General features: G+C 41.0%; 9 protein-coding genes and 1 long non-coding RNA gene across 24 annotated transcripts in view; 6 read left to right on the top strand and 4 right to left on the bottom strand.

Annotated features, from left to right (window-relative positions):
- The first annotated feature begins 9458 nt into the window (after positions 1–9458).
- On the top strand, positions 9459–29604 carry LOC135482597 (leucine-rich repeat-containing protein 49-like). 2 transcript variants are annotated; one of them, XM_064762771.1, is made up of 18 exons: positions 9459–9648; positions 10578–10655; positions 11830–11944; positions 12347–12523; positions 12764–12869; positions 13178–13381; positions 13514–13580; positions 14001–14144; positions 14490–14551; positions 14963–15110; positions 20601–20684; positions 21071–21246; positions 23065–23208; positions 25520–25739; positions 25936–26121; positions 26569–26678; positions 26898–27027; positions 27368–29604. In XM_064762771.1, the coding sequence occupies exons 1-18, from the start codon at positions 9586–9588 to the stop codon at positions 27566–27568; spliced, it is 2415 nt and encodes an 804-aa protein (XP_064618841.1). In that variant the 5' UTR covers positions 9459–9585; the 3' UTR covers positions 27569–29604. The 2 variants fall into 2 exon arrangements, with proteins under 2 accessions (XP_064618841.1, XP_064618842.1); XM_064762772.1 differs by lacking the exon at positions 10578–10655.
- A 2842-nt stretch (positions 29605–32446) lies between these two features.
- Positions 32447–37529, top strand: LOC135483655 (probable serine/threonine-protein kinase roco5). Of its 3 annotated transcripts, none has more exons than XM_064764648.1 (6): positions 32447–32543; positions 33444–34218; positions 34653–34879; positions 35089–35538; positions 35822–36055; positions 36646–37529. In XM_064764648.1, exons 2-6 carry the CDS (start codon positions 33459–33461, stop codon positions 36973–36975), a joined length of 2001 nt encoding a protein of 666 aa, XP_064620718.1. In that variant the 5' UTR covers positions 32447–32543; positions 33444–33458; the 3' UTR covers positions 36976–37529. The 3 variants fall into 3 exon arrangements, with proteins under 3 accessions (XP_064620718.1, XP_064620720.1, XP_064620721.1); XM_064764650.1 differs by having other exon boundaries at positions 32453–32559; XM_064764651.1 differs by lacking the exon at positions 32447–32543 and adding an exon at positions 32566–32608.
- Positions 37530–38450: 921 nt separating this feature from the next.
- On the bottom strand, positions 38451–46855 carry LOC135499505 (DNA polymerase eta-like). The gene is made up of 12 exons (XM_064790300.1): positions 46768–46855; positions 46229–46368; positions 45926–46078; positions 45568–45686; positions 45197–45349; positions 43993–44671; positions 43566–43690; positions 42943–43109; positions 42509–42638; positions 42048–42219; positions 39333–41841; positions 38451–39103 (listed from the first exon to the last, which is right to left on the bottom strand). The coding sequence occupies exons 2-12, from the start codon at positions 46344–46346 to the stop codon at positions 39025–39027; spliced, it is 4404 nt and encodes a 1467-aa protein (XP_064646370.1). The 5' UTR covers positions 46347–46368; positions 46768–46855; the 3' UTR covers positions 38451–39024.
- Positions 46856–46941: 86 nt separating this feature from the next.
- On the top strand, positions 46942–56218 carry LOC135482595 (protein PRRC1-like). Of its 3 annotated transcripts, none has more exons than XM_064762768.1 (11): positions 46942–47054; positions 47585–47750; positions 48419–48454; positions 49561–49784; positions 50338–50441; positions 50706–50797; positions 51150–51289; positions 51625–51679; positions 52043–52152; positions 52688–52845; positions 53203–56218. In XM_064762768.1, exons 2-11 carry the CDS (start codon positions 47591–47593, stop codon positions 53513–53515), a joined length of 1392 nt encoding a protein of 463 aa, XP_064618838.1. In that variant the 5' UTR covers positions 46942–47054; positions 47585–47590; the 3' UTR covers positions 53516–56218. The 3 variants fall into 3 exon arrangements, with proteins under 3 accessions (XP_064618838.1, XP_064618840.1, XP_064618839.1); XM_064762769.1 differs by having other exon boundaries at positions 46948–47047; XM_064762770.1 differs by lacking the exon at positions 48419–48454.
- Positions 56219–61411: 5193 nt separating this feature from the next.
- On the bottom strand, positions 61412–72860 carry LOC135482594 (E3 ubiquitin-protein ligase arih1-like). 2 transcript variants are annotated; one of them, XM_064762766.1, is made up of 15 exons: positions 72564–72860; positions 71374–71441; positions 70916–70994; positions 70154–70231; positions 69655–69747; positions 69320–69375; positions 68950–69016; positions 68552–68658; positions 67980–68094; positions 67629–67759; positions 67348–67411; positions 66563–66646; positions 66049–66225; positions 65564–65676; positions 61412–65062 (listed from the first exon to the last, which is right to left on the bottom strand). In XM_064762766.1, the coding sequence occupies exons 1-15, from the start codon at positions 72774–72776 to the stop codon at positions 64975–64977; spliced, it is 1533 nt and encodes a 510-aa protein (XP_064618836.1). In that variant the 5' UTR covers positions 72777–72860; the 3' UTR covers positions 61412–64974. The 2 variants fall into 2 exon arrangements, with proteins under 2 accessions (XP_064618836.1, XP_064618837.1); XM_064762767.1 differs by having other exon boundaries at positions 67354–67411.
- Positions 72861–76076: 3216 nt separating this feature from the next.
- On the bottom strand, positions 76077–87630 carry LOC135482593 (uncharacterized). 2 transcript variants are annotated; one of them, XM_064762764.1, is made up of 18 exons: positions 87553–87630; positions 85772–87018; positions 85254–85433; positions 84871–85063; positions 84307–84549; positions 83636–83899; positions 83296–83462; positions 82578–83134; positions 82310–82378; positions 82133–82181; positions 81570–81844; positions 81254–81334; positions 80883–81053; positions 80223–80641; positions 79667–79845; positions 79312–79413; positions 78894–78950; positions 76077–78676 (listed from the first exon to the last, which is right to left on the bottom strand). In XM_064762764.1, exons 2-18 carry the CDS (start codon positions 87008–87010, stop codon positions 78593–78595), a joined length of 4329 nt encoding a protein of 1442 aa, XP_064618834.1. In that variant the 5' UTR covers positions 87011–87018; positions 87553–87630; the 3' UTR covers positions 76077–78592. The 2 variants fall into 2 exon arrangements, with proteins under 2 accessions (XP_064618834.1, XP_064618835.1); XM_064762765.1 differs by lacking the exon at positions 80883–81053.
- Positions 87631–87890: 260 nt separating this feature from the next.
- Positions 87891–94809, top strand: LOC135482592 (nucleoside diphosphate-linked moiety X motif 6-like). Of its 6 annotated transcripts, none has more exons than XM_064762760.1 (8): positions 87897–87977; positions 89529–89631; positions 91709–91848; positions 92006–92097; positions 92494–92599; positions 92979–93083; positions 93240–93442; positions 93985–94809. In XM_064762760.1, the coding sequence occupies exons 3-8, from the start codon at positions 91725–91727 to the stop codon at positions 94180–94182; spliced, it is 828 nt and encodes a 275-aa protein (XP_064618830.1). In that variant the 5' UTR covers positions 87897–87977; positions 89529–89631; positions 91709–91724; the 3' UTR covers positions 94183–94809. The 6 variants fall into 6 exon arrangements, with proteins under 6 accessions (XP_064618827.1, XP_064618830.1, XP_064618828.1 ...); XM_064762758.1 differs by having other exon boundaries at positions 87898–88017; XM_064762759.1 differs by lacking the exon at positions 87897–87977 and adding an exon at positions 88024–88278.
- LOC135499502 (mitochondrial translation release factor in rescue-like) lies at positions 89910–90620 on the top strand. The gene is made up of 2 exons (XM_064790286.1): positions 89910–90056; positions 90414–90620. Exons 1-2 carry the CDS (start codon positions 89910–89912, stop codon positions 90618–90620), a joined length of 354 nt encoding a protein of 117 aa, XP_064646356.1.
- Positions 94810–98113: 3304 nt separating the features above from the next.
- Positions 98114–99452, top strand: LOC135483133 (uncharacterized). Its single transcript, XR_010446298.1, has 3 exons — positions 98114–98147; positions 98488–98719; positions 99370–99452. It is a non-coding gene; the product is annotated as an uncharacterized LOC135483133 (long non-coding RNA).
- Positions 99453–102127: 2675 nt separating this feature from the next.
- Positions 102128–103865, bottom strand: part of LOC135482589 (allene oxide synthase-lipoxygenase protein-like) — an 11238-nt gene continuing 9500 nt past the window's right edge. For all 3 annotated transcript variants that reach the window (XM_064762754.1, XM_064762755.1, XM_064762753.1), the window contains one exon: positions 102128–103787. In XM_064762754.1, the coding sequence (XP_064618824.1) occupies positions 103673–103787 (115 nt within the window). In that variant the 3' untranslated portion in view covers positions 102128–103672. The remainder of the gene's footprint in view (positions 103788–103865) is intronic.

Genomic DNA, 103865 nt, shown 5'->3' with positions numbered 1-103865 from the left:
TCTTGACGAAAGAAAAAGTAGCATTGGTGAAAAAAGGGTGATGCTTGAGCCTTAAGATGTCGTTATAGGGTGATAAGTTGTCGTACCCTTGAGGAGGGGGGGTACAAGACACGAATTGATACTTGCATAAGAAGAAGCCAGGTGTGCTATGGATGGCCGCCTAAAGTGGCAGAAAAGACGCTACTGGACGCCAATTCTGGGCAGGTGTGCTCTGACCGGGATCCACTGGTCGCCAACTTTGGCGTCGAGAGGCGTCAGCCGAACACTTCTTGTCGCCAAAGTTGGCGGCTAGTGTGCTGCAGCCTTTAGTCCTGGTTGATATTAGATCTACTCGTGAAACAAACTTCATAACTAAGGGGAGAGAGAAAAAATAATTTTTCATGTCTCCGAACCCGCACCCTGGTGGCCAAGTCATGAACTTTTATCCCTGAGTGAGACCACCTGACCGAGAGTGCTCAAGTAACAGCCGAGTGGGCAACATGACCTTGATGATCTTGATTAGTTGGACAAATCATGAGTTACATTTTATGTATGGTTATTTGTAGTATCAGACATAAGCATGGATATAAAAATCCAGGGCAATTTGGCCTGACGAATATTACCACTAGGGCATGGATTAAAGCAGTGAATCGAGCAACGAGATCAACTGATCTAGGGGTACATGCACCACCAATTGACCTAGCTGTGCAAGGATCAAATCAGATCAGACCAGACCTGAATTTGCTGTACTTTGTCATTTGACATTATAACGTGTACCAAGTCTCAAGTTCATAGCTTTAGCGGTTAGTGGTTTGAGAGTAATAAATTCAGTATTCAGTATTAAAGTTATCCGGCCTGCTTTCCTAAAAAGAAAGAGAGAGGAATCCCGGCCAACAGTCACCACTCTGACCGCAAAACTCTGGAGCTAGCTCTGTGGTGGAACTCACCAGGACAGAAGGCCCAGCATGCATTTCAAAAATACTGAACACAGACAAAATTTAACTTCATCATAAGCTCTCATACGAGCATCATTCTCTCAAAGCAGTTTAAATATGTTTGGAAAACTTATGAAGATAGATCAGATAAACACCTGAACAAATTATATGCCCACCCCTATTTGGTGATCGTTGCCACAAGAAAATGCCGTCAACCAAAGACATCTTCACTCCACTTGATCCAGAAAAAGGCCCGTGAGCATCTTTCCAGCAGTGCCACTTTATAATATGAAACAGCCAGGGCCATTTTGCTCACCTGTCGACATGGAACAAAATGGACTCGGTCATGATGGGTGCTTCTGACGAGACAAGACCACTAATGAATATTCATAGGTTGGAGGGTCGAGGCCTATCAATTAGACGAGTGCATGTTTTTAACTCTCAAGTACATATTTGGAGAGGTATTGAAAAAATATTTGCTGTGCAAGTCTACAGATATAAAGAAATTATTTGATGAAAAAATTAATTTCGAATATTGCTAATTGGGTAATAGGGGGCGTGTTTTGAGTTTTTTCTGCCAGTTGGCTGAAAAGAGTGGAAATATCAAAGTCTGTCTAATTTGTCGATTATAAAAAAATTTCCATGGTCAATCACCAGTTTATTTTTCACCATTTACTTGCCCGACTGTCCGGAATAACATAATCTAAATTTCAGATTCACAACCACACGCATTATTTGATGCGTCGCGGTCAAACATTGACAATTCAACTGCTACTAGGGTTTTACTAAAAGGCTTAAAAAATCAATTGTGGTCTTGTCTCTGACCTCATTGATGATTTTTTTACCTTAGCCCCCTGGTGGCCACATTTTGAATCGAATCAGGACTGTAGTTAGTAGTTTTGGTCGGAATTGCCAAGAGGCATCTTTTCCCCTTAGTAATGTGGTGGAAATACGCTAAATAAAAATGGCTCTCACCACTTCGAACGTTGGTTGAGAGAGTAGGGCGAGTCTACACAACAGTGCAGTGTCGGTGGTCGTGTCCTATTTCAAACAGTGGCACATTTCTCAACCGCTAGGGCTATCAACTTGGAACTGTGTACACATTGACCCCTTCAGCAGATGACCTTGGACACTGAATTTCAGTCTGATCTGATTCATGACTTGGCAACCAGACTGTCTGGGATTGAGAGGAGGATGCCTAAACGAGTACTCCACCAGTACACTCCACAAAGAGAGGGGCCAATCGAAATGTTGCTCCAAGAATAGCTTGTCAACCGAGGTTGACTCCACTTGGCAAAGCACAAAAAACTGAAAATTTAGAAAAAACCCTAAGCACTTTCATTAAAAACAGTGAAGCCAGAAAGTTTGGCAAAATCGAAACTTGACACTGAAAGTGATGACCATCTCCCCAAATGAATAAAAAATATCTAGTTTCTTTTGGCTTCAATCTGTGTAGAGATTACCCTGTATTAAATAATTTTTTTCCCTGTTTTCTAGGCTATGCAGATGACTGGAGATGATGGTTGTTGAGTTGACCCAATGACTTCCACCATGATCTACGATGCGTACTGAAGCAAGAACGACTCTCAAAGACCCAGAAAACAACAGATGCCAACACTTGCCCCATGATGCCTTCATACCGATCCAATTTGGGGGAGACAGCCTAATTGACCTTCATGGGGATCTTCCTGGCAGATGTTGTATGACGAAGAATTCAATGCATATACAGTAAGATTAAAGTGATGTATTTAAAATTCATTATTATGAAACGCCCTAAAACTGTTTACCAGTAAAAAGGTATTTCCTTTGCTCTAAGCTGTGTTTAATGGCATTCTGAATATTGCGTCTGAAAAAAAGGCTGAGCTAATTTTCATTGCACTCCTGCTGTTAGGCACTACTGAACTAAAACATCTTGAAAAAGCGTGGTAAAAAATGTCTTTGGACAGACAAGCAGTCCATGCAGACACAATGAGTTCAGGAACTGAGCTAGGGTTGAAGGTACATTGCCCTGCACTGTAATTCTATCAAAATGGCTCAAGTCTTTAATCTTGGTAAACAATGGATTGACCTTGATATTTTGTTTTCCAGCCATGCTTGGATGAGGGTCTGAGAGTCGGGTAGATTCAAAGGATGGAATCGTTACGCTCAGGGATATCGCGGTGGACACTTACATCGTGTGTCATACGAATAGACTTTAATGACAATCGAATTGATGCTCTCAGGGGACTCTGATGACTCTAAGGACATAGAGCCCTTCTCATTATGTAATGTGACGCCATATCCAGCAGCCACCATGGAGCCAGCTCATCTCTTACATATGGAAGGATGCCATCTCATACGGTAATAATATAAAAAAATCAATTTCTAATTTCTATGTCATTGCTTTGGTGTAGGCTTCAGCCTTATTAAGGGATTGTGAACAATTAAAAACATGGTAAAAGAGAAAACTTCTTAGATTGATCAGACCTATGATGTTGAGAAGTTTGCAGCTTAAGACCTCAAGGAGGGACAGATTTGTGTCTGTTGTTGATCTAAGCAATGCTGAGAGTCCTGATGATATTTTTGGAAAGTTCACCACGTTTGTAAAAATTACCAGAAATTTTAGAATTTGAAGTACATGTAATTTGATCCCTCCTTAGAATTTTCTCAAACTCTTCAGTGTTGTAAATAATCCCTTATGACCTTAAGAAATGAAAACTGTAGTTGAAATTGGTACTCACCTGCAAGCTATAGCCATCATGGAGCGTCCATCATCTGTCGTCGTCGTTGTCCATCAGCAGGCCACGTTTCATAACTGCCAGGTCCATGAACCGGTCCATAAGCTTCGCACTGGGCAAGATCTCCTTCCAGACCAAATTTTGTTTCGATCTATTCTAATTCTTAGTTTGGCCACCAAGGGGCAAAATGTGAAAACACAAAAACCGCTCTAACTCTAGTCAGATGCTCTAGAAATTTCTATTTTGTGTGTATCTGAAGAAGAGACATAATGTGTCGGAAGGTTTTTATATTTGATCTACTTTCAAGGTCACAGTGTCAAAGTTCGAAATTCCAATGTTTCGTCCTTTGGTAGGGCACATTTTGTAACCACTTGGCCTTTGAACATACTGTGGAGACGCTATTTAGCCGGTTGAAGGGCACCTGTACAAAAGGCCTTCATAACGTGCAACAGGCCTATGTCAGTATGTGAAACAGATGCACCAAAACAGGCTAAATAGTGTCTACACAGTATACAGTAACAAAGGCAAGCTCTCCTTCCAGACTGAATTTTGGTTCCATTTGCAATGGGGAAGGGGGGGGGGGCTCGTAAAAAACACAAAACCAGCTCCTCCTCCTTAACAGATAGTCAAATTCTAATAAAAATTTTCGTGTCTGTGTATCTGATGATGAAAAATATTTTTTCAGTCGGGCTTTGATTTGATTGACCTCCTTGTCAAGGTCACCAATGCCAAAGTTCAGAGATGAACACTTTTGTCCATCAGCAGGGCGAGTTTCGTAACCACTGAGTGGGGCCTTTGACCTGAAACTATGCACAATAGGAAAGATCTCCTACCCCAGCAAATTTTTGGTCTGATATGGTTCTTAGGTTTACATGTCTGATATGGTTCTTAGGTTTACATGTCTGGCATTCAAACTTGAGGAAACCCTCTCTAGCCATGAAAATCATCAATTGGCCACTGATGGCAAACTTTGATTACCTCTACTTCTTGACGTCACATATCAAATAATGACCCTTCACTGTAGGAACCCAGGTGAGCACATGGACCATTTCCTGCAGTGTTGGAGATATTCAGTTGTGAGGTTAAGGTTTGAATGGTAACAAAAAACAACAACTTTATTGACATATGATTACAGTCGCCTAAGGTATAGAATATTGCTCAAAAGTTCTTCCGTCAGGCCCAACACTCCCGCGGCAGTCCATTGCTTCAATTCATCCTAATTGGATCTCCTAAAGGACTGCCACAAATAGTGGGAATTCGTGCGGCTGGACGATTAGCCAATGGGCATTGCTGTAACGAAACTGTAAGGGCATTTTCTGTCACCGTCCACTGCGTCTGGAGTGTATCACGCCCGGCCCTGGCTCCACTCATTGTTTTGAGGGCAGTTGGCTTGAAATTGATGAATCACCCTGAATGTGAAATCAACTGGCTACTTCATGTACTTCTGTTATGAGTCAGAGTGCAAGACGATCATTACCAGGTCAATCAATATGGTTTGGACCACCCAGCATCAAAATAACTTATAATCTGTTGGCTGATACTGATGTGTTCTCAGTATAAGCAACCAGATTTTCTGAGATTGGCTCATTTGATGATATTGGGGAAAGAAGAGCAGCTCATTGGTGATGTTACATGGAACATTTGAATGCCCCCCTCCCCCCTCTTACCAACTGCAATTGATTATAGGGCAACTCTCTGAGTGACCCATACATTGGGCTGAGACTGCATATGATTCCCCAATCATCAAATCTGGTCATAAGTTTTGCGTTAGCCTACATGTTATGTTTAAAATATTGACCCGAGAAAGGCAATTTTTCACAGTATGGTAACGAAATGGATGTCAATAAAGTTGTTGCTTTATCATTTCTGTACTAATCTTAACCTCACTATTGTGGAAACTAATGCGTTCCAGTGCATCATATATTTTGCTGATGATGCCATGCACCCACAAATATAATATTATATTATGTTTCTTTTCAGGAGATGGGCCATCCTACAGAAGGGAGGATGTTGCTGAGCCAGCGCATCTCTACCATGCTCCTGTCGCCATCAAGGAGGTTGGATTTTTGTCACCGTAGGCCTTACCCTTTTATTGCAATATCTGATTGAAAGGTGATTTGATAAAAAAATCCTGATATTTTATTTTCCGATTGGTAGAGGGCTATTATTTGCCTTCTTTCGGGCAATGACAAACTCTTGCCATGGCTCAAAACCGTACACATTTAAAGACGAGTTTAAAAATGGGGGGGGGGGGGGGTATAATAAGGTAACCAGGGGAACCAGGGCATGTCACAAGCCCAGAAATTATTTTCAAGTAAGATTAATAAGAAAAATCAAAATGTGGAGGTGATGTTCTGGCTAACAGGACAGCCAACAGGGTAAGTTGGTACCCAAACAAAACATTCGCAATAGCCTTGGGTACAGTGGGACCCTACCGGCTGCTTCAGATTTGTTTCAAGCAAAAAAGATCTTTCTGCTTAAAAAATCACCGAATTCATCAGATATTGTATTTGATATTGTCCATCACATGAGACATGGGGTTCACATGACATTCGCTTTGCTCTAACCCCAGGCAAAGCGAATGAACATGTGTGTCTTGATGGAACTGTAGGCCTTTTTACTGTTTCTTGATCTCCTCAGTACCACAGAATCCACTGGCATTTAAACACCACCTGGGCCCAGGCGCCAAAGATCCTTCGTATAATTGGCTGGCTCAGTTGCTCAGTGTCTTTACCTTCATACTTGAGACAACTGACCAACAACACAAATCTAGTGAATTTTTATTTCCTCATCACTTTTTAATCAATACCCGTGAACAAAAAAATCACGGGATGCAAAACATCTTTTCACCAATTTAACTGATATTTGATAAGCTTTGACTATAAAACTATTGTTTTAAAATAGTCAATGTTAAAATATTATGATACTAAACTATTAAAATAGAAATGTGTCAATAAAACTATTGTTTTATTGAAACTTGTCAGAATAAGACTGGTTCTTGATCCTACCTATAGCGGTCTCACAGGAAAGAATCTTAGTCTTTTTCTTTGCTTCGATTCAAGAAGGCTTTCATTGCAAGAGCATAATTATCATGTTCTGCAAGCTGTGAACGATATAATTTTGCCCCATCAAGAACATTTTATTGGACTTGGTACTGAATGATTTGAGAAAAGTGTAACGTCAATATATTTGTAAGACGTTTTATGTTGTCATGTATGTAATTATATTTGTAATGCATGTAAATCTTGTAAGTAAAATAAAAGAGATCTAAGACTCAACTTGCAAAAAACCTGGCAGACTAACATCCAGTCTTGCCAGGTCAAGCTACCTCTTTCTCATGCAAATACATGTCACCTCTGCTCCTTTTGTCATGCTAATTGGCAGCCTCTGTCCAGTTCCTGGCCATGAGAAATGTGGTTCTTTTGTTATTCAAATTGGGCCTTTAACCTGTTTAGTCATGGATTAATGAGAGCTAACCTATTGTTCGCTGAATATGGCTCAACTTGAGTCATACACAATAGGTTTTAATACATTTACAATAGCTAAAACTTGTAAAGAATGTATACGAACATGATGAATGCATGCAGAGGTTGGAATTGTTGAGTTATCTAGTGTAAGATCTCTATTCAGCAATGTCTTTTTTGGACATTTTAAAGGAGGAGAACATGTGTGATAGTACAATTATCTCAATGTCTCGTCCTTTAATGGGCATTGGAGCTACACAGTGACTATGATCAATGTAATGTACATGTATGAAGTCATTATGGTCGTAAGCGCTGTGCCTGTCATGTGTGTGATGGAGTTGATGACTCCCTCCAATTGCGTAGGTTTTCTCCCGTTGAAACGGTTTTCCTCCTACACTGTCTTTCCAAGTTACCATGTGAGGATAATTCTTGGAATATGGGACAATAAATAATTTTCAAAAGAAAATGATTTAAATTTGCTTTTCTTCTTTACTAGCCTGGTGGTGCTCCGACACTTCAACTAGTATTGTTTTAAATATTGTCATGCATTTAAACCAACAAACTGGTGCCCCAATGATGAGATGTTCAGCATGTGATACATTGAATGGGTTATCACTTGTATGAATCCAAATCTATCAGATGACCACATTGTATGGTTTACAATTAAATCACATCTTATCTTTGTGATGAATCCTATCTAATAGCTTATGCTGGAGCATCCATAAGACTTCACCTTGACAATTTCTTTGCGCCAACCATCTAATAGATCCTCTATCATCCGTAGGATTGTCAAAACCCTGAATCTCAGGATGCTGACATCCAAGGTGGGGGCATGTGATCAATTCCAGTGTCTGAATGAAAGACCTAATACTGAAACCACATGTCCGCTGACTGCTTTAAGAGACACTGGCATCATGCCTAGTCTCTCTTAAAGCACTGTCAACAGACAACACTTTACCCCCTCACACTCAGAAATCACAAATGCCCACCCCTTCCTGCTAACTTAATACTTCTGGGTTGTTCCAGAGCATGCTGTGTAACCGATTCCATCCCCGACCCATCTTTAAACCATGCAAGGACTCCTTTGAGAGGGCAGTCGAAACGTCTTCTGTCCGGTTTTACAGCTATAAATTGTTCTGTCATTTTGTCTGGAGATGGCGCTGCAGTAGTTGCCACTTCTGATTATTTGACAGTCTGAGTAGAGGGGGTCAGAGTCTTGGGTCTGAGTAAAAAGTTTAAAATCCACTATTAAGTGTCAAATTTTATTCATAAAGATCATATTTTGTTATTCATTAATAAAAGAAAACGTTTTATGAGAGAAAGTGGCACTAATTCGGCCTGAATAGGATTTACAGTCTGAACTGGTGACACAAAACCCTGAATCTCAGGATGCTGACATCCAAGGTGGCGGCAATAGATAAATTCCAGTGTCTTAAATTTTATGAAAACATAACAAATGGATAATATAGTATCTATTAGATGGTTTAATTGGTCCCAAACTCGTTCCAGTGTTTCGGCGTTGCGCAGCCTTGGGCTGGTATGTCAAGCGCCACCGTCAGGTGCTGCCACCTATATTGTTAATTGTACTATCTAGCGCACTACTGCGTATGAGTCATAAAGCTGTAAAGCAGACGCTTTCGAATGGACTCCCAACCACAGAGTTGTTCATTCATTAACAGGCTTCTGTTGAAAAGGATGCATAGTGGTGATAAACCATTCAATGAGAACTCAAGTTAATGTGGTCATGAGGGATATGGATTCATGCTGGAGATAAACCATTCAATCAATTTAGTGTGATCATCAGATGGATATGGATTCATACTGGTGATAAACCATTCAATGGGAACTCTGTGATGACCCGATGGATATGGAGTCCTACTGAAGATAAACCATTCAATGTGATCGCAAATTATTTCAGAGGATTAATGGGTTCATGCTAACTCTGGTTTATCTCCAATATTAATTCATCCCTCAGATGACCACATTTACATTAGCTTGGGTTCTCAATGAATAGTTTATCACCGGTATAAATCCATATCCCTCAGATGATCACATACAGTAACTTGGGTTCCCATTGGATGGTTTATTACCTGTATGAATCCCTATGATCCCCCCCCCCCATGCCAAGGACTCAGGGGCGGATCCAGGGGGCCCAACAGACCCGGGCCCCCCTTTTTTCGCGGACCGCTGAAAAAAAACCCTGGACCCCCTTCTCTAAAAGTAACAAATCCTACCTTTGGCCTCGCGTGCGCATTCGTATTTCCCGCGTTATGAACTAATGGTGGCGTCACCTGTAAGTACTAGAAAGAACTCAACATCCCTCCGACATCCCTCGATGTGTACATTGAGGATGTAACAAATCGCGGATGCCCAGTGATTTTGTTTTGATTCTGTATTTCTTAAAAGTTTTGCTCCATCATTACATGCGTTTGAAAAATATAATTGTCAGTCTGTTATATATTATTGTGAGAGATGACATAAATCAGCAAGATGAGTATGTATCACTACAGCAAAGCTCGTAATATCACAAGGCAGACAGTCACTCCAAAAGAGGTGAGCATTTTTGGTCTGATGACAGGACTGACAGTACATGATGTATGCAATGTGTATGTAATATAGCCAGGACCTAATGCATTACAGTGCATTTAGTTCATGTAGAGGGTAGGTATCTATCTTTTCAACTTGGCTGGTACGATATGAGATCAATGAGAATACCGTTGGTGTTGGCGTTATATCGCGATCAATCGGACAGTGGACACTGGAGTGGATATGACTGAGTGAATGATGGAGAAGCCAGGCCAGGGCAAGAATAATGGTCGAGATACTTCTTCTTTTTTTGTGAGGAGATGGGGACACTCCCATTTTATCGTTTCGTTTAGCTTTTGCCTTTGCTTGTTGGCTCACCTTAAGCTTCCACAGGGGAGTCTATTACAATACACCGCAGTGTCAGTCGTTGTTGTCCGTCACCTGTATCCTGTTTCAAAAACAGAAGCATGTTTCTTGGCAATGTCCTTTTATTAGAGGTTGTTTTCCTGGCTGAGGTGTCCCCCAAGGGAGGTTCCACCTCAGCAAAGTATGAAATATGAAACTTTATTCATCCGTGTAATTGTAAAACAATACATTGGTAACGATCAAGGTAACGATAAAGTGGACTTAAATACAGCAGCAATACTGAAGGTTGTTGTTCACACTTGGACTAATTAATCTCATTGTGTATTTCTTCTGTGCTTTTCACAGTTCAGTGGTATGGATACAATAATCAATCAATACTTAAGCTAGTCTATTCGTTATGGCTTTGTAAATTCATGAAATTGTTGGGAGAGCATCTCTCCTCTGGAAGAAACCCTGTACATTGGCTTTTTAGGTTGTTGAATAACTTTCACAGAAGGATCAAAAGGGCTAGTCATGATTGTTCAGTTTTCGAGAGTGATGCTGCTAATACTTCAGCAAAGAAAGAGTGCAATATCCTGGTTTAATTTCAGAGTCAGATATTTGGGCCAAATTTTAGTTTGCAAGCATCAGGCACGGCTGTAACTGAGCGAGCCTCAACCAACAAGCAGGTAACCAGACTACATGGAAGCACCAAGTTATTGTCCGCACAATGCAATCATTATTTCAGCTTGTTACTTGCTGTGTCACCTTTCATGCCTATCAGAACAGTAAAAAAAATTGATCTGTCATCAAAGAAACACCTTTTTTGACGAAGTCCGTGGAGATTTTTTTTTAAAAACCATTTAATGATTCCTTTTTTTTTGTGGGATATGGGTTGCCTGCCTCACAAGAAAGTGGCTTGTTTTACATTTTACTGTTCTGAGACCATTGACTGTTGTTAGTGTTTTTATTGCACATTTTAATCCTAATTTCAACATTTTGCTTTGCTGCAGGTTGTGCTTGAAATCTGTTTCATTGCATGGTTTTGAAAATAGTCAATTGTTGTTTGCACATTTTTGGCTTTGCTTGTCTGAGATTCCCTAACTTGATATCATCGAGTGGGGATTCCCGGACAGATTGCTGTTCGAAATTATCGTCAATAAGTGTCCCCTTGACAACTGTCCTAGTTCCCCATGATGTCATGTCCCGTGACAGAGTGTAAAGAATCCTTTCTGAACAGTGACAAATATCATAAGGTGACTTACATGTAGTTTTCGGGTAATACACCTCGGTCATTAATTGTGAACAATTCATCCCCTTCATATTTGATAATGAGGCCTAGTTCAGTGAATATGATACGTTTTATAACAAAAATAATCACTAACTTGACAGTGTAACTTTTGTAATGATACCCTGCTGCTTGTGCTTGTACCCAACATTGTAATTATTGTAATGTTCCTTACCCTTGTCCATGCACCTTGTGTGATGTAGACTGTTAGTCCCGACAGGCCACCAGTGTTTTTCACTAGCTGTTGCAGTAACATTAATAAAATACTCATAATCTATACTACCCCCCCCCCCCTCAGCTGTTTAGTGTGAGAATGATGTGAAACTGAAAAAAGATAGATAATGATAATAGATGTGTCACCCCTACCCTTTCAAGTGGTTGGGTCAGTGGTAGACATCCCCCATCCCCAGCAGTCCTTCAAGACCTTGGATATACCTACACTACTGTCACTGTGACTACATATAGTACATGAAGTGTAATCATATAGAGATTTTTTTACCGGGATGAGAAAAATGAAATGGAACTCCTGTTCATCAGTCTGAATTCAACAACATAGAATTTTGTATGATTTTTAGGGATCAGCTGATGGCAGGAGAGACTCGACTGGTGGCCTTCTGTCCAATGAACTGATCGGCAACCATCATATGTTGAGGAGGTACACCTCTCCAAATGACTTGCATATCACACCTGGTAAGTGATGAAACAAATTGCCCAGTATTTTTTATTCTGCTTTGGATTGTCCTCCATGTCCACTACTTTCAATAGTCATAAAGAGATCCTTGCTGCAGCATGTTCCAATGCCATGCTGTGTATGTGTGTTACTTCTGGCTTACGTTTGTTGTCCTTGGAGATAGGAGCAAAGCTCAGTTCAGAATGGTTATGTGTCCAGAATACTTTACAAGAAAAGTTCAGTCATCACTATCAGGGTGGCATTACAGTGATGTGCATTTATTCTTGATGTGAAATGTTTGACATTGAGTCTTGATTGCAAATTAAACACTGATTTCAGTGTTGTGATTAGAAGGTCAAATTTGAAAATTGAGTCCAGATTGAAAATATGGAAATTCATTTCGATATCTTACTCCTTTTTAGCTGCACCAGATAAAAGTACCAACCAGAAATCCAACAGTTATGTTAAGCGCCAAGTTGTACCCGCCACTGCACATGCCCATGACTTCATGGAGAATGGCGATGACAGCTCAGCTCGGCATACGCGGAGTGCTCAGATGTCACCCAGAGGCAACAACAAAGCTCCAGCATTTTTACCAGGTGAGATGTGCTTTCAGAGGGAGTTAGGCTTGCTGAAGGGAATCATGGCCCTGGCCCAACAAGCGAAGATCTGAGACGCACCTGAATTCCGGTGCCGTTGCAGTGATGTTCTACACAATCTCACTTGAGAAAAAGATCGGCATCTAATGTTTCTTGTATATCAGGTGTTATTTTCCTGTGCTGAATTCATTGAAAATTTACTAAGTTGTGTGGATTGTTATCACTGATTTTCCTTTTCAGGTGACCGGGTGATCTTTGCTGAGAGTCCCTCTGCCCCCGGAATTCCTATAGTCTACAGAACAGCTGAAGAGAGAAACTCCAACCCAGACAGACTCAACTTAGACAGGTACACCATCGGCTCCGGAGCAGACGATCATGTGGTATAAGTGCCTCTGCTGTAGCTGACAACCTGAGACATTTGGTTGTTGAATTACTGTGATCAGATTTCAACATTATTCAGCAGTCGAAGTACAAACTCACAGATCAACAGATATGTGGACAGCGTAATGGCTTTAAATCAGAATCAGGACTGGTTCTATGCGCTCAAGGTTCTGTGTTCTATTCTTAACTTTTTGAGATGATTTCTGTGTCCTGAACTTTAATTTGTTGTATGAGAGCCTGTTATAATAATCAGTGTAATTTCGTCACTTTCAGACGGCGGTTGACTGTGTGTCCTATCTTAGAAGGGGAGGATCAGCTACGGTTGCTGAACTACCAGCACAATTTCATCACAAGGATCCAGCACCTGAATGGAATCAAACGGCTCATATTCCTTGACTTGTACGACAACCAGATTGAGGAAATATCAGGATTAAATACCCTCAAGTCACTCAGGGTACTCATGTTAGGGAAGAATAGGTATTCTTTTGCACAATTACTTTATCCACCCCCATTTTCCATTTGTCTTGTTACTCTGTCAGCTTCCTTTAAAGAGCACAGTCTTAGAGTCATCACTTCTGCTATCAGACTTTGATTATTCCTGTGTTTCAGAATAAAGAAAATAGAAAATTTGACAACACTGATGAAGCTGGATGTGCTAGATCTGCATGGAAATCAGGTAATTTTCAAAACTTAAATTTCCCACTGAGTAGTGAACAAATTCTTGATAAAGATCGACCATTTGTTATTTTGAGTGTGTCCGATTACTAGCGCAATGTTGCATGAGCAAGCACCTATGCATTCTTTTTCGTTCTGGCGTCTCATTTTGCGCCATGGCGCGCCATTCCAAAGGGAGCAATCTTTAGAGCTGGTGACTTCGGAATAAAATGGCCGACAGATGTGATTTTTGAGAAAAGAAGGCAGACGATATTGCAAATGCCGGTTTTCTGTTGTAAACAAATCTGTTTTATCGCATCACAATGCACTTCTTTAGCAAAAATAGAACATGCCATGAATGATTTGGAATAATTTGTCAATGGTGCTCGGTTGTGATGAAGAATGATTTGATCTGACTTTCTCCGCCATATCATATTTACAGATAAAGGAAATAAGGAATCTGAGTCACCTTACTGAACTACGGGTGTTGAACCTCGCCGGGAATGAGATCCAACATGTCGATAACCTAACCGGTATGGATTCCCTGGCCGAGTTAAATCTCAGGAGAAATAAAATTCGGACAATTGTAAGTAGAGCAGAGTTAACTGTAACCCCTCAATACTCTTTCGAGGACTCAGCACTGTCCATGATCAGCAAAAAACTAAGGGACAAAATATCCATGTTTTGTATCCGAACTATGCGTGACAAATTGATCTTTTTTCAAGACTAGGTTAGGTGAGTTCATTTAAAACCACTGGATTATATGATGGTCCCTTGTGATAAGTTTCATGTTTATGACAACAATCGTAAAGTTCTCATAGGTGCTCGGTGGATAACCAGTTTTAGTAAACCAGAGCTGTTTGCCCTATTCCAGTCCTACTCAGATTTGAAGAAAAAAAGGTGTAAATAAGAATTTACTTTGTCCTTTCAGAGTGACATTGATAGCTTGGCAAGCCTCCAGAGACTATTTCTCAGTTTTAATGAAATAACATGGTAAGTACCGATAATCAGACCATGTTTTAGGTTGCAAGTGCTTTGTGCTGTGAGATTTTGCCCGAAAGTTTTAAAACTTAACATCAGCCACTGAAGTGACGTATCTCTGGAGAGTATTTCATTTTCTCAAGACAGCCCAAATTCTAAAAGAGTTATAAGTGTACGTGTGTAGAATGTTACCAGCACAAATACAGTGGAGCCTCCCTTAGCGGACATCTCTCTGTTAAGGACAACCTCTCAATTAAGGACACTAGGTTTGGTCCCAAATTGGTTGTTTCCATTCAATTTGACCTCTCTAATCAGTACACCTCTCTATTATGGACAGCACTTGTCAGTCCCGAGGGTGTCCTTAATAGAGAGGTTCTACTGTAGTGATAATATCGTCGACTGATGAACTGTTTGTGTTTCCAGCTGGGAGGATATCTGCTGTCTCGGGGACTCATCCAGCCTGTCCGAGATCTCATTGGATGGAAATCCATTTGCCCAGGATCAGTACTACAAACAAGTCCTCCTTAGACACATGTCTCAACTCAGGCAGCTCGATATGAAACGCATTACGGTGAGCAGCAATAATCAATCAATGTTGGCATTTGTAGAGCGCTCCAATTACTCAGCGAGTGGGTATTCTGGAGTGCTTTTTTCCCATAAGGCAACTGTAAAAAGGTGGGCCTTTAGGAGGGACTTGAAAGTCTGGAGGGAATCAATGTTACGGAGCTTTTGCGGCAGCTGGTTCCACAGTTTTGGAGCAGCTGCCGCAAAGGAACGACCTCCAAGAATCTGACACTTGAACCGAGGAACCTCAAGGAACATCGCAGATCCTGATCTAAAGCTTTGGCGATCGATCCTTCTTAACTGAATCATGGATCTGAGATATCCTGGAGCCTCCCCAGTCATGCACTTGAACACCAAGAGCAGAATCTTGTACTGGATCCTGAGCTTGACTGGTAGCCAGTGCAGGTGAACCAGCACAGGGGAAATATAGTCAAACTTTCCCACCAAACGCACAACTCTTGAATTTGCTTTGTCAAAAACTATCTCGGCCCTTTGTCTTCAGCCAGCAGGTCTGACTCAGCGATGAGTATGTTATCACGATGTCCTGTTGACTTTACGATATTGGTTATTTTGGATGACACGATTATTATAGGCCCCAGATCCCGTCTGGGGACTATATTGATATCACTGGAATTCTCGAAACTGTTATTTTCTTCCTCCAATACATTTATTGCGGTAGTCCAGCAAAACGGCTAAATAAACCAGAAATCAATCACCCTTACACCACCAAACCCAATTCCATCTATGGACTATCGCAAAAGTATTAAAAAAATCCTGAGTATTTCGATACTTTTGAAGCATTTTTTGCTGAGGTGTCGTCTGATCGTCTTCTCCCAACATGCCGAAGCTGCGATTCAATCTGACATGCGCTGTGACATGCGCAGAGGCGAGACGCTGAAAACATTAGCATAAGCTACGCCCCGTCATAATGACGTCATTATTCTCAGGAGTTGGTCGAGCGATGGGAGGATTCGATGGAGGTATTTATAAAGAAACCCAATTCGATTCATGGACTATCGCAAAACGATTTTTCAAAACTCAGAATATTTCGATGCTTTAGATGCGTTTTTATGACTCCAGCTCCTCCCTCTGGGAGTTGGAGTCAGTATTGTTTTCGCTCAGGTTTCTCGTACAATCACGTGACCTCTCCAACACTCGATAATGCACTCTTTTCGTCCAAGTTTTAGGCCAATCTTCGGCATGAACATGAAATCTAATAAGCGCAGTACTTAAATCAGATGTTTCTCTCGCCTTGAAAACATTCCTGGGTAAAATCCATTGAGATTAGCCGAGTTAATCTACTTTTTCCGTGCTTAAAATCTCTGCCGCTGAATTCTATAAATAGAAACTATTAACATCGCGGCAGTGTGGTTCCCATTGTGCGCCCTCCCACTTCACACCATGTCAGGAGGTTTTACGGAGAGGGAGGGCGTGCGGTAAGAAGAATGGCCGAAATGACGTCACATTTTCCTGGCAATGTCTCTTGCCAGACCAGTCAAGCATTGGGAAAGCATCTTTAATTCAGACAACGTTAGAACTAGTTAATTAATTTGCAAAAGTAAAAGCAGATTTCACCACTAACCAGTCAAATCGGAATACGACGGCGCAAAATGTTCTCGCTTTCTACTCTGTTGACATGACGACTACCTGGGGACTATCAAATTTGCTACCAGCAAATTTCGGAATTCTAGTTACAAGTCATTGTCGCACAGAGAGTTTGTGCATCCAGTCGTCTTACCTACTGAAACAGTTACGTACTTCACATACAGATGGCGACTGTGGTTGAGGATTGATGGTTTCAGATGATATATTGTACCACAATTTAATATGGTCAATCATTACAGTTCAGTGCACTCTTCGTCAGCCCTTTGTACTTGGGGTGTTCTTTATTATTCTCAAGGCAATAAAAAATTGATGAAATAAATCAGACTTGTCTACAGCTCAAAATATTTTCAAATATATTTAATCCCAGGATTTCCAAATTTTTGATCCAGCTTTGTCACATTGACCTCGGTCTGAACTTCCTTGTTTGTGTGGCGGCACTATCAAGCTATTCACCTTCCATTTTGTTCGCCAGACGTATTGGCTTTTGAGCCCCTCGCATATTTTAACGCCGAGTATATGAGTGGATTTAGAGCTTCAATTCAGGCGTCCAAACCATGTGCCCATATGTTTTGGTGACGTCTTATAATTTATGAGTGATTGAAAATTGACAAGTTTGGTGGTGGACAGTGTTGAAAACATATCAGTGGCTTCCTCTCTATACGTGATAGGCTTTTTAAAGGCCTGTCAACGGATCGCCAAGGTTTTGGACCATACATGTAGACAAGAATGTATAAAGACTCACTATCACTATCAGTTCTTGATGTAGGGCATGTTTATGTAGACCATCCAATCAGGAGATCAAAGGTCCTGTGATGTTCCCCTGGGTGACAGAATTAATTCAATTTCTTTCCCATTCTTTGTGTGATTTATAGAATGGAATATTAGTAAAAGCCTCGGGTGAAGATAAGCACAGACCACTAAAGTGATTGCCCAACCAACCAGGAGATATTTATTATGTCTGGGATAAGCCATACCCAAGTATATGGTATTAAAAATGAGATAAAGGGGAATTATAAAGGATTTACTTAGATTGTCAGATCAATTCAAAATGTTTTCAATATATTCTGACCAGTTGGATTATCAATGACAGGGTCAAACTATTAATCATTCTCTCCATACAACAATGTATGATAATGTGTCCAAACCTTTTAAATCTGACTTGCAAATGTCATGCAATCCTTATAGCATGTTCACATCTTTTTCAAAACATTTCTTCTCGGTTCAATTAGTGGCACGCGTTTACAAATCTGGTGCGGCAGCGCATTGCTGTTCGAATCTCCTGTCTTGGATTAATTCTACTTTACATAGTGGATTTCTTATCAGGATCGCGGCTATGCAACACTGTTATTCTTCTGTTTTTATAGTGGATTTTCTTATCCGATTGTGGCCGTGCAAGACTGTTATTCTTCCATTGCATGTGCATGTCAAATTTTAAAGCAGCGATTGAGATAATACTGAGATGGATTCTTTGCTCACTGGGCTTATGTGTTGGTATTGGAAATTTGAGGAGCCTAAGTGGAATAGATTACAAAGTTAATTTTCAAGGAACAGTTATTTTGGAATTGAGAACCCTTTGACATTTTGGAGAGATAATTTAACATTGCCAAACAATTTAATTTGTTGGGGAATAAAAAAGCTTATTATTCATGTGGACGTTTCGTGATATGATTGACAGACGTCACCGCACGTTAGCCCCGGTGTTGCGATGCAGTCAGTGTACAGCAGTGTGTCAGGTATGAAATTCTTCAATCAAAGTGTTCGTTTTAGTAAAGATATTGGCAGTATCAGTGTATGATGGTATAACCTCGCCCTAATGCTGAGATAACTGTCATGAAATGAAAGATAAGTTTGCCCCTTTGTTGCACCTGATGAAAGTACCTTGTAACCTGTCATCAGAATATATGCCCTGTATCGCAAACCATAGAGATGAAGTCAATCGAAGATAGACCCCGGCCTTCGCCCTCACTTGAAGCATGTGTTGTGTAGGCCTTTGAGTGCTAGAAGCCCAGTAGAGGTACATGTATGAGGATACAAATTTTCACTTTCATTTGGCAGAAGATAAGAAAAGAATGGCATTACATGTCAGGAATATTGAAATTCTGATAAAAAAAAGTCAAATGCTCAATACTTCAAAAGCATGGAAGATGCATTCTGTGGACTTACTGTATAAGGCCTAGTGTTTAGCACAATGGGGGTTGACAATCTCTATTGCCATAGGAAAGTCATAAAGTACATGTATTGACAAACAGACATGGTCTTTTTTATTTTTCAAGTTATTATTTAAGCCTAGGTATTATCCAATTTCGGTATTATCAATGGGTGATATGAATAAAGACTAGCAAATGCTTTTACTCTGGTTTTGTACAGGAAGGCCTAGTGTAAATGTACATGGAGATTTAGATAAAAGCATTTGCTAGTCTTTATTCATATCACCCAATGGATGAGCAAGCAATGATCTGTGTTTGATATCACTTAAAGGCTAGTCGTCAGGATATGCAAAATGATAAGAATGGAGTATTTGACAGAATTGGTCAACTGTAAAATATTTGTGGTAACATGATTGTGCAGACCCAAAGTACATCATTATCAAACAACTTTTGGTGAGAAGTGAACAGTCATGACTTATGAAAAGAATTTACTGAGTGTTTTTGTGATCTGTCAATGAAATATTCATTCGAGGACTTTGAATGAGAGCCACGTTTGACAAAAACTGGAACAAAATTTCTAGATTTTGTATCAGGTTACGCATGCACACACCATGTTATTCATCAGCATACCCAACCGGATACAAAAAAAATATACTGGTCCATGGCAAATAAAGTCCGTTGGCAAGCCTCTGTTTATAATCCTGGGTGGCAGGAGGCAATGTCGGGTTAGTTGTCTTGCCCAAGAACATAGAGATGAAGCAGCTGTGATCCTTTCGAGGGTGGAACCAGCAACCTCTAGATTAAGAGCCTGGCGCTCTAATCAATATATGCCACTGATCTCCCTCTTGACTGAGTGTTCATCCTTACAAATATAACTGATCTGATCATTCGAAAGTTTTCTTTATATGGTACATGTATTTAAGATTGAGTTCTATAGTCTTTGTCATGTTCGTCTTGAAAAGGGAAATTTTCAAAAACATGCTGTTAGTTCTCTTCGACTGCTTTCAAAGTCAACCCAGGGGGGGTCTTTTTGTTGGCCATTGGATAAAGAACTTTTTCGGTCAGGCAAAACTGGCTTCCTTATAAATAATACATAAAGTGAGAGCTGTTTGCTTAGAACCTGATATGTCTGGCATGGGAATCGAATGCTGTCGAGTCCCTACGGCTGCCGAAACATTTTGTCTGCAAAAGATTTCACTAATTGTTTTCGAGTTGCTTGGAATCTTTTTGTTTTCTTATTCTTTAATAAATGGATGGGAAGAAATGTAGCAAAGAATCGACGGATATTAGTGAAATGTGTCTTAGAATTAGACCAGTTATCCGCTATAATTTGAGTCATTTCCAATCATTGATATTCAAGCATGTAAGTCTAAAATAATCTATCCTTCTTGTTCTGCATTCCGCCATTCGTTCTTGAGAGTCTTGTGTCAAGAGTGCGGAGAGTTATATTTTGGTTATGGCCCATTTAGTCGCTGTCTTTGCCCTGGGAGGAAGAATCTATCATCTTTTTCTTTCCCTGGTAATGGCACCAGTGACAAGGAATCACAGGTTAACATCTAATTCACGGAGTGTGCCCGTCGAAGGAAATAAATTTGTGCGAGGTCATTTAAGCGATTGTAAAGCTAAAAGGCAACCTCTACTGCCAATGACAAGTACTGAATAACACTTTCTGTGTTAAAAAGGTTCTCTCCTTTGCAACATTACAATTGCGTTTCTCACCCTTTGTCCATTGATTGTCTTTCCAGGAGGAGGAGCGACGAATAGCGATTGTGATGGCCAGGAAGGAGGATGAGAAGAAAAGGGAGACGAATAAGGCTGCTGTCATCAAGGTGAGAACAAGAGATGAATGTTTTCCCTCTGTCAACAACCTATATCTTGGTATGCCAATGACATCATCAGTGCAATATTGGACCTCGAATACTCGGCTTCGGATGGTAAAATGGGGATGTTCCGTCAATGAAGCAGCTTTGCGCTCTACCATGTCTTAAAGCAGTGTGACATGGTGTAAATTTTACATGTGCATTGGCAGTGTCGCACTAATGTAACAACATTCTTTGCCATCGAGGATTGGTGTAGTAGCACCGCATGTCATGTATGAGTGACCCATCACAGCAAAACTAAGCACATGACACTCAAAGTGACAAGAATCTTTGTTATTGGATTCAAGTGAGTCATGAAAAGCTGTGACTGAAATAAAATATGTTTGACATTTCAGGAAAAGCGCCGGATTGCTATCAATAATGCCAAGAGACAATGGGAGGTGAACACGACGCATTTGATGTCACGGACGAATAACTTAGTCAAGATGCCTGAGATATACGCCAACCATGTCGCGACCGTTTCAAATTCTACACTGGAGCGGATGGACAATGATGACATTGACTCGCTCAGGTAATGACTCTTTCCATATCTCCCAGGGCGTATTTATAACCCCGTTCTTTGTTTACCCAAGAACAGTAGTTTCCGTCGTAGTGCCAGAAGGTCTTAACGCTGCACTAGGGTTTGCATCATGACTGCGGCATTATGCAAACAACATTGCTTCAACCAACACTGGAACGGTTTTCGAAAACAAGAGCTTCTCCCCACAATTTGGTGGCACAGAAGAACAAAACGGGAACCAGAGTAATTGGCATTGTCACTTACTCTGAATCAATTTCATGATGTCCTTATTTTGATAACTGACAAAGCCTTTTCTGTGATACGCAACCCTGCACAGGCTGTGTTTAGTGAGGAGTTGATCCCAAAGCTATCACTGACACATATTATGTCCAAAGGCTACAAATAGGTTGGGTAACAATCATACACCATTATGATATCACCAATTGCAGAAGCATGTTCCATCGGATTGGTCAATGCAAAATGACTCCTCATTAATATTTGTCAAAATTTGTTCAAACTGTACTGTCAGGATGGACAAATAAATCCAGTTATATCTATCAGAAGGTATTGAACCTCAAAATTCACTTCCAATGCCTCTGTCACTTGACTCCATCTGAAAAAAAGATCAGGAATTGACATCTTTCAAATTTGTTAAAGGTTGAGTAGCTTGATTTTAGATTAGCTGTCTTGATTTACAGAAGCCATTCCTGCACAGATTGCACAGTGGATATGCATGAAGGAGTTGCACTGTTGGTAGAATGTTGATGTACATTTTCTGATGTATCACAACTACTCTGTATAACAGAAACTTTAGCTAGTACCTGTTCACTTTATCGATGGCGTTTAAAGTAAATAGCTCATGCTACTCCACCTTTAAATTCTATTACTATCATTTGTGATCAAAGAGAATTTATTATTCATATCCGATACTTGATTGTTAGCAAAGGACAACTGGTTCATTATTCCAGATGACCAAGTAATGAATTTTCCATGCTTGACTGCTGTCCATATGAATGAGCCCAGACCAACCCCCTTACATGTAGCAATGTCATACATACTAAACGATAATTTGTTGCTAGTTATTTTCGTGGACTTCGTGTGACTAGGGTCATGTTAATGTGAGAGCAAGAGGAATATCGGTAGATTTGGCTGAGATGAATATTCAGGAACACAGATTTCTTGATTTTATAAGTTTTACATGTATTCAGAATGTTAAAAACAACATCCTTGATGAAGTCTCTATGAGAATTTGGACAATGCATCCTGATTCTGGAAAAGCTTTGAATTATCAGTAGCCTTTCTTGACTTTTTCTGAACCGAAATCTTGGCGAAAATGTGTGACAAACGGACTTATAACCTGTGAAACTTCAATTGTTTGATTGTTGTGTGCTAAAATGGATAACTACTTGTGACCTACCTCACTGCCACAATGCAGGCTAAACTTAAATATACGAAATATATGCAAAATGGTTATAAGATTTTGCCTGTGACAACATTCTCTGGAGGTCGGAGCATTTGTGTGAATGGCTTCAGGCCGCGGTAAGTGTCAGCCTACCCGAAATGTTTCAGTTATTATTGCTTATCCTTAGTTATCAAGACACCTACATGACATTAGAGGAAGAGGTAGTATTTGGAATAATTTGATCCTGAGAGCAAGTGGAAAAATCAGCTGCAGTAAAACTTAATCAATGGAATGATTCAAGAGTATTTGTGTTATTTTTGATGAAAGAGCTCTTCCATTCCTGTTTGCTGCAATATGCAGTGTATTGAGTTTGAAAAATAACTGTTAATGAAACACCCTGTATCAGATTTTTCTCCTTCGTGTTACAGTAGTGGTCGCCATAGCCGGCCAACCAGTGCTCACAGTCTCCAGTCACAGAGTGAGGCAATACCGTCCTCGAATCGCCCCCGGTCAGCGCGGCACCAGGTTCGTCCTGATGACTCAAAGATGGAGAAAGAACCTATTATTCTGAGGTGAGTTTGTTTTTGGTTAAGATCGCACTTTTCAAAGGGGACCAAAGGCCAAGCAGTTTTTGTCGAAAAGACATTAAAGAGAGCACTTTTGCTAGTTTTGCACATTTCAAATGGAAATAAATGAAGAAAAGGTTTGGTTAGAAAGAAGATAACAGAGGCACCAAGGCAAAGATGGAGGGTACCAAGGCATTAGACGTACAGCCAGGTAAGAGCAGGTATGAGGGGGGAGGGGGTAGGGGCAATCCAATATAATGCTTTTGTATTTAAGTATCTTTATCCGCTTGCAGGAGGAATTCTCTTTCCAAAAAGTTACCAATACAAGTACAATATGAAGTGAAATCAACGTAGGTGACAAATATGGACAAGTGCCCCCATTTCAGATAATCTTGATAAATTCTAAGCATGCAAACCCCAGTCTTTAAAAATTCTAATACCGGCTACCCTTCTTACGTATTGAGGGTGCAAGTTTGTCTATCTGGCATTAATTTATAATTCCTCCATAAAATTTAATGGGTTCAATACTTTTCAAATAAACCTTTGATCATTCTTATGTTATTTTGTTTTTTATGCTATACAGGGTGACCCAGAATTATTTCCCCTCGCACAATGGGTACACAGTAGATAGAATTCTATTGTCCCAAGGAAAATAATTCTGGGCCATCCTGTACACTGTCCTAAGATTCCTCATTTTTCATAAATGTAACCTTTTCTCTCTATATGTTAATGTGTGACATGCTGACTATGGGTATTATTAACCCGCTCATTACTGATCATCTCCGAGGAATACATAAAGAATATCATGATTGTGCAGGCAGTGTAGGAGTTTACTTAAACCAACAATTTTTACTCCTGTTTACACCATAATGATTGATATGGGGTAAATAAACCAACATTTTATTCCAGGGGACTTCTAACTGCCGCCTTCGAAAACACTGGGTAAACTATCCTAAATTGAAATTGAGCCATTTATTTGACAACATTTTCATCCTCCTAACCCAGTGTATACAATAATATCACTAAATTGATTACTGCACTTCTGAAATTGACAAGTTTCATTCGCATAACCATGGTGTCTGTGACATGTTTGTGGTGTTGGTAATTTATCCCTGTTCAAGATACGAATATGAAAAGTATTTTTATCTTATTGTTGCTGAAAGTGCCTCGTAAAGGACCTGCAATCATGAAAGCATGCAACAAAAATTGCTTGTGGTAGTGGTCATAGGAGGTGCTTGCAACAATTATTGGTGATTGAAGCCACCTGCAATCGACATCAAACGCAGTGATTCCAATAGTACCCAACTTATGACATAGCATACCAAGGTACACAACTTATTGCATATCGGTAGTGTACATGTATGTCATTAACAGTTTTGATCAGGAGAGACCTGGGAAACCTCCCCAGGCAGATTTGTAAACTGAAAAGAACGCAATCTTGTTCAAACATTAATAGGCCTATGCTAGATTTGACTGGCAATCTATTGCAACTGCTTGCACCGTTAGGTCGTGAGATCCATTCTTTGATCTACCCTTGAGGTGGTCTACTCCTGTCTAGCTGACTAATTCAAATACTGCTTCAAATCCTGATGCCTGTAGTTAAAATCAAAATCATCCCATTTACTTGGGAGCTGGAATTCCCTGTTGGATTGATTGCTGAAAGTAGGCAGGAACTTTAAAAATGTTGGCCCGATTCTGTCGATTCATGTAGGCCTAGTTTCACGATAGATGCAATCAATCGAGATGCCAAGAGACTTCATCCTTCAGTTTTTCTTCCTCATCTTCGTAGACTTAAATACAGGACTCCTTTTTCAGCACACATATTGTAAAGTTACTGTTTTCTGCACACCCAGTTCATAACAAACCACAAGATTTTTCGTAACATTTGAATAATGTGAGATTTTTAACATGCAACCTTGTTGATATAATGTGCTTGGTGAGTTTCGTACTGGGATGAGAATGACAGACAGTCTCTGGTCGTTTAAGTCATAGGCAGGTAAATTTGTGCATCCCCATAATGTAGTTTCTTGAAAACTGTCTAGTATCAGGAAGGGATATGTAAAGTAAAGTGAATGCTAAGGAGAAGGAAACTATATCTCTGCAGTTGAATGCACTTAGTCAGCAAATACTATAAGCATCAGATGAGGGATGGACTTGTTTCTGTCATGGCTTTAACTAAATGAACCCTGAGGTGGTGGGTCTGTTCAATATGTCCGAAAAATACTGTCTAAAGTGAACAGTCTTTCTGGCATGATAACAAGTTTTCTCTTTTGCTATTGAAGTAGCATTTTGATAAGCTCCTATCCTTCCATTTCAGTAACATGGCAAGTAGTCCCTCGGGTAGTAACCTGACCCATCTTGCTGAACTTGACAACGACACGCTGAATCTGTACGGGTCTGGATCTCTAGAGGCTTTAGACAGGAACTGGGGCATTCAAGCCGCTGGTGCCGTCACCACTGTCGCATTCAAGTTCATAGACTTTGAAATCATTGCAAAACAACTCCACAAGATCAGAGCAAGGTTCCCTAGTGTCACAGTAAGTTATGTTCTTTTCTTGGTGGCTGGTAGTACAGTGGAGTTATAGAGATGTTTTGTTTTAGAAAAGCTTTCAATCCTTGACTGGGATAATCTAATCTTGAACCGCTTTGGGAAATACAAATCTTTGAGTCAGGCCAGCTCACATCCCCAGTTCATGAATTAATCTCAGCTAGCTGCGTTACATTTCTTTCCAGACTTTGATCTTCAGCGCCACCAACATCCACAACCTGCATCAGATCAATGCCCTGGCGAGCATGCGACGGTTAGACAACATCTTCATTGAACTCGATGGCAATCCAGTCACTCAGTTCTCATTGTGGAAAACGTACCTCCTCTATCGCCTTGCTCACTTTGCTTTGAAAAAGATTAATAACGTCGATGTAAGTACACCCAGGGACAGAGTTTGAAATAGCCACCAGCAGGAATGCAAAGAATAAGATTTTTGTAGACAAACATATGACTTACTCAGTGACTACAGAAGCTGTTGCGAATTGATTGCAAAACCTGATCTATTGCAGGGGAAAGACTCACCCAAAAAAACACACAGAAACTACGCCGGTACCAATATATGTCCACCTTGGTGGATCAAGGCATGTGAGGCAAAGGGACCTGCCTAGAAGCCCACGACCGACTGTGGGGTTCGAACCAGGGATCTTTTGACCACTAGCTCAAGAGCCCAAGCAACTGGAGCCACAGCGACTCCTGGTTGTATTGCCGCCAGGCATTGGAAGCCAGTGGGCATTGTAGGTGAAATGTTGTCAAACCTTAACACAAAACAAACAATATGGAAGCTGCTTTGCTTTAATAGAAATGTGCTTCTGTTTCAGATCACATTGACGGATATATCAAATGCAGAGAAGATCTTCGGTCCATTGGGTCATATCACTACCTCTCAACTTACACAGTCAAGGCTCCTCTCCTTGTTGGGGGAAACCAGGTAAACACTTCTTCTGGTTCATTTCTTGAATTATCGTCTGTCATTACATACTGATCAGTCCGGATGGCTGTGGTATCAATGAATGTACCCAAGATCTCAAATGGCATACATGCACGTGTGACCATTAATGCACGTGTTGCTATTTTTGGGCTATTGATGCATCCATTGGAAGTTTATATAATGAGCATCACCAGTATTATGTTCCTTTTTATTCTCCAGGAGAAAGCAATTTCTTGCCCAGGGAAGTGATGTAAGGAAGTCACCGGATGTAAAGCTAGGAAATACAGAGGCAGTCAACAGAGCTGGATTAGTGTATGTCCCGTCAGAAACCCTCAAACAAAAGTCACAGGTTGGTATAAAGAATTATGAAACCTACATCCAGTTCATTCAGCTTGAAAAAACATGATGCATCCAATGTAACATCAAAGTTGGGCAGATAAAGTCTGGTGTCACTGTCGTTAAGTGCTAGTAACGAAGTTACAATAGCAGCCTTTGAGGCTGACCTCAGCACAGGGGCAAACGCCAAATTTTATACAGTACAGTCATAAGTAATGTCCAAAGATATTGATGAATTTATAACTTGTTTAAGCAATTTTGTCTCAACTGCTTGGCTTCTGATGCATTCATCCCTTCTTCAAATATGAATCTGGCTTCATAAATCACTTATTGTTACTTTTCACCCGTTTCAGGAACTAAAAATGAAAAATGACTTTTCCAAGCTGTATATCGCAGAACTGAAAAGCGAGGCGATACACGTTGACAGCAAACGGATAGAACTGCAGAAGGTGTGGCCGCAAATATTTGTAGAACTTGTGCAAAATGCTGTGATTGACATGTATGACGGGACATCTTATATGAAGAAATGTATGGAGGATCTAGAAAAAACTTAATGTGCATACTATATGTCCTCTAAAGAGAAAATGAGAACATGCCATGAATGCAGTCGCCGGTCATCAGAACAAAACAAAGAGAAGACTGTAAACTCCTTCATTTTTGCAAGCCTAATATTTTCGCAAATGGGGTACAGTTGCAAACTTCATGGGCATGAACAAATTTGGCCCGATTATTATTTGAACCTTTTGTGAGTGGAAAATGCAGTCATTCTCTGGAAGCAAAATTTGAATTTGTTGTTTTCGCGAACATATAGGTCTGTGAAAATAAGTGGGCCTGCAGTAAGTGAATGTATTTTCCAATGCATATGAAGGCAGGGAATTGCTGCTGGTAGTCAACTAATGCATAATAGTATAATGTGTAAGGATGATGCACGGCGAGACCCTCTACCTGTTACCATGATGGTGATCAAGAAGTGAATATCAGACTGTACTCCGCCTCCTTTTATAGTGGACTGGAATTTAATGGTTCATTGGGTTGTTGCAGTGCATTGTCTATGTTTATCATGAAACTACCCCTTGGACATGACTGAGGGAACATCTCAAAATACACTGAAACTGAAAAAGACTAAATAACAATTTCATCACAGGGAAGAGAGCGGTTGAGGGCCATGTCTTCATTGTCTGAGATTCAGTCACAATGCCATGGTCACTTATGTTTCTAAGTCTTAGATTGATACCAAAAGTCAACGTTTGTTTGCGAGTCCTTCAGGAGGAAGAGGTCATGGGAGATATTAAAGAATTTCAGCATTTCAGCTTCAGTGTATTTTGAGGTAACTCCTATGCAGATTGGCCTTTTATGATTTTTTTGCAAATGTAATGCATTGTGTGTGCTATCCATTTCTTTCCCTCCTGTGTGAGTTAATGTCAAAGATAAAAGTAGATTTAGATTAAATTTGTGACGCTTTGAGCTGGGCTCAGCTTTAATATTCAGTCCATTTTTATCCTTCCTTCTAACACCTGTCCTGTAAAAAGAACAGGGGAGATAAAAAAGTTATGTACAAGTACATATATAACTGTTTGCAAGGTACAATGCGGGCGTTACAAAGATTTGGATAGAAAAAACGTTATGAAATGTATACCATTCCTCCATTCTATCTTTCCTATCCTTCCTATAAAGTGTGGTTGCGAGTTGATGTCTCACATGTCTTAGCACAGAATATGTCAATGTGTTTATTATCTTCGTCGTTGTTGTGGAGATAGTCCTATTTTTGTTTACATATATTTTGTTGATTATTACATCCATCCACCCATCCGTCCAGTTCAGTTTCATGTTTGGTATATGAACAAGTTTGATGATTACTAGTACAATGTCTGCCAATTTTTGCCTGATTGGATGCGTCCTAATTGCTTTTTTGCTACCGTATTTATCAGAGAAATTGGGGAGTATGCTAAATTTACTCTAAGAACACTCCTGTGACTGCTGATGAATCGCCTTTCCAAAACAAATTGCAATGCAATTCTTGCCATAGTTTCGAAGAGCCAGTGTCTATGATTTAGATATGGACAAAATTGAGACAGGTATTGTCCATGCTTATTAGAATTGTAAGTATTGTTGCAGTCAAATGAAAACCTACTGTAAACCCCTCTATTTTTGGGAGCCTGACATTTCACAACTTTTGTGTGAGGGGTTACAATTCATCCATCAGTGGAATCTCAAAAACCATTTGGAGCTTTTCATTTGACAAAAAAACCTCCATCGGGTGCATATTTGTGTCGGCTAAAACCGCTTTAAAGGCTTTTTAGAAGCTCAAAAACCTTGATTTCTAAGAGTGTGTAGACTGCCTTTTGAAAAAATTACTTTAACAGTGTACATGTGCATGTATTTCAGGTACTGTATTTTATGATTTTAGTCACAGGGACTGAGAGTGGGCAATGACTCGAGGTTTTCATTTGGCAGAAACTTTTGGCTGTTGTTATTGTACAGAAATGAATGATTATCATTTGCATACAGCTTTTGAGCTGTCATTCTTTGTTACTGTACATTGTATGCATTTATGTGAATTGTGATACAATAAATACATCATATGCCACTATAAAAAGGTCTTTTCTACTGTTCATTTGTTGGGCATTTGTATCTTAGCACTTCCTATGTGTACCAGTAGGGGTCACTGGCTTGGTAACTTGGCCCAACGTTACATGAAAGAAGATACTGTTCAGTTAACTTGGAGAGCATCTTCATTTGTTGGGCATTTGTATCTTACCACTTCCTATGTGTACCAGTAGGGGGTCACTGGCTTGGTAACTGGGCCCAACGTTACATGAAAGAAGATACCGTTCAGTTAACTTGGAGAGCATCTTCATTTGTTGGGCATTTGTATCTTACCACTTCCTATGTGTACCAGTAGGGGTCACTGGCTTGGTAACTTGGCCCAACGTTACATGAAAGAAGATACCGTTCAGTTAACTTGGAGAGCATCTTCATTTGTTGGCCATTTGTATCTTACCACTTCCTATGTGTACCAGTAGAGGTCACTGGCTTGGTAACTGGGCCCAACGTTACATGAAAGAAGATACCGTTCAGTTAACTTGGAGAGCATCTTCATTTGATGGGCATTTGTATCTTACCACTTCCTTTGTGTACCAGTAGGGGTCACTGGCTTAGTAACTTGGCCCAACGTTACATGAAAGAAGATACTGTTCAGTTCACTTGGATAGCATCTTCATTTGTTGGGCATTTGTATCTTACCACTTCCTTTGTGTACCAGTAGAGGTCACTGGCTTGGTAACTGGGCCCAACGTTACATGAAAGAAGATACTGTTCAGTTCACTTGGATAGCATCTTCATTTGTTGGGCATTTGTATCTTACCACTTCCTATGTGTACCAGTAGAGGTCACTGGCTTGGTAACTGGGCCCAACGTTACATGAAAGAAGATACCGTTCAGTTCACTTGGATAGCATCTTCATTTGTTGGGCATTTGTATCTTACCACTTCCTATGTGTACCACAGTAGGGGTCACTTGCTTGGTGACTGGGCCCAACGTTACATGAAAGAAGATACTGTTCAGTTAACTTGGAGAGCATCTTCATTTGTTGGGCATTTGTATCTTACCACTTCCTATGTGTACCACAGTAGGGGTCACTGGCTTGGTAACTGGGCCCAACGTTACATGAAAGAAGATACTGTTCAGTTCACTTGGATAGCATCTTCATTTGTTGGGCATTTGTATCTTACCACTTCCTATGTGTACCACAGTAGGGGTCACTGGCTTGGTAACTGGGCCCAACGTTACATGAAAGAAGATACTGTTCAGTTCACTTGGAGAGCATCTTCATTTGTTGGGCATTTGTATCTTACCACTTCCTATGTGTACCAGTAGGGGTCACTGGCTTGGTAACTGGGCCCAACGTTACATGAAAGAAGATACCGTTCAGTTAACTTGGAGAGCATCTTCATTTGTTGGCCATTTGTATCTTACCACTTCCTATGTGTACCAGTAGAGGTCACTGGCTTGGTAACTGGGCCCAACGTTACATGAAAGAAGATACCGTTCAGTTAACTTGGAGAGCATCTTCATTTGATGGGCATTTGTATCTTACCACTTCCTATGTGTACCAGTAGGGGTCACTGGCTTGGTAACTTGGCCCAACGTTACATGAAAGAAAATACTGTTCAGTTCACTTGGATAGCATCTTCATTTGTTGGGCATTTGTATCTTACCACTTCCTATGTGTACCACAGTAGGGGTCACTGGCTTGGTGACTGGGCCCAACGTTGCATGAAAGAAGATACTGTTCAGTTCACTTGGATAGCATCTTCATTTGTTGGGCATTTGTATCTTACCACTTCCTATGTGTACCACAGTAGGGGTCACTGGCTTGGTAACTGGGCCCAACGTTACATGAAAGAAGATACTGTTCAGTTCACTTGGAGAGCATCTTCATTTGTTGGGCATTTGTATCTTACCACTTCCTATGTGTACCAGTAGGAGTCACTGGCTTGGTAACTTGGCCCAACGTTTCATGAAAGAAGATACTGATCACTTGGAGATCATCTTTTCCCTGCCCACAGGCATAGACACCAGGTACGAAGAACATGTATTTCATGTCTCATTCAAAGGATGATCAAGGAAGTTACTTTGATTCTGGACTGCAGTAAAGTGAGTTGTTGAAGATCACAAGCAAGCAATATGGTTTTAGTATCACACCGAAGATGTTCACATTATGAATCCGCTGGCCCACATCACCTCTGAAAGGGATTGTTGTTGATAAATGGGCAGCATCTCTCCTAAAATGTCCATATAGTCTGGTTGAATACAGATTAAGATTGTGATGTCCTCTGGATGTCTAAATGGCATGGACCTTCTCTGTAGGCCTACTGTGGTCTAGAACACTCATTCCTGGGCGGATCCATGTGCTGGTAACCAGCCAAAGCAAACTCAGATAGATCCCCTCCCCTCCCACCACCCCAGCAGTGTCAAGGCCTATGGGCCATAAAATGGATGGGGGCATGGCCAAGCCAAGGGCCCTGAAGTGACACTGGGTGATATTATATGAATTAAGACGAGCATATGCTTTTATCTAACACTCTCATGTACATTTACACTAGGCCTTTCTGTACAAAATTGAAGCAAAAGCATTTGCTAGACTTTATTCATATCACCAGCCAAATCCTGACATCACTGATTTTCAATATACTCCACCCTGCGCCTCTTGATATTTCAAGGAGCATACGAGAGGTAGGAGTATAAAAAACCTATATCTCAGGATGTATCAGCCAATGGTCAGATGGTCAGATTGTGACGTCACAGAACGAATTTAATTCCCGCGCCCCGCCGCTTGAACATGTGACCCCCTTTTTTTCGTACTATCGACACGCTCTGTATTCCAGCACGCGTTGTACCCGTGTCGTGTACATCAGTCTGCGGGATTCCCCACCCGCCGTCGCATATCCTGTCTTCATCGAATCCGGGACCGAATCATCTTTCAAGTCAATCAAGAGGCTTGACACTCAACGTATTGGAACCTATAGGGTAATTACAATACTCTGTAAGAGTCAGCCGAGTGATTTCATTATAACATGCTGTACCCGGTCGTGGTAGGCTACTACCCGTAGATATTTTCACTTTGTTTGACTGTATAGGCCTATATAGGCTTACATGTCCTATATCTATCTATTATCATGTAGAAGAAACTGGGAATGCTGAAAGTGAGAAACGCCGCTGAAAAACATATGTCAAACTTCAGACTTGACAAACTATTAGAAAGATATTATCCTTACACAGGCCACTCAATCGGGGATGAGAAAATAATGGGTTTGTAAAAGAATTTAGAAGAGGGAGCAAGAAATCCACTGTACAGAGGTCTAATGGCAGGACCTCTGTAGATTCCTTCTGACATGTCTGAGCAACGTTTCTTTCTTCTACCTTCATCCACAGGCCCCTGAAGCCTACTTAGCGGGATTATCGGGCTTAATAATGGGATGAGCCAGGAAAGGAGATGAATCCTGTTAACTAGGCTTCAGAGGCCTGTGCTTCATCATTGACTATTCTGGGGGGGGGGGGATCTTATCCCCCTTACCCTGGATTTAGTGGCCTGTGGTCAGTCTTTCCATCTAACAGCATGTTTTAGTAGGACCTCGAAAAAAAAACTTTTTATATGTACAGTGGAACCTCCCTTAGCGGACACCTCTCTATAAAGGACAGCCCCTCTATTAAGGACACTAGTTTTGGTCCCAAATTGGTTGTTTCCATTCAATTTGACCTCTCTAATCAGGACACCTTTCCATTAAGCACAGCACTAGATAATTATTTATTATGGGGAGGTTCTACTGTAATTGTGTATGTCTGTGTGCTTTCTTTTAGGCCTACTTCATGACTTCCATCTCTTCTGTCATCTGGTTTTAGTCCCTTGCTACTTTTCATTTTTGGCAGGAATAAGCAAACGCAATGCCACGAAACTATGTCGACAACGCTTCCAACCGTAGGCTTGGCCGTGTGGGCATGGTTGTCGGGAGCATGCCGGTGTCCAGAGGTTCTAGTGGGAGCAGTTTCGGTGGGTATGGCTCGACCAAGACCTACGTAGACAACTCGTACAACCGTAGCCTTGGACGTGTAGGAATGGAGCACGGAACTGCTGTTGTGTCGAGGTCGTCTGCTAGTGGAGTGTCTTCTGGCTACTCGGGGTCACCTAAGACGTATGTGGATAACTCGTACAACCGTAGCCTTGGACGTGTAGGAATGGAGCACGGAACTGCTGTTGTGTCGAGGTCGTCTGCTAGTGGAGTGTCTTCTGGCTACTCAGGGTCACCTAAGACGTATGTGGATAACTCGTACAACCGTAGCCTTGGACGTGTAGGAATGGAGCACGGAACTGCTGTTGTGTCGAGGTCGTCTGCTAGTGGAGTGTCTTCTGGCTACTCAGGGTCACCTAAGACGTATGTGGATAACTCGTACAACCGTAGCCTTGGACGTGTAGGAATGGAGCACGGAACAGCTGTCGCATCGAGATCCTCTTCGGCAGCATATGGAAATGGGGCATCTCCCAAGACGTATGTGGATAACGCTTTAAATCGAAGTTTGGGTCGAGTTGGTTTGCCGCATGGAACAGCCGTTTTGTCTGAATTTGGACCTTCTGGGTCTGGATTGTCATCAACCTATGTTGATAACGACTACAATCGAAGGTTGGGACGAGTTGGTTTAGAGAAAGGCAAGTGAACTCTAGTGTCATATTGCTATCGTTGGTTGCGGTGAGGCAATGTACAAGGCAGCACAGAGAAAATCCATGTAAAGATATGATATCTAAATTATACAGAGATTTATTTAGTATATTATATGCTAGAAAGCCAAAGCGTTCCAATGGACCCATGTTAGATAGCACTTTAAAGGGGGACTATAGGCAGGATCAGGGGGTTAAATATTCCATCTTATATGCACTGTAACAGCACTGGGTCATGTTTGATTCAGCACTAAATGTATTCCTGGTACAAGCCTGAATAGTTTTGACGTACTGTGAGAGTGGAGAGACCCCTATTGGTGACTCTTTGTAACTTTATCTTGCCTACCTAGCTGCTGCCTATAGAATCCTTTTAAGCATTCAAGGAAATTGTAGCTTTCTAATATGTTATAAAATATTATTTGCAGGAACAGCCGTAGTATCTAAGAGTGCATCCAGCTCCCGCGATTTACAATTCCGAGTCTATAAAGACAACGACTTTAATCGCAGGATTGGGCGTGTTGGCTTACCATTGGGTAGCATGGTGGTTTCCCGCTCCTCAAAATTGTCACAGTCAAGACTTGTCACACCTCGCCAGACATCAAAAAGATGGCAAGCTTCTCGGGACCTCCTGTATCGCTTCTTAGCCAATCCTGTGAGTACATGTACATCTCTCTTTAGATCATGCTATGCAGGTGAGATCTGAACAATGTGATGGTTGATTTGGCTGTTGATGTACTTGTATGGTATATTACATGATGTAATTGCAGCAGGAGGGTCTACCTTCCACCTCTATTATTATAATATGTCTAAACATTTATATATACATGTACCTTCAAATTCATGTGTACTTTTCTTTTCTAGGATGATGACATGGACTTTGATTATGGTCCATCTGATCCAGAAACCCAAAAAGAGACAACTCAACAGGTGATTGATGTCATTCACCGTATGGAAGAGGTCCGCTTGTGGCAGGAAAAATCCCACACAAACAGAAAGCCTTCGACATCTCGTGCCCTCATGCAGAGCTATCAGGGCGAGAGAATCATCTTCAAGGAATTGGATCTGAAGAAAAAGATCGGGCATGGTGGCTTTGGCGATGTCTACTTTGCTGAGTGGAAGGGAACTGTTGTTGCCGTCAAGAAACTGCGGGTCCAGAGGGTGTCGCAGAAATGCCTAAAGGAATTCCATTCTGAAATCCGTGTTTTCTGCATGCTCGACCACCCGAACATTGTTAAGTTCCTTGGCGCATGTGTTGTTACACCCAAAGTTGCTATTGTCATGGAATACATGGAGAAGAGCCTGTTTCAGAAGGTAATTCATTGAATCTGATTGTGAATATAGGCTTTAAAGGGGAACTGTTGGCAGGAGCTTGGGGTCAAATTTGTAATCCTCAGGTGACCGGTATTCACAATTAGCTTTGGGGTCTAGTTGCATTTGATTTAGTGATAATTATATTCCTTAAGCTGGCGTGAACAGTGTGAATGTAATGTGATAAAGACTGTCTTGCAAGGCTCGGTTCCTGGAGGGAGGAAGCGAGGAAGACCTCGGAAAAAATGGGATGGACAATATCAACATCCTACCTTACTTGTTCCAGATCCACATGGAGGATGATGACATTTCCGAGGAGGGGAAACTGTCGATCATGAGCCAGGTCGTCAATGGTCTGGATTACCTGCACTTGAATGGCATTGCCCACTGTGATGTCAAGTCTCAAAACGTCCTGTTGAATTATGAGGAGGCAACGGGTCAATATGTTGCAAAGATCACTGATTTTGGTCTGAGTATAATGAAGAGCGATGCGGACGCGTCTACCACCAAGACAGGCCAGGTAAGGTCATGGATTCAGCAATCTACAGTACAGGTCCCAGTTGCTCAATTGGCATTGGCAGTAACATTGGCATTAAGTCATAAGACTGCTATTGTTAATGAAATTTACTGCAAGAAATAATGCTTCTTTGAAGGAACACTGGTGTTTCTCTTTTATGCTGATTGAGCAACTGGGCCCAGTCTGGTTGACTGTCATTTAGTGGAGGTATGCGTAATGCTGTGGTTGGTCACACTGTTATGATGGTTCTGCCCTTCTCCAAGATACCTTGCAGTTGGAGGCTGATCATTTAGCAACATTTGCAGTTTTCATTATTGGAGTCTTCAATTTCCCAGATGAACTGCACTACTCTGATCTGTCCAAAGCTATCTGGTTTTGTGGTTACAGGGGCTTGCCATTTTGACTAATACTCAAAGCAGGTACACCCCACCATAAGAAGGCCAGGGTCGGAACTTGACTTCTAGGGTTTTTGTTAACGTGAGTATTTGGTGAAAAAAAGGGAGCTGACAGACCTCCTCTGTGACTGTGGCATCCCAGCACTAGCAGTCCATTTTAGGTGGCCAACTTTCACATTTGTTCATTTTCTTTCACAGGTCCAGGGTGGGACTCCTCGATATTCTTCACCAGAAGTATTAAGGGGAGAAATCCTCAATCGGAAGGCAATGATGAAGTCGGATGTCTACTCTCTTGGTCTTGTTCTGTATGAGATCATTTGTGCAGAGGAACCATTCAGTGGCTACAATCAAATGCAGCTTGTACGTTTCGTGGGCAATGGTCGTGTGATTCCCGACTTTGGAGATGACATCAACCCCTCAGTCACCCAGGTGGTAGAGCAGTGCTGGAAACGTAATCCGCTTCAGCGCCCATCCACTTCCTACTTGCGAGATAACATGTGTAGTTTCCCCTACTTATATGAACTGTAAATGAGCTAAAGATGCCAGAATCTAGCAATCACAACAGGGGACCAGAATGTCAAAAATCACAGTAAGAGGTGACTATTGACTATTTCTTATGAACTACAAGTGAGAGATGCTCGAATGCTGCTTGATAAACTTGTCAATTAATATTTACTTAAAATCATCATTTAGTGCAATACCCGGGTGGGTGCTTTTTTCAGTTTTGATTTAGGTGCAGAAATGAATAGAGAAAGATTATTTCTTTCAGAGCAATACCGGTCTAAGTCAAGGTAAAGTTCGAATCGACATTATATGCATGAAGTTTTGCAAAATCACTTAGTGTAATGTAATTTGTGTGCACTGTAAAAGCCTCCCATATCATGCCTCCACTTTAACCAATATGCACCCACCCCCCTATTGCACTAAATGCACTAAGGTGCTCAATTATGTTAATGATCATCATGATAATTGTCATAACAGCCCAAGCTGTTATTTGTTACACATTATCATCAGCTACATATAATAGGTTTTTAATTACTCCTGGCGCTGTATGCAATGTATACATTTATAAGAATTTTGTAAGAATTTATAAGAATTTTGATACAATAAATCAAATATTTTTTCATATGGTTCTAAAATTATGCTCTTGAATTTTCTGATTGTGACTATTATTGAAATACTGCACACCTCAGCTTTCAATCTATCATGGACAGAATATGACTTTGTCCATGTGCAGACGATGTCCTTGAATTACATTTGTCATATTGGCAACTTTCCCCAACCTCACAGTTTGGAGAGCCCATCCAACAACACCCGATAAGCAGAAAAAATCGACAGCCCACTATTGCCGTGACAGTGATCTTGGCAAGGTTTTGTATGGATGGCTGTGACATTAGTTCATCATCTGACAACATGGCATGCGGGTGGAGCTGGTTGTGATATACATGTAGTGAACACATTCCATTCCGTGTTTACACAAGTTCCAGCATCCCGACTCTCATGGTTTTATTACTCCTTTCTAAATGTACAGAAATTGTTCAGTTGTAAAAACTTGGGTGGTCAAGTCTTAAGGTTCCGTGGACAAACTCGCCACGAACTGTTTGAGATGATGCCATGGAATAGTGCCCACTCCACAATGTCTGATGTGTCAATGAACGAAGGAACATCGTGATTGACATTCACTTCTCTATGATCCGACTGTGACAAAGTCCATTTGCCACTTTCTTTCAGCAGCCATGAGGTATTTACCGACATTGTCTACTGGTCTGACTACTTTTCATAGTGTTATTGTCCATGGAACACTGTCCAATTTTTTTTTTCTATATCCGCTGGTTGTAAAATTGTTCATCTTGCACATTGTCCGATTTTCAGTTGAATACCGTCTGGTTGTTAAAGGGGAAGCATTGGTTTAAAAACAGTCCATATTATATAACAAAAGACCACCTTTTCAATGTTAAGATATTCGTTTATTGTTGTCATGGCAGTAGAATCTGTTTAAGAAAATTAACACAGTCAATAAGAAAAAGTTTTAAAGCTATGAGTATTTGGCAATCTGAACTTGCAGAAACAACTTCTTATAAATCAGTTACTACAAAGCTATTGGTTGGCAAGGCAAATGGAAAATATTGTACTGAGATAGAGTAGAGGATGCTCGATAATACTGAAGTATGAAGAGAGACCTACCGGAAGTAATATACTTGATGACCACTTAAGTTTAGAAGCGAGACTAAAAAGCTTGCTCATAACTTGATAATTACTTGAGCCTAGACGCAGTCTTTAATCACCAAAGCTCTATGCAGGCATATAAAGTTTACAAATCACCGAAACTCAGAATCAGATCTAAAAAGATTGATACAAGTAGATCACTAAAGCTCAATACTAAATAGCTTGATAATTACTCGAGTAGGAACATAAAATCATAAAAGCTCTAACTTTTTCAAATCAGAAGCCAAGCTAGAGCAAGCATTCACTTTATAATGACGAATGTTCTTTGAGCCTTTTCTGATCACAAGATAAACAAGATAAACAAGCCTAAACAGACGAAGACTTGTTGTGGCCAATGTTGGCCTGACATCCCTATTCCCATTCTCCCCACTCTTCAAAGCTGTAATCTTCCTTGTACCGTTTGGACATCCGACCATCCAAGCTTGCTTTCCTGAAAAACATGTTGAAACAGTTTAAGCAACCACATAGATGTGGATTGTTAAGTGATTGATAGTTTAATGTATAAAAAGAAGTTATATGTGGCCGGACACCAAAACGAACTAGACCTTTGTCTATTTCTAGTGTGTCATTGTTTCATCTCAATGGTGAGCATGTATTTTTGATGGTAAACCAATACCTTTATCCACTGTGCTTATTATAGATCACAGTATTATTCTTACCTTTTCCTTGGTTTCTGCTCCCTCTTGCTTAGTCCCGACAGACAGGCATCAAGATGACGGTTGAAGTTTTCAAGATTCTTGGTTCGGAGAGTCTTGTTGCAGATTGGGCACAGCAGACCATTTGGTTTGGTGGCTGGATCAGATTCAGCAGACGTTTCAACTGCAGCAGACGTTTCAACTGCAGAAGACTTCTCAACCAAAGGAGACGTTTCAACTGCAGCAGACGTTTCAACTGCAGCAGACGTTTCAACCGCAGCAGACGTTTCAACTGCAGCAGACGTTTCAACTGCAGCAGACGTTTCAACTGCAGCAGACGTTTCAACCGCAGCAGACGTTTCAACCGCAGCAGACGTTTCAACTGCAGCAGACATTTCAACTGCAGCAGACGTTTCGACCGCAACAGACGTTTCAACTGCAGCAGACCTGTCAACTGCAGTAGCACTTGTTTTAACAAGAACGAATCTTTCAACCATAGAAGACATTTTAACTGCAGATGCTCCATCTGAAGGTTGTGATCCTGAAGTTGATGAGGAGACGTTGCTTGGGGCTCCAGACTTGGGTGGTGTACTACCAGATGCATCAATTACACCTAACATTTCAACAACAGAAGACACTCTATTGTTAGGTTGTGATTCTGGTTCAGTTCCACTGATGTGAGATTCAACTATGGCTGCTGTTTCATTTGTAGCAGACGTTACTTGTTGTGATGCCAAAGTAGAAAGTGCTTTGCAAGCTTGCTGCTCGGGATCTGATGGTTCACCTGTAAGCAATGATTCAGATTCAGTCACAAGTCCCAATGGAATGGCACAATTTGAAATGTCACCAGTTTGAGTAAAATCTTTGGGAAAGTCAGTCACTAACGCAGCTTCAGTATCTTTATCTAATAACGAATGCTCAGTTTGTGAAACACCTAAGGTATCATTTAGCCGAGTTCTATTTGGGATAACACCAGGGCTCCCAAAATTTGAGCTAGTTACTGTATAAACTATGTCTAGGTCACACTCTTCTTCCAGGGCCTGTATCACACTTTTGCAGGGAGCATCCTCGTCACTGAGAACATCACCAAGAAATTCAGCTGGTTCCTCTGCAAAGCTCTCCTCATAGCTAAGAAAATCACAAGCATCACGACTCTCTTCCTCATTAAAGTTAAGCGCACTGAAAGATTTCTCCTGCTTTAACATAAATCGGTCCAATGTTTCATTCAAATTTGGGCTCGGTTTTTCACTGAGTGTTTTAGCACCTCTGCCTTTCTTTAGTTTTCTTGGCTTGGCAAGAGACTTGCCCTTGTTTTTAACAAGTCCCGAATTTTGGCTCCTGAGATTCTCACTAACAGGCTGACTATTTCCACACAAGCAATTGTCCAAATGTCTGTTAAATTCAATCATGTCTTTACAAAATATACTCTCATTGCACACTGGGCAAGGAAATGCTTCCTGTTTTCCACTGCTAGTAACTTTCCTCCATTCATTATCAACAGTTTGACCACTAGGCCTACTAACACCAGGCAATTCTGCATCTATTGTACATCTACTCTCCCTAACATTGGTCACAGTCTGCCATGTTGGCTCAGTTAAAGCTTCTTTACTATGTTTAGGAACTTCTGTATCACTGCTTGATATGTCTGCATCCTCAGATAAGTCAGAATCCACAACAACTTTACGAGAATCCTGTCTTCCAATTGCTGAATTCAAAACCACATCTTCACATGAACCGGCTGCCAGAACATGTCTTGTTTTCTCAAAGGGCTTACTGCTATTCAGAGCAGCAGGCAAGCCACTGTCACATGCAAGAGAGTATGTCTCAGTCACACAGTTCTTGGTATCACATATCACAGAACGATCCATACTTCTCACATCCGGCTCATCATTCATGGGAGCAAGGTCAGAAAAATCACAGTTAGCACCACTTTGATTCATAAACCGCACTGAATCCTCACTCTCTTTATGGCAACTGTTTTCAAACTCAGCTACATTACCAGCAGGTTTGTTGATAAACTTCTCACTTAAATCTCCAAACATATCAGTGGAATTTGTTTCACACTCTGCATCACTATCGACATCAGTATCTTGTAAATAAACAGGGTCAATATCCACATCCATTGAAACATGAATCAGTCCATCCGAACCACCATCCCTGACAACCTGAGGCACTTTTAGGGGGTCCAACAATTTTGATTGCCATTGTCCCTTTTCCACTTTTGAAGCTTGCAAATTGAACTTGTCACTGCCAACCTGACCCATGCTATCGTCTGCATTACCGACAGCAGACGTTTTTCCACCCAGAGACTCAACAGTGCTGCCGACCTGACTTGGCACATCTATCGTGGACTTTGCCTCAATGACATTGCCATTTTCATCCATTTTTTCTGCAGCACCTTCCTTGACAGGAACAGAGACGGTGTCTCCAATTTTTGTTGACTTTTCCTCATGAACTTTCTGAAACATGTCCTTTATCGTCGTCTGCTTTTTCTTGCTCAATTCAGAGTCTTGGAAATTTGACATGCGCACGCCTAAAATGAGAAGTTATATCGTACTGCAGTTTTTCAAACTGATGCAAAATATACAGAGGTGATTCGAGGCAAGGGCACAATCTGCAATCATGAAAACGAATTCCTGTGGAACCGGGGCTGAATTTCAAGGTTATTCTTTATGATTGTGAAAGCTTTTGATATCGAGACAAATATTTAAACATTAAAAGTACAAAAAACAGTCTTACCTAATAACCGCAACCTCAAAGGTTTTGGTTGACAGGCCTGTATCTCGAGCCTAAGTTGTTCCTTCGCGGTAGAGTAGATAACTTCGGGATCAGAGGTATATTCCATCAGACTCTGGGCCCTCGTCTTAACCTCAAAGGCAACTGTCTTCATCTTGATAGTCACAGTCCTTCCCTAGAATAATACGAAAGATTTTGATTTTGGAGTTATCATATGAGCGGTACATCCATTCTGAACTATCAGAGTTACTCGGAACGGAGTCCAGGACGGCGGAGTGGATCCAAGGCTTGAGGGTCAAGATGGGGTACATCTTGAGTGCACCAAACCTTTGAATCAGTAGTCATCAGAAATTGGAACAAAATGTCCAGTTTTGTGTTTGGTTACGAATGTACATAACAGACTCTATTAAAGTACGCATTCATGCGCATGCGTAACCAAGGAATCTAATTTCAGGGAATCTTACATTGCGGTTTTCATCCTTGAGGTCTTCGGCTAATGCCGCAGACAGCTCCAGGCACTTCTTGTACAGCTCAGCAGGTTTGTTGATCTCGCTGAAGGTTCGTTCAACACTCATGCTCTTCCGATCTCCATCTCTGAAGTGGAAAACGTCTCAAATTTAGTAAAAGTGAATTCTGAAGATTAAGTCATTCAAACCAAGTTTAACCTTAGAAAATGTGCTGTTGGTGGTACTTAGTACTGGTGGACAACTACACTACATCTGTAACCACTTGTATTGACATGTACGCGAGCTGAGGGGCCACAAGATCAGGATTTTTAACTGCAATAACGCAGAGTTCTCTGAGCCCCACCTTTGGCAGAAATAACAAAGACCACGACTGCAAACTTTTTGGGACAGTTTTTCGAGGCAAAACACCTCAAGAGCATAGAAATACTGACCTTTCAACTTTCGTTGAACCAATTCCAATGCATATTCTCATAAAGTAGTTGAAAGATATTGCTGAGTAGAGGTGATAGAGAATAGCCCTCTTCTCATAGAGGTGCTCACACATGGTCACATCAAGAGCTTTTAGCATACTCTCAGACACTTTGCCTATTCCCATAACCTGAAGGAACAATATGGAACGTCAGCTATGAGTATCATTGTGACTCTCACAATCCCAACAGGTGTCTTAGTTTAACCAATCCATCCTCCAAGGTACAAGTACGCACCAAAGTGTAGATTCATCATGAGCGCAGGGCCCACTTTGGCCCGAGTTCAATCCGCCGTGAGAATCCAGAATACATGTATGTTTCTTCAAATGTACTGGGGAGGATTCTAGGAACTAATATACTTTGCTCTTCACAACAAAATGGATAAATAGTCGAGAGTCTATTGATGAGACTAAAATCTGGGGTCTCCTGTACCTGAGTGTCTATGCCAAGGCAAGAAAAGATCCAACACAGGGGGCAAAAAGGGTAATCTGCAGTGGCCTCGCATCTTAGCAAAATTCCAAATAGGGACAAATATGTGGTATGACTGAGTGACCTATGGGTATCTGTTAAGGCTTCACATTAAGTACCTTTCTTATTGGGAGTTCTTTGATGAATTCCAGGACAGCTTCTCTCGTTGGAGGAATTCTGTACTGACCATTTGGCTTATTCTTGTCAGAGCACACCTTGGCCAACATCATATTTGGTGCTATACCTTGACAACAGAAAGGTGGTACAAACATTAATTAGATATTTCTATGTCAATTGGTGGATGCCTGATTAGCACTTGAGTGCTAAAAGATCTGAAAGGACATGTCGAAAGCACACTCTCTCATTTATCATTAACAACATACCGTATAGTAACATAAAATTTGTGGGTGAAAATTGATAGCCTGGGGCTGATTAATAATTTTGTCTGGTAAAATACAGAGAACATGCAGAAGCCTGTTTCTTGATGTACACTTTCTCTTCATCAACACAAAATGTTTGATGGCACTTGCCAATGTACCCACCCACCTGCACTGGCTGTCAGGCCCGTCACCTGCTCAATCCTAAATCTCATTTCTCTCACTGCTTCATCAGCACTCAGCCCAAAGACGATTCTCCCTCTCTTCTCATGATCCACTGCCTTTGATTTGCTCAAAGAACAATCTGCTCCTGGTACCAATGTTCTAGCCTTTTCACCACTAACAGTTCCAGTGTCGACAATGTTATTTGGAATGTTCCGAATCAAGCAGTCTAGTTCTTCATCAGAAGACATGTCTTCCGATCTATCACACTCTTTGTTTACAACAGGACCATGCTCTGTGTACTGACTCACATCAGCAGACAACAATAAGTCTACTCCAGTTTTCCCTTCATTTTTTTTGTCCACAGCAACATTCTCACCAGCAGACGTCAGTCTGTTATTGATTTTCTGTCCATCAACATGCATAATTTCAAAAGTCCGCTGTTCCTCTGTGTACGTCTGTCTTTTCTTCAAATGTTCTGTTAGATCCAGATATGCCTCATCCAAGCTCATCGGACAGTAGTTAGGGTCGTAATTTGCCATGACTGACCTCACTTGTTTACTGATAGCAGTATATTTTTCGAAGTTCGGTGGAACAATCACAAGTTCGGGGCAAAGCTTTTTTCCGATGAAACCTGGCATTGCAGCACGAACACCGTATCTCCTTGCAGCATAGTTAGATGTTGACTGAAAGAAGGAACACGACATGAAACACTGGAAAACCGCCCTTGGATATAATTTAGGTCAATTTGATAAGAGTCCTTAACAGGGAACTGCAACATTATCTTGCAGGGCACCAGACCCGCTGCCTTCCCAGATGCAAGTTAAAAAGTTTGATCATCCTTGTAAGCTCCACAATAGCTTGTTATATCAGCTGTGAAATCAAACTCCAAGAAGGCTGGCGGAGTGGCCCAATGATTGTTCTTCTAGCTACACAGAAACCAGGTTTGCGTCAGAGTGAATGCTAAAGATAAACAACCTCACTCAAATGGCATTTGAGGCTGTTCAAAAGAGACCTGGCGCCGAACAGTAGAAGAGGAGATGAGGTCAATCGAGGCCACTTGGTCTGACCTAGGGAAACATCCACAGACAGGCTGCTGACAGAAGTGGGTGGAGACTAAAGATGGAAGCTTTATGTGCTCTCTTTGCATGAAGAGGACTATAAGTAAAGTAAGCAAATAGCATTGTACTGCCCAGTTTTTTTATACTCACCAGCATCGATTTGCCACCAACAGCCATAGGTTTATCTCTGAGAGACGGATTATCCCTCATCTCAGCAGCAGCATAAAATGCATCCATATCAACATGGACAATTGTACGTGACAAATCTCTGGTTGAGTCCAATTGTTGAAGGAGCTGATCAGCCTGATGGCAAAGAAAAGAAATCAAAGAATCAGCACAGTAACAGGAACTGGGACTTCACAGAATATTTCAAAATAGTAAGAGAAACAATCAATTGATAACGAGTCAGACAGTATCCTTAAAGGGGGAACATTTCACCTGCTTTACTTGTGTATAAATCATGTTGCACTATCACAAATCGAAGAATAATTTTTCAATCTTTTCCTGCACTTTGTACTTACTTCAATTTCACCATCTGAGAGATGTTTTTCTGTTATTTTCTTCAGTTTCTTCCGTTGTTCATCAATTCGTTTCATCACTTGTTGCTCCTTCTTTTTCTCATTTTCATAAAATTTTGAACCTGAAAATTTGGAGGGATCATTATGGATGTTAAGAAAAATAAGTGGAGGATTTACACCAACGACTTTCATCCAATGCCTCTCTCATCTTCTCAATCGAACTTGTCTCTTCATCCAAAACACAGAAATCAAGGAATTGCCATTCCAGAGAGAACAAAGTAGCTCTTCATGATTTCATTTTTCAGGACTGGTCTGGAGTCTTCTAGATGGGGTGGAAGCCTAGGAAGAAGTTGCATTTTACCTGCAGATGCCGCCATGATAATCTTGTTGATCTTTTCCCGGTCAAGTCCTGCCATTCCAGCCTTGTTGTCGTTCAGTGTCATCCTTGATACAACATCTGATTTTGTCTCCCCTATTTCCATGGGCTTTTTCTGTACAACAGCAGGTTTTGGATCTGAAAGCAATGGAGAAATATTAGGTGCTAGAAATAAATAATTCAACTCATATACTTGTCATATATTGATCTGCATTCTACTGCAGCCAACACAGCTAATCGCCCCCCCCCCCCTCCTAGCTATTAGGACTATTGGAATAAAATTCATACTTCGTTTGGCATGTTGGGAAGGTGGTACTGGTAACTGGACTGGATCTGCCCATCCTGTCTCTGTCCAGTCTTCATCTTCATCATCTTGAAACTGGTCAGCGTCACTCAAAGCATCCATCCTAATTTAATGCTTTGACGGTCTGAAAGTAATACAATCAATACTGTTATAAATACTATCCTAAATAATAGGGCCTATATCATTTCATTTGTGACCTGGTGCTGGTTACGACGTCATACGTGACCTATTCAAAGAAAGTAAGGTTTTTATCCAACTCCTATATCAGGGCGATCCGTCTCATAATATCATGGCTACTTGCAGCGCAGGGGCCCCGGGCCAGCCACAACAGCACTAACAATTCTTTTGGGCAAAAGTCATCTTGGTATTTTTTGACGATATCTTTTTGACACACCCTGTGTCACAGTATGCTGTATGAGCATTGCGCAATGCATGCATGCTTTGTTCTTATTGATTATCTCGGCCTCTCATTCATATATCAACATGTCAACCACAGCTAAAGGTTGATTAATAAATCTTTAACATCTTGTTACTTGTTCAGTGAAGTAAAGGAGTTAGATTCTGCAAAAATCGTCTTTATTTTGGTAAGTTTTGTGGTTGTCAAAGTTGGCGGACAGTTTGACCCAATTAAGGGAAATCCCCGGGATTCCTAAATGACGTTTCCTTGGGAAAGCCCTCAAATTCGTTACGTGGCATACCCAGCCATTTTCTGCACTGAAACGTAAATAAGTGCCACGTTTTCACGAATAGCTTGGTTCAGTTTGAAAACATTTTGTTGTCATTTACCGCTATCATAAACAAAGGTACAAGGTATGTCCTTGCTCTGTTTTGAAGGAAATTCATGACTTCGGAAAGTAGAAAACGGTGTTTTATTTCGTGGCATCTGTCATTTTTTGCCACATGCACATGCAATGCATGCCATAGGCCTACAATACATCATGTACTCATGCATATGATATGGCACCTCTCTAGAGCCCTACCGTGCCTTAAACTGTCACATATATGAACAGGTTGTACAATGCGAGTGGCCAAACTTTGCCATACAATCGCGTGTCAAACTGGCAACGTGATCTTCGAACTTCAGTCATCGTGAGCGAATCATGACTTCTATATCCACGGCACAGACCTTACGTTGCAAGGTTACTGGTATCCTAACTGAACCCTGCATGCCCTGAGGGCTGAAGAAGTGATCTTACGAACCTTTTAGACTGCATAGTGCATGGATGAGTATCTGTCAAGTGGTGCCTCTATCGGCAAACCGGGCGATTGGATGTTCAAGACAAAAGTTGATGAGTTGCAATCTTGCAGAATGGCCACTTTCATCAACTTTCTGGTTTCAGTTAAAGATGATGGAAGAAGACAGCAGCCATGAAAGCAGTCCAGTCGCTGCAGCTTTGGTCTTGGAAGACACAACACAGGAAGTCACACAGAAGTTGGCCGATACCAGCCTTGCTGATCAGCTGCAAGATGCTGCTGCTGAGACTGCAGAGACGTCACTAAAAACAGGTTAGAAATTTAGTTTCCATTGCCCTTGTTATTAAACTCCAGATGACACAGGACATTCTTTGGGTTATTTGGTAAGGATTGACCATAGCCTGCACAGGCACCAACTTGCAATCCTAAAGCAATTAAAGTTCCTTCAAATCGAAGTGAATGCCAAAAACAAGGTTGGGAGTCTGTTCTCTGGAATACATAAACTGACTGCCACCATTGAAATTGGCATTCACTTCATTTTGAAGGAGTTCTAATTGTTTTAGGCTTTCAAGTTCTAGCCAAAAGCATGGGGCCTATGGTCAACCCTTAACCAAGGTAGAGAAAGAAAATTAAGAACAGTCAACTTCCTCCTTTGTTACTTATTCTTGAGGCATGCAAGCAGGAATACTCCACCAGTTTGTCGGATGAGACTTGAATCACAGCCCCCTTTTTCCTGAGTGTCGATGCCAGGGCAAGCGATGATATCAAGAATGGCACTTTTTGGCACCGAATTTTTCTTACTTTACAAAATGCATTTCTTGAATATTTATGCGCAGTGTTCGTAACACCTTGCACCAGTTCAGATTTCAACAGATTTCAACAGATTTTTAGCAGAACCTACTGAGCAATTAATAAAAGTAAAAACATTTTATTGTCCGCCATATTTTTCAATTGATTTGTTATAATTGTATCACTACCAGTGTCATACTCTGCCCATGCGCGTCTGAAGTATGGTTGTAAGTTACTCCGAAAATAAAATATTCCGCGTGTTTCATAAAGAGGTGTTGGCATGGTGAATTCTTCTTTTAAAGTCAAACTCTCTGTTTTCCTTTCCATGAGCCCCTTTTTTGGGAAGTACTTTATGCATGGGGATGAAGTCACATGTTGATACCTGTATGTTTGAATAATTTGCAAGGCTATTGTAATGGAGCTGGGCATGTGTCTGGGGCCAGCTCGGGGGGGGGGGGGGGCTTGGGATACACTCAGAAGCAATATAAATGCAAGATGCTTGCTGGAGGCTGCCACGATTCCTTACTTAGGATAAGGTATTCAACACTCCAACCATGAATCACTGACTTTATTCGGAATTGTTCGGAGATTTCCTGGTGATTTTTCTACATGTCTGTTATAGTCTTGGCCCCAAATCAAAGCCCTGAAATTCATTAGATTTCTGAATGCGGTATTTGTTTTATCTGATACAAAATCTACAACAATTTTCTGGTCTTTATACCCGGCGAAGGGAAATAATGTGACAACTGGCATGGTGAATCAATATCTAGTGGCTGTCGTTTGTCAATTACCTACCCCAGCATGTGGTACCATCTGGTCGGTGTGATAATGCATACACTTTATATTTATTCGAATATTGGTTTCTACACTTTGATATAACTGTTACAAACTATTCTCGGTACATTATGACCCATTCCTTTGACTTTATAGAAACACAATATACTGCAGTACATATTTGGGATCATTCCACAAATATCAATGTGTCACACATTTGGAAAAATGGCACCACTTACTTTGGTCACTCATGACAGTCATGCTATATGATATCCAGCATTGTAAATCGTCCCATATTTTCAAGGTATCCAAGTCCAGATGACTAAAAACTACAGTAGAACCTCTCTATTAAGGACACCTTCGGGACTGGCAAGTGCTGTCCTGAATAGAGAGGTGTCCTGATTAGAAAAGCCAAATTGAATAGAAACTATCAATTTGGGACAAAAACTAGTGTCCTTAATAGAGAGGTTGTCCTTAATAGATAGGTGTCCGCTAAGGGAGGTTCCACTGTAGTTGCTGAGAGTTAATCAGAATAATATATCAACTTTTCTATTTCTAGATCCAAGTCGAGAGGCTGCAAAATCTCCTCCTGTAGCATTAACCTCGCCAGCACCAGGTACACCACCACCAGCATCACCGACCCAAGTAGTGGCCTCGCCGGTGCCTCCGCCAGCACAAATACCACAGTTCACGGGCAACCCATACTCTGCTCATAGGCACCACACGCCGCAGCAGGTGCAGACGACTTATCCAGCGTCTGCATCTGCCGCCACTGGAACGCCTGTAAGTATATTGACATACGATTCTGAGTTCAAAGAGCCGCATGTACTGTTAAAAATTGAAGTGTTCGCGCAGCCAAAGTTGGCGAATTGGCACATTTTCAATTGATGGTAGATGTAATGGTTTATGCATTAGACTTGAAATTTTAGCCCAGTTGATTGGCTACAGTAAAATTGCACTATCACACCAATGTCCCCTCAGTGGGCCAGCTCATGCTTCTTTCCTTAGCATAAACCACCAGGTATATCCATTGGTTGTGTCAAAGTGGATGTCACTGGACTTGTAGTGCAAGAAGCCACAGTTATATCCACTATGGCCTTGGAGACAGAGAAAAAGGAGAACTTCATGTAATACAAACTATATAATACTACCTGGGTGAAATCATGTTGCGAGCCATGTTTCCAAGAGCTTGAACCTTCTTGGCTCCTAGCTCATCAGATTCAGCCTTTGATTGGGATGATCATAAACTGGGACTCTTTGCCCCAGGAATGAGGATCTGTTCATGCCTGGTATCCCTTGAGTGAACGTTGAGTCTTTCTCTCTGTTGCATCTTCAGTTATTTTACAACCCGGCATCAGTTGCTAGCCCTGGAGCTCAACCACAGATCTATATGCCTCCAGCCGTGCCTCAGCAACCTGCTGTAGGAGCACAAGGTGTGGGGTATGTACACTCCTGATAAATTTCTGATTGTGATTTCTGGTAAAAGATCTTGACTCTTAAGTTGATGGTGATAATTTGTGGGGGGACGGACCATGTTCAATGTGTATGTAGCCAGAGCAGAGGCAGAATTTGCGAAAAAAATAACTGATGTCAACTAAATTACTCTTAATCTGTTGCAGTGTATGCATGTTCAGGTGCTTGATTGAATGAAAGCGTTACTTGCCTTTTTCTGGTTGTTCATTTCTCTATCTCTTGTCTCTTTAGCATGCCACCAAGTCCGGGCTATAGCCCCAGTCCCCAGCAATCTTACACTCCGTCACAGCAGATGCAACAATATTCACCAACACAAACACAAGGTTAGTCAACAGGTTACTTTTATTAGTGTAATGTCATTGTTTTTAAGAAGTCGTTCCTCAGGGGCAGATCCCAGTTTTGAAGAAAGAGGAAGAATTTAAGGATTAGATTAAACATTTTTCAAAATGTAGAAATATCACTTTCAGGATCATTTTCGAAGATTTTTCTGAAATATGGGCTGTGATTGTACCCCATTGATCTGAGCATGAATGTTTCAAATAGGAGGCATCAAACTTTTTCATTGGGAGTCTTTGGCCTATGGGAGTTCTTTCAATAAGAAACCAGACTGAAAGAACTGGGTTGGTAAATTCAGCTCTTCAAAATACCAATTTCATATCATGTTGATTTTTTCAGCTGCAGCGCATGCTCCCTATGGTAGTAGCAGCTCAATCGATCTTCCATTAGACGCTGGTGTCCCCTATCAGCAACAACAGAACTACAACCTCGAAACTGGACCAGGCTGGTTTGGAGGTGGAATAATGAATAAACTCAAAGTAGGTGGTATTGATGAACAAAAAATGATGAATTAAATCGATATAACTAAATGTTGTTGTGAATAATGGAAAAAACACAAAGTAAACGTACCTGTCTTGGGAATATTTCAGCATAGTCTTGGGAAGTTTAACATCTCTGTTTGTGTTCACCTCAGTACTTTTCCTCGTTTATAAGGGGGGGGGGACACTACTGAGGACTTGAGCTCAGTCACATCCACTAACATATGGTTGTCAAATGCTAAAAGGAAAAGAAGACAAGAGTGAGCTGGCATCAGCTTTCCAGAATAACGGACCTTGCATGATGGCCCATTCTATGGATTTTTTTGTTTCTTCAGAATTCAGTTGAGACAATGATAACAGTACTTGATCCAGGCATGAAGCAGTACATCCGTAAGTATTTCACTGCTGGTTATTAAAATGATAAACATATCATAAAGTTATGCCAGGCAGATGAGCCACCAAAACATCTGGCTGTCTTATTGCATCAGGATCAGATGTGATAATTCGATGTAATAAGATAGCCATTAGCAACTTGGCAATGAAATAAAAATCACCAATACATACCTTTTTTCTGGGATGTGATGTACACTACAAAAGCCATTTGTCTCAGGACCTCCTTGTTTGGTTGGCGTAACACTTGAGCCTCAGTGCTTATAAATTATCATATCAGAAATGGAGATTGCGTGATTTAAAACTGAGAGATTATGTGACCCTATGCCATTACCTACTCATTCTATTCATTGTCTTTTGTAGACAGCGGTGGTGACGTTGACATAATCGTCACATCAGACAAGGAGGCTAAAGTTGGCCCAGTACGAGAGGCATTCCAGGCAGTGTTTGGAAAAGCTACAGTCACTGGTTTGGTAGGTTAATCTTCCATTGGATTTAAAGGTTTTCCAGCTGGTTGTGAGGCTGTCTTTTTGTCGGCTTCCTATTCATTATTGGTCTGTCCAGCCGTAGGTCTCGACCCAACCTTCCTTCCATTTGTGTCTCCTTTGTGTCTCTCCCTGTTGAGACTGTAGTTTGGGATATATTGGATGGATGGTACCTAGAGGAGACACCACAGAGTTTGATTTATGACACAAGGTTATCTGTCTTGAGTCCATTCATAATGATGGATGCATTGGTCATTCCACCACTAAGCCATGGTTATATTGATCCAGATGGGTATCCAGGAAGAGACGTTGAGTTAATAGTTGAAAAACAATCAGAATGACAGAAATATTTTGTCTAAACAGGTCAGTTCAACCTTTTAAATGCCTAAGCTCTGTCATTTTGACTGTCTCTTCTGAATTCTCCAACAAAAAAAAGTTCATACTACAAAAATGTTTCGGTTTTCCTATCTGTTTAAGTATAAAATGTGAGGTGATGTTTTCATTATCCTTGTGACTGTTTCAGGGAAGTCAAGCGAACATTGCCGCCCAACCGGTTGGATTCACTGTTGGTGTGAAAGGTGCTGAGGAACGAATAGAGAATCTCAGGCGATCGGGAATCATTGATGAACGTCAAACTATAATGTCCATAGAAAACTTTCTAGCAGAAGTTATTCCTGACAAGTGAGTAAATGTCCAAATTCATTTCAATTAGTGGTCCACTAAATACCACATAAATTACTAAATACGCATCGAATATAAATGTTTTCAACATAGCTATTGTGTACACCAATAGACCAGTAAAAACACCCTGTTGGTCAATTTCATCTTTAATATTGACATGTCTCGTTCCTTTATAACAGCAAGGTTTATTTCTATTTACTTGTGACACTGACAACAACAATGTACATGAACAGTGTATGCCTTTAAGAAAAATTCTGCCGCTTTCTATTTTCCCTCGCCTCATGAATATTACGTCACATTAAATCACATTACATCACATTACATCACATTACATGAATATTACGTTACCTTTTCCAGATGGTTCGATATTGGCTGCATCGTTCTGAAAGATCCGCTCCGTAACATCAACCTGCAAGTCTTCACACAGGCGACACCTATACCCCCGGAATATGTTCAACAGATACAGGATGACACTCCACAGGACTACCCACTCAGGTGGTCAGGGTACTCAGTGACTATTGGCGAAATGATATGCAGATATCAACCCCATGTGCACAGGAGTGAATGGCACGCCGCCCTTACTGGAGTCTCGCGACAAGAGATGATCTTTGTGGCCGCAAAAACGTTAGCTGGACTTTATAAACAGAAGTTGCCACCGATGACTTCTTGAGATACGGCCAGTGTACTGCATGCATAACCTGAATGAAGAAACTTTTTGCCCTGTATTCAGATGGACTAAGTTGGGGCACTTGCCAATGGTATTCAATGCATGCATCCTCTTGACATGCATGACATCATGACATCCTTGGACTGAGCTCTCTCAACCCTTGGCAGTGACCAGTCATTTTTTGCTACTGCATGAAGCCATTCAAAAGAGTAGTTGTTCATTGGCTACCATTGATGCAAGTGTTGAACTGAAGCGGCGTCCACTTGGAGGTGATGCCTTGTTGCCTCGTAAGGTGAACCAGCAGTGAATGTAATAAAAACAAAACAGACTGGAATTCCACAATTGTGAATGAGATGCCTGAGCAACTGTTCAGTACTCTCTGTTTTAGCTTCCAGTAGGTCATCAGACAGCTTTAGATCAGAATGATAAGAATGAGAATTGCATGCTTTATACTATTGACACAAACTAGATCTTATCTTTGGTGAGTTTAACATTTGAGTGTACGGAATTTGTCACACAGCTCTGTGATCTCTACCATGAATATGAAGGTGGAAAAATAAAAGATTGTTTCAGTTGTCTTCATTTTGGAACAAGTTTAGTGCCATAGATGATGGTATTTTCTTCCTGAATACAAATTCATTTTCATGTGTTGAAAAGTTTGATAGTTTGATGGAAGTGCTTAGATGTTTTGGGAATTGGATACAGTTTTGTAATGAACATTGTGGTTTTTGAAAAGGTGAGTGCACAGTGGGTAAAAAAAGCGTTTTGTCTTAGCTGTGTCGATAAGTTCTACGTACAAGATTATCCTATTCAAATCACCAACACTACACATAGATCGAGTTAAGGGAATTTAAAATTCAAAAATAGAATTTACTTTGCACTGCATGTGGCTAATGATATTATATTGTATAGGTTTTAGTCTTTGTTATTGTTTAGTTTATTGTTATTTCTTCCTTGTTTTATTAAAAGACAGTTAAATAGCCAGTTGCAGTGGGTGGTTTTGAAGTTGGTGTTGACTCCAAATGCAGACGTAACATTGGTGTTGACTCCAAATGTAGACGTAACATTGGTGTTGACTCCAAATGTAGACGTAACATTGGTGTTGACTCCAAATGCAGACGTAACATTGGTGTTGACTCCGAATGTAGACGTAACATTGGTGTTAACACCAACATTAAAATGACCCAAATGTGACTGATCTCAAATCAGCAAATTCAATAACAGTCTATGCAGTCTTTCAGCTCAGTTATGAGTTTTTTGATTTGATTTAAGTGGTACAGTACTGTATGACTTCTCTCTATCGCTTGAACATCCATCCTGGGTGGCGAATCCAGGAGTCTGGGAAAGAGAGGGCAGCCTGATGTCTTTTCATAGTCAATATCCTAACAATTTTGGTCAATTTCCAAGATTTATGCGAATAAATGGGGGTCACACTACTCCTGGATCGACCACCTGTTTGAAAGGTATTATTTAGCACATGTAGTCATGTACAGGGTTCCATGGATGACGAAGTCCTTTATTGGTAAGCTTTAAGTCATACATTATCTTAAGGGGTCAGTACTTGACCATCATCTAAATAGAAGGAGTCGCATTAGTTAGTGTTGGCTATCGCTAATCTATAGTGACAGGATATTGCGTAGTTGGTGCTTTATAATCCTAACTAATTGTTAAAAGCAAATATTTTGTGATGCATCTCTGAAATACCCTCAATAGAAGCTGTGCTGTGACTTCATTTGGTTGGCCATTTTAGACCTGACCAGGACCCTTCTCACAAAGTATGCTATGTGGATCTGAATTACAAAAAATATAGTAAAATTTGACCTCCTAAATGGTCTTTCTGTGATGACATCATTTGTCTGATTCTGGCAAAGTAAGTACAAATGTAGCATTGTAGATACTTGGGACTTTGAAGCTTTGGATGAAATATTACATTTTGTTCAAATATTTCATTTTTTCTGCAGAATAACCAAACAGAGTGCAGTTTTTTCCTGAAATGTACTTCAGACTCCTCCATTCCAAAGTTGCATCTTCTTTATCACTGTATCATGTGTATATATCATTCTGCTGTTTGGTCTTAGGGTCAATTATTTTTCTTTTTTTCTTAATCTCTCTTGAAAGCATGATGACTTGGTTGGGTGTTTTGTTTTTCTGTTACAACTGGTTGTGTCGAATTTATCTAGCTACTCAAAGATGAACCTTTTACTTGCTGGTGCATGACCATTTCTAATATAGTGAATATGAATTAACAAAAATAATTGGCTGGAAAATATGCTGGATTATTTTGGTGAAAATCGCTTATATTGTTCATGCTGTCTTGGACCAAGCCATTCCAATCTGTCCACAGTCTTTGTGCTGGTTTGTCTATTGCGCTAAAATAAAACAGAGTTCTAGCCAGTTCTTATAAGCATGCAGGATCTTTTGTGTTTCATAAAGTTTTTGAGTCTTCTCTAAACCGTTAAGTAATCCTCTGCAACGACTTTGAAATTTTCTTAATACATCTTTCTTTTTTGTGGGTATTATGGTGTTCTAACAAGTTCTTACTAAGTGCAGAGTCATTATTCACTGCAGTTGCATTGGTAATATTAGTATACAGATGTACAATGTTAATTTTTAAAACATTTTTGAGAGGTCTGCATTTTAAAAATGCACCAGTTATAACCCTGTTACAAAGTAATGTATATCTTTAAAAAATAAACCTAAATTTGTAAAGTGAATAAGTCATTATCTTCCTTGGTAATGTGACCAACACCAGTTTGCCTGCCATTGATGCTGGTGTGAATGTTCACCTTAGCAGAATATTGCAATTCTGCCAGTACAATACAAAGTAGAACCCAGGCATGTTCCAGGTAGCTCCCTAGTAGTGCTTCATTGCCAACACACCTGAAACAGCTATTGCCTTATTTTGACCACTCCACAAGTGTCGGAAGGCATAAAGAAACAAAAAGACAATGTGATTGAGATTTCCCGCTCGAGTAACTCCATGTTGTGTTGCACAACCAGCTCGGTACACCTAAGACAGCTATTGACCTCTCTGGCCAACAAAGAAGATAAGGACCCAATATGAAGTAATAGATGTCCCTCTCAGGTAACTCCATGTTGTGCTGCACAACCAGAACACCAACGACAGCTAGTGCCCTATATGTCAATAAAGAAGATAAGGACCCGATATGAAGGAGTAGATGTCCCTCTCAGGTATCTCCATGTTTTGCTGCACAACCAGAACACCTAAGACAGCTATTGCCCTCTCTGGCCAATAAAGAAGATAAGGACTCAATATGAAGTAGTAGATGTCCCTCTCAAGTAACTCCATGTTGTGCTGCACAACCAGCTCAGAACACCTAAGATAGCTATTGCCCTCTCTGGCCAATAAAGAAGATAAGGACTCAATATGAAGCAGTAGATGTCCCTCTCAAGTAACTCCATGTTGTGCTGCACAACCAGAACACCTGAGACAGCTATTGCCCTCTCTGGCCAATAAAGAAGATAAGGACCTAATATGAAGTAGTAGATGTCCCTCTCAAGTAACTCCATGTTGTGCCACACAACCAGAACACCAAAGACAGCTATTGCCCTCTGGCCAATAAAGAAGATAAGGACCAAATATGAAGTAGTAGATGTCCCTCGCAAGTATAACTCCATGTTGTGCTGCACAACCAGAACACATGAGACAGCTATTGCCCTCTCTGGCCAATAAAGAAGATAAGGACTCAATATGAAGTAGTAGATGTCCCTCTCAAGTAACTCCATGTTGTGCTGCACAACCAGCTCAGAACACCTAAGATAGCTATTGCCCTCTCTGGCCAATAGAGAAGATAAGGACCCAATATGAAGTAGTAGATGTCCCTCTCAAGTAACTCCATGTTGTGCTGCACAACCAGAACACCTGAGACAGCTATTGCCCTCTCTGGCCAATAAAGAAGATAAGGACTCAATATGAAGTAGTAGATGTCCCTCTCAAGTAACTCCCTGTTGTGCTGCACAACCAGAACACCCGAGACAGCTATTGCCCTCTCTGGCCAATAAAGAAGATAAGGACTCAATATGAAGTAGTAGATGTCCCTCTCAAGTAACTCCATGTTGTGCTGCACAACCAGAACACATGAGACAGCTATTGCCCTCTCTGGCCAATAAAGAAGATAAGGACTCATTATGAAGTAGTAGATGTCCCTCTCAAGTAACTCCATGTTGTGCTGCACAACCAGCTCAGAACACCTAAGATAGCTATTGCCCTCTCTGGCCAATAAAGAAGATAAGGACCCAATATGAAGTAGTAGATGTCCCTCTCAAGTAACTCCATGTTGTGCTGCACAACCAGAACACCTGAGACAGCTATTGCCCTCACTGGCCAATAAAGAAGATAAGGACTCAATATGAAGCAGTAGATGTCCCTCTCAAGTAACTCCATGTTGTGCTGCACAACCAGAACACCTGAGACAGCTATTGCCCTCTCTGGCTAATAAAGAAGATAAGGACCCAATATGAAGTAGTAGATGTCCCTCTCAAATATAATTCCATGTTGTGCTGCACAACCAGCTCAGAATACCTGAGACAGCTATTGCCCTCTCTGGCTAATAAAGAAGATAAGGACCCGATATAAAGTATAGATGTCCCTCTCAAGTAACTCCATGTTGTGCTGCACAACCAGCTCAGAACACCTGAGACAGCTATTGCCCTCTCTGGCTAATAAAGAAGATAAGGACCCGATATAAAGTATAGATGTCCCTCTCAAGTAACTCCATGTTGTGTGGCACAACCAGCTCAGAACACCTAAGATAGCTATTGCCCTCTCTGGCCAATAGAGAAGATAAGGACCCAATATGAAGTAGTAGATGTCCCTCTAAAGTGACTCCATGTTGTGCTGCACAACCAGAACACCTAAGACAGCTATTGCCCTCTCTGGCCAATAGAGAAGATAAGGACCCAATATGAAGTAGTAGATGTCCCTCTCAAGTAACTCCATGTTGTGCTACACAACCCGCTCAGAACACCTAAGACAGCTATTGCCCTCTCTGGCTGATAAAGAAGATAAGGACCCAATATGAAGTAGTAGATATCCCTCTCAAGTAACTCCATGTTGTGCTGCACAACCAGCTCAGAACACCTAAGACAGCTATTGCCCTCTCTGGCCAATAAAGAAGATAAGGACCCGATATGAAGTAGTAGATGTCCCTCTCAAATATAACTCCATGTTGTGCTGCACAACCAGCTCAGAACAACTGAGACAGCTATTGCCCTCTCTGGCCGACAAAGAAGATAATGACCCGATATGAAGTAGTAGATGTCCCTCTCAAATATAACTCCATGTTGTGCTGCACAATCAGCTCAGAACACCTAGGACAGCTATTGCCCTCTCTGGCCAATAGAGAAGATAAGGACCCGATATGAAGTAGTAGATATCCCTCTCAAGTATAACTCCATGTTGTGCTGCACAATCAGCTCAGAACACCTGAGACAGCTATTGCCCTCTCTGGCCAATAGAGAAGATAAGGACCCGATATGAAGTAGTAGATGTCCCTCTCAAATATAACTCCATGTTGTGCTGCACAATCAGCTCAGAACACCTAGGACAGCTATTGCCCTCTCTGGCCAATAGAGAAGATAAGGACCCGATATGAAGTAGTAGATATCCCTCTCAAGTATAACTCCATGTTGTGCTGCACAATCAGCTCAGAACACCTGAGACAGCTATTGCCCTCTCTGGCTAATAAAGAAGATAAGGACCCGATATGAAGTAGTAGATGTCCCTCTCAAATATAACTCCATGTTGTGCTGCACAATCAGCTCAGAACACCTAGGACAGCTATTGCCCTCTCTGGCCAATAGAGAAGATAAGGACCCGATATGAAGTAGTAGATATCCCTCTCAAGTATAACTCCATGTTGTGCTGCACAATCAGCTCAGAACACCTGAGACAGCTATTGCCCTCTCTGGCCAATAGAGAAGATAATGACCCGATATGAAGTAGTAGATGTCCCTCTCAAATATAATTCCATGTTGTGCTGCACAACCAGCTCAGAATACCTGAGACAGCTATTGCCTTCTCTGGCTAATAAAGAAGATAAGGACCCGATATGAAGTATAGATGTCCCTCTCAAGTAACTCCATGTTGTGTGGCACAACCAGCTCAGAACACCTAAGATAGCTATTGCCCTCTCTGGCCAATAGAGAAGATAAGGACCCAATATGAAGTAGTAGATGTCCCTCTCAAGTAACTCCATGTTGTGCTGCACAACCAGAACACCTGAGACAGCTGTTGCCCTCTCTGGCCAATACAGAAGATAAGGACCCAATATGAAGTAGTAGATGTGACAAGTCTCTGCTGAAGTAACATGCCAGTGACAATCCACCGCATGTCTTCTCCAATACTATGAAAGGAAAATGGTTGTATCTCAACACACATTGACACAAGCTTGAATGCCATGGGAATATTGCTGTGTCTTTCTCTGAAGCAACATGCCTGCATCTAGGGACAGGGTTCTTTCTCATCACTTCCCACACCTGGATAGCATAATGATGGGACACAACACGCAAGTTTGGAATATTTTTGAGTCTTTCTATGAAGCAGCATGTCTGTGCCATTCTACGGCATGTCTCCTCCAATACTGTGAAAGGGACAGGGTTGTATCACAGCACACAAACTTGAATGCCGTGGGAATATTGTTGTGTCTTTCTCCGAAGCAACGTGTCGGCGTCTACTAAAGGGGCAGGGTTCTTTCTCATCCCTACCCTCACCTGGATAGCATAATGATGGGACACAACACACAAGTTTGGAATATTTTTGAGTCTTTCTATGAAGCAGCATGCCTGTGCCATTCTACGGCATGTCTCCTCCAATACTGTGAAAGGGACAGGGTTGTATCACAGCACACAAACTTGAAAGCCATGGGAATATTGTTGTGTCTTTCTCCGAAGCAACATGTCGGCGTCTACTAAAGGGGCAGGGTTCTTTCTCACCGCTACCCTCACCTCGATAGCATAATGATGGGACACAACACACGTTTGGAATATTTTTTATGTGTCTTTCTCTAAAGCAGCATGTCTGAGACGCTCTGTGGCATGTCTTGTCCAATACTAAAGAGACAGGTGCATACTTACCCAACCTTTGATAGGGATGAGATGGGATACAACACTGCCTTTTCTCCCTTATTGAATTGCCTCAGGCAGTGTGACATTTATTGTCTTTTAAACTAAAGGGACACATGTCTGGACTCCTGGGGCATGCAGTCCATTTCATCATCCCTTACACACTGTCTCGTGGAGTGAGGGACGAAGCCGTCCACTTAAGGTGGGTCAGCATGGGTCAAGGTAAGTAGGGCATGTGGTATGCATGCATGCATGCAGTAGCCTTTAAGGTCATCTGGTCATATCACATGCCAAATGACACACCATCACAATCAGAATCAGGACTGTCACAAACCATTAAGAGACCACATATGTGACCCGTCACAGCAAAACCAGTCGCATGTCACACAGATGAGCCTAAATGACACCAGGAGATAATGGAAGAAACTGATGTGCTCATATTTCACAAAAGGCAGACAACAGAAAAATGAACAAACAGTCCGTCTCAACCTGCCAAGCTCAGAGCGACATGAGCATGGTTTTGCTGCGATGGGTCACATATGGTCATTCTCTGCATTGTTCACGACTTGGCAGCACCTCTCTGTGGAGGTTCACAAACTGGACAACTTGGAGCTTCAGATGGAAACCATTTGGGGGATCCTTGAGAAGGTTGGAGGTGCAGTGTAGAGCCATGGCACTCACCAATCAAATTTGTAGCATTGGGTCAAACAGGATCCGGAAGACAGATGCACTGGGCTAGGATGTCCTGGTGGCTGTTGATGATGCAATGCAAAACACTGCAATAGCAAATGCAGTGAAGAATAACCAACTTACATGTTTAGGTACTGGGATATATTTTATTTCCAATGAATCAGGAACAATGTCGGCATTGAAAGAAAATTCTCTTTACATGTACATGGTTCCCTTGACATGGCAGAGTCCTCTTCATCATGTCAAGATGGAGAGACACATACAATAAATATCAGTCGATCATTACCAACAGTACGGTACAGTCTGGTATACGCATTCCACCACAAAGGAATCATCATCTCAAACGATTCCAATATATCCAACTAAAACAAAATCAGCACGTTTTATTAACCCACTGATTATACTGCGTTTACACAATAAGGTAACAAGGGTGTCTCCCCACATTTTTTTAAAAACCACACAATAGCAACCAAGCCAGAAAAAGGTTGATGATGATTTTGGTTTCATCTGTTAAGTGCCCTATTTTTCCTATTCCACTACTCAAATGGTAGTTGGTAACAGTCTCATTAAAAGAGGTGCAGAATCGTTTTTTAATTCAGTATACATGTAGAATATTTGGGAAAATTTTCTCCTTGTATTTGCTATCTGACGTGACATCACCATACACTGTACTTCCAGGATTAGCATTCAACATTTATTTCATTACATTAACTTCTGAAGTTAGCTGTTTTGATGAATGTATTATATCGGAAATATGAAATTGAGACTTCACACCACTAGTACTGGCAGGCCAAAGGGTAGGGGGTCCTAACTATAAGTTACTTGTTCTTGAATAATGACAATAAAAGCTTAAATACCCAAAAAGAACCTGAGCAAATTCTCAACATATACAAAAGCTATATTGGGAAAACAATACAACTCTGTGAACTTATACGCATGTGTCTATAGGTCAGATACAAACTAGATGCCCTTTTAAAGGGTTATAGGCAACCATGGAGTCATACAATCGACATGTTCTCAGAAGTCTCCAAATGTCATCAAGAAACCACAGTGAAACAGTAATGTACAATATTCAGTAATCATATCATTGTAGATATACAGGCAGAGTACAAGTATGGTTTTGTACAAGAATCAATAAAGACCCTAAACACACAGTAGATGTTAGCTACGCGAAATCATACATTTTAGGACAGGCAGTTTATCAGGCTTCAATCTACATTTCATGAACTGTATCTGATGGTTTACGGGTTGTCCCAGTGAGAGCAAACTACCCACAAAGTAAGCAAAAATTGCCCAAAGTTGTTCATAGACTAATAATACCCTAAATGTCGTTGACTCTTAGCTCTCAACCTGATGTTTTAAGGAAAAACTGTTCTAAACACATATAATTTCCTTCTGAATCAAATCTCTATTAGTCCGATCCGCTATTGGCACAAGTGCACTGAGAATCTATTATTTCCGTGTCTCTCTCCTGATCCATTTCCATATTGCTGACCAGCAGCGAAGTTTCCACTATTCTGCTCTGCCCACTCGTTCGTTAACTTTGGGCTTGAATTTTCCCAGCATTTTTTTACTGATTTTATTCTTTTCAGTGAGTTGAATTTCTCATTGTGCCAGACATGCTACAGTTCAGTCCGATGCTTAAAGTCCCTCACCCCAACTTTGGCAGACCTTTTTAACGTGGAAAAGTTTGACTTCTATTACATCAGGAGACATAATATTGTCACATCGTAGAGCGTATAATCGCAAACTATTTTATGGCAATAACATGACGTAAATGGCAATAATATGCATGGGGTGGCAATTATATGTCTTCTGACGTTACAACATGAAATACATCTTCAACAAAGGGTGCAAGAATGCAAGAGAAAAAGAAAGTGGCCACCGAGGACGAATTGCTATCCAACATTCTAAGAAAACAAAACCTAGTATAAGAAAGAATTACTCCTGGTAATGACAAAGAGCACAAGTGGCATAACAAAAATAGTGATATCATGAATGCCTTCCTCTTACTTTTAGGAGTCACAAACGATAACAGGGTCCTGTTTTGCACGGCATGATTTCCAAGGAAGGAAATTAGATCAAATTAGATTGGATCATAGCCAGTACTGATTTGCAAGGTAACAGGAAAGTCTCCACAGAATAAACCAATGATGGCCACTGTGCTTAACAGTGCTTTCCACAGTAATGGCGTACAACTGAGGCAGGCATGTACATGTGCTGTATGAGGGGTATAATATCAGACAATAGCTGCGCTTACACCACGAAATATTGGTGGACCAATTGCACTTACACCACCACATTGCCGCGACAAATTGGTTCGGCAATCCATTGCCGATACAAATTGCAGAGCGAATTTGTCCCACCAAGCTTGATGGTCCAAATTCGCCCGGCTTGTTAAAAGTTCGGCTTTGTCGTGGTGTACGCGCAAATGGATCGGCAATTAGCTAGTTAGATGGTTCGCTTTCTGCGCATGCAATTTGTTGTTTGCGCGCCATCTGTAGCCGGATTTATAACTAGCTGCAGCGCTGGTGTAAGCGCTTGGTGGATTTTTGATGGTGCGGCATTGGTTCCCGAACCAAGATTGGTGGTCCATTATCAGGTGGTGTAAGTGCGGCTTATATATCATCGCCGAGTCGTGCGTATTATCACCGTTTACGCTAAGATGTTCATTCCCAATAAAAAGGTGGCGACACTACACAGGTGATAAACCACTCTTCTATTATCTACACAATACTGTTTAATTTCAAATCAAGCAGTTAATTACAAAAGTCAATAAAAAACACACAATGATTCTACAGGCCATATGAGAACACCAGGAGTCGTAGTTGAGCAAGCATTCCTTCCGTCATGTTTATAAAGAAAGAAAATTTGCCAACTAAGCAAAATTCAGGTAAAAACACTGCAGCCAACTGTGTGAAATTACACCACAGACTACCAGGATTACATGTACAATACGAAGTGAGCAGGTCTCTATGAATGAATACAAAATACATGCATGTCCTGTGCCCCAGTAGAAACATGTACTGAATAGAACACCCTTTTCTTGTGCCCTGGTTAAGCATTGGCCAGCAGGAGGGCAAATGAATATACTGGTTATTGGTGACAATAGTATTAAGGGAGCTGTGTAGACCTGCACTTACATAATAACTTAGATCTCTGTCACATCAGCTTATCAAATTCAATCTGGGATAATGTAACTCCCAAAAACTGTCCCGCTCACCCATCAAAAACAATCAACTAACGGCCAACACAGTACATGTACAATGTATGATCTATGATCAGTGTTTGATCAGCCATACTGTAAAGTCAATTATTTCAGTGGGGATTTTATTTTTCTTAACTATCATCATGTCTTAACAACTGTTTCAAAATCACGTTTTTGGAAAGGTCCTCATGAAAAACCTTGTGTGTCACCTTTTCACAATTATAGCACCCTCGCCAAAAATAAAGCTCACACGAAATAAGAGATTTTACAGTATTTTAAAGTGACAAGGCTACATCCCAAAACAATACCTAGAAACGGAACAGGCAAATCATTGTGTGCAGCAACTACAGTCTTCATTGAAAGCGAGTAAAACAACTCCGACGCAAGAATCTTCATTGAAGACAAGGTGATGGTTGAAAACTGTCCCACCCTGTGTGTTATTCTAAGTTTGATATATACAACAGTTTTTACATCAGTCTATTTACAAGTCGTCCTGGTACTCCCACAGATCCTTTTCATATCCCTCGTGTACATGGCTCAAGAGAACATTCCTTCGGCTCTCACAATACCTGCAAGATAATGGCGAGATCAGGTCATGAACTATTTTTACATAAAAGTAATATAGGCAGCTTCCAATGCTTTTCACTGATTGGATATTCATCAAAGTGCTTTATAGATGCCCTTATTTTAGGTCTCCACAGAGGCACTCTGGCCATCTGTTTCAGCTGGTCATACATTGCATCACTTGAGCTAAAACTGTGAGGGTCAAGGACAAGCCTGCCACCAAACTTGGGTTACCACAGCTGACCCTTGACTAGGAAATACTTCAGATATGAGATGGATATGACTGGCAATGTTACACGTCTATTTTATTTTGTCGTTTCACGATTTACTTAATTTAAGGCAAACTAGGAAAGTTGATATTTTTTCCAATGTTTCATACATGAACCATTAAACACTGAAAGTCAAGAGTCGTCTCTTATAAGTTAATTAGACAGCAATGGTTGTCTGCCTCTAACTCTCCACACAATGTCGTACTCTTTCATAACTTGTTTTAGAACACAGCTCACCTATATTTATCCTGCACCTTTTGTTTGATATCTATTAGCATGTCAGAAGTAATGTCGCGCTCTAGATACTCTGACAGTTGTTCTGTTGACAGTTCTAGATCTTTCTGGTTGGTCTACAAGGAAACAAAAACAAAGAAACAGCAATAATCATATCAGAAAAGATCATGGAAGGACAGAATGACATCCATTATACTTCGAAATCGACCACTGAACGACGGTTCAATATGACTAGTGAGGTATCCTATCACAAAATCCAATGAAAAAGTAGTGCTGTGGGTAATTGCTCAATAAGTTTGGTGTCCAGACTATTAAGATTCTGGCATCTGGGTGTCCTTCAGGTTTGTTACGGAGCAGCTACAAAGCATCTCACACTCTGTATTACTATAATGTAAACTCTGATGACTAATGTAAAGTGCGAGAAAGATATTTGACCCACACATTCCCCATTACTCAACCCACTCGGCAAATTCATGTGCAGAACTTACCTCAAATATAATGGACTGATTGTTCTTCATCAGGTAGAAAGCGAATACGTAAGTATACATCAGCGTCTGCCTGCAGAGACAGAGAACATCCACGGCCTTCTTGAGGAACTGCACCTCGATCCACGACATGTTATGTTGTTGCATCTCTTCCATCTTCGTTCGGATAGATGCATACAACTGAAATGGAAACAACGACAAGGTTAGGTCAGTCAGGCATGTAGCAAGGGCAGAGTATTGACTTTGTACGAACATGTTCCATTTTAAGGGATAATGTACAGCTGAAATGATGGGAAATGGTGTCTTACTCTTCAGCTGTGCAACAGGGTTTCATTCTCTGAGGCCAAGTTGTCTGAAGCTACACGGTCCGGTGGGATATAAAGCTAAAACAGGCATGTCAGAAGGACAAAGCTTGGTTGTTACAACTTTATTGGTCACTCTTCCTCAGAGTTAAATCATACAACATAAAATAGCTCAAGTTCCACTATGGTTTGATTTAGCCATTTTTCAGACGTACCTTGTGTTCAAACTTGAGACTCTGCATATGGTTCAGGTATCTGTTGCAGTAGAAGAGATACCTCTGCAGAGCTGCCCGTGATCGCTGCACATGTAAGAGAGAATTGAAAGGTAATTCGTATACATCCCTCATCTACTAATTTTTTTTCTATATCACTTTATGGAACCAAGTACACAAAGAGACTTCCTTCATGCTGTGCATAGCAGCTACATTCAGACGGAATGTCACACCATCATAGGTGGGCGGCCAATTGATCAGAATGTGCGTAGAGATGATGACACGAATGTCTGCTAATAAGTATTAAGCTGCAAGTAGGCAGTGCTCAATTTTACATGTAGGTGCAGCTGTGCGAAGCAGTTATAAAACTCCAAAGATTCTCCACGAAAAATGCATTTTCATAATGAGGTACTACTGATTGATGATCTCTTTGATACACAGATGTTTTCGGCAAAGGTCAAGGACATGGAATGAGAGAGAGGACAGGACATAGTGAGGACAGAATCAGTGCTCGCAGCTGAACTCCTTTACACATCAGACAAAGCATAAGCATCAATTTCCAATTGTTTAGGTTTTCCCCATAACCGACCATTGCTACCCAAGCCATTAAATTTAGAAGCAAAGCCTTAAAATTAGAGCAACATTAGCATAGCTGACTAAGTTATTGTATGAGGCATTTCACTACCCAAGATTCTGACTGATTTTGTTTTGCAGAGTGTATGGTTAAGGAGCTCAGCCAGGATCCCTTTCACACAGTGAGATATATTTACGAAAAAATCTAAGCATACACTAACTTCTTGCGCGCACCGAGCCTTTTTCGCTTCTTCCTCGTCATAGCGATTACAGTTGTACCTGGAACGATAACATGATTCATAGCATAAGTCTGAGACTGGTCTATGACTGACACAGTGGGTTCAAAAACTGTGACTGACAGTAAAACTTCTAGGAGCAAAAAATGTCAAAAAATTTCCAGTGCATTTTCAGTTAAATTCAAAACTTTGAGGTCTTTTTTGAATGGATATATCTCATTTCGTGAAGAATCTTTTCAAATGATAACAGTAAAACCTACCATGACGAGCCATGTGGTTCCCAAGGACCGAGACAGACCCAGCAGAAATCCGCCTTACAGTTCTGGTTCTTGCACACCATGTGATTGCACCCACCATCCTTCTCAATGGTTACATGGCAACGGGGACATTCCTGAAAGATTATAGAGTCGTATCATTTTCAGATCGACAAATGTTACAACTATATTGTATCATTTAAACAAGTTGATTACAAAGACAGCGTCTGTCTCCAAAGTTCAAGACGAGTAATTTCGGATTACTTTTACAGACAAGAAGGTGATATTAAAGCAAACACAAGCCAACACCACCACTGCTTTGCAAATACCGTCTTCAACTGAAAGTTATTCTCTCACCTTAGTATTGGCGGCAATCCAGTTCGAGGTTTCACTGTCATCATCACATTTCTTGATCCATTTCCTGAGCCACTTGCATTTCACTGGGTCATGCCAGTTCTCACCACAGGCAAAACTGCAACAAAAGATGAAACATATAATCAGGTGATGCATTAGACTGTTACAAGTAAATAATGAAGTGACAGGTGACCACAATTCACGACGAGGTCAATCCATGAAATGAATTGCAAGACGTACCAAATGATATAAAACTTAGCTCAGGAAACTTGGCCGAAGGGTATGTTACAAACCTAAATTCTCATTGAGCACAACAGCATCATAGTAACAATGAATTGCAAGGGATGGCTTGAACCCTTCGAGTTTATTCCAAAATCAAGTCATGGTGTGGTACTGGTAGTTGGGGGTGAGTCGTAGGGAAAATCAGAAACCCTCTGAAAGTCCTGCCAGTGTATTTGGATGAGTTGACTTTTAGATCATCAACCTGTCTTTCAATCAGTGCACTCATTACCAAAGAACATGACCTCGGAGTAGGATGGTTTGAAAGAAAGATTTTGAACCTGAATACAACGTACCAGAATGTATAGCCACACGAACAAGTAACTGGTTTTGAATCGTAATATGCAGTTTTTACAGCATTTCCACAATCAGGCGCTGGACACCAACGCATTAATCTATTACACTGAAAAGAGAACGCATAATGTAATGGTGATATTTTTGATATATTTTGTCAACAAAGATCGAGTGACCATCATGACATACATGTAGTCTGGAATATCAATTTCCTGCTCTTAGTGAATTCTGCCTTTAACCAGTCATCATAATTGCTTGCCGTGACAATTCTCTGCACTATCGATTTGATCGATAGATTAATTGGTGTTTGGCTACAAAAAGATATCTTAAGGGTTGGATGGACACCGAAGATACAACAGTAATTGCTGGGCAGAAAAATATATAACAGAATCAATCTTACCTCTACAAAGCTATTGGTGATTAAATGCTGATATTTTAATTTTACTCGGGGATCTGTTACTAATTTCCTGAAAAGACAAGTTAATTAGTTTACTAATCATCATCAACACACTTCAAGTTCAAATCTATGGTTGGCAACACACCCCAGTGATTCTGTCCATAGCCAGGAATCGTGTCCTCAGAAGATCACAACGTTTGCCTGCTTGGGATTTTAGCTAACTTTAGCATAGATAAGTTAGCAGAGATCTTTGGTTCTATAACCCATGCTTATATCCCAGGCTATTTCATGTTTCTGGTGTTGGCATTTAGTAGTAGTTTTCAGGGTACCCTCTTAGACAAAATAATCCAATTTTTTATCTTCTTATACTTACATAACAGAGGCATCATCTACTAGAATGTCACATTTATGAGCAGCACAGGATATCGTCTGAAAAGATAATAAATATGTATAACTTACTACAATATTTTAATGACCTTTACACATTCTGACATTCTGAATTCCTGGACAGCATAAGGATTACGACAAAGACAGAATGCACCAAAGGGTACCCTTTGGGGGGGGCAAACGATTCTCACTTAACATGCCACTATTTGCCATATTTCCTCTTTGTTTTGTAGCAAGTCCCAGAAAGCCAATACTATTTCACTTGACTAATACTGTCAGCCTAGCTATAGCAACAGCAAAAGTTTTTTTGCAATCACCTACCTGTCCCATGCCCTCATCCATGATTTTGGTAGTCAGATACTCTGCCCAGCACTGCATGCAAAATCTGTGCCCACATTCCAAACCAGACATCATCTAGAAAAGAATACATAGTACATGAAAATACAGATACTTGTCAAGCAAGGATAACTCATATGTCTCATACATCAGTTTTTTAATTACTGACTTGATAAACCAGGTTACCCCATCATACAATGTATGTAAATATGGTATATGATAATGATATATTTTGTGTTCTTTGAATCGAAGTCCTCGTCCATTGTAACATGGACGAAGGTGTTTCTGTGGCCAATCCCTTGTGTCATGTTCAACATAAGTACCAGGGACAAGCATGCCTTATCAAAGGACATGCCCAATGTCAATAGCGATGACTCAGAGACAATTATCATCTTAACTAGACCATGCTGAATCATTACTATATTAGCTATTTGTATGATGTCATTTCCTGATTTTTGGGATCTTTTTGCTTTCAAATACTTACACTGATTGGCATCGACAGAAAACAGATCTCACACGTCAGGTCTTGAGCAGTAGCAGCTGGTGCCTTGCTACTACTTTTCTGTAAAACGAATTTGCACAGATTAATTTTGAACAATCGTGCAAACAATGAAGCCAGTATTCATAGAATTAGCACACCACGGGATTGAAGTGTTGTATGGTTATTGTAAAACCTTTCTTATGAGTAGCACTGTAATGTGTAATTCTTGGAATTGGGTTGAGATAAGATACTGGTGGGAAATCATGGAAAATTCCCACGGACTTCTTATAATTCTCCATTCTCCCCAGCGTGATCAATTACGTGATCAATTACGTCAGCGTTGATGCGGCTCCTCATTGGATGGAGACGCATGAACGTTGCCCCCTGATTGGTGCAGACAAAGCTGCGCGTCGATATAAAACAGCGTGTCCGCATGCTCTGGGAAGAGTTTTTCGAGTCATTCCAGTCTTCCCAGTTTTAGAATAAAGGATCCGGAAGGCAGAAGGCAAATTCAGGACTTCTTATTTTTTGTAACATGTGAAAATATAACAGTAGCAAAGCCAGACACTGTTTTGCAATGGAAAATCCTGATATGCCACACATTGCGATTGTTCAGCATTGGCTTAAAAAGTAGTGTCGATGCAGTATCATTTCAATTTAACAATTACATTGTAGCAATAAACTATTGTAAAGTGTAAGAGTGAGGACCTTTTTGGTTGGTTGTTTACCAGCAATTGAGGAAACCAAAAAAATAATATACCGTACCTTTGTCCCCTTGCCTTTTTGGTAAGGACTAATTACACAGGCTTTTCTAAACATTTCATCTTGATTTCCATCCCAGAACCTGAAAGAGTAGATAATCACGTGGATAGTTGTAATAGTCATCATGATCATTCATAAACTGCATGAAATGAAAAACTTCAGTCAAACAATCTACCATTTTTCAGTTGACTTACCAATTTCACGATGGCATCTCATAGTATACAGTTACATTGTAGGAGTTTAAAAGTGTCTTTTTTAATACTTCCATCAGTCAAAGCAGAGGATGGGTCCTTCAATATTCATTTTGAACAAAACATGATCTTTGTATGAACTACTGGTTTCTCTGCACTCAAAGCCAAAGTGAACTACATGTATGTGTCAGTATGAAACACTTATTTCTCACCAAAATATGAAATCCCAAGAAACAGGAATATCACATTAGACATGCCAGAGTAACCCACCTTTCTAGTAATTTCTCTTTGTCCCACTTGAAATGATTAAGAAGTATACGGGTAGTTGTGGCTGGAATCTGCAAACAGAAATTCCATGAGTGTGTGTTTGTCTTCATAGCCTATGGTCTGGTACTACAGAGGTAGGAGGCAAGATGGCTCAATCTGAATCTAAATCAACTCAAACTGCCTTTTACCACTGTGTCACCGAGTCAGTGACACTGTGACACAATCTAACTGTCATCCTTTTGATTTTGACGTTGTCATGTTTTATTCCCAAAATTTATCTTGTATGGCTGTTTGTACAATTGCCACCGACATCTGATACAAGTTCAAATCACAGAGTGAGACAATCGACATCATAATGTGATAAAGAAGGACGAATAGGATGAGAGAAGTGGCAAAGTAGGTCCCCTAGTTGAAAAAGAATCTGTTAGAAGGAAAGTAACATGAAGAATGAAGACACTGTTGAAAAGATACGACATATATGATAATGGATGACTGCTACCATACCACCATGGTTTTACTGCTCAACAACAAAACAGCAACAGGGGGCAACGATTGAGGATCAGAACATTGGAGACCGGTCTTTGAATTGAATAGTGACCAATCCAAGGGACTCGAAAGGGGCCGAGTTCAGAAGAGTTTGGATTGTATTGCAGCTGCTTGCCGACACTGCATCTGCATGCATCATGATTGCATGCCTGCCACTCAATTGTTGGCAGTAGTCTAGACATAATCGCACCAGAATGCAAACCTAATATAGGCACAATTTCACAAGAACATGTGTTTTGTTGGCTGCTTGTTTGTTGTAGCCGGCAGTGGCTTCCTCCGTCTGGCGTAAGGTCCTCGTCCCTTTCCCAGATACGCCAGTACCGCCTATAGGGTCAGTAGGGACGGCCAAACAAACTAGGCGGCAGGCCTACCTTTACAATAGGATTTTACGGTCAATGACAACAGACAATGCCTCTCGAGCCATCGTCTTTTACCGTGAAGATCTATAGTAAAGATGGTTTGTTTTGCCAACCCTAGTCTAGGTGGTGCCGGCATATCCGGCAAGCCAAGGGCCAGCAGCAAGAGAACCGTTTCTTTCGACTGGTCTGGTCTGGTGCAGTCATCCTACATTGTTTTAAGAACCCAAATAAACAAATCTTCAGGATACTAATCCCAAGACGAATGTAATGATATCAAGAACATAATACCTCAACAATTTGAGTCACTTCTTTTATACAGTCTACCATGTGTTGCACAATTTCTTCAGGACTGAGAACTTGGAAGTTGAACTCCTCCAAATCTGCTTTTTCCTGATTTGTGGTGGGCTCAGTAATGCCCATTTCAATCCCTAAATCTTCGTCGTTATCGCTCGTTCCATTCTCAGAGTCTTCATCATACATCATATCATCATCGACATCCATCTTAGGGTTTTAATCCCCTCCAAAAGGGGGGAAACACGCAAAAATCTACCCTTTTTCTGTGAAATACCACTTTTCAGTCAGCCAGTTTCGTGTTTATGTCTATGACGTCATCATCGGGAAATTCCGTCACCGCCCGAAGGTGTACACTGCAGACCGAACTGCGCGACGGGGCCAAAGAGCAGACGATTTTGTTCGACGATGAGTCAAAGTAATTGCTTAGTGTCAAAATGGCCCGTGACCAATTAATTTCGTCACGTCTAAATTTGTCCTACTGTTGAATGCGCCTGGCAGCTCATCAAAGCCACCTTTAAAAACTCCTAATTGGAAAATTGAAACGTAGTATTCGTCTAGTAGTCTCATCCTCAGAAAAAATCAGGGGTTAATCACTCCGACTCGGCCGTGAAGACATCCTGATGAAATCATGTCGGAAATCAGGGGTTAATGTGAAGGGCCGGAGACTGATTTTCTCAGGATGCCGTGAATACGCAGCGTGAAACGCTACTCGACTGTAGGGCCTACTCAGTTACAAGAATCCGTGTGGACTCGTTGTCGAGATAAGCCTTAATAGAGGGGATATCACATGGACCGCCTATTAATTGCGGGCGCAGGCCAAATTCAATCTTTCATAAATTCGTGGTCACAAATTCCGTGCTGAATAAAAATTTATCTCGGCTGCATTTCCACGTGTTCGTTTCCCACGATCACTGTCGTTTCTAAACCTCCCTAGTAAAAAATCATCAGACAATTACGCCTACGATTTAAGCACGGACCTAAAGTAGATTGCAGGTCCATACCCCTTTTAAATAACGAAAACGCGCCGTATGACATGTGCAAGAAACTTCACATGATTAGTATTTGAATCAACTTATCAGATATATAAAGGCCTATCGGATTAATGATATAAGGCTACAAGTTGGGTGATAAAACACCTTCTGGTATAAAATTTCTACCATACGTTGCGTTCTCCTCTTTGTCCAACATGGAGAAGCTAACTGTTTTTCTCCTCAGCCTTGTCGCCGCTGCTTTCGCCAGTCCTTACGACCCCCATGTCTTTCCCAATGTTGGTCCTTTTTACGAGGGGTGGTACCTGAGAATCCTGGACACCGATACCGACGAGTCATACGGTATGTATTTCGGCACGATGCTTCCAGCGGCAAATGAGACCGCGGGAAACCGCGCTGTCGTCTGTCTTCTTCGGAGTAATGGAACAGGCCCTCTGATCTACAACTACGTTTTCCCCGACCAAAAGGATATTCAAGTCAGCGCCGCAGGACAGGCTGTCACTTTGGACCCAGATGCCACATCACCTGCAAACTTCGAGTGGTCATCTCCAGACGGATTCTTGCAGGTCACTGAGACAGAATCCATCGTAAGTTTCACCGCTGACGGAATCACAATTACCGCAGAGATCGGAGCTCCTCTCGCCTGGGGAGCGAACGGCGCTGGACCACATGGTTGGCTAGATACCTTTAACCTCCCACTCAACTGGTACGTCTTTAGTCTCGGCTCACGCGCATTCTATTCATTTTCTGATGGCAACACCGGCATAGAAAAAGGAGGCAACGCCATGGTCTACATGGAGAAGACCTGGGGCGAGACCTTCCCAACTGCAATGTTCTGGTCTCACGGTATGCGGAAGGACGACGTCAGCTTCGCCATGACTGGGGGCCCCGTCAAACTCCTTGGACCCCTCTCCGGACCAGGCCATCTGGTCGGATACAGAAACCCAATGAAGAGCATCAGCTTTGATTTCCAGGTGGGCACATCCTACTTGTCCTACAACAAGGACTCTTGCAGCGGAATAATCAGGGCTTCCGTTGCGGATTTCAGTTCCAAGGTAGACATCAACGTTGGAGCACCAAGTTCGTCTTTCAGTGATTGCGTCGTTGCTGCTTGGGAGAACGGATTCGAACCACATCTTGCAGTAACTTACAACGCAACTGCTGAGGTGGTCGTCTACGAAAGGAGTCTCTTCATGCCATTCAGAGAGATCGACAGGCAGATCATCCCCAACTCCGCTATCAAGTTTGGCGGATCTTTCGTTTGTAACAACGCGTGCAAGAAGAATTAAACTGTTAATGTTTATCCAGTAGGCATGTCTTGCAGTTCATAACCTCTTTCTCACTGTGGACATTTACGAAGCGACTCATTCGCCAATCCTACCTGGACAATTTTCTCGTAACGACCATGGCGAGTATTGACAGGAACTCTCTATCTTGTCAAATGCAATATTCAAAGGACAATCACCAATTTTCCTGGGACAATTATAATTTCGCTCTTGTGAGGATGTGTCGTCATTGAAGAAGAGATAACTTTGTATTATTTACCCCCCTTTCTTTTGCGTTCAGATAAAAAATCTCTAGGTGCGAAAATAGAATTGCTTATTTTGATTTGTTGTTGGTGATGGTGGCACCAAAAGGAGGAAGGGGGGGGGGGGGTCTATCTGAAACACAGATTTAAGCTATCTGTCCTACCACCCGTCTTATCCTGAACGTTTCCTATATTTTTCTCAAACTGTCTCCAGGCCCGTCCTTCTACCCTCCATCTTCGCCTCTGCTGATCCCGTCTCAAACTGTCTAAAAAAACCTTGTCCTTGTACCTTCCGTCTTAGTCTTTTCTGATCATGTCCTAAACTGTCTCGTCATTATTCCGTCCGTCTTGGCCTTTTCTAGTCCCATCCTAAACTGTCTCCAAACCCGTCATTGTCTTAGTCTTTTCTGAACTCTTCCTCAACTGTCTCCAGGCCCGTCATTGTTCCGTCCGTTTTGGCCTTTGCTGGTCCTGTCATAAACTGTTTCAAATCCGTCCTTCTACCGTCCGTCTTAGCCTTTTCTGACCCTGTCATAAACTGTCGCCCAACTCATCCTTGTACCATCCGTCTTAGGTTTTTTTATCCCGTCCCAAACTCCTCCTTGTCCCGTCCATCTAGCCTTTGATCCCGTCTTAAACTTTCTCCAAACCTGTCCTTGTACCACCTGTCTCAGCTCTTCTGATCCCCTCCCCGATTCAGTCATCAACAGTACAGTCTACAGAACCGTCCTTGCACAATCAGTCCAAGGCTAATCTCAGCCTGTCATAAAGTGTCTTCAAAACTGTCATCCTACAAATCCTGAGGAAATCAGGGGTTAACGTTTGCTGTTCCACTGGGCCGAAAAAGTGTCCTCAGGTTGTGATGGTTACAAAACCTGTCCTTGTCATTTTTTTAATCTGTCAAACTGTCTCCAGACCGTCCTTGCACAGTCTACAGCCAACACAGTAACAAGGAAATAATCTTTACTAACAACCTTTTTTTTAATCTGCATAGTTTCTAACATATTTTTTTACAAAAAGAATGAGTATCCAAAACTTGTGAAAGACATAAATATGTCTGACAAGCTTTTTTTCCGAGAAAATACAGTACAAATTCTCAACCAGGAAAACATCTCTTTTTCAGTCAGAATCTGCCTGGTCTCTAAGCCCAATACAAAGCTGACATGGACATGTACACCTTGACACAATCATGATAGTGATTGACAATGTACTTTGTAAACAAAGCAGACACAGACATTTATGGAAGCAAGATTTAAGACCTTGCATGCTCATTTCTGCATCTTAATCAACTGAAAGAAATTGAAGAAGATTTAGTAGGCTTTTATCATGAGCAAACTACAGGATAAAAATTGATTCAGAGCACCATAAAAATGTAATATTCACCCAATTGCCCCCAAAATGCTTTATGTTTTAACCCTACACACACCAGCAAAGTCTTTATTAGTTCTTGAGGAGGGCGTGGCTGCAAGGACCCAAGAGCTATTGCGGTCTATTCGAGGTAAGACTTCTGTTTTCATTAATTGGTTGGACCTTGTCAAAGCAGTTGGCAGCAATGACGTCATCCGAATACATAAAGCGCTGTACTTAGCAGTAGAAGAGGATCATGCTGTAAGTGATCTTGAATTTTTTGGCTTGGTCTTTTAGATTTCAAGACTGGTGCCACTTGATAGTACAATGATTCTAGTTTCAGTCAACAGGGGGCAGTCTGATGAACAAGATTGGACATAATATAACAAGAACTCAATTTCGCCGAGAGTGGCACTTGACTTAACATGCTCCTTCGTTGCACCACTTCAAGTGTGGTCAGGGTGGAGCCTTACAAGGAATTTCAAGTTAACATTACAAAAATCTGGACTCCATCTCTGGCTTTATTTTAAACAAACTAATCAACTAAGCCATCTAATATTGAACATCAAATTACAAACTCTCAGAGTTTTATCATCGCCTTTACAATAGTATATCGAGGACCTGCCTCAAATCTCATCTGAAAATATCCTATCATTATGTACAAATATTATCAAGATTACTACAACTGTGGATACTTCTAATTACATATTAAAGGAAAGAAGAGTCCACCGACCATCCCCTGTTATAAAAGGTTGTCAGTTCTAACATTCGGGAAAACATCCACCCTTGGTAATGCCCAATCTCTGCCAAATTAGTATGTGCACTTGCTCCCCCTTCAAAACAAATAACAAAGTCAATGGACTCTTTCTTCCCAGAATACAAGTGTACAGTTGACCACAGCGACTACTAGTATTAAGAAACTGTACCACTACAAGGCATTTCAAAAGATAATTCACTGGGCTATAGATGCAATACTTCTCTGTTGTGTACAGCACCAAAATTTGTTTCCCGAGCAACGAGTTTTAAACAAAAACAAAAATATGAACGCCGTGCAACTGTTAACTAAAACTTAACCTTCAACTTGTGATCAAAATACAAATAAAACTGGCCACTCCCATTTTTCAGTTTATAGAAATGTCACCCTATAGAAAGATTGCGAGAGGAAACCAACATGTATCTATTAAGAAACATATCCATGATATACTTGTCAGACAAATTTGCTCATAACTTTATCATAAAATAGACAATTTAAGATTGATTGTTTCCTGTCACGGCCATGTCCTGGACAGATTCCCCACAAACAAAATGCATAGGTTACTCAGTGATTGTCCACACAGTACTGGTAAGCAATAAAACAGCTCAATATCGTGAAATGTGAATCCCCTCAAACTGTGTAATGAGAGCCTGGCTTTTCTTTTTCAATCAAAGTTTAAGGAATAGAATACCAACTTATCAGTTTTTGCACCATGCTGGGCGAAAACAATAGAAGGGGCTAAATGCAAACTTCTAAAAGCTTAATCTCACAAACTGTGAGGATGCCACTGGCAGAGATGGCCAGGTGTGACAATAAAAATAACAACGAATGAGTGGACTGGAGAACACCACAAAGAGGCATTGTGGAAATACTGATATGCATTCAATTTGGTCTGAAAGTGCACCAACTTATGAGACATGTGATTGAGCAAAGCACTTTCGCAGACCACTGCAACAAATTTGCTTTCATCGAGAATAACTGAGTGAACAAGGACATTTTGGTAAACGCGAATGGCAGTATCAAACTCAAAGACAAATATCAAATGCATCACAAAAATCAGAATTTGGCAATGAATCAGTTACCCTTTTAAACAAATTTTAACTGTAAACGATATGAAGAGAATTCACTAAGGCATATACAGTATCAAAAACCACTTGCGTCAAGTGAAGGGCACAGAGCCATATCTAGGCTAAGTAACATGGAGTATTTCCTTTAGTTTTTGGTTGAGTTAACTCATCACTGGTACTAACTTAGCCTACAGTATGATTCTATGCCTTTCATTTCTGGCTCCTTCATTTGAAACCTAACATTTGACAAAAGCTCCAATGTGTCATATGATAAAACCTATTGTTCCATTGGCCAAGTTTATTCTACCCAGGAGGACAGTCACAGTGTTTGGTCCAGATCACAGCACGTTGTACTTCTTCAAGTTCATACGTATTGAAGCCAATTCCTTGTCGATTTTATCCAGGACGGATTCGAGACGTTCCTAGAAGAAAAGAGGAACAAATAAAAAGCTTTTATGGCGAAATTCGCTGCTTGATCTACTGATTCTTTTGGTGATCTTGTGGTATTATATGAAAACCTTTATAGTAGGGTATTTCTTAATTCCAAATGGGGTGTTTGACGAATCTGAGGTTGAAGAAGAGATGATTGACAACGAGAATGATAAACTCAACACTTTCGTAAAAGAATATGTTACTCACTCGATCGGTCATTGCTTTCGGTCCTCTTGATCCAACATGGCTGAGTGCAGACTCCAGCTGGGTAGAGAAGTCATGAAAGAATTAGATCTATTTATTAATGTTCTGATCTTAAAGAAAGGGTTCCTATTTAAAATCGACGCTGTAGTGTCTAGTTTAGTTGATATAAATGATTTGTCTTCAACATGAACCCAAAGCGATAAGCCATAAACACTCTTCAACCACTGACTAAACGTTGTACAGGCAAGTAGGCAGACTTTGATATATGACGTGTAGCCCTTGAACTGATAATTCATCAGTTTAACTAAGTTAACATCTGTTTAAAACACGTCACAAGTCACCATTTCTGCATTCTGCCAAAGGAAATTATCATTGCTTTTAAAAAAAATGCTTAGTGCGTGATGATAAATTTTGCACCCACCTGTCGTTTTTCCATCTGCAACTGGTCAAATCGCTTTTCAAGAGTGGAGATGTGTTGAACAGTTTCCTCGATAGAATTTGAAAACAGACTTTTCGTCACATTCTGTAAATCAAAGAAATTCACAATTAATCAAGATATTTCCATGTCCTCGACAGGTTTATTAACCATGAGGCTTCTGTTCAAGGACTACCTCATTCAGAATATAGAGAGGTCACCATGGGTATGACATACGGACGGACAGATGGATGGATGGTCGGACAGATGTACAGACAGATCTGATAAAAACAATATAACCACCAACTTTCTCTGAAAGTGTGGATACAATCACATGGGAAAAGCGAAAGAAGGATTTTACCTGAGATTTGCTGGAAGCAGGTTTTTCATGGCCATCAAAGGAATCCTCACTGCTGGCATATGGAAGAGATCGTCTGTCGTCTTTTCCTGATGGTCCGGATGGTCTCTCGTATTCTGGTATTGACCGATAAACACCACTTTTCACTTTCGTCAACGTTTCATCCAAGTCATTTGTGCCATCTGATTAAAAGAGCGAATAACCATGTCATCGAGTAATGTTGATGTGATTCTGGATCAGTTACTCCACACCAGCACATATTAAATCTTGTCATGAAACTTAACAGATACATGTTCATGCACAATTATGGGTCGAAAGAGTGGATCAAATAAACACGGCACAGAAAAATTATTTCCTTTAAAATACAAACTCATGCAAAAAATCTTAGTTTAAATCAATGCACGGGTCTGGTACCAATACTTTTCTGCAAGCAGAAGCAAATTTTAAGGCAAAGCTTTGATTCTATACATCTAATTTTTGAAGTTCTTCTGGGAATTATGTACAACAAATTTAATATTTGAGATGTGCGAAGGAAACCATTTTAGAGACTGCAGCTTACCTTGGCTGTGTCTAGAGCCCGAATCATCCATTTCATCACTGTCAATACCGGCCAAAGCACGTTCATGCTTCTCCCGCAAAAATAAGCGAGAATGTGCCAAAAGATTACTCGTCTCGAACTCTGCTCCTAAACTACGCCTCGGAGACCTCCCCAAAGACATCCGTCGTTTTGGTTTAACATGAGGTGCGTTGATGACACTGGTGTCGTTAGTGGGTGGCGACACATTATTCGTTGGAGTGATGCTTCTTTTGTCTTCTTTCGTGACTTCCAGGAGGTTGGCATCGTGTCTGCCATATTCCCGACCATTTGTTCTTGAGGCTTGGTGGGCTTCCGCTGCAAGTCTTAGCCGCTGGAGTTGGTGATCGGCCTGGATGAGCGGTGATGGAGATCTCTGTGAGGATGGAACCTGTGATGATTCACTGCAACAATGATTAGAACTTACATGAGTGTCACCAGGGCCAACCATAATGCACTGAAGAGACCTCTTGATAAATGTAATAACTTTTCAAGGCCACCCTTAATTTTCAATTCTCTGCATATCATTACTTAATGTGACTTTTCAACAGCCAACAAATAGTTATGTGTCTTTGACTGTTGGCAACATCATTCAATCAAGTCTATAATTATGAAAACTATAAAGAGAAAACCCGGAATAGATACCTTCTATATGAGCCACCCAGTACGCTATGATAAAACCGTTCTGTTTCTCCAACACTCGAACTCATATGCACATCAGTGGTTTTCACAATTGGCAGCACGGGATGCGAGGCAGCTGGTATTGCCGTTGGTTCATTAGTTTCGTACACACTTCCAAATATTCGCGACGATGATCTGAAGATAAGATCGTTAAGAATAGGGAAAGCCATTGGAGAAAATGCCCCAAGAATTTGACAAGAACCACAGCTAGTTACCATCTTTCCCCAAGATAGGTACAGTGCTACCTATTGAGACTAAATTTATGCTGGAAAGTCATTAGCACCAGAAAAAACTACAGCAGCACACACATTTGTATCTAAAATATTGATACTTACCCCGAGGACTGAGAATTCCTCCTGACTGTGTCAAACTCCCTGGTCAACCTCTTGTTTTCCAACTCTAACTTGCTGATTTGCCTGTAACAAAATCATAAATAATTGACATAATTTAAGTCGAAGTTCAACTTCAGACCGAGTCTTCTACTGATATTCAACACACATGTATTCAATCATGCATGAACAAATTTACCCTATACATGTTTACGGGGGGGGGGGGGGGGGACTAAGCAAGCCTATACAGGGATTACTTTTCACATCCTCACATTTCTTCAAATTACCACAGAGAATTAGTCCAACTCTGCACTGTACTCACCTCACCAATCCCGTCATGTCAGATTGAGCAGTAAACAGTGCACTTTCAACGTTGTTGACCTGAGACTGTAGTGCACGCTTCTCTCTAGACATTTGCTCAAAGTCATCAAACACACGCTGAGAGACCTCCAAGGAATTAGCCATTCTTCGGTTGTCGTTCTGAAGCATGTGCACTTCTTCATCTTTCTCTTTTATGTGCTTGTTTAACTTTTCAACGAGAGATTCGAGAGTCCTGCGCTGGATTTCAGAAAGGTTGAATTTCCGCTCCAAAGTATCCTGAAATTATACAATCAAAGATATTCAGATATTTTTCCCGACAAAATTTGAGTGTTCAGAGCCTGGGCCATTGTTGTCAGGAACCATTAGGACAGCTTTCCAGGCTTGGCTCTTTGATTAGATGGACTGCCAACCTGCCTTTCCCAATAAGGATAGACCCTTGCTCCGGGGGATACGAACATAGAATCACTAATCAAATTCCATCTCCTAGATTACGACAACTTGTGGTGGCGGTTGTTTATATCTTGCTCAATCGAGTCTATAAGAAGATCATCCTCATTCACTTACCACTTTGTGTTCATACTGCCAGATCTGTCTCTGCTTCTCATGGTTATCCCTGAAACAAAAAGGAAAATGCAGTTGAGTCGGCAAGTTCTGTCAACTTCCACATGCAAGAATGGGTCAGGAATTGAATCAAGATCAGATTCGTTGCCAAGAAACAATGAATATAATGGAGAAACTGACCTTTGTAGCGTATCCACTTTGTTCTCAAGGCCACTACAGCACTCTTGAAGGAAATGACACATCCGCACGCTGCAACAATAATCAAAACCTGATTTGAAATGAGTTTAAATGCATGGTGACCCACGTGAACAAAATGGGCAGTGGAGAGCACTGCTCAGGTCACAACTGGCACCAAACACAATCCACAGAAAACTAGTCACCATTACCAAAGGACAAAGTTTTTCTTCTTAAGTTTTGCTATGCATAAAAGACAACATTATTGACCTACCTAGATGAGACAGTAATATCTCCCTCCAGTGCTTGCACCTTGGGTTCATACATATCCATCCCGTCAAGCTTAAAACCACTGATATGACTGGTCTCTGCCACTGCCTCTTCACCGCCTTCCAACTCCTCACGGAGACTGCAGTCGGCTATGCCTGGAGACTGGCTGTTGTCTTTCAGCATAGAGAATGTACTCAGATGGCTGCGGTCAGCGACTGCCTCCTGTCCACCAGACTTTGGTGGTGTCCTGTGGTCACGGTCAGGACTTGAACTGAACCGTCCGGGTAGAAAACCCTCCATTTCAGCCAACTCGGCATCAGTTGGACCAAACGGAGAATCAAAGTTTGTCAGATGTGGAGATTTCGGCGACACCTCATTAGATTTTTCACCAGGCTGGAATGCATGTGGATGATCTTCTTCACTTTCTGAGATAGTGAAGGTTGTGTTCATAGCAGATTCTTCGTGCATGGCTTCCCGAGGACTGGACGGATCGGCAGGCATGTTTTCATCAAGTAAGTAAGCTTTAAGATCAGACTGGCTTGGAAGGGACATTTCCTTGCTCTGAAGTAACAAGAATAATGAACATTAGGGACAAAGCACTTTGACAAAATGCTGAAAATAGACTGTTGAAATGATAACAGTGACTTCCGAATGTTGATAGTTTCTGACCGACTTGCCAAGCGGAATCAAAAGTTTAACCAAAACAGCATGCTCCCATGTACCTTTTTCCCCTCCAATATAAGCTTTATTTTCTCAGGGAGATCATAGAAGTCATCTTTATTAGCATGATCAGCATGACTAGCATGAACGTCATCCTGAAATGTGGCACGGTATACTAGACTCTCCTGGCCTGTCACTGGTCCCCACTGTTTGGTTATCTCTGCTAGTGCTGAAAAGAAGACAACAACAAAAATGGTCAGCAGGAGGGTAGACACTATTGATAAAATTCTAATACATTGACCAGTCAAATGAATGATTTCTTGACTTTAATATTTTATTTTTGCAGGTTAGAAGACAATTCATGTACATAATCACTCAGAAGTGCAGTGAAAATGTACACACCTGGTTCATAGAAACCTTGACTTGATTTGCTTCGTTCGGCCTCAAGACTGGTCCGCTTGGAATGCATCAAAGGGGGACTGACAAAGTCAGAAGCATCAGACAAACGAGTCCCAGTTTTCTTAAAGATTGACCGAGTCCTCGGCGACTGATATCCAGAATCTTTCGCACCCAACTGAGAGTAGAGTGGGAAGCTTAGGGCCTTCATGACGGGCGTCTCAAGATCAAAGCGGGAGAGGAGGTCCTTTTTCTGTTTCTGGCGTTCATCTAGAAAAACAACAGTAGCACATGCATGAATGAACGGAAAACCCTTGAGAGGAAAACATGGATGATTTCATTTTGCCTTCAGGGAACTTATCCAGCTACCAGTCCATGCCTCATGCTCAGACTCAATCAAGGCATAGAAGGAGTTGGTAAACATCCCTTCAAAGGGTAAACATGCACATGTAACATGTCACTTTTACCTTTCACTTAGAAATCTATTCTAATCCATGAACCACATTGGATAAAAATTATGATACAGACAACATGTCCAATCAAGTTTACCCAGAAAGTAATGTAGAATAGCTTTAGTAACACTATGAAGTTTGATCTTTTCCCTGGATTCGAATGTACTGGAGACTGTCTACAATTGCAGGAAAGCATACACCAGTATCAATGGCTTTAGTACTTACCACGCTGAAGGTCATCCTGGCCAAAGTCTTCAGGCAGCTGCGAAGTGACAGCATCTGTACCATACAGGCCCTCTCTCTGCTTGGTCTCTGGGACGATGGTCTCCACCAGCTCCTCAGGGATGGGATGATGGGAAGGAGACACTTTTGCCTCATACTTGTCAAGAGTAGGTGTGGCAAGTTTGGATGGAGAGAGTTGGCCAATACTCGAATGTCTCGTTGGAGACTCAAAGCTCGTCTTTGAGGCTGTGAAGAACAAAAGGTATAAGATAAGTACCTAGTTCACAAGACATCATTCAGTGAGTTAAATAAAACATTGAAATATGATGTCTAAGAATTTTTTTTTCTAAAATAACCTTGGCCTACAAGTTACAGTCATACTGTGGTCGGGGTCATAGAATTTTGTTTCATATCTATACAACATGATACATCCAACAGACAGCATCCTGATTTAATGTGTGCAAAATTGTAACTGGCCTGTTCAAATTACACCGCACTGTTATTAAACTATTTGTTCAATATCATTCAGCACTTAACCGCAACACACCACTACTCAAAAATACTTACAAACAAGGTCCGCTTTTTTTAGAGCCCTCTTGTGAGTGGCCAGCCTACGCTCAAGGCTGTCCTGCTGGAGATTAATTTCACTGTTAATCTGGCTCTTGATCTGGTTAACACGACGATCATGCTGCTGGCACTGGTACATCAGCTGATCCTGGTGGTGCTTCTCCAACACATCATACAAACGTAGCCAGCTCGCCTGCAAGGGAAGTCAAATTCATTACTTGGTTATCCTTTTCCAACCCTACACCAGAGACCTTAAAGGGAGACTATCAAGTAGGCAGGATCAAGTGGGCCAAGTTATGGTTTGCAAAGTGACAATCAGGTGTCTCTACTATCTCACAGTATTCGATCATTCCTTAAAAAAGGATCCAATTTCCAACTCCTACCTCATCACGCCTGATGTCAGGATCCATCCTCTCTATCACCCTCTTCATATCAACCATCCTGTCATCTTCTAGTGCATCGTGAAGCTGCTGCATCAGGGAGGCGTCATCATTCTGGCTGCTCACGCTATCATCGAGGGGACCAGTCTCAACAACAGTGGGGACAGTCTGATCATCTTGGAGCTGGAGCAGAGAAGTCAACAAATATACAGGTACATGTTCAGATACACCATTTTCTAGCCCCAAAATCAGAACAACCGGACTCATGGAATGTAAGCCTATGCATTTTTATGCTGCATCAATTATTGTGGAATTGGTACTCGACACCTGAATGAAATTTACATGTATTTGTAAAAGTACTTCAGTAGACTACACATGGCCTCAATCCATAATACGAATACACAATGTGCCTGTTCACACAGATCTGGTTTCGTCTATCCATATCAGTGCTGCAACACCACTATACTTGTACATGTAGGAAACTACTCCCACCACAACTTTTAAAAAACTAAGTTTCTCACCTGTATTTCTAACAGCTGGTCACAGACAACATTCATTGGGTCACAACTGTATGGTTTACCTGGCGAGTCATCAGAACCAGTTACGAGGCCTCGGCCGCATGGCGCGTCGATGTCCTCAGTCAGATCTGAACCAGTGGCCGGACTTTCACCAGCATCCATATTGGAGAAGCCCAACAGTTCACCAGTCTCTCCATAAATACCCCTGGCAGTTATAGTAGGCATTTGGTTGTATGTGTGATCACTTTCTGGCATGTCTGGTGAAGTAAGATCTCTGTATGTGTGGTCACCTTTTGCGGACACAAGACCTGTGAACGTATGGTCATTTTCTGAGGATGCAATGTTGCAGTATGTGTGGTCACTTTCTGCAGATGCAACATCACCAAATGTGTGGCTGGTTTCTGAGGACCCAAAATCTCTGTATATATGGACACTTTCAGAAGCAATCTCTCCATAACCATGATCAATTTCTGCAGAGGCAAGCTCTCCATCTAGGACATATGACATGCCTTCACCATTGGTCGCCTCATTATCATAAAATATCCCATCGATACCATTCATTGCGACGGATCCTGCTAAACTTTGGACAACAAGGTCATCAAGATGAACATTCCCATCACTTTCTTGGCCGCAACCATCCTCTCTCTCTGGTTTGTTGGTTTCAAATGGCAAAGGTTCAGGCTGAGTAGCCTCGGTCATGAAATCAGAACCACTATCTTCACCATATTCTCCAAGAGTAGGGTCAAGTGGCATCACAAATGATTGCGGCAGATTGGCATTTTCACCAAATCCATACCCATCAGCCACAGCCTCTCCGTACTCTCCACAAAAATCATTATATTCTCCAGAAGACGTTCCCTCATCATTTGTTACTTCACCTGGTTTGAAATCTTGAATATTATGATTAGAATTTTCACTGATTGCATCGTCGATATCAACAACAACATCAGACACGTCCGATTTCATCTCAAATGTTTTAGTTTCATCACTTTCTTTCATGTCCTTTTCTGACAGTTCTGCTTTTCCCATACTTGATATGGTACAAATTTCTGTCCCACCATTAGTGTTGTTATTTTGGGAATTTCCAATCACCATCTCCATATTGTCTTGGACATCGAACTCATTCTCAGTTGTGTCATCATCTATGTTACCATCACCAGATTTCAGGGTCACATTGCAGTTTTCATCAGCTGGAACCAGATCTGGAGGGGACGGATCTTGGGGAAAGACTTCAGACTCCATTGGTGTTTCTGGAAGATGGCAAATATTCACTTGCAGTAGGCCTATGTCAATTATATTTGGCAAAGGTAAAATTTAAAATTGATTCTCATCACTGCAAACCAGGACGGGCAACCACTTACGCTGGTTTTCGCGCCCAAACATACATTTATCGTGTAGTTTCCCGCTTGATCTGACTGTGACAGTCCGATGGTTGCTCACTTCCGACTTCGTCTCGGCGAGAGACAAGACGCCAGTCAAAAAAAGAATGCTGTCGACGAGTGTTGTGCTTGCAAGTGCAGCACTAAGCCTAGTATCACAGGTTAGGCCAACGACAAAAGGAGGTGGCTTGGCTGGCTTTTCTAATTTTTAGCTTTAGTTTATAGGCCTAGTTTTATTCTGTTACTTTTGCGGTTGTTTTTCATGTTTTTCTATCAAAACAAACAGAAAACCAAAATGATAAATGCAAGTGGGGCAGTTTTCTACTGAATTCGATTATACATTTCAATGTTCTTTAGATATGCTAGTAGTACTTTATCAAAGGAAGCAAACTGTTATGAAATTACCAGTTATTTCCAGTCGGAGTTGAACTTAGCGCGCAAAATAGAATGCAGATTTGCCAAAAATGCTGAGCTTCTGAAAAGGTGGGAGTTTAGAAAATATGGAACACTTGTAGGCGAAATGGGAAAGTGCCCCTAAAAACAAATCTCAATTGAAGACTTACAGTGCAAACTATTTCAGTAATATTTAGTTCATTAGAAGACCCTGATTAAGATTACTTTAACAAACTGGTATTTTTGTTTGAGAATAGCGCAGGAACCTAGAAACAGCCTTTGGGAATGCCACATAACCTACAACAAATATTTATTTTACATTTTATACCCAGCCGAAAGAAAATTGACCTTGACCTGCTTGCTTTAGGTTTGTCTTCAATTAGGTCACTCTAAAACGTCGAAAATCACTGTCCTTCATGAAATATCGCCAATGCAATGTTAGTGAAAGTGTATATGAATATAGGAGAATAGTATTAGGTAATTGTCATTATGCTTTAAAGTAGAATTTGGCGTGAAAGAACACAAAAATGTTGGGTACCCATATTTCGACAGGGCCTTTGGCCTAAAGGCAACAAGGCAATCCCTGGCCAAAGGTCATAGAGGCCCTCACACCAGGCGGAGGAAGCCACTGCTGGCCACAACAAACAAGCAGCAAACAAAAGACCGCATGGTCGCACACCACAAGATCTTTTGTTCGTTGTGCCTATATTTAGGTTTGTTTGGGCCTGGTGTAAAAAGGTATGTCTATCAGTATGGTATCAGGCTGTTTCGCTACATTGCCAGTTCGCTACCAGTCGTTTCGCTACATGTGGCGGTCGTTTCGCTACATGGTAGGTCGTTTCGCTACATGGGTGGAGTCGTTTCGCTACATGATGGGTACGGTCGTTTCGCTACATGGAGGACGTTTCGCTACATGGGTGGAGTCGTTTCGCTACATGGATGTAGGTAATTTCGCTACATCGTAGGTCGTTTCGCTACATGGGTGGAGTCATTATTTTTTCAAGTTTGTGCTAAACTCCGGGCTAAATATTTGTTGTGAATTTAGGGAAAAAATGCTCGAGTATACTACAATCAAGATGTACAGACCGGGGGAGCTGGCGGTACGTACCCATAAGTCTTTGCGGTAGTCTCGCGCGTACCGGATATAACCCATCAAGCTTTTCTCCTTCAGAGAAATACTGCGTTGCGCTCAAGTGCCTTATAAGTGCCTGTGAACAAAATTAACGTTCGACCAATGAGAAAGCCACATTACCCTGCATACGAGGTTGGACGCGTGATCACTAAATGACAAGTAAAAATAGAATCAGACCACATGTTTCTATATGGTCTGATTCTATTTTTACTTGTCATTTAGTGATCACGACCTACGATGTAGCGAAATTACCTACATCCATGTAGCGAAACGACTCCACCCATGTAGCGAAACGTCCTCCATGTAGCGAAACGACCGTACCCATCATGTAGCGAAACGACTCCACCCATGTAGCGAAACGACTCCACCCATGTAGCGAAACGACCTACCATGTAGCGAAACGACCGCCACATGTAGCGAAACGACTGGTAGCGAACTGGCAATGTAGCGAAACAGCCTGATACCATCAGTATCAGGTAGCTATAGATTCATGCACTTGATTGGGAACATCGTTTACATGACGTAGTGTTGGCCGTCGTCACGTCACCATGCATTTTACATTAGTTTAACGTGACGTGATGCGACGTTTTCGTAAACGTTGGTCCCAATCAAGTGCATGGATCTATAGTCCCTCTCCCTACATGTAGCTATCAATCCTCCTCAACCCACTATTAGTGATGAAATGGTTGACAGTCATAGTGCTGACTGTTGTAAAGATGGCTGTCCCACGGGCACAGCACTGTCTTAATGGTGTTTTGTACATTGTGAATTTCTATGTATTGTAATGTAACTCTTTATGTCAGAATTAAACTGATAAGCTAAAAAATTGAGTCTTTTCTGTTCTTACCTTCTACAGATCAGGATGAGAATTGTCTCTTCATGAAGGTCTGGTGCAGCTGAAAATAGGGAAAAAGATATAAAGTGTTGAAGATAAGCCAGCCTGAGAAAGATAAGTTCAGGCCAGTTGATTGATGACATTATTTCCAAAATGATTGGTGCTGTGTGTTTTTCCATTTTAAAAAGTGTCAAAACTCCAACATGTCTTGGCCTACCAATGAAAACTTTGATGAAACATGAAGCATCAAGTCTGTCCAAGTCTGTGAAGAAAACATTTTGCTATCGCTTCTGCCAAAGTAAACTTCAATCTCAGCACTTTGGAATTCATACCTGGAATATCACTGCCAGTGTTGAGGAAAATTTACCTTGGAGGCCATTTACCAAACTTGGATTTGCACCGATGCGTTGCAAGCACACGTACCCTAATCTGAATGAAGCTGATCTTGAGGAAATGTTCGTTCGTGGAAGCGGCCCTGGTGGACAGTCTGTGAACCGGACGGCAAACTGTGTGGTGCTCAAACATCTACCAACAGGCATTGTGATAAAGGTGAGGTCTGTCTTGGAAATAAGGGTATGGCTGGCTATGGAGGCCAGGGTTGCAATAACATGTACATAATCGGCAAAATGAGCATTGGCCAGAGAATTATTTGGGAAGTATAATTCTCTAATCCATACTTTCCAATCGTGAATACCTTCAATCGAATCGCATGTTTTTTTGTTCTTCAGTTGTAAATCGGTACTACTGTTAACTTGGGAGAGTAAGTGTCTCCAGTTTAGACCTATTGTTGAATTATTTACAGATACAGGTTGAAATCCATCCTGTAAGGGTAGTATGATAATGGATTTGATCTAGATCACGGCAGATAGCTTTGTTATTTTCAAAACAACCTATTTTTTCTTTCAGTGCCATGAAACGAGGTCTTTGTATGACAACCAAAAGAGGGCTCGGTTGAGGATGCAAGAAAAGTTGGATTGGCATTACAATGGCGAAAATAGTCAGTTGGTGCAGGAACAAAAGGAACAATCTAAAATTCGTGATGAAAAGAAACGTCGTGCTAAATTACGTCTAGAGAAAAAGAAGGCATTCAAAGAAAGGGAAGGTTTGGATTGATGATGGATAATGTAATATTTGTGATGAAATGAGCCTCTTCCAAAGAACCTTAAAGTGTGTGATTCAGTTGATGGATTGATGACACTAAAAATGGTACCTGGGCTCCAGATTGACACTTCTGAGTCTAAAAAAGAGGATATCTAAACACTCTAACAAATACTTGGGGACCATCTCACTTATAATACTGAACTGTGTTGCTGAAAAGGTCAATGCTTCCTTGTGTCCAGCTGACCCCTCCCCAATATTAGCATAACAAAACTGTTACAAATGTGGTTTTTAAATGCCCTGTTTACACAACTGTTGGGAGTGATTATACCTGTCTTTTCCATCCAAACCAACTTAAAACTTTGCTTCTGAACGTGGAAGCTGGTACTAGTGATAGTTTTAGCTCTAAAGATGATACCACCAGTTATGCATAATTACAACAGTTATATTCTCATGTGTTATTCACGCTGGCCCTTGATACTACTGTTTTCAATGGAGGTTTAGATGCTGTAATTGCTTCGATGATGTAATTGTTTCTACTATAAACAATGGTTTAATAAGGCAGTGAGGCCAATTGTGATGTGTGCTTGATCCAGGACAAAAGATAATATGTTACTGCACTTCGTGTCTCTGTAAATTCATCACTCTTAGTGAGTACGGTAATAAATAATAGATTACTCATTGATACCAATAGTTGTTAATAAACTGCTGCTAATACCACATTGTATAGATGTTGAATCTATAAGAGGAATGGAACCAGCAATCAAAGGGTTGGGAATAATAGTTTGGACCATTTGCCTGATGAGGGTGAGGGAGTGCATTGTAAGTTAACTCTACGCCATTTCAAGAACAAACATTTCAGGGAGTCCTTGCAGCTACGATAAATGGTAAGGGGTTGAATGACTTGGCATAAATGATGATAGAGCACCAGGTTCTATATAGATTCGTTGCTTGATATGATGTAAAACATTACAATTCTATTATAGGGGCCTCTTGCACAGACATGACAGATCTTAAAGAAAGCAGCATTTATAACATCCCTTGGTTTTAGTCACTTTTATCTCGACCTCTGTTCAACATGTATTTATGTTTGTTTCTTGCAGGGAGTAAGAGGTCACGATGGAAGAGTCTGAAGACGGTTGTAAACTGCTGAAGGGCAAGAAGGACAAATTTGGAGGGATCACCTTAATAACAAGGAAACTGGATCATCAAAGTGATAAGGAGTTTGCTGACAGATTAAAAGGTAACTTGCAGAATAGACTATTTGTATTCTCGACATAGCATATTTGGCATTGTGATTCTCCCTACTCCATTTTGTTGCCAGTGCTGCATCTCCAAATTTGTATAATCCTGGTATTTGTCAAAATATTGTCTGATTTAATGAAAACACTCTCTTTCAGCGTCACTGGTTCACTGGCGCGAATCAGGTGTAAGAGGGTTATGGATAGAAATTGAAAAAGAATCTTCGTCATTAGTCCATATTTGTGTTGAGGTTAGTAATAGTAGCTCTTCTCATTATCATTCACTCCTTGTACGGTTCCTTCATGTGGGTCAAAAGCCTTCTCATACCCCTATTTCAGAGGCAATAAAAGCTCCACTAATCTCTCATTCCTTGCATTTGCACACATCACTAGGATGTGTCCTTGCCATTTTAAAGCATTGTAATGATAACAGCTTATTGATCAATAACTCATATCTGAACATAGAACAATAAGTTCGGCTGCATGAATATGATGAGGTTGATTTGCCTACATGTAATGACGACATTTGCTAGTTCTATCCGGTATGTTTATAGATATACAATCAAAGTTATAGTTTCTGCAAGAATATTGTGGGATATTTGTTCACTTTCATTATCTTACAATCTGTTTTCTTTTACTATCTACAGAATGGGTTTGACTTCCACCATGCACAACCAGGGTATATCCTGATGAACCAGTGGTTGTCTGAGTCGGAGCCTAACTCTTTGCCAGGTTATGCTAATCAGTATCTAGGTAGGCGAGAAACATGAGTTTCAGAACTAGTCACAGTGGTGGTAATAGTGCAATTCCGTTGTGAACAGCTTCTTCACAAAATAGACAAGAAACTGTCCCTTAGGCATCAACAGCGTGTATCTTCTCCTTCGTGTCGGGCAGTAGTTTAAATGTGTCTGCTAATCTGGTTTTATAAAGTCTAAAGTTCACCCTAGTTCCCTCTTATAGGGCCAGAGTTTGGCTTTGTTGCCAATTTTCTGGGCATACTTGGTTCCTTGAGCAACATGGAGGATGCAGTCTTGGAGAATGTGACCAGGTACATCCAGGGCCAGTCTCATTGTCTGGTAGGGAACCTGTTGTTTTTATTTACAATTTTTTTATCATTTCCCACTGGCAACAGGAGCAGCTGGTATGGCAGTTAATGACAAAGGTCAAGTCCTAGTTGTCACTGAAAGATTCTTCCATAAGGTGCACTGGAAATTACCAGGAGGGCATTCAAATGATGGTGAGTTGACACCACTTACCAACCTGTAAGTTTTCAAAACTTGTCCCTTCAACATTTTACTTGTCTTGATAAACTGTACCATTATGTACATTTCTGTGTACTGCCTGTCTTATCCCTGATGCTGCAGCAGAAATTACTGTTCAATTCCTCTTTCAGGTGAAGAAATAGGTGACGCTGCCATTAGAGAAACATTTGAGGAAACTGGCATCCGTTGTAAATTTGTGTCACTGCTGTCATTTCGTCATCAGCACAATTACCGATTTGGCACATCCGATCTCTACTTTATTTGTCTGCTTGAGCCAATCACAGAGGAGATCAACATGTGTGCAATGGAGATAGCCGATTGCAAGTGGATTGATGTAAGTGCTTATTACTTGTTTAGTGGGATTGATGAAAATAATGTTATTTTCCAGTTGAGGTAGTATTATGATGCAAATGAACTGCAAATGAGATGCTGACATATTAAGATATGCCCCATAAAAAAAATTATGAATTCCGGATCTTTTGCACACCATGACAACTGATGATTATGCAAATACTGTGTTCAGAATGAATGATCTACTCATTTGGCCAATGTTTTAACAGTATAAACGGTTATCGAAAGGAGACTCGTCATGACAACTACATGTATAGTTTTGTGATGAAATGAATATGCCCACATATTGTCTCTGAAATAAAAGACTGGGAAAGCCTAGACCTTAGAAGCAGGCCAGGGTGTTAAATCTGGGCACAGTGTGTGTGGACTGTCTCAGTGACTCTGGCAAGTCTACATGTACATGATGAAACACAAAGATCTCCTGTCTTAAGGACTAGGCTACCTTGGAAGCCTAATCAAAATGGGACCAGGTCATTTGTCCACCACAAATTTTGATTTCATGTCTCTCTCTCTCTTTCTCTCCAGATTGATGAGTGGTATCATGATGAAGAAACATCTGCTGTGAACAAGTTTGTAATAGAGGCTTATAAAGATTACAAGGCAAATGGTTACTCTTTATCCAAACATGACGTATTAAACTTTACAAAGAAGGGACACAATCTGATGTATAGGGCATCAGAGATCAAGAACAATGAGGCGAATAAGTGTGATGCACTGACCTGATGATTCAGTTACTAGTCACTTCAGTCTGTTATTTGTTGGAGATGAACTCCTATGGTAAAAACAACACCTCTTAGTCTACCGAATCTTGGTACCAGTAAACGTTGCATATTGAAATCTTTTTAACCAGATTTTCCAAGTTCAATGTGTTGCTTTTAATATCCAACGGACAAATAATCTTCGTCTAGTTGAGTCCAATATTTGCAGGGTTTACTATAATGTAGTTATTGTATAGGCCAGAATTGCAATAGGAATGACTCTTTGAAATATTCAGAGACTGGGGGTTGAAATGTTTTTATAGGTACATGTAATTGCATATCACCAGCAGTGCTATGACTTGTCAAGAGTTCTGGGCTAAATATTTCCTCATCTCAGGGATGTGGCATGTAATTCCATGTAATTCCATGTGAAATTTGTGATAAAATTTAATGCCAACAGGGTTTATTGTGTACTCCCATGCATGGAAATTTTAAAAATTGTCCCCTGCCAAAATAATGGAAGTGGGTATGAGATTACTTTATAGTCATAGTAATAAAATCCTTTATTTCATCACTTTGATTTTTACATGCACATGTATATTTATTGAATGAATGTCAACTGATCATATATTAATAAAATGTAGTAAAAGAATGGGTAGATACTTAGTTTTACTTTATCTTGTTGAACTATTGGACACCTTTGGAGCAAGATGAAAAACAAAGGTTGTAATGGTCTTTTCACCAATATACAGCTGTCCTATTGGAGTATGTCCCTGTGCGATCATAAGTACATTCAAATATGGTGTTTAAGCAATGGTATCCCATTGACCAGGCACAATCCAACCATATCGGGGCAAATGTTGGTGGACTTTCCATGGAGATTGATGTCTTCACACCTGGGGGTAGTTTTGGAGCAATGACGAAATAATATCACAATCTGACCCTAGCAAGTGTGGCCAGTGTCACTCGGTGTGAACTTGTGAATATTTATCCTAGCGGAGTGATGAACAGTTATGTACCAATCATGTTTCCAAGACAATGTCACAATCATATTGAATGTCTTCACCACTGAATCTGAGGACTGTTTCAGAGCAATCCGGCCCCATAGACATTCATTGTCACAATCATATGTTGGAGTGAATGCTAAGTGATTGTCAGTTTGTGGGCATTCCCCTAAAAGATTTCGAAATATTTGAATGCCTTCATAACTGAGGACAGATTTGGAGCAGTGGAGTTCCACAACGTCAATCACATCATATCATATTGGATTGGATATGTGAGCTTTCCCTAAATTTTTTTAGGGTTGTGACTGTCTTCGGAGAGTATGTACTAAGCACTAACACATGCACGTACTTCCGATTTGTAGGATACCCCTCCCCGCCAGGGGATGTCACAACCAAACCGACTGTCCCCTACTGAAAAGTGCACCAAAAGTTCAGTCCTTGACCAGGATTCTGTTCTTACCCCAAGATCCTGCACTGGTTTTTGATGGCCACTGTGGGTCTCCGACTGATCCTACTAACATCCTTTCGATTGCAGGAGAGCGGCTTGCGTAAGGACAAAAGCACAATTCGTTTTCGGAATCCACATTTTAGCACCACCCAACAATGATCGTCTGCAACGTGGTAAACTCACTGAGCGGGGGCTTCAAAATTTCTCCTAAAAAAACCTTCCGTTTTTCGTTTCTTTACGCAAGTAAAGACTTTTTGGGTGGTAAGTCGATAGATAAGATATCATAGCTCAAACATACATAGATTTTCACCCGTTTATTCCACTTTTGATGCAGTATTTCATGAGTTTTGTGCAGTGCATAAAAAATTGTTCTGGCGCCTACATTTTTGACAAATGGGCGTTCACTCTCTTCCAAAAAAATGTCGATTGGGAGTTTCAGCATCCTGGTCGAGTTGCCTGATTCAGATATTTGTGTTCTATGCGTATTTCTACGTCTGGTGAACTAGATTTATTAAAAATATGAGCGTTTTTCGAATGAAAAACGTGCACCAAAAAATAATGGGCGAGATAACGGAATACAATGTCTCGGTGGCCATTGCGAATGCCTCAGTGCTGACCATGTGCTATGCCATGTGCATTGTGCGTGCATTGGAATGGATGTCGAGTTCAGAAGAGGGGTTAATAATGAAAACATTAGTGCGAATTTATCAAGAGGAGTTATCGAGATTTAAAAGGTGTACTCCTATGGCTAATCATTACAAAATCAGGAGGGAGAAATTCTAAGGCCCATGGTGGGAGTAAATAAGACACTTAAGCCAAGGGTTGACCATAGGTACTGCCATTTCGGCTAGACCTCCAAATCCTAAAAGCAATTAGAACTCTTTCAAAACGTAGATTATGCTCATTTTAAGGGCTGGAGTCTGTTCTTTGCTTTCCAGAGAACAGCCTCCAGTGTTTCACTACGTTTTGAAGGAGTTCTAATAGCTTTATGATTTCATGTTCTAGCCAAAATGGCGGTACATGGTCAACCCTTTAAAGATTGAACTAAAAATTTGTCAGTATGAACAAGTTTGAATAAGTTTAGTGGCCAGCTACTACAGGATGCATACAACGAGGACAGTAGTGAACTATTGGCCAACAGGAAGTGTAAGAGTACCTGCCTCATTCTTACAAGGTTGGGCTGAGTACGGTGCTTGAGGATTATGGGGAGAATTCCCCCAGAATTGTGATTATTACAAATTGATGCATTATCTTTAACTGTTTGCCTTCTTTTTCAGCCTGGTTTCATGAGGTAGTTTGACGACCCATCATCTTCATTCTCAATCTTAGATGGAAGGTCCTGTTCTAGTGAAGAATCCATCGTCTGTCGGCCACTGCATCTGAGGGACTTTGTCAGCACATGGTTGAGGGAGTATATACAGTAAAAGTTAGTTTGTTAGTGATAAAGATCAGTAAAATAGAGGCCTACAGCTATGTCCATCCTATGACTTGTGATACTGAAAGCTTGACAGCAGAGGGAAATGGTCTGAGGTTGTGCCAAGAACCAGAAGACCATGACTATACAGCAGCCCAACACCACATTCTTTGGTCATTGAGAGACCAGTAATAAGTGATGACCACAAAGACAGAGGATAATGATCTATTAACAGGGGTGATGGCATCTTGCCATGCCACATGGCTACAAGTTGACCTTCTCAACTAGACTACTTTACTATAATTGTGAACCAGTCAGCAAGATGATGAATGCTTCAGGATATTGAAGAAATTAAGAATCTTTTTGTGTTATATCCTACGAAAAACTTAATGGTTCGAGTTCTTTTTCAGCCTGGTTTCAAGATCATTGAAGAAACAGAACCACTGCAGTAGAAAGCCTGGGTTTGATCAGCGGGAGTGGTGTCCCCGAGGCTGTCCAAGGGAGACTCGTACTACAGTAGAAGTAGACGGAACAGTTTGGTTTGGCGTGGCTAAGTGTCCATAGACAAACTGTCAACCAAAGGGGTGGAGACCTGCGTGCCTCCGAGGCATTAAGTTTCTTGTCAGTTTTTTTGTGACAGAGTTCATTCTGCTGTAAGTTTGCAGTTTGAAAAGTCCTTGCCTCTGATCCAATGCAGTCGAGCGGCCGACTTAGCGATGCCAGTCATTACACTTGTTATAGTTGACAATGACAAAATTAAGCTGTCGACTAAAGTTTTTGAATTGTCGGAAGACGAGGAGGAGGGCTCTAAAACAGCCTTGCCGTATATGAATATGTACCAAGTAGCCACCTCAGCTAGGCAATCTTGCTACAATGAAATATCAACAGCCAGTCAACGAAAGGATGGAAGCTTCATGATGTCAAGTGACAGAGAATTTCGTGTCTAATGGCATACAAATTTATGCTCCTTTTTCAGCTGAGGTCCAAGATTGGCGCTGCATCTGTCACATTGCCCCAGGGAAGCCATCACAGGATGCTCGGAGACGCTTCTAACCTAACACCGGGAATGTCTGCTGCTGGTGGTGGATGGGCTGAGGACGTCCTCGCAGTAAACAGAATTTGAGGTTGTGCCAGACTTACCCAGCGGCTGATTTATTAATCTTGAGAAATAGGAGGCCAGAAAGCATTTAAAGCCTGCAGAAAGTCTGTAAACACCATTACCTGCAGATGGTCACTGTTTTTAATTGCTGAGGACAATTTTAGTCAACATGACAGTTATTTTATGGTGCACTTCAGAGTGATTTGATGGTAGCTGTTTCTGCAAAGGCTTTGTATTGGCCAGATGTCTTCATCTTCAGATGAATATCTAGATGGGGAAAATTGAAGTTTATGCTGACCCTTTCATATCACTATGGATTTATCATTAAGAACAAAAAATCTAATGAAAATTGTGATCCTTTCCAGTACCTCAACGTGATGATGATCGAGACAGGACAATAGTGCAGCTGATCAAGGATAGTACAGCACCTTGGTCCTACTGGTTAACAAGTTTAGGCTTAGTTCACTACCGAGGGTTGCAGGTCCCACCCGTACCACCGCCAACCTCTCACCAAGATTTACTGACCCCGGCGGCAACACCATTCGAACTGGAGATCAGCAGGACAGCAACAATGGGAGGATTCTGTCAGAATACAAGGTTGGTGGGGAGGTTGAACTTGTATATGGTATGTGATTATATATGCTGTAGCCTACTTACATTGGGAAGCAACTCCATGGAACATACTAGAATGATCCCTAGGTCTTGTCCAGCCAATCTGTTTAATAAACTCGGGCAATATCAGGATTTACCTACTTCGTGTGACTGAAACTCTGAACAGGTCATCTTTATGATGGCAGCGTTGCACAGAAAAAGATTATGTGTTGTTTTGATATCATTCAGTCCATTCAACTGAAATGGTTCTTTTGAGGACAAGGTCACATCCAGAATGCCAGGACTGGGTCTCTTCAAAATTGCCTACCAGTAGTCAACAGGGCGAGTCTAGCATCTGATATGGCAGCAAAAATCTTGTGAACATTATAAATGAAGGACAAACATCAGTTCATGTTGAAGTTTTCTACTTTGGATGATGCCCTGAAAGGCGCGCTTGGTTAATTCAAGATTAGAAGGAAAAGAAGGCTCCACTGTATAAGGCTTATATTTCTTCAGGGATATCTAGACAGTGGGCAAGATGGACTGAATCAAAACCTGTGCAAGATGAGATCATTGAATTTCACATCTGAAAGAAAATCGAGCTAAACTTATGTTTTGTTTTACTCGTAATCTGAGTGTCATTATCATTATTTCAGCATTGGTTCACACGCATTTCCTTGGATGGTAAGGAACGTGCAAAAACATTGAGAGCATGAGGGCATGATGAAGGACTGCGATGGCAACAAAAATACCTGGAAATTCAATTTTACAGCAAAGAATTGCTTGTTTTCAGTGTAGGCCTAAAGGTTTTCCAGTATAAGTTGAATTCTGCTGTACTACAAACAGAATTAAATGGATTGTTCGCCTCCTGGATAGAAGGTTTACTCTCAGAGAGCCTTAAAACACCTCCTGGAGAGAGGGAAAGAATGCAGCTAGATTTCTTGTTAGTTAGTTCTAGACTTTAAGTTTCTTGTTCAAGGATGCAGACACCGACGTATAACCAACAGTGATCTTTCTAAGACTGAGGCAAACCAGCATCCTTCTCATTCTGGTATTCTAGCCGCTGTAGTTTAGTTATAACTGTGGATTAGCTCAGGTGGTGAAGTGACTCGTTTGATTTAAAAGCCATGTGATTTGTTGCATTGAACTTTCTTGAGATGGTTGGACTGGGTCCACTGAATGTGATGAAATCATCAACACCTTTTTACAAATGTAATGAATTGTTAGCATTTTGGTGTAACGCTATATAACTGTCAGGTGATTGCGCTCTGAACTGGTAACACTCTGATTGGTCGGAAAGTGTCATTATCGTCCACTCCTTTTGCCAAAATTTAAGACCTGATTGCTCCTTTGTTAGCGCCTGAGAGATGGTGACCTCAAAGGGGCAGGATGGAGGTTAAGCCTATTGCGAATGGATACCACAATCGGTCGAGTCGGGTGGAGGCTATTTGGAAACCATTGCACGATCCTGAATCTGCGGTGGGTTGGTACCCCACGCTACGTAAGGAGAAGGGTTCCTTGTAAAACTTGTTCCACGTGAATAGGCAGTACTGAGAAAAGATGAGAAGATGCGAATTGCCGCCCTGTGGATATGTCCGTTGATCAGCTAGTGCCAACCCGGTCACTGTCTCCTTGGTCACCATGCCTCGGTCAATGAGCAGGCAAAGCACCCAATGGCTCCGTCAGGAGTACATCGTCAACTTCAGTCTGTAGTCAAACCGGTACGCACAAATATCTTAGCTGCTAGTGATGGACGTTGAGCTTCTCGTAGGGGTAACGCAGTTCCACTGTATACAATGACCCCATTTCTGTTGGATTCGTTTTCAATGAGGAGTGGTCAATAATGAAAATTTCCGGCTAGTCTGATTGTCATCAGTTCAGAGAGTGATTACCTGACAGTTATGTGGAGTTCCCCCCAAACTGTTAACTCTTTCATGCCGTTTGTAAATTAGCGTTGCTTGTTATATATCAAAATCATTGGGCCTTTCGTCCTCAGCAAGATTTGAAGCTGTGAGAAAAAGCACTGACCACTTATTGTAGATTGTGAAATTTATTGGTGTAAATTTGTTGTAATTTGTGTTGCCCCTTTTGTAGTTGGCAAAATGTAGGCGAGATGTTCTCAGAAATAAGTCTCAGTCAGCGTGCAAGACATTGTGAGCACGAAGGACATGATGAAGGACTTCGTACTACAATCAGAACTGTATTATCTGCCATCTGGATGATAGGTTAACTTCTCACTAAACCTGTTCATCCTCCTTGACGAAGGGAAAGAGTGTAGCTGGATTTCTTGTGATAGTTAGTTCTAGAGCTAGTTTTCTTGTGCAAGGACACATATACCGATGTTAATCAACAGTGGTCTTTCTGAGTAGTCCACTCTGGTTTAGTGATAACTCTGGTTTGTTTTCTATTTTAAAAGCCATGCAATTACATGTAGTTGCATTAGCACCTTCCTGAGATAGTTGATTTGGAGTTCCCCCAAAACTTTTAACTCTTTATGCCATTTGTAAATTAGCGTTGCTTGTTATGCATAACATTCATTGGGCCTTTTGTCCTTGGCAAGATTTGGAGTTTTGAGAAAAAGCACTGATCACTTACTAAGATTGTGAAGTTTGTTGTAAATTTGTGTTGCTACTTTTGTCCTTGGCAAATGTAGGTGAGAAGTTCTCAGAAATTCGCCTTAACATGAGATTGCATCATCCTAGGTGCAACTTTGTTGTTCCAGCTCTGGATGTGATTTAAAAATTAGTGCCTTTTATTCATTTGTATTCATTGGAATAAAATTTATTGTCATTTGGTTTGCTTAAGTGTATGGCATAACATTGCAGGATTGGAGCTGCAAAAGAAATAAAATTACAGGTCTCATTTCAGCCAAATGCTTTGCAAGGACAGCAGCCATTGTCTCTGCGTCCCTATTTGAGTAAACGGTCAAAGAAATAATTTCTTTGACTGGCTGGCGCTCCAGAGAAAGTCTACCTAAAGAATACTGCAAGGTTTGCCTTGCAATTTCGATGTAGAATGCCCAAAAAATGTATGCTCCACTCCTGAATTGGTTATAAATAGGTGTTTTTAAATTGCTTGGCTATATATGCCTGATAATTTCAGTGGTCTGCCAAGATGTCTGACCTTTCAAGAAATCTCTGCCAAATGTTTGTATTGCCTGGACAATGTCACAACCTGTCGGGATACTCCAGGAGTCACATCCAAGCCACGGGTGCCTACACCAACCTTCAAAATAATCTATATTGCACCAGTGATGATGCCTTGCATGCAGATTGTGACATTGTCCCAGCTCGGGTGGTTGCCCAAATGGTCCATGCCATGAAACCAACCTGGGCCATGCGCCTATTTTGCCTGAGACGGTGTCACAACCTATGATGCAGATACTCTAGTAAATGTACGCATGTTCCGAAGTGCAAAATATTATTTTTATTGCCAGCCACCGAGTGTTCATCATTCTATAGCATACAAGTTGACATGCTGTTGCAGCTGTTACAGCTACTGCAGCTGTCACTATCTACACAAATCCTACCGACCATATATATTTGACGTGTATTTGAATATCTATATCCGTATGTGATAACACAGGCCTCGTGTGTGGATTAACAGCAAATTTAATAATTTTTTAACCATCGACCTAATGATATCATCTTAATTATGATACATGTACTAAGAAATTTGATTTTGAATGCATAATGAAACTTATTCGTCACATAGGCAGAATAATAGAACATCCGTTCATCTTAATAAGGACAAGTATACACCACCATTTTTATCTATCTAATGAGGACAAGATTACACCACTATTCGTAATCATCTAAATAACGACACGTGCCAACAGTCTTATTCATCTCAATAATGACAACTAAGTACCACCAGTCTTGATCATCTCAATAGTGTCTTCATCTTTATTAATTCAGCAAAAACTCCGGTTTATGCCTGTTTCGTCTATTCCTGTTTCGCCTATTCCTGTTCCGCCTATTCCTGTTTCGCCTATTCCTGTTTCGCCTATTTCCAGTTTCGCCTATTCCTGTTTCGCCTACTTCCTGTTTCGCCTACTTTCCAGTACCCCTACAATAAATCGACTCTCCCAGGGGGAACCTTAGGGGTGCATGTCCATTTTATGGGGAAAATGTGAGGGGACAATTGGATGATGTTAACGATGTGATGACAATTTGACTAATCAAATGCCATCAACTTTGTTAACAAACCATGCCATGACCGTTTTGAAAGAGTCACCTTGAAAGTGGGGACAGTCCGGGACTTATTTGACCATATGACCATACTGACACACAGTAAAAACTAATAGCTTAAGTAGAGTTAAGCATTCGCTTATTTTGTAAAAACAGGAATTCATGAGTTTTTGATAAAAATACATAATACTGTACATTCTCATATGTATTTGATCAAAATCAGCTGTAAAACGCATGTCCTAGTAAAGAACAATGTAGCTATACATGTAGGTATTCTTTCTATCACGAAGCCAGTTACTGACTAAGACAAAAGAAAGAGAATCCACAATATAAAATGCAGGCCTAAGAAACCTTTCTCAAATCTAATGAAAGGGTAAAACTTTCTTACTATTTTATTTCTTGCCTTTTAAAATAAGCTAAAACATAGGCCGATGTAAGCTATGTATAATTTTCCAAAGTTATTCCGAATAATACTGAAATAATTGACATGTCGCTAAATCCATTATTTCAGACTTTATTCTTAATGATAGCCTTTAACACTATAGTAAGGGACGGTTCATATTCCTACGTCTGTGGGGAGGTTAGCAATACATTTGAATAAGCAAAACAGGAATAGGCGAAACAGGAATAAGGTGAAACAGGAATAGGCGAAACAGGAAGTAGGCGAATCAGGAATAGGCGAATAAGGAATTAGGCGAAACAGGAATAGGCGAAACAGGAATACACCAAAACTCCACCATTAGCCAATAATGATTGTTTATTGCCGGATTCAGATGCTGATGGAATTGGGAATGGTCTTGGGATCCAAGACGTTGTAGGGGTATGCACGCGTTTGGTTATTCTTCTTGATGGTGATGCTGGCCTGCTGCAAGTCTTCTTCCATCCTGAAAGTATAAATGCGCATTTATAATGTAGACGGCGTGGCGTATTCTAGTTTATACTTCAGTGCCGAGGGTATCGGT

The sequence above is a fragment of the Lineus longissimus genome, chromosome 2 (assembly GCF_910592395.1).
Source record: "Lineus longissimus chromosome 2, tnLinLong1.2, whole genome shotgun sequence".
Lineage (NCBI taxonomy): Eukaryota > Metazoa > Nemertea > Pilidiophora > Heteronemertea > Lineidae > Lineus > Lineus longissimus.
The sequence above is the reverse complement of the archived record's forward strand: the minus strand, read 5'-3'. Positions and strand labels throughout refer to the sequence as shown.

Coding starts and splice junctions, on each gene's coding strand:
- LOC135482592 (XM_064762757.1), top strand. CDS start 91,725: ATGGAAGAGTCTGAAGACGGTTGTAAACTGCTGAAGGGCAAGAAGGAC. Junction 92,098..92,493: donor TAGTCCATATTTGTGTTGAG/GTTAGTAATAGT, acceptor TACTATCTACAG/AATGGGTTTGACTTCCACCA. Junction 93,084..93,239: donor AGGAGGGCATTCAAATGATG/GTGAGTTGACAC, acceptor TTCCTCTTTCAG/GTGAAGAAATAGGTGACGCT.
- LOC135499505 (XM_064790300.1), bottom strand. CDS start 46,346: ATGGATGCTTTGAGTGACGCTGACCAGTTTCAAGATGATGAAGATGAA. Junction 43,691..43,992: donor GGGCCTGACAGCCAGTGCAG/GTGGGTGGGTAC, acceptor TCTGTTGTCAAG/GTATAGCACCAAATATGATG. Junction 39,104..39,332: donor GAGCAGAAACCAAGGAAAAG/GTAAGAATAATA, acceptor CATGTTTTTCAG/GAAAGCAAGCTTGGATGGTC.
- LOC135482595 (XM_064762768.1), top strand. CDS start 47,591: ATGATGGAAGAAGACAGCAGCCATGAAAGCAGTCCAGTCGCTGCAGCT. Junction 50,442..50,705: donor GTAGGAGCACAAGGTGTGGG/GTATGTACACTC, acceptor TTGTCTCTTTAG/CATGCCACCAAGTCCGGGCT. Junction 50,798..51,149: donor TTCACCAACACAAACACAAG/GTTAGTCAACAG, acceptor TGATTTTTTCAG/CTGCAGCGCATGCTCCCTAT.
- LOC135482597 (XM_064762771.1), top strand. CDS start 9,586: ATGAGTATGTATCACTACAGCAAAGCTCGTAATATCACAAGGCAGACA. Junction 12,524..12,763: donor AGCTCCAGCATTTTTACCAG/GTGAGATGTGCT, acceptor TTTCCTTTTCAG/GTGACCGGGTGATCTTTGCT. Junction 14,145..14,489: donor GAAATAAAATTCGGACAATT/GTAAGTAGAGCA, acceptor TTGTCCTTTCAG/AGTGACATTGATAGCTTGGC.
- LOC135482593 (XM_064762764.1), bottom strand. CDS start 87,010: ATGGAGTCTGAAGTCTTTCCCCAAGATCCGTCCCCTCCAGATCTGGTT. Junction 80,642..80,882: donor CTGGGTGGCTCATATAGAAG/GTATCTATTCCG, acceptor TCATTGTTGCAG/TGAATCATCACAGGTTCCAT. Junction 78,677..78,893: donor CGAAAGCAATGACCGATCGA/GTGAGTAACATA, acceptor CTTTTCTTCTAG/GAACGTCTCGAATCCGTCCT.
- LOC135483655 (XM_064764648.1), top strand. CDS start 33,459: ATGCCACGAAACTATGTCGACAACGCTTCCAACCGTAGGCTTGGCCGT. Junction 34,880..35,088: donor ATCGCTTCTTAGCCAATCCT/GTGAGTACATGT, acceptor TTTCTTTTCTAG/GATGATGACATGGACTTTGA. Junction 36,056..36,645: donor CTACCACCAAGACAGGCCAG/GTAAGGTCATGG, acceptor TTTCTTTCACAG/GTCCAGGGTGGGACTCCTCG.
- LOC135482594 (XM_064762766.1), bottom strand. CDS start 72,776: ATGGATGTCGATGATGATATGATGTATGATGAAGACTCTGAGAATGGA. Junction 66,226..66,562: donor GTCTCAAGTTTGAACACAAG/GTACGTCTGAAA, acceptor TTTCCATTTCAG/TTGTATGCATCTATCCGAAC. Junction 65,063..65,563: donor AAGGTGCAGGATAAATATAG/GTGAGCTGTGTT, acceptor ATTATCTTGCAG/GTATTGTGAGAGCCGAAGGA.
- LOC135499502 (XM_064790286.1), top strand. CDS start 89,910: ATGCGTTGCAAGCACACGTACCCTAATCTGAATGAAGCTGATCTTGAG. Junction 90,057..90,413: donor CAACAGGCATTGTGATAAAG/GTGAGGTCTGTC, acceptor TTTTTCTTTCAG/TGCCATGAAACGAGGTCTTT.